The sequence below is a fragment of the Rattus norvegicus genome, chromosome 17, assembly GCF_036323735.1.
Source record: "Rattus norvegicus strain BN/NHsdMcwi chromosome 17, GRCr8, whole genome shotgun sequence".
Classification (NCBI taxonomy): Eukaryota; Metazoa; Chordata; class Mammalia; order Rodentia; family Muridae; genus Rattus; species Rattus norvegicus.
The window spans coordinates 12,721,512-12,862,793 of record NC_086035.1 but is presented as its reverse complement, the minus strand read 5'-3'; the positions used below and the strand labels follow the sequence as shown (position 1 = coordinate 12,862,793).

The window sequence follows — 141,282 nt, the reverse complement described above, 5'->3', positions numbered from 1 at the left end:
GTGTGTGTGTGTGTGTGTGTGTGTGTGTGTGTGTATGTGTCTGTGTGTGTGTTTGTCTGTGTGTGTTTATGTGTGTTTGTATGTGTCTATGTGTGTGTTTGTGTATGTGTGTGTGTGTTTGTCTGTGTGTGTTTATGTGTGTCTATGTGTGTGTATATGCTCGTGTACATGTGCCACAGTGTGCACTTGGAGGTCAAGGACAGCTCTCGGGAGTTGGTCCTCTCCTTCTGCCTTCTGGGGCCTGTGGATCAAATCCAGATCACCAGGCTTGGGGGCCAACATGTTTTCTGAGACGAGCTCCTCTGGCCTTGACTTTTCTACCCAGACAGACTTGGTAACCCTTGAGGTTTCCCAGCAGGGGTGGAGGACGGCAACATTCAAGTTTATGATGTTAAAATGTGGCAGAGGACCATCTGGTAGAAACATATCTTTAAAAAAACTAATTATTATTTTTGTTTGCACACAGCGGACCTCCACATTGAGTACAGATGCTCAGAGGGGACAGAAGAGAGAGTAGAGTCCCTGGGACTGGATTACAAGTGGAGAGAGTCATCTAATGTGGGTGCTGGGAACTGGACGTGAGTCCTCCACAAGAGAAGAAAGCATTCTTGACTGCTAAGCCATCTCTCTAGCCCCAGCCCTGTGTTCTGACCTTGGGGGCTTTTGACCGGAGTCAGATGAACCCACGCTTAAGTTTCGTGGCTCACCTATTCTCCTAACATGGCAACATCCCTCTCAACAGGGGTCAGGGGTGGGGAGGTGTTGTTGATTGATACCCTGGAGCAGTTGAACATTTACTCTCATCTGTAACACACCCAACCCTGAGGGTACTGGGGTGTATATGTGTGTGTGGGGGGGTGGGATTGGGAAAAGTGACCCAAAGCCTCAGGGCTCTCTGAGAAACTGTCCCAGAATGAGTCAACTCTGTTCCCAGCCCCCAGGGACCATAGGCCCCGAGGGCCACAACTCCTCCAACACCTGTCTTGTCTACATGAACAGACTCAGCACCCAGAACCTGAGCCCTCATCTAAGTCAGACTTCTTAGAATTTTGTTGGTTTCGAACGTTACATTAAAAAAAAAAAAAAAAAGGGTTGGGGATTTAGCTCAGTGGTAGAGCGCTTGCCTAGGAAGCGCAAGGCCCTGGGTTCGGTCCCCAGCTCTGAAAAAAAGAACCAAAAAAAAAAAAAAAAAAAAAATCTTAGCTAAAGAAAATAAAGGTGGGTCCAAAAAAAAAAAAAAGCGAAATGAGTTAAATTTAAATTTGTGGTTCACAGGGTGGTGAGTGAAAAGAAGAACTTGCTGTGAGAACTTCAAATCCTCAGTTCCCTTTAAAAGCCATGCATGGCTGCTCTGGGGTCAGGTAGATCCTGGACGCTTGCTGGCCAGCCTAGCCAAACAGGAAAGCTTCAGTTCAGTGAGAGATCAGTGTCAGAGCAATAGAGGAAGGCACGCAGTGTTCTCTCTGGCCTCCATTTTTGCATTTGCACATTCTCTTGCATGCACATGCATACACCACACATTCACATACATTCATGCATACACACACACACACACACACACACACACACACACACACACGCAATGCACTCCCCACGAACGCAACATAATTTGTGTTTTATTAGTTTCTAACGAAGCTAAGTCCTGTGTTTCACGCTTCTTTATCTGCAAACGGTCTCGTGCCTTTTATCTGTTTTCAACAAAGCATTTCCCCTTTTGTGATGCTGCAACAGAATTCCTAATGTGTTTGGGTAGCAATGCTTCTCTGGGTTAAAAACCGCGTTGTGCCTTTTAATGATCTAGAAGTTTCCGGACTTACCCTTTAGGGTTGGCACGTTAGCATCTTCTGCATGGCGTTCTTTGATCTTTTGAAATTACTGAAATATGGCGTCTTACAGGAGTCTTTAGTCGACTCTGACATTACTCTTCCCTTGGGAAATCACTGCGCCACCTTTTCGAACTGAGAGCAAAGGCCGTCTCTTCTTAGCCGGGTTTCCATGGGCCTGGCAGATCTCAGGGTCTCTATTCTGAGTTTCCTGGCAAGCTTCTGTATTAGCAGCACCCTTCCAGCCTATTGCACCCCCTTAACCAGCCGGGAGGAACAAGACAAGAGTCCCCTTGCCCCACCCAGGAGTTCCCTGTCCTGGACATTTATGCTTACATAGAAGACTAGAATTTAGTCAAAGAACCTTGTCAGTATGCTAATGGGATCTCCAAAAACTAAACGATAGCGCCATTCAGGGGAGAAATAGTATTTCCAACATTGCCAGTGCTTCTCTCAACAAAGGTGTATATGTAGTTTTTCTTCAAATCTTGCGGTAAAGCTTCAGGATTTCAGAGTATAAAGAGTAATTAACTGTATGCCATCATGGCTTACATAACTTTGAGAAGCAATGTTATCGTGTATGAATCATAACTTCGTGTTATAAATATTTACTAGAGCTGCATGTAGACATGCAGAATGTAAATCTGCACCTGGCGTGTTTGACCATCATTACATTTGGAATGATTGGAAGCATAATGCCTTATCAAAGTCTTCTACATAAATAATCCCTGCCCCCCAGATTCTGTGTAATTCGTCCTTAGTTTCTTTATTGTTCAAGTCTACCCTATTAGCAATGGCCTTTTGTAAATGTTGCCTTTTTAAATGTGTGAGCTACAATCTTGAGAGCAGACTAAGTCCGCGAACCATGTTTTTAATTTCATACCTCATCGATTTCAATAACTCATCCCCTGGACTCTGAATGTTAGAAGTTACACTAAATAGGCATAAAGGGACCCCAATCCTGACTCTCACTCATTAATTTGTATCCTCTTAAAGCAACTATTTAGACAGTGTAGCCAGGGAAGCCCCTACCTCACTATACAGCTGAACACAACCTTGAATTTCTGGCCATCCTGCTTCTTTCCCCAAGCTCTGGGTTTATAGCTGTGTATCCATCCCTAAGCCCAGTTTCGACTGGGGCTGCAGGCAGAACCCAGGGTCAAGCACTCTGCCAAGCGAGCTACCATTCTACCTTGAACTCTCCGTTGCTGTAACAAAAACCATCATGACTTGTGGAAGCAGCTTGTGGAAGAAGGAATTTATTTAGGCTTACGTTCTCAGAGAAAGGATTCATAACCTCGGGGGAGATAAGGCAGTAAGAGGTTGGAGCAGAGAGTGGACCAAACAAACTGTCCCCAGCGTGTGTCCTCCTTCAAGACTGCATTTCCTAAAGATTCCACAACCTCCCCAAAACAGTGTCTGTCACCAGCTGCAGACTACGAGAGCCTATGGGGATATTTCCCATCCAAACCACCATATCCAAACAAAACTTTCCCTCTTGCCTCCAAAGGGTGATAGTCCTCCCACACACATGTAGATGCTTTCTCCTGGGCTATCTTGTGTTATATTTTCTGTTTAGTCCCTTTATCTTCCTCTAATCCTTCTTTTCCCCCTGGATAGATGCCACTCAGCCCACCTTCCCCCTCCCTTGACTGATTTGGTGTTCTCAGGACTCATGACCCTTCTTTCAGGGAGTTGCCTGGGTTCCACAGCCCATCAACACCTCCGCTCTCCCAGATGGCACAGAGATCTTAGGGATTTCAAGATGCATTCTCTGCCCTCCACACCCCTGAGCTCAGACCGTTGATTCACCCTCCGTCTCCGTTTCTTTATCCATGCCTGCTGGCTTGTGTTAAACAGAATTCTCGCTTGTTTGTGCCTGCTGTGTGTTTATTCTCTTTGCTCCCCCTGAACCCCTGTCCCCCCTCCTCTTTACCTTTCAGACCTTCATGAGGGCCATGGGTGTGTTCAGCAGTATGTAACTGGTTCTTCCCTTCCTGGATTTTATGTGTGTTTGGGGTACATGTTTGTGTGTGTGCAGTTCCATATGTGTGTGTGTGTGTGTGTGTGTGTGTGTGTATGGGCACATGCATGTGCACATGTGTGTGTGGAGGTCAGAGGACAGTCTCAAATGTCATCCCTGAGTGGCTATTCACATTGGGTTTTTTGAGACAGTGTCCCTGACTGGCTTGGGCCTCACCTATCAAGCTAGGCCAGCGGACCCCGGAGGTTCACTTGTCTCCTCCTTCCCCACACAGGAATCACATACATGTGCTTGTCTTTTTTGAGACTTCTGGGACTAGACACTCAGAACCTCATATTTGCACAGCAAACACTTTATTCACGGTTCAATATCCCTAGCCCTCATGGCTGAGTGTATCTGGGCTGCTAAGCTGATCCCTCTTCGACCTACCTCCCTTCCTCACCTCTGTTCTGCTCCATGATCTATTTCTCTGCTGTGAGAAGAGCTGGGAGCTGGAATTCTTCAAGGCTTGAGTTGAAATCCATTCTTCTGAGGAGAGTTCATTTGTTGCTAGGCACCTGGGATACCAGGAACTCCACTGTAATCGTTTGGTTTCCTGTAAGATTTTGCAGGCAAGCCTATAAAGACAAGCCCCAAACGCATCAGGAGGAGCTCTTGGTCCCTTCCTCCTCCTGTGCAGAGTAAAGCTGGCAGCATACACCCACACCTAGTTCCCAAGTAAGGCAGTGCATCTCGTATTCACCTGGGAAAAAGTATCACTGTAGGAGCTTTCACTCTGTGGCTTAGTTGTTCCTCTCGAGGGAGGTTAATGAGAGACAGTTTAGTTACCGGGGACCTCATTGGCTTTTGTTATATACACCCTGCTTTAATAATGCACTTGATAGTTTAATCCCATCATCTGAAAGGACTATGAATACACATCTCTCTCCAAAGAAATAAAAAAAAAATGCACCCTGCAACCTCAGAACCCCAACTCAAATTGGGCTAAACACACACCTCTCTCTCCTCAACACCAGTATAGATTTCCCTGCCCCTAGCAACAACCAAGTTTAGGCAGTTTTAATTCAAGCACATTCTTAATGTATCTGGACACAGAGATTAAAAATGACGATCCGGTCTGAACTGGTTTGGGGTGGATATGCAGTAAGACAAAACTGTTCTTCGAGAGAACTTTAAGGGGGACCCTTGTGTCACACATAATTAGGCATGCATGTGATTAAAATCAGATGTCTTTTGAAAAAGGATAATGATGGGGGCGGGGGGGGGGGAATAAATACGCAGTGTGGTAGTTTGGATGAAAATGGTCCCCCTAGGCCCAGTGTGAGTCGAACAAGTTGGAGGTGTGGCCTTGTTGGAGTAGGTATAGCTTCTTGGAAGAATTGTGTCACTGGGCTTTGAGACCTTAGATGCCCAAGCCATGCCCAGTGTAGAAATCTCTCCCTGCTGCCTGAGTATCCAGATGTAGAAACTCTCGGCTACCTCTCCAGCACTGTGTCTGCCTACACGCCGCCATGCTTCTAGCCATGATGATAATAGACTAAACCTCTGAACTGTAAGCCAGCTCCAGTTAAATGTTTTCCTTTATAAGGGTTTCCAGAGTCATGGTATCTCTTTACAGCAATGAAGTTCTAAATCACACAGCTTAACCTATCCTTCAAACTGTAGCCCAAAACTCCCCACTTAGTAGCTAATTCTTCCTTCTATGAACCCAGAGAAGAAAACTCCAAATAACATTAGGGGCCTTGAACTCCTCATCCATGTGGCCGGCTACCTCAGTGCACGCCCTTCTGATCTGTTCTGTTTGCTTTACTTCTGAATAGTTCGCTTACTGCATTGCCCATAATGAGAAGCCTCGCTCAGTTCTTTGAGTAAGAGGCCAATGTGGTGGTTGGGTCAGAGTGGCCCCCATGCACTCATGTGCTTGAATACTTTGTCCACAGCTCGTGAACTGTTTGGGAAGGATTAGGAGGTATGACTCTGTTTGGAGTAGGTGCGTGCGACATTTCGGAAGACTTGAACCGTTCCCAGTGTGCTCTCTGCCCCCTGTTCATGGTTTGGGGTGTGAGCTCTGCACTGTTCTCACCGCCATATCTTCGTTTCTTGGTCATGGACTCTAACTCTCGAGAATGGTAAGCCCAATTAAACGCTTTCTTTTATAAGTGACCTTGGTCTTCGTGTTTTATCACAGTAATAGGAAGTAACTAACAAGGACCTGGGAATACCAGGCCCAGATCTGATCCTTTGGAAACACTTGCAGCCTGTGAGACCCCAAGATTGCCTTGTGGCATGGTGGATGGCTCTAAAACTCCATTCCAGCCTCACTCTGTACAAAGAGCATGTGCGAGTGTACTGTTTTAAAAAACACAAGAGGGAGAGAAAGAAATAAAGACAGGTCTGTGTCCCCAAGGCAGGTTCTGTAACCAGTGAATGACTGCCTGGAGGCTTTTCACCTTCTCTCTCCCTAAACAGCCCCCTTATTCTGCTACACAATCCGTGTACTTCTTTAAACCATATTTTTTAAAAAAGGCTTGCGTAAACCTTTCCAAGCATTTGCTGAACAAAAGGGAAGCTCTGTGGCTCCCAGACTGCTACATTACCAGAAATGGAGGTGTGCTCCTTCTAGAATAAGGACAATCAAGACAAATGAGTAAAGGTAAAGAAACAATAGAAGTCAAAGCCCCGAGTGGCCGGCACACAGAGCGTGTGAACCGCATCAATGAAGGATATTGACTGACAAGTAAACCCCACTCAAAGGCCAAGGTGTCACAGCCTTCATTGTCTACAGCACAAGAGGAAACCACCAGGAAACAATGGTGCTCTTTGGGCATTAATTAATTAATATCATGGAGGGAAAAGACAGGAAGGAGAGGGAACAGCCTGGAGCCTAAACTGATGAGAAAGACATACACACAAGGTCAGGAAAAAATGATCAGGCTCATCTAAGTTGCCACATGCACACACAAGCCTGCACAGATGTTCACACACATAAAAGGATGTATGTGTGCATACAGAATACCCAAAGAGCTGCCTCTACTGAAGGGCAGGCACATTGGCCGACTGCGAAGTCATTTTCTAATGAGCTGATCTTTCTAAACCACACTAATGGGAAGGGAGGAAGAACGTAACCGAACACTTCCCAATATTCACAATGGCTTCTGGATTCCACCGTGCCCACCCTGAGGGCACAGTCCATAGACAAACCGTTTCCGAGCGCCATCTCAGCAAGACGTGGGGGAGAGTGGCCAGGTTACAGGCATGTGAGGAAACCTCACCTTTCCCTGGGGTTCCTTGCCTGGAAAATGGGCACCCTCGCTCCATCAGATGGAGAGGCACCCAGAGCTCTGACTTCTTACTTTAAAGGAGAGAAAGAGGGAAAGGAGGGAAGAGGTGAAGAGAAGCTGAAAGATGGGGAGAGAAGAGAGGGAGGTAGAACAAGGCTTTTAGAACTGGTCCGAAGCTTCTAGAAACACGGCAGGCTTTCTTCACCTCTCACTTGCTTTGTCTCAAGTCCCAAGCCCTAAAATTCATGCCGCCCACCACGCACATGCGTCCCACCTGTGTCCCAGGAGCATACAACATGTTTACTATGTTACATGTATATGAACTATGTGTGCCATCTGTGTACTCTGTACATATGTGTATGCAATGTATGTCCCACTTGTGTACATGAGTACCACCTGTGTTGTGTTAACAACATTATGCACCAAGCATGCATTGCATGGTGAATTGTCTATATACTGCATCCATGCCACAAGCCACATCTATGTACATTTGAATAATGGGATGCATGTCTAACATGTGCGATACATATAACATGTATGTAACAGGTGCATCCCCATGTGTATGTCATGTATGCCACATGTATAGCATATATACAACAGATATGAACCATATATATAACCATATATATAACTATATAAATTATATATATATACATACTGTGTATATTCCATGAGCTATTAATGTGCCACATGTATAATGCTATATGTATGATATCCCAATGCATATGTCCCTGAGTGGCTGCACCCTCAGCTTCACTGTACTTCATCTTCTGACTCAACAGGCAGCCCACGTGTACCAGGAGGACCCTGAAGAGAAGGAACTCTTCACAAACTTGAATTCCACTCGGCCACTTTGTAAATGAAGAAATAATGAAGAGGCAGGCGGTGGCAGAGCACAATCATGATAGCTGCTTGCCGTGCTATGACAATTGTCCTTTCAAATAATAACAGTCCTCCACTTGGTTAGGATAATGTAAAAGTCCACATTGTCACTTAACAATCAACAACAACCTGAAAACTTATCCAAGCGGTATATTGGCATGTTTCATTTTTCTGCCTGTCTTTATAGAAAACAATGTTTTTTTTTCACTTACGTACTATAACAAAATGCACATTGACTAGTCCTTTATTTTTTTTTGTTCTTAATTGTGTGTGTGTGTGTGTGTGTGTGTGTGTGTGTGTGTGTGTGTGTTTACGCATGGGTACCTGTACCCATGTGCCTTTGGAGGCCAGAAGAAGGCTGATGAAATCAGACTTGACCTCTCGACAATCCAAGACTGAAGCTTGCTGCTCTTGCAGATGATAAGCCCATGTCTGGGGTCTCAGTGAGGTCTTCCCAGAGTTCCAGACTTCCTACACATGTTCCAATCAGCAGGACAAAAGACACTAAAGGGAAGCCCCTTCAGATAGTTGTTCACAATCAAGTTGCACAAAACAACCAGGAGGCGCCCAGCAAGTTTCTTGGCTCTCCTTGTTGCAAGGGAGGCTAGATGTCATATGTTGTCCATGTACAGGTCAGATAGAAGGAAGGCTGTGTTGCTAATGGGAGGAGAGTTGTGACTAATAGGATCAACAAATTATCAAATGCTGGAATGAAGTATTTTCCGAAGCCCTTGTATTTACACAGGTAAGAGCCCAAGAGAAAAGTTCAAGTATCAATGGATAGAGCAACCTCAGGACTGTGTCTGTCAAGAGCCACCATCTTTCCTGGATCAATAGCAGTTACAGAGACTGTCACTGTACAGCAGGCCAAGGATTCCTAAGGGGTTCCTTTCTCTAAGGACTTCAGCTCTCCCTTAGAGCTGCAATTAGACACTAAGATATTTATATTGCATCTTCTGTTTCTTCATGCAGATGGGGCTCTCAGACATCCTGCATTTAAAGACATACAGGGTACTAGCTGGGAATGTGCAGCATAGGGAGATGGGATACATGACACATATCTATAACTGTAGCATTGAGGAGGTAGAATCAGCAACATCAGGGGTACAAGGCTAGCCTGGTATGTTGAGTGAGTTCAGATCAACCTGACATCAACAAAATCCTATCTCGAGAAAACAAAAGGTAAAAAGAAGGAAGGAAAGAAGGAAGAAAGGAAGGAAGGAAGGAAGGAAGGAAGGAAGAAAGGAAGAAAGGAAGAAAGGAAGAAAGGTAGGTGTTATAGGACTTTTCCAGGAGAGACATCAGCAACTAAGTATCTATATAATCCTCATGGGGCACCAACAGCAGAGCAGAGACAAAAGTCACGGGAGTCTAGCTTGGTGAACAGATGAGTTTACTGGTGACTTCACGGCAGCTGCATCACCAAGAAGCCCTCCAAGGCTGGGTGACAACTCACCAAAGGTGCATCTCCTCAGGGCCACCTTCTGCCTGTCTGTCTATGACATCAATAACAATTCGTTTACACCAAAGGACAATCCTATAACTCGAAACTTTTTATCTCTTTTGTTATGGCATACAGAGTAATACAGTGTAACAATCCAAAATTCCCTGGAGGAAGACCCTAGACTCTGATATTTTGCAAAGACAAAGAACGTTTATTCTGCCTTCAAAATGGCCACCCTAGACAAAGGGGTGCAGGGAATTAGGGGAGTTTTCTAGAAGGATTAGTTAATATAGAATTCCATTGGTGGGTACTAGGGGTTACGAGAGTCAGCTTCTGGTTGGTTTGTGCCAGGCATCAGTGGTCTGCATCCCTATGTCATAACTGCAGGATGAAATAGGACTGCCCAGCACAGATGGCCCATCCTGAGATATTTTCCCATTTTTATGGTTATGCCCAGGCTGTTCTTTGGGAAGGGGTTTTATGACCTTGTTCCTGGATTTTATGGTCTGTTCCTGGAACTGGTACCTTATGGCCTTCATTTTGAACTCAGGCCTGGTCCTTAAAGGGAGACAAATGGGGTTTATGTGTCCCTTTCCAAAGCTTGCCCAGATCCCAAATGCTAGTTTGGTATAGGCTGGAAAACCTGCAGTCCTATTATGGAGAAAGGAAATGTAAGACAGAGATCTCTGACAAGCATGTATACCTGTTACTTGTAGACACTGCAGCCTTACTAGAAATCTCATAGTTGATGTTTCCATGTTTAATGGTGTTCCTGAAAAAGAAACTCATAGTGGTGCACATTATTTAAAGGCACTTTGACTAACATAAAGCGTCTTACACCATCTTATTTTCTGTCAACCTTGGATACTTAAAGGACCCTAGAGGCTTTCACCAGCCTTACACCCACTGCCTCAGACCAAGTACCAGCTTCCCACCTCAGGTCAAAGCTAGGCCAAGTTCCATTCTCCACCTACAGTTCTCGGGAGGAGCAGGGACATTCTTGAAAAACCATAGAATGTACTGACTGATAGTCCCCTGACCCTCTGGTCCCAGATAGAGTTCAAATGAGTATCACATGCTTGCTAGTCAATAGATTCAAAGGTCAATATGCTTAGCCAATAAGTTTAAACTGTAACCTTGCTGATGTAACATGTACCCCTAAAAAGTATAAAAACTGCTTGTTATAGCCATTCGGGGTCACCCTCTAGTCACTCGACATGAGGGGCTGGTTGAGGGTCAACCCCAACAAGCAGGAAAAATAAACCTCTTGCATTTGCATCGAACTCTGTTCTCATGTCTCACTTGGGGGTTCTCCTGATAGTTAAGACTCACTTTAAGTCTTACACTTGGAGTGAGGATAACTGCCCTTGGATCCCCTGCCATGCTGCTGGCTGCCTGTCTATGATGACAATTCTAATAAGTGTGTTACCCCAAAAACATTTGTCTCAGCTGTCCTTGAACACTAAAACCCAAAGTCTTTCCATGGATATAGGCTGTGTTTTATTAAATTATCAGGAAGAGGGGGAGGAGGGGAGGAGGAAGAGGGAGAAGGAACTTCAGAGTTGAATCCCCAAGTTTACAAGTTTTCTCAGTCTGTCGAACATGAAAATTGGATTTTTTGTCACAAGAGAGCTCAAGCTTTTCCTCAGTGTATCCCACTGTGGCAGCTGCTGAGTCACTTGGCAGAGAGCGATCTCTTTATTCTAAAGCCTTCTCAGCCGCAGAAGCCCACTCTTAACTTTCTATATTTTGTTATTCAAATCCACGCTGCAGGCAGACAGGAAGTATTTACTCGGCCAAACTGTGTACAATTTGCATAGCAAAGAGATGGCAGCTTTCCATTATCATAACAATACAGAATTGTTCTGCCCTGAGCCTGCGGAGTATGAATATAGCAGCCAGTCAGTTAATTAGGAGTACTCAGATGTCTGGGGCAGTCTGAGGCGGTGTTTTGCTTCTTTAGAAGCAAGGCAGTTTACTAGATGTGTTTGGGGGACTTATTCCCAAAAGGTTTAAATACAAAAGCACCGCTGGCTACTGCAAGTACCTCCCAATTCGGGTTGAAGGATTATTAAAGGATCTCTTTCTGGTCAAAAGAATGGAATCTACCTACAAGTAGAGAGACGGCGACAATCCATTTGGGCTGTCACTCACCTGGCTAAGGAACATTCCCATGGAAGGCCGAGTCAGCTTAAGCCATGCTAAGGAGATGGGAGGAATACGTATCCTTTTAATTTATATTATATGTAAATTATACTATAATTTATATTATATATATAGTATTTATTGCCTTCTCAAGATCGCTGATTTCTAGGTAGTCACTAAAGAGCCACTACACGGAGCAGAAAGAGACTTCTCTAACCAACATTGAGAAAAGGCATTGATCTATGGAAATAAATAAATATTTAGAAGGCGTTTAACTATGTGGGACCTATGTTTTTATCTCATTGGTCCTCATCGGTTGTGTGTACATGTACCTCCTGGACCACCTTAGAATCTCACTGATAGGGGTTGGGGATTTAGCTCAATGGTACAGCGCTTGCCTAGCAAGCACAAGGCCCTGGGTTCGGTCCCCAGCTCCAAAAAAAAAAAAAAAAAAAAAAAAAAAAAAAAAAAAAGAAAAGAAAAATCTCACTGATAGGAGAGAAAACTCTTTAGATAAAACATAGTGTACCAAAATATTCCTACTTCATCTTTTAACCTGGATATAGATTACCTCCTTGGACCACTGTCTCTTCAAAGGGCACACAATAACATAGACAGCTGTCGTTAAGTGTCAAGCCTCTCTTTCTCCATGCCCACAATCGCATCACTTAAGCCTAAGTGTGACAGGGCAAGACAGTTTTGTATTCTTCCTGAGGGCATTTCGGGCTTCACTAGAATTTGGTCTCCTTGATTGAGAATCCCATGGGAAATAGCCCAGTTCTATTCTAGGAACCCAAAGTTGGGATACCCTTAGGCCCTGTTACACGGCTTGCTAGTACCAACCTCCCTTGCAGCTGAACGAAATACCATGGTATAGTTGTGCCTTTAAAAGCCCCTTGGTCTAAATGCTTGGGGTTACAGGCGGGTCCCTGAAAAACTGAGTGTAATCCAAGCCAGCTGGAATAAAGACTTTCAACTGGCTGCAAGCTGTCAGAGTGGTCATCTCTGGTACGTACCCTGTAAACATCAGCATACATACCACAGTCTAATTTTAATCCATCCCATCTTCAACTCACTGACTCATCCTGAAATTCTCTGCAGTGAAAGTCAGATCCCAACTGCGTCTAAGTAGTGGTCTCTAGGAAGACTTCCTGGAGATGCTGATTCTATCACACGGAGATGGGCAACACATGCCCCAAGGGAGCCCATATTAATCTGGTTCGCATCCTGCTAACCATCGAGCCCCTGTAGTTCTAATCAGTCAACCTTGTAAAACCTCTAACCCAGGTACGGTCTTTTAAGAACTCCAGCTGGTGGCACCGAAGCCACCCACATTTTAATTCACGACTCCGAGAGGGTGAGACAGCCGTCCCTCAAACAGAGCTTGACAAAGGACGGGTGGGTGAGCTAGGCGCACAGCCAGCCAGGGTTTTCCTGTGATGCAGAGGATTCTCCTAGGTATGAACCATGGTGCTAATAATTCCTGTGGGGTCATGTGTCAGCCCGTGGTAAGCAGAAAGGGGGGTACTGCCCAGAGATAGTCCTGTCTGCATCCACTGTTTACAAAGACCGTATGAATGCCTTTGTATAAAAGGAGAGTCAGCTTTTCAGAGTCAATCCTGCATTCCCAAATAATGTGGTGAGCTAATAGCCAGCACACCTTAGTCAGCACAGGTGTGTCAGGACAGGGATTTGGAGGGGTACCATCTTAAGCTTCTCCTGAGTAAAGCACCACCCCCTCAGGTGGCTGATGGCACTAAACCGACCCTCACAAGATTTGCTGCCATGACTGTGGTTGGGGAGAGAGTGGTACCCAGAGCCCTGGCTCTGAAAACCTTTAGCTGGGGGGCTTCCCACCGGACATCCCAGATGAAACTCTGCCAATCAAATCAGGTACTAAAGACACCTGGTATGAGCAGTTTGCATTCTCACATGGGTGGTGTACTTAAAAGCTCATTTTTTGTTGTTGTTTTGTTTTAGTATCTTGAGAGTCTCACCTAGACCAGGCTGGATTTGAACTCACCACATAGCCAAGGATGACTTTGAGCTTCTGAGTGCTGAGGCTGCAGGTGTGTTCCACCGCAATTCCTTTATGTGCTGCTGGGGATTGAACCCAGGACTCCATGAACGCTGGGGAGACACTCCGCCAACCGAACTATAGCCCTAGCACTAACCTGTGAATTTTTTTTCATAAAATGTTTAAAGTCGTGAGTGCTGAGAAGCCTTTGACAATAGCTTGCTCACCAGAGCAGAAAGAATGAAGAAGGCCTGGCCGTGACTATGGGCACCGGATGTCACTATGTCCAGATGCTGCTTCAGGAAATCAGGTAGAGATGTGTCCTGTCGGTGACCTGAACGTAGAGGTCACATCCAGGATAAAGAAGGAACTAACCCCAGACCAGCCAAGAAGCTCTACTGGGTCATTATGATAATCAGGCATTCATGTCTGAATCCTAGCAACTGTGGCTATAAATTTTTTCAAGGTTTTTGCAAACAACCTGTGACATGCACACATTCTCTAAATGGGCAATTTCGGAGGCAGCAGCCCATACCAAATGCTTGGCAGAGGATGTCACCATGCTGTCATTTAGCCTCACAGTCACTTCCCCAAGAGCAAAAGAGCTCCCATTATGGGCACATTAATAACTGCTATAAATAGAGCCCGGGGGAGAATGCAAAAAACTGTTATCATGTCTCTCCGTGCGTGAAATGTAAGGACTCTATTAAAGAGGACAAGGTCTCACCGAGGCTTTCATGTCTGAGCTGGCTCTTCTGAAATGGGATTTCATCTGAGTCCTTGCTATGTGTGTTCTCTTAGCCTCCCTTCTGACAGGAAGCCCTTGTCCAGAGGTGACTGGTTTTTCTGAAAGCTGACAGCTATTACCAGTCCCTCACTTAGAAGGAAGATGTCTGGCTGACACTCTAGTGCCCTCTGCTGGATATCAAGTCAGGTCAGGCAAGAAAAACCTCTAGGAGACAGTCTTCCCTCTCTCTCCCCCTCTCCCTCTCCATGTATGTATGTATTATGTATGTATGTTTATATATACATGTACATACATTTATTTACACATGTGTGCACAGGTGCATGTGTGCACATACTTATAGGAATCAGAGTACAACCTCCAATGTCATTCCTCAAACGCCTTCCACCTTTTTGTTTGAAGGACGGCCACCCTTTGGCCTGGGACTTTGCCAAGCAGTCTTGGTACTCCTGGAGTCCACCTGTCTCCACCTCCACCTCGCCGGCTCTGGAACGGCAAGTGTGCGTGGTCATACCCGGCTTTTCACCCAAGACTGAATTCAGGTGCACATGCCTGTGCAGCTAACACTCTCCGCTGAGCTGTCTCCCCAGCCTGGGTCACTCGTTTTTGATAAAGCTTGTGAGACCTATAAGGAGATCTCCATGGGAACCGAGCGGGGTTGTCACAGTTAGAAAATATGTCGTTCCCCATAGCCAAAAACAGGATATCTGAAGATCAATCGAAGCTAAAGACACAATAGGGACAAGGAGCCTGGCAAGGGGTGCAGAGCTCATTTTGAGGCCCCCAGGGCCTGCAGCCCCAGTTGCACCTCTTTGCTTGAGACTCAGAGCTTGAAAAAGAGAATTATGCAAGTGGTTGAAACCCTGTGTTACACCTCACCATTCGACAAATGCTGGTTACCCATCTGTCTTAGTCAGGGTTCTCTAGAGTCACAGAACTCATGGGTAGTCTCTATATAGTAAGGGAATTGGTCAATGACTTACAGTCTGTAGTCCAACTCCCCAACAATGGTCAGCAGCAGCTGTGAATGGAAGTCCAAGGATCTAGCAGCCACTCGGTCCCACAAGGCAGGCAGGAGAGGAAGGGAGAGAATCTTCCTTCTTCTAATGTCCTTATGTAAGTCTCCAGCAGAAGGTGTGTCCCAGATTAAAGGTGTGTACCACCATGCCTGGATCTGGGACTTGCTTTGTCCCAGATGACCTTGAACTCAGAGATCTCCTTGCCTCAGTCTCCTGGGATTTATGGCCACTTCGCCTCAAGATCTCCATGCCAAGATCCAGGTCAGAAACGTGTATCTCTCAGCCTCAAGATCAAGATCAAAGGTGAGCTTTCCAATTCTGGACTGTAGTTCATTCCAGATATAGTCAAGTTGACAACCCGGAATAGCTACTACACCACCTTTATTCCAACTTCCTTCTGATAGCTGCAGAGGCTGAAAAGGTACAAACCTTGGGTATGGGACCCAAGGTCACATGCCACTCAGGGGTAGAGAGGGGTGAATCCCTCCACTCTCCCCTGGGTGTCCCGACCTCGGAAGAGCCTTCCTAAGTCAGTCCCCATCACAAGGGAGCCTTCAGTCAGGACCTTTGATCGACTAACTCCAATCTCCTTACACCAGATTGGCTGGGCCTAACAGTTTTCCCAACAGAGCATTTTATCCTAAAGATGACAGAAACCCAGGGTGGATCCAGGAGTTTTCAAAGTGAAGAAAACAAACTCAATATGAAACAGGCCAGTGAGGGAGCAGAGGTCCTAGGAGAAGCGGTCATTGATGGGAAAACATATTCCCAGGAGAGAGGTCTGTTCATTCGTTCCCCAGTGGTCACTGAGCATTGCCCCAGAATAAGCATGACTTCTTGGTCCCCATGCTGAAGAAGAGAAAAGTGTGTGGCCGCTGACCCTTTTGGGCTGCCATGCCCTCCAGCACCTGTTGGGTGGCCCCATCACCTTTTCCTGAGGTTCCTCACACTCTCAGGGCTGCGACCAAAGCCACAGAAAGGCGGTTTCCTAAGACCCTGCAGAGCATGCGAGTCCTTCAACAAACAGTTTGAAAGGCAAAAGGCTCAAACAGAGCTTTTGTCGCCCAAGTTCCACATGTGCTGAAAGGGATGGCATGCAGGGTGCGGGCACCAGTGGATGCCCCTCGGATGTCTTCGATGTCGAGTCTGGAGGCATTTACCACAGAGCACCAGGGAGCTCACGCAGATACAGAGCTGCAGGCTACTGCTAACGGAACCCCGGAGCGATCCAAATTTGGCCCACTCACTGCCTCTTCATAGAATCGTTCCACCTGAGTCCTCCTTGGACCTTGGGAACAGGAGCACGCATTTTGCAAGTTGTTGCAAAGATTAGAGATAATGACCCTGGCTGCTATATGAATGGTAGCTCTTAGTATTCCATAGTTAACCACAACACATGCATAGACCATGTGTGGCTCATTACACACACACACACACACACACACACACACACACACACACACACATATTCATGTGTGTACATGAATGCATATAAAAATAGTCATACTGATCACTTTTCTATTCATTCAACATTTAGCCTAATGCTAGAAAGGAGGGGGGAAACACGTTCATTTGATTGCAAGGAGAAATGGGCTTACTTAGACAACGAAAAAAGTGAAAGTCACAAAGATACCGCCACCCCTTTCTCATCTCCTTCTGAAATTAAAACTTCTGCTCACTAGAAGACAATAAGACGAGGCCAAAGGCAGCCGTACCTGGGAGGGAGCACTTGCCCTGTATCCCTGCTTTGATCTGGACTGCAGGCCTAAAACTTGTAATAGTCAAAAGGTAACTCAACTTAAAGCAGTGGAACGTGAGTCAGACCCTAAGAGTTCTTACAGGAATTGGTGAGCAAAATGTTGAGCAGCCTATAGGACAGTCTCTTTAAAAATAATCGGAAACTCTGGACACACGATCCTCCACTCAGCTCAAGTGGCCGCCAGGGCGACCCAGACCTCAGTGTGGCGGTGCTCCATCCTCACCAGACCAACTGAAGACTGCATTGAGGGGCCAGAATGGAGGAGGCAGGGACAGGAAGCACTGGGCCTCCTGCTGTGCAGCCCTGCCTAGGAGCTGGTGCAAGCCCTTTGGAGCCTTGGGTAGCTTCCTGTAAGTGATCTCCTACTGTGTGACTCAGCAGGTGTGTCTGGTCTGCACGTCCCAGCCACCTAACTAAGAGGAATGATGCAGCCAGTCAGTAACATCCAAATAATATCGCTCATGTGGCTTCACTCAGACTCCCCAAACAAGAATCAGCTTCAACACAGGTAGATGATCAGTGCACACCCAGACAACGTACATATAACATGCACAATGCATACAAACAACACACACACACACACACACACACACACAATACATAATACATGTGTGACACATCACATACACTCAAGCACATGTACAGATGCAGGCACACACAGTGCATAATGTATGCCCCGCACACTACACACACAAACACACGCACATATATGCATGCAACACATAAACACACACTAATAACTGCGACAGAAAACCAAGCAAACTGCTTCCTTAACATTCGACATATGTTATCGGTGGGGATAGCGCCCCATACCAAGCCAGTCCTCAATACCAGCTGGGTAGACTACAGTTCAATTCATTTGACACCACCTACCTGGAGACATATACCACAGGGCAGGGCAGGGTCCCAGAGGTCTACCCCAGAAACCCTAGGCTGTGATCTATACTTCTGATCAGTTTGCTACAAACCAAGTCCCTACCATCCCTCCTCAGTTAGATGACTGGATAGGGCAAGTCACAGAACTCAGAGAAATAGTTGGCGTTGATTTTGAAACAGTAACAGTCGTTACAGAACTGCAGGCACTAGAGGTTCTGGCCTGGCCATCTCCATCCAGGCATCCCCGATGCTTATCGACCCAGAGACCCTCCAAACACTGATCTTTAGAGGTCTACAGCAGTCTGTCTCATTACTGCTAGGAGGAGGACCTGTGCCTTTAGGCCAGATCCCACAGTTTGGGTCAGGCCACACCTCACGGCAGCTCTCTTGGACAGAATTAAGAAACTGTCTGTGCTGTGACTGAATGACCCTCAACCATGGCACCTTGCCCTTCCGCAACCTCTGTCAAATTTATGATGCTGAACTAAATCATGGGACACTACACTTCCTGCCAACCCTAAAAGGTGGATATCTCCTTTGTTCAGGGGATTTGGGTCTGAAGACTTCTTGGGGAGGTTTTCGTAAGAGTGGGGCATTCTCTAAAGAGGCTCTAACAGTCACAGTCTCCCTCCCACACTCTTTACTCCTAAAGGGAAGCTTCTTTTCCCCTTCAGGGCCCCAGCAAGTTTAGATCTCCATATGTTTTAATGTTTATGTCTAGCTCTTTCTCCTACATTGAGACCCAGCCATGGCCTTAAAATCCCTTCCTCGTAATCATCCTCATTCTCATTTAAAGGGAACCGTGCCAGCAGACTAATTTTGCTACACATGACGGATCAAATCGACAGCCATTGGCAGCCAGCCTTCTCTCTAAAATACCTCCCTGTCTTCCTGAGGCTTGGTAATTCATTAACCTTTTCACTCCATCACATAGAAGATCTATTTTCTTCAGACACCTCCCCGCCCACTCTCCCTTCTCATGGCTGTGGCTCTTTGCAGCATTAACTCTACCTGTAAAGTCAGTGTGCTCACTAGCTTACCACCCATGGGTTGCCCCTCTGGCGGCCAGCTTCAGAAGGACTGAGACCTCTGTGTGCTAACTCCAGTGCTTAGCCCGGCATGGGTTCTGCAGGCATTACACACATAAAACACGTTGATTTGGGCCAGTGCACCTGGCCAAAAATGTAGGGTCAGCTTCCCAATGCTTGTTCACCCAAAGTGTGTTTGATGTTCTGAAGCTTGGATTTTTACAAAACTTTCGGTATACACTTTCCCAAGCAGGCCTGATTTTCTCTACAGGGAGTTGTTTCTTCTCCTCCTCCTCCTCCTCCTCCCCCTCCTCCTCCTCCTCCTCTTCCTCCCCCCCCCTCCTCCTCCTCCTCCTCCTCCTCTTCCTCCTCCTTCTCTTCCTCCTCCTCTTCCTCCTCCTCCCCTTCCTCCTCTTCCTCCTCTTCCTTCTCTTCCTCCCCCCTCCTCCTCCTTCTCTTCCTCCTCCTCTTCCTCCTCCTCCCCTTCCTCCTCTTCCTCCTCTTCCTCCTCTTCCTCCTCCTCCTCCTCCTCCTCCTTTTCTCCTCCTCTTCCCCCTCCTCCCCCTCCTCCCCCTCCTCCTCTTCCTCCTCTTCCTCCTCTTCCTCCTCTTCCTCCTCTTCCTCTTCCTCCTCCTCTTCCTCCTCTTCCTCCTCCTCCTCTTCCTCCTCCTCCTCTTCCTCTTCCTCCTCCTCTTCTTCCTCTTCCTCCTCCTCCTCCTCCTTCTTCTTCTTCTTTTTATCTGTACAAAGTAAGGTTCTTTTAAACACCATTATTGATTTTTCTCTCCTCTTCTGAAGTGTTTCTCTGTTTCATCCTGCTCCTTGTCACGGTTTGAGCCCTGCCAACCCTTTTGACTTCCAAGGAGCGCTTTTAGACGCAGCCCCGGGGTTGGGGATTTAGCTCAGTGGTAGAGTGCTTGCCTAACAAGCGCAAGGCCCTGGGTTCGGTCCCCAGCTCCGAAAAAAAAAAAAAAAAAAAAAAAAAAGAAAAAAAAAGACGCAGCCCCATGCTCGCACACAGGCAAAGTTGATCTGCTTAAGGTCTTTTGGGGATTTATCGCCTCATCAGCCTCTCCAAGAAAAAAGTCAAAGGCCATCTGTCCCCAGGACGACAAGCCCGCAGGAGGAGCCAGGATTTCCACTACCCCCATCAGCACATCACCCACCTTTGCAGGTTTGGGGTAACCGACTAATTCGCCATCTGATTTTGCATCTGGTCCGTGGGAACACCGTTCACCAGCCTGGCGGCAACTATTCCTGGAGTAGCTTTTCTGACACCCACTTCTCCATGCAGAAAATCTGCTTTTGGGGTAGAATGAGGCCATCTGCTCAAAGATCTGGACCCCAAGTGCCAAACCTCCCAGTCCTCGGGGCTGATGATCGTGCGGCTTCTCCCCACCTCCTGCCTGTACCATTCTCAACCTCACCTTCCTCCACCCCATTTTTATCCACTCTTTGGGGCCAGTGGAGATGGCTGCTGGGAGTGTCTACTGAGTCACTCCAACCTTTTGAATGGATCGACTCTGGGGCAGTGCCAGCTGGGGACAGTATTGCATCTCTGCGTCTTGAATTTACGTCCAGAGCAACTCTGCTTTCGGTCCACTTTCTTTCCTCAGTTTGGTATTTTCAACTTGAAGTTTTCTTCTCTTTCACCGCCTATAAAATTGTGTCCCTAAGAGTAAGTTAGTACTGGAGGCATTCAATGGTTCGCACTGCCTCTGAAGTCCTCTGTCAGGAGAGCATCGTTGGCTGCCATTTTTGACAAGAAATGACAGAAAGTCATTCAGCAATGAACAGCATCATCTCCAATTTACTTTTTCTCCCTTCCTTCCTTCCTTTCTTCCTCCCTTCCTTCCTTCCTTTCTCTCTTCCTTCCTTCCTCCCTCCCTCTCTCCTTTCTTTCTTTCTTTCTTTCTTTCTTGCTTTTCTTCAGAGAGTCTCGTGTATCTGGTTCTGGCCTCAAACTCTCTGTCACTGAGCATGGCCTTGAATTAAGATAGAGAAACAAGCCAGGATCAGACTGAAGAAGATCGGCTGCACTTGAAATGTTTTATTTTTAAAAAAAAATGAAAAATTGTAAAAAAAAAACAGAGTTGAGGCACCCATCTTTAATCCCAGCACTGGGACAGCAGAGGCAGGCAGATCTCTGTGAGCTCCAGGCCAGCCAGGGATGCCCAATAAGACCCAGGATCTAGATAAATAAATTAAACCAGGGGCTGGGGATTTAGCTCAGTGGTAGAGCGCTTACCTAGGAAGCGCAAGGCCCTGGGTTCGGTCCCCAGCTCTGAAAAAAAGAACCAATAAATAAATAAATAAATAAATAAATAAATAAATAAATAAATAAATAAATAAAACCAACAGGTTGTTTGATTTATAAGGGTTTAGGAAAGTTAGACCGTAGATCGTGAAGTTGTCCGATACCATTTTAACTTGGCTCAACAGCTGGGTGACCAGGAAACACCCAGCAGCAGATAAGAACGAACGAGAACAGCCCTGTTGACAATGTGAGCACCCCACAGCAGGGACAGCCATTTTCAGACGGCATCTCCAGGGTTGGAGGGTGCATCAGAAAGCTGGTTCCCAGGCATGGATTTATGTAGCCCCATGGGAGCAGCTGGGGAGTGTGTGAGCGTAACATGAAAATCGTTAATTCTGAGTTTCTCTAGCATCTCTGAGGAGAATCATCTCTTTCCTCATATCTATCCTCACACCACCCCCTCCCCATCCGGAACCTCAAGGATCATTTCTGGTTCTTGCATTTGGGTCGAAGAAAGTCGCAACCTGAATGCCCAGCGTCCTCTGAGCCAGGGTGTGTTTCCCGAGTTGGCCAAGTCCCCTGCAACAGCAGGCTCTGGGTATGTAGCAACAGCAAGTGTAACCACAGGGGCCCGTTTTTTTTTTTTTTTTTTTTTTTCTCTCTCTCTTCTTATTGTTCTGAGGTAACGGTGACAGTCTAATTGTGGGTTAAGTTGGTACCCTGTTAGTCTAAAAATATGTATGCATGTGCCTGAACGCTTTTCACAGGGCTGTCGCGCCATGTTCCCGCACTCTCAGGCATAATAGAATGATCTGACGTCTGGGGGCTCTAGAAACCCGAAGACCTGGGTTCGAATCATGAGTCTACGACTTCCTCTCTATGAGCTTCCGGGTGGAGACCATCTTCATCAGCTCCTCCCCCCATGCGTGGACAGACACACTCCACGGAGAATTATCCACGGAAAGGAATTAAAGAAAGGTAATGGTTGGAGCTTTCGTAAACATCCGCTCGGTGTCTCTTCTGGGCAGAACCTGCTAGAAGCGCTGGGCAGATGAAAGAAGGTAGTAGACTGACTTGAGTAAATGAAGCTGTAGACACTGTTGGGCTGGGGAAAGGGGAACTGAGCCCCAAAAGGAGGAACTGAACTCAGCTGATACTCACTGCTGTCAAGGGTCACCCTTGAATTGTGTCCCTTCGTGGCAAAAACAAAATGTGAGTGCTATTTGTCGGAGATTCTCAATGGCCAGAAAGGGAAATCCATGCCCCTGTAACCCCTCACAGAGTATATTAGGCTTTTATTGCTGTGAAGAGACACCATGACCACAGCAACTCTTATAAAGGAAAACATTTAATTGGGCCTGACATACAGTTTAGAGGTTCAGTTCATTATCATCATGACAGGAAGCTGGCATCACACAGGCAGACAGGGAGCTGGAGAGGGAGCTGAGAGCTCTACATCTGTTTGTGCTCTGTTTTCATTTTGAAAGCAAGGTTGGTTGCCCCAACTGCACAGGACGTGCGTGCTTGGTCACACAGAAGAGACAGGGGCAGGAAGTACGTCAGGCTGTGTGCAGCTTCCCATTGGTTAAAGATGAGAAGTACATGTCCTTGCAGGCTTTGCCCTTATAAACACCTGACTAGCACAATCTGTGATCACTCTCTGGGAATCCCAGGTATGGACCCGGCTGGTGCCCACCATCCTGGCCAGTTGCTTTAAATTTGGCAAAAAGAAAGTGACCATGGTCTTATTCTTGCCCCGTAGGATTATCAATATCTTATGATGTGTGTAATTTATAGAATGAATATACATGTTCCCATTCTCCAGAATTAACAGCTAACAGCACCCATAACTAACCCCATGTTAATATCCCATTAGCATTGGCGGGATTACTTCCTAGATCAAGTGCTCACAACCAAATCATAGGGACCCAAGCTCACATCAACCAAAAATAGGGCGAAGAACAATCAAGGAAGGAACCCAGGGTTGGCCTCTTGCGTAAATGAGCGCACATGCATGCACACAGATGTGTGCGCGCACACACACACACAGTCAATATTTTAAGGCAATATCGAAGTTATGCTCATAAAAACATAATCTTTAAGCAATATCTAAGCAGGAGTTCGGAAAAACATAAATCTTTCAGTGTGGGCTGCAGAAATGTAGCACAGTTTCTTACGGAACTAAGAGCAATCAGGATTACTCAGTATCATCTTGCTTCTGTCCCTGTGCAAATCCCTTGCTCATAGCCATTTTTCCCCCTCATTTTATGTATGTAGGTGCTTGGCCTGTACATCTGTGTGTTGCATGTATGCAGTGACTGTAGAGGCCAGAAGAAGCCGTCAGAACCCTTGAAACCCGAGTTAATGAAAGTGTCGAGCTCCAGGTGGGTGCCGGGAACTGAATTCAGGTACAAATATTTCTTATAACATACAACAATTACAGGAACAAATTACAGCCATAAGTCAAAAACATTTAGGTGCCTGGAACGTGGATAAGCTTGCAACATCGTTTGCTAAAAGTTTAAAAGCTTTGAATCCTGTGGATTGGATTCAGTATTGCATCTTCGCAGCCGTAGGGTCAGGGCTCATGATTGTTGTCTTATTAATCTTCCCTATTCTTTTTAGGGTAATCCTAAAGTCCCTCCATACCATCAAGCAAAATATCCTAAAACTTCGTCTTAAAAACAAAAAACCGGGAAATGCCACACCCACTCCAGTAGAGTCTGTGTGATATGAAGCCCTTGTGCGTCGTTTCTATCCAGAACAGAGGCTTGTGCCTGGAATGGCTCGGCCTCCCGGAGGTCCTGGCCGTCTCCCTACAAATAGATGGTGACTAGGGCCTATGCTTGCAGTGGAGGGGCCTTCTGTGTTCTAGCCTTGGTGATCTTAGCAACTTTAAGCCTGTCAACAATGTCTGATTTTAAGAATATAGCAGTGTGGGAAGATGGTCATGTACCTTTAAATGTCTCAGGAACTGAAAGTTCAGAGACGAAAATGTCTCACACCACCATGATCCCGATGAACTCAATGGCTACAATGAATTCAACTGCTGCACTCATTATTTCCCAGCAAATAGAAGAGAAATTAATTGTAACTATTAAGAACATGACTGTTCCAGAAAAGCCTCCCCCCACCCCTTTTGGGAAAGTTTTGTTTAGCATGATTCAAAACAGTAACAATTCTTTTAGAAAGATCATAAACAAGTTCCAACAAGTTAAATAAACTTATCGAGAGTTAACTATGGTTATAAAAGTTTCCATATTATTCTGAGGGGCCATAAATATAAAGTTTAAACTTTATTAAAACAAAGGTAAATGTTGAATGCATATCTGGTGCCCACAAGTCTGGCAGTATAACTGCAGTTTTCTAAACTATTGTTTGCGGTTAAGAATTGTTTCCTAGACTGTACGTTCTGCTTTCCTCCTTGCAAGGGACATTTGGTGGGGTGATAAATAAAAGCTGAATAACTGCCAATTATAATGTACCTGTTCTAACTGCTTAAATCTATGCCAAGAAGTAAAGCTTTTTGCAGCAGCACACACCTCAAGTTTGTGTCTGTCTGTCATGCCAAATCCGTTCTCTACCTAAAATCCAAGCCTTGGTCCCTCTGCTGACACACTCCCCTGGGTGGTCTGCTGCAATCGCCAATGCACTTAACCTCTAAGCCACCTCTCCGGTGCCTGGCAAAGATTTTCTTTTTCTAGCAAGCCATTTGTTTGTGAGTCACATCCCTCAGCTCCTGATATTTTTCTGGCACACAGTGGGAGTGGCAGCCAGATGGAGAAAGACGATGCAGAGAGGTAAGGGTGAAGGAGAAACAAGAGCCATGGTGTGCTATGACAGGGGAGCAGGGGAGGAGAGGCTCAGGAGACCCGGGGAGTAAACAGGTTACATATGGGGAGAACCGAAACCTGGAAGAGTCTCACGGCTACTCCCTAGTAGCAAAAAAGTAACAGTTGCTGAAGGAGGAAACTCCGAGCTTTGACACTGCAGGGGAGACGTCAGATGGTCCAGCGGCCTGCAGAGAGACCCCCTCACCCCCTGCCAAGCTCAGCTTCCAGCTAGTGTGGACCTCACCACCCTGCAGCAGATACATGAGAGACTCTGCCTCAAAACAAGGATGACATGACAGCCAAGTCCCCAAAGTTGCCCGTGACCTCCACACTCATGCCGTGGCATGCATGTGTGCACACCCACATACACGCATGCACACATGGAGGGAGGGAGGGAGAGAGAGAAAGAGAGTGAAAGTGCAGTGTAGATCCTAAATTCTGGGATAAGAGAGGTACAATGGTTCCAAAACATCACGCCTTTTCTAGTTATCCACCCTACGGTAAAGAGGAGAGTGGAGAAAGCAGTAAAAAGAGAAGCATTGCATGAGGTGTAGTTCAGAGTCAGCAGCTCGTGGAAAACAGAAGTGTGAGGGGGTCATGATCAGGCCAGATTACAACCCCAGCCCCACCCCCACCTTTTGTCTAGGAATCCCAGCCTGATCATCTCACTCAAACCCTGAGAACAGCTAAGAGGCTGTGGCTTATCCCTGCCCTTATCGTGTCTAACTGCAGGAGAGCAAAACGGTGGCTTGTCAGATGTGTGCAGAGAAAGCCGTGCCAGCCGTCACGTGTGTTGCAGCTCCAGTGTCATTTGTATGTCCTCCTGAGGCTCCTATGCTAGGAGCTCAGTTCTCATTCAGTGTGGCATTGACTTGGTGCAGCCTTGTAGGTGTGGGGTCTAGTGGCGAGTAGGTAGGTCCTTAGGAAGCCACCGCCAGAGGGATTAATGCAGGTCTCCTAAGACTCTGGTTAGTTAATATTGTGGAAAGGGCAATCCTGGCTTCAAATGTCTCTTTGGGATCCTATCTCTGCCTTTCTTGGGAATACACTGCCACTCTTGTGATATCTTGAGGTCTTTGTCCCAGGCTTGACCAGTGGAACTTTCAGTCTCCAAAAATATGAGAAGACACAGTTCTTGTGGGGCATAGTTGTGTACCCCAATAATCTCAGCACTGGGACTGAGGTGGGGAGACAATGATTTGAGGTCAGGTCATCTCAAAACAAACAGAGAACCAAATAAGCCTCCCACAATCTGCTTACCAGCCCTAGGCATCCGGTTCCATGGACAGAAAAGAGAATTAAATAGCAACTAACTTGTGAGAAATTAGACAGAGAAAGAGACTGGTTATTCTTGGATTTCTTCAAAGCAGCACTTAATGCTTCGAACTCAGAACAAGGGATTCAACCAGTCCTGGGCAAGAGGCAGGAAGCAGAGCACCAACTTCCCACCCGTGTGGTCGTGCCACTCCCACACGGATGGTGACACAGACCACCCTGAAACTTGAGAAGACTGCCCGGGTCCACAGGTGGGCCCACTGGTCGGAACTAAGAAGGAAATTAGAAATGGGAATACAGTGACAGGGAGTGGGCTGGCTGACCAGGAGTCGGGGTTCTTTTTCGGACAAAGAAAAAACTGAGCACACGGAGACAAAGGAAATAAGGACCCAGGAGGGGTGACAAACAGGCATTTACTGAAGCCAGAGGCACCCCATCAGCAAGTGTGATCCCCAGAACTGGCAGACCAGTGACCTATGGTCTGGGCTGACCTTTTACAGGGTCCTCAACTCCAGCCTCTTGTGACCCCTCTTTCTTTCCCACTTCCCACTTCCTTCTTCCTCGCTCCCATTACATCATCCCCTCCTTTGGACGGTCTGTGGCCCAGGATAACCACAGTAAGTAAGGAGACACCAAGCTGAAAGGGAGGGTGGGGTGCTGCCGGTTCACATCATAGTCTAGCTGCTGTGTGGGAATGTTATCTCCTTCCTTCCAGCCTTTTCCCCAACCGCCTATTTATTCCTTGCTAACTCCTCGCAGAAACATTGGTGCAAGGGCCCCGAAGTTAACAGAGTCCTTTAACTCCAGAGCTAAGAATAACTAACCGAGGAGCTGTAGCTGAAAAAAGAAAAAAGAGCGCTTGATGATCTAATCTTTATACAAGAAGCACCGTGGGGCCAGGTCACGGCAGCATGGTAGACAACGGCGTAATCTCCAGGCTCAGAGAGGAGCTAACTCTGACATTCAAGCTCACCGCCTAGCAACACAGCTTAAACTGTTTTCCTCTAGTAAGTGGGATAACTCGAGAAAACAGCCCATTTGTGATGGTCATGTCCACAAAGTCAGCGCCCCTTAGACATTTCTTCTGCTAGGTGAAACTCTCATAGTTGTATGGATATAGGGGTGTATAGGGAGGGTATTCTAGTCAAATGAGGTCGTCGTCCTGTGTGTGCATGGGAAGAGAACTCTGCGGTCACTGCCTCAGTTACTTCTCTCATGGCTGTGAATTCAAACCTGTCAAGAACAGTGCAGGGGAGGAAGGGCCTCTCCTGGCCCACAGCTTGAGAAGTGTGAGAGTAGAAAAGGCCTGCGGCTGTGGTGACAGGACTGTGAAGTGGCTTGATCATATCTGCCTGGACCAGAAAGCAGAGAGGACAAAAAGCAGTTCCATCTCTAAATCCTCAAGTCTCTCTTTCACACACACATGCACACACACACACACACACACACATGTACATTCACACACATGTGTGTGCACACTCACACACGTTCATACTCATACCCATGCACACCCATACACATGCACATTCACACACACTTGTACATTCATACACATGCATACATATTCACACACATGCATACACACACATGCACACATACACATTGGATATGCACATTCACAGACATGCACACCCACAGACATGCACATTCATACACATTCACAGATATTCACACACTCGCATACAGTCACACACAGTCATACATACATGCACATACACACACGCACATGCACACAGGGTCCAGCTGGAGAGCAGGTATTCAAACACAAGCCTATGAGTTAGACAAACTACGATAGTCACCTCAGGTAAATGTCCTGAATTTGTTGTCTTTTTTATTTTCTCTGTATTTGCGTTTACTTCCGGCATTTGAACAAAATCAAAGATAATTTTTTTGAGCAGTTCTGGGCTGACAGCAAAACTCATAAACAAGCAAATAATCTGCCCCAACGTGACCTCACCATCTTGCTCTCACCAGAAGTGGCAGAGCTCTGGCTGGCTGTTCCACATCCTGCCAGCATTTGATGGTGTCAGCATCTGTATTCTGACCAGTACCAACAGCTCTGCAGTGGGAGCTCATCAGTGTCTTTCTCTGCGTCCCTGCACCGTCTCATTCTCCTCCTCCCCAGCTCTACTTCATCCTAGGTGATGACGGAGCTCTCCCCGACCTTTGAAACCAGAGTCTTTGTTTACCACTGTGTCTTTAGCTCTTGGGACACTGCACAGCCATGCTGTCACTCCTGTCTTGTTCCTGGTTTGTTTGTCCTCTCCTTCTCTTGACACTGTCTTTCCACAAGAGGCCACTTAAAAAAACACGTATTTTGATAAGAAAGGAAGGAAGGAAAGAAGGAAGGGAGGGAGGGAGGGAGAGAGGAAGGAAGGAAGGAAGGAAGGAAGGAAGGAAGGAAAAGCAGTGAGTGAAAAAAAAAAGCACTGGTTGGTTCATGGAACAAGACTAGAAACAGACCCAGGATGTGGCCATGACTAGATAGATCTGCTTTATGCATGAGGAAACTGGTATCTCATAACTCAGGGTAGAAGAATTGCGGATTACAGCTGCTGTCATTGCACCCGTGAGAGGACCGTGAGAGGACTCGGTGGACAAAGGTGCTCGGTACTCGCCCCACACGACTGATGTCCTGAGTCCCATACCCTCAAGTTGGAAAGGTGGAAGGAGAGAATTGACTCCACATACACATGGTGTGCACATACATATACATGATGCACACATCGTGGGGCAGGGGGAGGGAATAACAGAGGGAGGAAGGGAGGAAGGGAGGGAGAGAGGGAGGGAAAGGGGGTGACTAAGAAACAAACTGGTTTCATTATGTCTTCCTTTTGAAGACAACTGTTAACGTTATGTGTCATATCATATACCAAGTTAAGTTAAAATAGATCTCGGGGAAGATGGGTCTGAAAAAGAGATCAACTATAAAAAGAAGGACCATTGGGAGAAAATGTAAGGCTAATGAACACAGTATTTTGTTTACTTTTATTGGAAGGTTTAAATTATTTTTAGATTTTTACAAAATGTGTATGAGTATTTGCCTGCATCCAGTACCCATAGAGGCTTCTGGAATTGGAGTTAAAGACAGTTTGTGAGCCACCATGTGAGTGCTGGGAATCTGACTCCTGGTCCTCTGCCACGAAGGGCGAACATTCTTAACTGTTGAACCAACTCTCCAACACTTAAAAGGTTAAATTCTGTCTGCAAGTCTTTACTCAAAAGAAAAAACAAATACAGGTTTATTGAAGTTTAATTGACAAATAAAAATTTATGTATTTTTAAATGTGTAATGTGGTGCTCCTGAGATAATTGCCATAACTCAGCTAATTAGCATCTGTCAGCACAGTTGGAAACACAAACATGAATGTAAGGCTTAGAGATTCCAAGGCAAAAGAACAGACAGAAAACACACCAACCGCCCCCCCCAACCAAACCAAACCAAAAAACAAAACAAAAAAAAACAACAACAACAAACCAAAAACCAAAACAAAACAAAAACCAAAAGTACAGAGCAAAATAAACAGACAAATAAAATAAAATACTCTCGGAAAACTGTAGCATAAATTCATATCACCTGCCTACTTAAAACACACAGCTGAACATGTTCCTTAAAACCATTCAAGGACTAATTACAATCTAGGTTTCTGCCAGAGACAAAGGCACTTTCTAACTGAATGAAAATGTCTTCCTTCTGGTGTCACCCAATACCTACAAATAATTTTTCAGGGATGATGAGTGGCTCACAGTCAAATGTTACTGAGTTCACAAGGAAGTGAGGCACTGTGAGCAAGGAACAGCAGAAATACTCAGACAAAATAACCAAATGTGGAAAGACTTCATGAGTCAGAATTAGCATGGAGAAAACTATACTGCATTCGCTATTTTTAAAGTTTTACTAAGATCCTGTAGACTAAAACCAGATTTTTAAAAACAGTGACTGTGTCGGGAAGTCCCAGGCACAGAGATTAGCTAGCAGGGCTTTTGGGGCTAGCACACTGTCATAGCATGGGTCCAGGTATGTTAAGGGGGAAGCCTAGAGGGCAGTCTTCAGAAAAACATGGTGTGAAGAGAAGAAATGCTGGGTGATACAATGCCTGGCAAGAAGATTTTGTTTTCCAGGGTATTTGTGTGGTAAACTTCAGTGCAGTTGACACTGAAGATGACTCAGAGGTGGGCAGGACCATTATGTCACCTTAGCCCCATCAGTAAAACTCAGAGAGACATGGTCTATTGGAAAAGGCTGGCTTTATTCTGCACACATGTAAAGCCCATGCACATCTTCTTACTGCTGTGCAGCAATTTCCTCTGAGTTATTAAAGTCTTGGAGAGAAGCTAATCAAGACTCATTAAGACACAGAAAGTAAATTCAGTAGCCCCAGGAAGTCCCTGAAACTGACCAGGCATATACACACCCCATCCCCACCCCCAACCCCCACCCCTGCCCAGGGTCATATAAACAATAAAGACTGCCAAGAGGCACTTGCACACCAGACAATCTACATAGAAGAGAGACACCGTTGGACTTGTTGAGCTACCTGCCAGTCGTTAAATGAGCTGCATGGTCCTAGCTTTCTGGCGTGGGCTCTCTATGATGCAGCTGCCTTAGAGTCATTCATGCTCCTGTCAGTAATCCTAACCCATACTGCAGAGACAAGAGAAGCCATAGGCCTGCTGCCCAACTAATGTAGTCAAATAGGTAATCCACAGGTTCAGTGAAAGACACTCCCTCAAAATTTCAGGTGGAAACAGATTGAGGGAGAATTCTGGTGTTGACCTCTGGACTCTACATGCATTTGTATGCACACATGTACAGCCCTCCACACATGTATGCATAACGCACACACTTGCACATAGGAACACCTACCCACACATACACTAACAAGTTAAAAATAAGTTAAAACTAAACTTAAAAACAAAACAAAACACAATAAAACAAAGGGCACAAAGATTTTACAGAAACAATGAATTTGTTTAGTAGTCTCAGAGTGCTGGATTGGGAATATGCATACCACAGTACACTAGGAGTAGTCACAAAGATGAGAAAAGGGGGAGCTTTTAATGGCACAATGTATGTGCCAGGCCCCAGTGCTGTGTAAAAACAATAATCTCTACTTGAAAAGATCACCAATAAGATCAGTGTCTGTTCAAAGTGACATGGGAATTAGTCGGACCCACATCCTTGCAGAAAGATTTTCTGTGTAAGGCTGTGATGGCCTTTGTACAAGGCTATGGTTTTGGCAAAGTTTTTGTGATAATTCTTGCTATTATTTCCGTGTATCTTAAGTACCACCCTTCACTATCTTCCCATTGTACTTATTATTTATTGCTACTTGCCCTTTTACCCCAGTTTTCACATGGGTACTGGGGATCAAATTCAGATCCTTCTGACTGCATGGTAAGCACTTTACCTCCTAAGCCATCTCTCTATCCCTGTTTCTGTGTTTTGACAGGACTGCTCTTTAAAATTCACTACAAACAGTATCTAGATTATTTATTTATTAATTTATTTACTTACTGTATATAAATGCTCTACTCAGAGTTTGACAAAAGTGACCGTTTCAATCTTTACAGCGTTAATGGACTAACAGAAAACAAACAAAAACAAACAAACAAAAAAAACATGTCAAGAACTGCAGGACAGGATTCAAGTTTGTGGGTAACAGGTAACATCCTCAAAAACAGCTTTGGTCAGTCAAAACCCTCTGGAGGCACCTTTCGGTTCACTTAGGTTCTCTGGTGTTGGCAGAAGTATGGCCTGCTGACATTAAACACACCGTGCAGTGAGCAGTCTCACACACAGTTTTGTCAGGCTGTGGTGGCAGGAGAAGGGGCCTGGGGACTAGCTTGAGCTGCATAGAGGGGCTTTGGTCCTCATGACTCCAGATCTGGAGAAGGACAAGCATTCCTCTGAATCTGTCAGACCAAGGGACCGAGAGCCAGTCGTCTAGAGGTGCTGCTCTGGCCTCTCTTCAGTTTCAGCAGTGCTGACCAGCTAGGTTAGTGATTCAGCTCAGGTTCACGGTTATGATCAGCTGAGGCTTGGCTTGGGGATCTAGGGCTACTTGACTCCTTTAAACGTAGTGCAGCGGTTCGGTTTGGGGGTGCTGTCCCGTCCAAGTTCCGGGTCCTAATTGCCCCAGGCTCGGTTCAGCGTGTGGTCCCGTTGTAGTTCGAGTTCGGGCTGGGAGGTGTTACCATACTGGATCTCGGGGTACTTCCCAGCCCAGCTCTGTTCTGGGCGCTGCCTAGCCCTGCTGGGTTCTGGGCGGGGTGCTGTATGCCTCAGGTTCGGGGCGGCGGAGGAAGCGAGGGCGCTGTCCGGGCGTATTGAGGAAGTTCCCGGAGGAGGAAGAGGCCAGCGGGGCGGTGGGGAGAACCGGGAACCCGTGTGTGCAAGGCTGGAGGAGAAACAGGAGGAGGGAGAAGGAGGGGGTTGGAGGACGCGGCCACCTGGCCAGGTAGGAGCCAATCCGCCTTGCCGCACCTTAGCACAGGGCCTCGGCCACCCACAGGCGACAGACCTTGGCTAATCTAGGCTGGACCGCGGCTTCGCTCCAGCGGCTGCGGCTGAGCGGGGACCCGCCGGACTCCAGCGCGCGGGACTTGGACTCCGGCCTGCAAACGCGCGCGACCGGGGTGCAGGGGAGCGCGGTCTCCCACGGGGCCGAGCCCGGAGCTCCGCCTCTGGACGGCTGGCTGGTCGGCGAGCCGGGGACACTTCCACGGTGCGCGCCCCCGAAGCGAAGCAGCGTCCCCAAGCATTTGAGATCCGGGACTGCGGTCGTGCGCGCCCGCGAGTCGCTGCAGAGTCCCAGCGCCTCTGAAATGCGGTAGGTGAGGGAAATAGCAGTTTCCCCAAACTCCGAACCCCTGCCAAAGCCAGCAAGCTCACTCCGCCTGGCGGACTTCCTATGTGAAGTCATCTCTCCAAATCCTTAGACTGGTTAAGGCACGGCAATGTACATTTGGATATATATCAGTATGGCTCCCAAAACTTAATGAGAGGAGACCCACTCCTTCGAAAGTTTGTAGAGTAGAAAGACTTGGAGAAGTCAACTTCCCCGTTTCTTTTTGCGTGTTTGTTTGTTTGTTTGTTTGTTTTTAAAAAATACTTTTAAATTTTTACCTGGCTGACCAAAGATTGTATTCAAAGTTAAGTAAAATTCTCGACTGTGGGTCTTCTCCTTGGCGTCTTTGTTTTAAACTCTTGAAACATTTCAACATGTGACATTCAAAAGAGATGGGCAGGCGGACACCTCTGAATTATAATGTTTGAACAATACCACGCGTGTGATGCCGGGCCTTTCCTGGAGTACAGGGATCAGGCCTTTGCTTTAGTCAAGGCAAACCCATAGCCTCTTACAGGGCGGCTTTAAAATCGAATGCCATGTGTCTGTCCTCTTTCCCTGCCATTACAATCCGAACAGTGTATGAATATTATATATTTGAGTAAAAAGATTTAAATACTTACAATATAGCAAGAGTTTTAAGCGATACATTTTGCCACTTGAAATTATTTCACCAAGTCATTTTTTTTCTATCCAAATCGATAATTTTCATAGATTTAAGGAGATTTTGCAGTAAAACAGACATAGATTAGTATTCTGTATTTAAGATGCTTAGATATGCCAGATTTAATGAAAGTTTGAAAAAACGGAAAAATTTTAAAAACTTTCTGAAGTTCGGATAAAAGTGGGGAATGTATTTTTGTGACCATATCTCACCCCTGAGAGGTGAAATTGATTTTTTAAAGATATGATTTTATTGCTAGACTTCTATGAATGGTTCTTTGGTGCTTTGAAGGATGTATTTAATATTTTACATGTGGGTGTTATCTCTAACTTGGGTTTTGATTTTTAAGCAAAGGGCTCTTGGTAGAACTTACCCAGCAAACTGTCCCTCATCATTCAATGTGCGTTTGGGATTTAAGGTTTACATTTATAATTTAGAAGGGCATTCGTATAGAGGAACACCTTTGATTGCGACCACTCCGGCGTTGTCGGGCAGTATTTTGTTATTCCGGGCACCATTCTTTCTTTGTCTATATTCCGAGGGGAATAGATACCAACTATAAATAGCTCATGTCCGTTTAGAGCAGGTGTTGCCGCTCAATGAGGTTCTTTAAAATTTAGCCAGAGAAAAGAAAAACAAACCTTGTTTTTCAACGCTGGGATGCAAGAATTAGGTCTGTATTGGCCTCCTTAAACTCTGTTGTACTTTTGAAAGTCAAGTGCATTTACTGCGGGACACTTACTCGTTCCAACACCTAGTGGGCACTTCCCCTTAGTCGGGAAATAGCGAAGATTTACCGAATGTCCAAGCATTTTAGCTAAATCCCAAGTTGTCCAAGCAAGGGTTCGAGGCTTCATCCTTTAGAGATAAAAGTTTCAAAGAGACAAGTTCCCATCATTCCTGTGACTTCAGGGGAGAGCTCTCCACTCTTCAGGAAGGGGGCGTGGCCATCCCTCACAGCTGCAGTCCTTGGAAGACAAGTTTCCGGTTCTCTCCGCAGCTGGGCCTTTGTTGACTTTATTTCTGTTCCCTCTGCCCAAGGATGGCTAGGTCTCCTTTCAGATGCAAGTCAATGTCCAGCATCTCGGCTTTCACTGTATGACCTGCTTCCAACTGCCGCAGCTGCCTCCTTTGCAACTTTTAGACATTTTCTCTGTTTCTGGATTAGTGTTGTTGACAACTGGGTGGGTGAAAAAAAAAGAAATATAGGTTTTAAAGAATATGGACGTGTGTGTGTGTGTGTGTGTGTGTGTGTGTGTTCATATTCTATGGGCTGATATTTTTTCTTTTTATGTCAAAAGGCAGAGTCCTGTCAATGATGTAGATGAATTGCTTACCTTAGTTGGATTTTATCATCATGATCTTCAACCTTGTATTTAAGCAGTAGGCCAAAAAGGTTTTCCTATGGAAATACTGGATAAGATTAAAATGAGGCTGGTTGGATTTTATGTAGGCTTGTGCATTTTCATATATTTCAGGGATATTTCCATTTGGTTATAACTTTGACAAAAATGTTAGCCTAGATCCATTGGAGGGTTTTCTATTTGTTCATTTTGTTTTGTTTCCTTTTTTTTTTTTTTCCCCGGAGCTGGGGACTGAACCCAGGGCCTTGCACTTGCTAGGCAAGCGCTCTACCGCTGAGCTAAATCCCCAACCCATTTTGTTTTCTTTTAAGAATCATTTATGGGAGAGGGAGAGCCTGCTCAGCAGTTAAGACAGCTTACTGCTCCTGCAGAGAGGGGATCAGGGCTTCGCTTCCCACATACACTGAGGCTCACAGCCATATATAATCAGCCAGCACCTGGGGGCTCCAACTCTCTCTTCTGGCTTTCATAGGCATGCATGATTGTGCACGAATGTGCACACTCGCATACACACACACACAAACATACACACAGAGCCATGCTTGATTGTGCACGAGTACACACACGCATATACATAAAAATAAATACGCTTTAAAAAGACTCGATTATGTACACAGGTGTGGCGACACATCTGTAATCATAACACTTGGGTGTCAAAGGCAAGAGAGCTATATAGCAACACTGAGACCAACCTAGACTAAATTGGACCTTTTTTTTTTTTTTAAGGAACAAGGCATAATGGGAAAAGTAGCTAGGAGTGTGACTCAGTTAACAGAGACTTGCTTAGCATACATGAAGTCCCCAACATCAAATAAATTGAATGTGGCAGCGCCTGCCCATAATCCTAGCACCTGGGAAGTGGAGAAAGGAGGCTTAAAAGTCCAAGGACGTCCTTGGGCATTTACCCAGTTTGAGTCCAGCCTGGGCTACCTAACACCCTGCCTCAAAAAACAAAATAAACAAAACTTTTGTAATTTGTCCTCTGCATCTCTTTACAGCTCGCTGACTGAATTTAAATAGTAAATATAGTTACAACCAAAGGCACGCAGAGAGAGCACGTCTCGTTTATGTTCCGCTCGGGTCCGTAGAGCCAGCCTGCCCCTCTCTTGTCTTTTCTTTCTTGGAGGCTTGACGGCGGCGGCGGGAGGAGGAAGTGGACATGTTTTGAATGTCATAGTGGCTAGTTTGGGGTGGAGAGCAGTTGTGTTGGGGGAAGAGCAAAGGAACTCCTTTCTCCCCCATACATAGTCCTGACTCTGGAAGCTGTGTGTGCTCTGGATCGTAGGACAGCCTTCAGGCTTGGGCAGGGACACGGGCATGGGGAGGAGTGAGCCTGCTGGGGTAATTAGCTAGGATAGGTAGAACCCGGGTACTGTGAATAGAGAGGGAGGGGCTCAGTCCAGTTAGGGAATTCATAATTCCAATGTTGACAAAGGTATGTGGGTTCAGCATGTCTATAAAAAGCACCGAGATTCACACAGTGGAAGTTACTACTGTCCCTTTCTGTACGTTTGACATCACTGGTAGACCTTCGTTCTAGGGAGATCAGCCTATGTCATTCACTTGACAGTTCCTGCGGTGTACCCATGGAAATGTCTTAGTGGGACCTGGGTTAATTTGGCCTTTTTACTTTGTTGTGATTTAACTGAGAATCCCTTCCCCCACCCAGCCTTTGCATCCGTCTTTCTGTCCCACAGTCCAGCTTCTCGGAAGCAAGCTTTTCGTTTTGGAAGCTGGGCATTCCTCGTGCAAGGCATACTGGCTAGTTCATTTCATGTGTCAACTTCAGACAGCATAGCTGAGAACGAGAAGTGGGTAGAAGCCAGACTCCTATACCTTCCAATGATAATCAATCTGTGATGTGGGGTTGACTGGTTTCCGAGAGTGTTTACTGAAGGTGATTCATTCACGACTTGCTGAGTCCACACTTTGTCATGGCGTCTCTACTCTGAAGACCTGGCCAGAGTCCACTGTCTTCCCCAATGGTGTCCTGTGCCCAGGACTCCTGTGTAACCTTTGGAGTTAGCAGTCTATCAGTTTGAATAGTTTGCCCATGGCCCTGAAGATCAGTGTGCTTTCATGAAAGTCTTAGAGTGGGTGTTTGGGTGTTGTAAAGCAGTTGTACCCTTGAGAACTGGGTCCTAACCAGGGGCTTGAAATGTAGGGCACTGTCTGCAGAAGAGGCTGGCATTGTTCTTCAGGGACCCTGAGGGACACAGCAAACCTGGTTTCTGATTGTCTTTGGCTTCTGTCTCTAAATAAGATGTCTTCTTATTTATGCCCCCTGTCAAGGTTCCTTCTGCCATCTCATTCTGTGGCTAACAGGGCCATACCAGTTGCTGAATAGATGGGACCACCCTGTCTTGGACTTCCAAAAAGTGAGCCCAATACACTTCTATAAAGTACCTAGCTTCTGGTATTTTGTTGAAGCAACAAAAAGTAGACTGGCCAGCCCATCATGCTATGCCCTGCCACCTCCTTCCTTGTTCCTCCTTTGCCTCTCTCTGCTGTTCCGAGGGCAAAACTTTGTTATTTTCATATTTTTGGATTGCACAGAACCTAATATAATTTTCTTCTCAGCTTAATGACATAAAACTGAAACCTCTCTTGACACAAGTTTCCACATAGTCAAAAATATGCCATCTTATCTCTCAGTTCCATTTTCTTCTTCTCCTTCTTCTCCTTCTCCTCCTTCTCCTCCTTCTACTCTTCCTCCTCCTCCTCCTCCTCCTTCTTCTTCTTCCCCCTCCTCCTTCCATCTCCTCCTCCCCCACGCCCCCCCCCCCAGCTGCCTTCTGTTTTGCTCCAGTCTTAGAGGTTCTTCAGTCTGGCTACACATATGTTTAGAACTGCAGAGAGAAATCCCTTGAGGAGTTTGTTGACTAAATCTATTTCTTGGTGCTCACTGTTTTTTGCTTTGCCTTTTGACAGGCCAGCAAGTAGGTCCATGGTGTTACCTAGGTCCTGTTGTCCCAATTGCCGGGCACATTCCCCATAAACTTTTTATTTCTGTGGTTACTTCTTAGTTGCAATAGAATTTCTGTGGTTTCGTCTATTCGAATCTATTTTGAATCATACGTTGTAAGACTTCTTTCACCTCCAGTGCAACAGTTAGGCATCTACATTCTAAATACATGTAATCCACCCACCGTCATTGCCCTGTTATCTGAGAGAGGGGGATGGTAGGCTCTCTGGAAAACCCAGGCCTGGCCTTTCCCCTCAGTTCTTTTAACTGCTGAGGTGAATATCATGGGTTGTAAGCACCTCCTCTGGAAAGCTGTCTTTGAATCAATGTGGGAAACAGTAGAAGGGTGTCCTGTAGCAAGCGGAACTCATCTGAAGGGTGCAACGACTGCTATTTTCATCCTGTTTATTTCTGTAGGTTTGTAGATATTTTTTTAAAGATTTATTAATTTATTATATATAAGTACACTGTAGCTGTCTTCAGATACCCCAGAAGAGGGAATCGGATCTCTTTACAGATGGTTGTGAGCCACCATGTGGTTGCTGGGAATTGAACTCAGGACCTCTGGAAGAGTAGTTGGGTGCTCTTAACCACTGAGCCATCTCTCTAGCCCCAGGTTTGTAGTTTTTTTTTTTTTTTTGGTTCTTTTTTTCGGAGCTGGGGACCGAACCCAGGGCCTTGCGCTTCCTAGGTAAGCGCTCTACCACTGAGCTAAATCCCCAGCCCCAGGTTTGTAGATCTTATATGGCCAGAAGTGTGCCTTCTCCAAGTTGGTAAATGGTGGTGGTGGTGGTGATGGTTGTGGTGGTGGTGGTGGTGGTGATGATGATGATGATGATGATGATGATGATGATAACACAATTTCAGTGGAAGGATGGATGGCGAATGAGAGCAGGAAGGAAACTAATTTTGAAACATGACATTTGTCACAACAGTTGGGCAAATTCTGTCCTTAAACAAGGGCCAAGGCCTCCAGAGGTTGAGAATTTTTCAAGGTCAAGCAGACTCTTTTGTTGTTGCTGTTGTTTAAATCTGGGCTCCTGATGCACAGGTCCAGCTTGAGCTACAGGGAAGTCTGGGGTGTGACCTCCTGCCCCATTCTATCTGGAGCAATGAAAAAGGTCATCACATTTTAGAACAGTTGGTGGATGACATCCTTGAAAGCTACGGTGTCTCAACTGCATTGGAATTTGTGAGTGTGCTGGATATAATGGCTGTTTTGTGTTGTTAATTTGTGTGTGTGTGTGTGTGTGTGTGTGTGAGAGAGAGAGAGAGAGAGAGAGAGAGAGAGAGAGAGAGAGAGCGCAGTGGAGAGATCATGCAACCATTTTCCTTCCACACACATGTGCTTACATTCACAAAAATCTGCCAGAGGGAGAGTTTGCACCCATGTGCACCACTTCTACATGAGTTCCTTGCACCGTTTCGGCTTCCTGATTATTTTCTTACATGTTTCTTAGCCCGTCCCAGTACTATGGAATCACAGCATCGGTTCTATGCCTGTTCCTGAGAACTGTTTTTTTTTTCCCCCTCACAATTACACAAGCTGCCTTCCTTTTGGTTGACAGCTCTGGCTACGGTTTCTGGGTGACTGTGGCTTGATATCTGGGCCTTTCAGACAGCAGCCAAAGGTGACCTGAAGACTGCTCTTATGTAGGCCATATGCTGGCATTGTGTGTGGTCATTTGCTCAGATTCAAATTGGCTATTACACTTCTGTCCTCACCACAGAAAGCACCAGAATTTGTCACATACACCTTTTGATGCAAGCTCTGAGACTGTGGCTTTGATCAGCACCTGTCCAATTCGGAAATGGTGGTTTCCAGGGGTCCTCTGAGTGGCATGACTGACAGAGGCGCCCAGGATCCTGACCCCACCATTTCCTCCATTTCTAGGTTCCCATTGTCTCATCTGCAAAATGATGCTGAATGCCCATTTTCTGGAGCCTCTGTCTGATCTATTAGGTATACTGTGCGTGTGTGTTTGTTTGTGTGTGTGTGTGTGTGTGTGTGTGTGTTGTCCATGATGCAGGTATTTGCAAGTATGTATAGAAACCAGAGATCAACCTTCATTGTCATTCCTCAAATACCATCTGCCTTGGGTTTTGATTGTTGTTGTTAAGATTTCATTTGATATGCGTGTATGTTTGAGTGTATGTGTCTGCACCACAGGCATGGAGGTGCCTGTGGAAACCAGGAGACAGGTTGGATCCCCTGGAACTGGGATTTCAGGTGCCTAGAACCACCTGATATGGGTGTCGAGAACTGAACCAGGAGCAAGGACAGCATGTACTCCAAGCCACTGAGCTGTCTCTTCACTCTGGTCCTGCTTAATCATCAAGAGCCTGGAGCTAAACAAGTAGGGTAGACGACCTGGCAAGTGAGACCCAGGAATCCTCTTGGCTTTCCTTCTCTCCTTCCCCAGAACTGGGGTTACAAGTGTGGACCTCCAGGCCCTAAAAATCTCATGTCAAAAATGCTAAACCTGGTGCCTACTTTTGCTTTTTAATAAAAAAGAAAATCTATAGCCTCCAAGTTTCGTCTTAATGGGAGAAACTTCTGGAACGAAGAGATATATAGAGCTCACAGACTGTCCCTTGGGGTTATACAGTGTCAATCATGGCCTCTCTTCTCATTAGTCTCAGAGTGGGCGTGCATGCTGCCCAGGTGGGCTCAGGAGGCTTCTCTCTAGCTCCCCTGTTGAGATGTTCAACATGGGGCCTGTAGCCGTGTACAGCCCAACTAACTTAAACAAACTTGATGTTTCGATTCTGAAGCACATTGCCCAAATTGCAAGAGCCTTGTAGCTTGTGGCTGTGCCAGTGTGCATAAGTATTTCCAGGGTGAAATGACTGCTGCACCCTAAGTTAGACCTGAACCTGCTCCACACCCAGAGGGTTTTGGGAGAGTCTGGAAGTCGGAGGAGTTTTGCCAGCCTTTCCTGGCCGTAAGCACTCGCTCACAGAATATGAAACAGGCAACACTTGCCACGTTTCTATTGTAGAAACAGTCTCCCCATTGCCATAGTGGTTTCTTTTTCAATTGTCTTAACTAATACCATGGTCAAAAACAACTCTGAGGCGGAAAAGGTCTCTTTCAGCTTACACTTACTCCCATCACTGAGCAAAGTCAAGGCAGGAATCCCAGAAGCCATGGAGGAATGCTTTGGTCACAGGTTCATGCTCAGTTTGCCTTTCTTATGTAGCCCAGGCTTACCTACCTCTGGTTCAAATCACCTACAGTAGGCAAGCTCCTTTACATGCTGAGCCATCTCACTGGACCCCATCTTTAGTGTTTGAGATAGGGTCTGATTCTGTAGCCCAGGATGTCCCAGAATTTACAGTACTCCTTTCTCCCAAGAGGTGGAATTACAGGTGGAGCCACCACATATGGCTGATGGATCTGCATTTGTGTGTGTGTGTGTGTGTGTGTGTGTGTGTGTGTGTGTGTGTGTGTGAAGAAATGCCTCAGTTGTCGAGGTTCTCCTGCCATGGGCCTCCAGTCTCTGTCAGGTTGACAATTAAAGCTAAGTCAATCCTCTTTAAAGAGATCTAATGTCCTAATCAGAGAGGACCTAGGGGCCTAACTCTTACTTTAGCACAGCAGCCTCTGCCCGCCGCGCACATGCGCGCACGCGCGCGTGCGCACACACACACACACACACACACACACACACACACACACACCAGTGTGATCCACTCAGTGGTATGCTACTTATGAGTCATAAGGAAAACTGAACTGGTTCCAGTTGTTGTCTTACTGAAGTCTTACAGATGAAAAGGCAGCCTCTGACAAACTGTAGTGAATTCTCACCTTCTCAAACCGAGAAGTTGTTTCTGAGCATATGTAGCCCTCACAGCCACAGCTTCCTGAATATTGACCCAGCCTCAGACATAAAGTATTTAAAGACACCGCTGCTTCTGTCCTGTGTGCACACTGTCCTTCATGCCCTGGTTCCCTGACAGTACAGTCTGTTTACATGGCACTCACTATGTATTCTGTATCGTAGGGCATCTAACAACAGATAAAGCCTGTGTGAAAATGCGAGCTTTGGTTTGAGTGAGAACAGCTTCCATGCGCTCATGTGTTTGAAGACTTAGTCTGTAGTTGGTGGAACTATTTGGGAAGGATTAGGTCTCTTTCTCTCTCTCTCTCTCTCTCTCTCTCTCTCTCTCTCTCTCTCTCTCCTTCTCTTCCTCCTCCTCCTCCCTCCCCTCCTCCTCCCTCCCTCCCTCCTCCTCACCTTCCCCCTTCCCCCTCTTTGTGTGTGTGTGTGTGTGTGTGTGTGTTTGTCTGTCTGTGTGTCTGTGTCTGTAGCCAACACAAATGTGTCCCTCTGCTTGTGGATAAAAATGTAAGCTCTCAGCAACTCCTTCAGTGCCATGCCTGTCTGTTACCCTCTTCCCCACCATAATGTCTCAGACTCTAACCCCTGGAACTGAAAGCACCAATAACTGGTCACGGTTTGTTTTCTAAGTTGGCTCTTCACAGCAGTAGGAAAGTAACTAAAACAGCAGGCGTGTTCTACACAATGCTAAGTGCTCACGAAGCTGCAGAGCTAGGTGCCCTGTGAGCAGATCTGGGTGCCCCATGAGCATCTGTGAGCAGATCTGTGTGCTCCATGAGCATCTGTGAGCAGATCTGGGTGCCCCATGAGCACCTGTGAACAGAGCTCGTGCTCCATGAGCACCTGTGAGCAGAGCTGGGTGCTCCATGAGCACCTGTGAGCAGAGCTGATGCTCCATGAGCACCTGTGAGCAGAGCTGGTGCTCCATGAGCACCTGTGAGCAGAGCTGATGCTCCATGAGCATCTGTGAGCAGAGCTGGTGCTCCATGAGCATCTGTGAGCAGAGCTGATGCTCCATGAGCACCTGTGAGCAGAGCTGGGTGCTCCATGAGCACCTGTGAGCAGGGCTGATGTTCCATGAGCACCTGTAAACAGAGCTCGTGCTCCATGAGCACCTGTAAACAGAGCTCGTGCTCCATGAGCACCTGTGAGCAGAGCTGGGTGCTCCATGAGCACCTGTGAGCAGAGCTGATGCTCCATGAGCACCTGTGAGCAGAGCTGGGTGCTCCATGAGCACCTGTGAGCAGAGCTGATGCTCCATGAGCATCTGTAAGCAGAGCTGGGTGCCCTATGAGCACCTGTGAGCAGAGCTGGGTGCTCCATGAGCACCTGTGAGCAGAGCTGGGTGCTCCATGAGCACCTGTGAGCAGAACTGGTGCTCCATGAGCATCTGTGAGCAGAGCTGGTGCTCCATGAGCATCTGGGAGTCAGTCCTCTTCAGATACTGTGCAGAGTTCAGTTCCAGAAACAGTCATTTTTAAATAGTTATTTTTATTTATGCTTTAGCAATTTCATGTGTTTATGTAGTATATTTTGATTATATTCACTTACTAATTCCTTCCACTTAACATTCCCATCGTCATCTCCATCCCCTCCTCCACCTTCCCCTTCTCCTCACCACCCTCTCCTCCTCTTCCTCTTTATCTCCTCCTCCTCCTCCAACTCTTCCTCCTTCCCCTTCTCACCACCCTCCCTCCCTCCTTCTCTCCCTCCTCCTCTTCCTCTTCCCCCTCCTCTTCCTCTTTTACTAACCCAGGGAAAGCAGTCAGGATTGCCAGTTCCCAGGTTGTTGGAGCTGTGCACTAGAACCTGGGGCAACCTTTCAGTAGCCACACCCTCAAGAAAAGGAGACTTCTTCACTCAGTAGCCATCAGCTTCCAGTAACATCTCAGCTGGGCGAGCCTTGCCTCTCCTCCTCACCGGTGCTGGAGGCTTGATCTTATACAGGTTCCATGCATGTGACTTCTCAGCACACAGTAGCCCGTGGCACAACCAGAAGGCAGCAGTTAACAGCACTCCTCCTCATACCCTGGCTCTCCCATTCTTTCTGTCCTCTCCTCCATGATGTGCCATGGTGGGACACACAGCCTTGAGCCTCGGGACAGGTGCAGTGATGATATAAAGGCCCCATTTAGGGCTGAGCGCTCACAAAGAGTCATTTTTTGTTTAGAGGACTGTATGGGGATTGGGGAGATCCTTGATATTTGTTCATGTCTTCACAGTTTTAAAGAAAATAGTCAAGGTCTGGTTTGGAGCTCAGCGTTAAGCACATGCCTACCACATGAGGCTCTAGGGTTTTAGGTCCTGGTATTGTAAACATGCCCATGTGTACAAACACACACACACACACACACAGACACACACACACAATATATATATATATATATATATATATATATACACATACACACAATATATATACACAGACACACAGACACACACACAGACACACACAATATACACACACAGACACATACACAGACACACACACAGACACAGACACATACACACATACACACACTATATATATATACATACACACATACACACAATATATATACACATACACACAGAGACACACACAGACACACACAATATATACACACAGACACATACACACATACACACACAATATACACACACAGACACATACACACACATACACACAGACACATACACACACGTAGACACAGACACACACAAAGAGAGAGAGAGAGAGAGAGAGAGAGAGAGAGCATACCAACATTGTTTTAGTACATATTTGGAGTCTGAGGTTTGTCTTTCTTCAAAGAGAGACCAAAAGAGGGCTCATGTCCCTCTCAGTGGAAAAATGTAAAGCCATGTTGAGCAGGTGCCCCCATTTGGTTGCTGGAACAGAGCCCCATGTGCTACCAAATCTGAGAGCAATTGGAAGGACATAAGCCAGCAAGAGGCCAGAACGCCCTTAGATACTTTTGGTGGATAGACGTGAATTGGAACCCTGAGGCTATTCCAGGGACTGGGGACCCCTCACAGTGGGCCTTGTGAGTCTCCTCTCCATCCCCTCAGCCCTCAACCACCTGGTCACTCGGAGTGATAGAGGCTGACATGCCTGCCTCTGGAATTCCCACGCTGTGTAATCTGGGGGAAGATAAGAGGTGGTGCTTTGCAGGCCCCAGTGATTAGAAGGCTTCCTTCCTCCCATGAATCAGCCTGGTGTCAGGAAGTGAGGAGCCTGGGCTGCTCTAGTCACCACAGCCTCCCAGTGGGCTCCACTGACAGCTCCCAGCACTGTCATAATCCTCTTGGGAAAACCTGCCGGATCATGGTGGAGGAATTTTAACTGAAAGAGAATATTAGTTATTTTTCTCAGTGCTGCAATAAAGCACATCCCACCCTGACCCCAAACGTAGTTTAAGGATGGTGTCTATTATTGCAGGTGGGGTGGGGCAGCAGAAGATTGAGACAGCTGGTTACATTATATCTTCAATCCCTCACAGACAGCAAGTTTGTTTGCACCCTGAATCCCTCATCTGTCATGATGAACCATCTCCAACGTTTCTTGCACTTCCACGGGACTTCCTTAGAAAATCCAGGGGTAATTTGGAGAGTTTTCTTTGGCAGGTCCCCCTCCAGTCATCAGCCCTGTGGCTGTCCTCTGATTTCAGGAGCCACTTCAGAGCCCCGCCCTCCTTATGGAGAGCAGAGTTCCAGGATGAGTTACTTCCCTCCCAGGCTGCCTGCTGGGCGCCCCTGAGAGCTGTTCCTGGGCCCCTGGCTCTTAGGGATTTGAAGATTCTGGAGAGCTTAGGACATGACCATGGGTCTGTTGGGTCTGTTAGGGGAACTGCCAAACCCTTGGAGTACTGCTGTTCTTGTGGCTGAGCTAGCTAGGACCAGGGAATGATCACCAACAGCACTGGGAGACACAGCTGGCCTTAGACGGTTTCTGTAGGCTGCAGAGGGCTGGATGTCTGGATTTTTAAGAACGATCAGTGACACAGAACATGGGCAGCGGGCCTCTGCTCTTCTCATCCTTCCACAAAGACAGGGTTGGCTTTCTGTATAATTCATTCCAAGCTCTAAAATTCCTTTCTGCCAGGCCTTGCTCAGCTGGATGGACTTCTCCTGGGCTGTTTGGGGACACAGCTCACTGCCTTCTGAGACTGAGGTCTTGCTAAGGAGCAGCCTGTGGTGCTATGCTGTGTCTAAGCAGTTGGGAGTGACCAGATCAAGCTAATTAGCTTATTCACGACCTCAAAGGCTCCAGTATGCCTCAGATCCCCAAATCACAACTCTCTGACTCTCCCACACCCCCTCTCCCACCCTGGATACCAGCATTCTATCTTCTGTTTCTTTGAGTTTCAGAATTATATACTTCATTTTTGTTTCACTGCTCACCCCAAAGACACCATTTGCACCAAGTCCAGCTTGGTGTCTTAGAGTTTTACTGCTGTGAACAGACACCATGACCCAGGCAACTCTTATAAGGACAACATTTCATTGGGGCTAGATTACAGCTTCAGTCCATAATCATCAAGTCAGGAACATGGCAGCATCCAGGCAGGCATGGTGCAGGAGAAGCTGAGAGTTTTACATCTTTATCTGAAGGCCACTAGGGAAAGACTGGTGGCTTCCAGGAAGCTAGGACGAGGGTCTTAAAGCCCATGGCCACAGTGACACACTTCCTCCAAGATGGCCACACCCACTTCAACAAAGCCACACCTCCTAATAGTGCCACTGCCTGGCCAAGCATATTCAAACCATGACACTTGGTGAATTTATTGGCGTTAGAGGAGCCGTGTGTGTGTGTGTGTGTGTGTGTGTTTGAGAGAGAGAGAGAGAGAGAAAGAGAGAGAGAGAGAGACCAGTAAGAGCACAGGTGGCTTAAATGTAGCTGCTTCACTCAATAGCTCACCAAGGCTGCATCCCTGGAATTCCTGCCCAACTTGCCCACACGCCCACATGCCCACACGCCCACACGCCCACAGAAGAGTCTCCTTCCCTTAAGTTTTATGAGCTTCTCTCCCTCCACTCTTCAGTTGCCTGATCCTCGGTGTCTTTTCATCCCTGTTTCTCTTTTCTTTAAAAGGCAACTGTGGTTTTAAAATCTTGGTTCAGTTACCTTCTCGGGTCTTCTGTTAATTCAGTGATGCGGGGCGTTGGGGAGAGGAGGGCCTTCCCTCATTGCCTGTTTCTGTAGTGTGATCAGGGGAGAAGAAGGTTGGCATTGGACAGCCTGAGAAAGGAAGTCCACATGTAACAAACCAATCCAACGTCCACCTTGAACCATTTCCTTTCTCAGGCTGTCAGATCTTTATGATAAGAACTTTCTAGAGGTTGGTCAGCGCTGGGATGGATAGCACCCCGAAACATCAGAAGCTGAGACAGCAAAAAGCTGTAGTTAATACACCCAGCTCACTGGGTTATTATCATAAAGATCTGAGAAAGAGGCCAGGGAGGGTGCAAACAATAAGTTTGCAAAGCACCTACATCCTGCGTAGGACATTTAAGTCCAAGGCAGAGCACAGGGTTAGAGCTATACTCCAGCGGCGAATTCCCCAATGGATTCTGCATTTCAGAACCCTCCTCACTTTCTGGGTCACTTATGGGACAAAAACCTCTACATTGGAGAGGGGCCAGGGCTTAAAGGAAACAGTTACATAATAACAAAAGGGCCAGACATCTAAGGAGATGTAGCAATGTGAAAAGTGTGCACAGATCAGCAGGGCATCAAAATGCATAAGGTAAACCCTGACAGAAATGGAAGACAAAGATGAAAGAGACAAAGCCAATATTATGGTCTGGATTTTTCAGTTTCTCTCTTTCTATAACTGATAGATCAAATAGAAAATCAATGAAGAGACCAGAGCAACACTGTCAACCAAGCTGACATTTGTGAGATTTTTGACTCTATCAACCAAAGAAGGCATTCCTCTCAAGTGCTCAAGGAATATTTACCAAAATAAAATGCACGCTTTGGAAACCCATTAATTTCACATTTAAAACGCCACATAAATTGTTTTTAGAAGACAAAAAATTATACTAAATGTATTGTAAGAAAAAATTATCTGGAAAATGAAAAATGGGTTTTTATATAACCCGCGAGTTGATAGAAGTCTCGAAAGAACTCTTAAAACATTTTAGCTAGCATGCAAGTGAAAATCCAAGGCTCTGGAGGATTAGTTCTGCAGTTACACTTGGTGGATCTTACAGAGGACTCATGTTCAACTCCCAGCACCCCACTGACACCTCACCACTGTCTGTAACCCCATTCTCAAGGTATCTGATGTCCTCTTCTGACATCCATGGGTACTAAACACATGCATGATTTGCATACATAGATGTAGGCAAAATACTCATATGCATAAAATAATATATATGATATATATATTAAAAAATGAAAATACGGTTGACAAACATTTTTTTCAAATGATGCTAAAAGTAGTGCTTACAGGGAAATCCCCAGCACTAGGTCCATTGCTATAACAAAATCCCCGAGGTTAAGTACGTTATAAAGAAAGGGAGTTTAATTTGGCTTAGCAATTTAGGGCTTAAAAGCCCAAGTTCAGGCTGTCACATCAGGTGAGCCCCTTACATTACATGCCATCCTGGCAGATGGCACCAAATGGAGGAAGGCTGAGATTGACAATGGCTTTGGACGTGACCAAATTGGTTGAAGATAACAATTCATTGTCAAAGTAACTAACCCAGTCCACCAAGACGTAACTTAGACCTCTGAGATAGCCATTAATCTTTCCCAAGGCAGATGCCTCAGTGAACTCACTCCCTCATACCAGACCCCACCTCTCAAAGGTTCTGCCCCTTGAATATGCCACACCTTGGCCAAGCTTCTAGCACTCGAGCCTGCGATTGGAGCACCCAAACCCTGACGATGTATCATTCAAAGGGAGTGTGTCAACTCAGTCACCTATAATTTGAGGCGAGGATGCTCTAATTATAGCAAAATAAGTTTTATAAGGATTACAAAGAATTATAGTACATTAAGCCTAGGCCTCAATGGCAAAAGGAAGTAACATGAAAAAAAAAAACTCTGAAGCTAAAAATAGGAAACTATAAACCAAAATGAGCAAACCCCATTTTGAGTCTTTAAAATTATCAGCTGAGTTAGTAAATCGTCAAACAAGGTGTACAGTAAGTTGACGAGGACAAAAATTGGTATGGCACACAGTTTTAGCCAGGATGCGTAGGGAACATGTGAGAGTCGGTGTGCCCATCCTGGTTGAGAACGACCATGTCTACTGATCCTCCTTCGGCTGGAATGTGTTTGGGAATCCCTGCCTTCCAACTGTAACTTCATTTTGACTATGAAATTACCGAGCACCGCCCTCTCCCCTCCTCCCCGACACACACATACCCTCTCACTTCTGCTTTCTGGCTGGTCTTGCTTGCTGACACTTTGAGGAAAAGCCACTTCCCTAGTTGCAGACACCACTTAGCATCAGGGAGCCTCCACTTGCTCTCCTCTCCTTCCCTCCGTCTCTGTGGCCACCCCCATTTTTAAGCCTGCCAGTTTGGTCCTTTCCACGCTCCATGCTGCCTGGTGCCCGGGAGCCCAGGCCATCTGCGACTCCAGGACAGGAAGGTAAGTCAGATTTGGGCAATCCATAATGGTGACCTCATGGCTCCCTGCACCATGGGCGGGCCTTAGCGAGCACGCCGATATCTGAGTTCGATATCGGCTTCCCCGGCTGATACTGTGCCTGGGCTACACCATGCCCTGGCCGACTTGTTTGCTGTGGAGGAGTTGACAATTACTGCAGTTCTCACGAGGCAGAGCCATCTTTCTTCCCCCAAGTACATAACCGTTGGCCCTATCTTTAAACACCGGGGTTAATTTGCGTCTCTAGATACAGCTGTGAAGTCTCGGGAGTAATTCCACTCTAATTTCCCGGAATATTTTACGGGCCTGAATTTCAGAGAAACCCAGGTTACCTTGAGCAGGTGTGGCATGCCCTTTGTGTCGAATTTGGGTCGTTTGGCTTTCCTAGAGGCCTTGAGGGCCCTGTGCGTGTTGTTCTTGTGAGGTGGGCGGATGGGGAAGTAAAATAGTGCCTAATCGCCAGCAGCTTCAGCCAGGCCCCCACGGCCTACTGAAACGGAGTCTGCCGGTCACAGTATCCACTGTGGCCTCAACCCCAGCCACCCAGCTGGGATTCCCTGGGATGGGGCTTGAGGGGGGAACCAGAAGAATACTGTAACTTAGCTGTTCACCTATCCTGGATACTTTGTCTCAAGATAATGGCAAGGAAAACTAAAAGACAATTCTTATCATGAAATGTCTGGTGCTTGGTCAGTTGTTGCTATTTTATGTGTGAGTGTATGTGTGTATATGTATATACCTGTATGTATGGTGTATGTGTGTATTGTATGCATATATGAGTATATACCTGTATGTATGGTATATGTGATTGTATACATATGTATGTGTGTGTATGTATGTGTGGTGTGTGTGTATTGTACATATGTGTATGTGTATACACTTTTATGTGTTTGTGTGTGGTATATGTATATATGTATATTCCTTTATATGTATGTGTGTGTTGAATGCATATATGTGTATATACCTTTATGTATGGTGTATATGTGTGTAATATGTACATATATGTGTTTATACCTGCATGTATGATATGTCTGAGTGTGTGGTATATGTATATGTGTATATATGTATATACCTTTATGTGTATGTGTATGTGGTATATATGTGTGTTGTATGTATATCTGTGTATATACCTTTATGTGTGGTGTATGTGTATGTGAGTGTGGTATGTACATATATGTGTATATGTCTCTCTGTGTGACATACATACATATATATGTGTGTATATATACATATATATACATATATATATGTATATATATATGTATATATATGCCATCACCTGAGCAGGCAGAAGCTTGGACCTGTAAGTACTTTCTTCCTTTGTTCCAGAGTCATCTGCAGGTAAAGTCAGCCAGTCACATAAGTACCAGTGAGAACCAGGGTCCGTGGAGTCCTGGCTAGATCATGGCACCTGAATTCCAAAACTTTCTTTTCTCTACATGTTGTCAGGGAAGCAGTGCATTCATGCTCTCTCTGGTGCAGTTGCTTGCTGACTAGCTTGCAGTATCCATTCAGCAGGTCTGTCCAGTGGGTCGGTGTTTAAGATTTAACAGTTATATAAACAGGGGCTAGGAGATGGCTTTGTCTTGTCAAGCAAACACAAAGAACTGAGTTCTTTACCCAACACTGGGGATTTTAGAAAGCTGGATGTGCAGAGAGGTGGGTGTAATTCCAGTGCTGGGGAAGTGCGGAAGAGGCAGATACCTGGGGCTTGCTAGCTAGGTGGCCTGGCCTCCTTGGCTAGTTCCAAGCCAGTGGGAGGTCTCATCTCAAAAGCCAAAGTGGATGGCATCTGAAAAACGGCATCCGAGATTGATCTCTGACCTCCATACACATGAATACCCACTCATACATGAGCATGTACAAAAAGAAAATGTGCTTAGGTGAGCTGGTTGCCTGTTCGTAAGTAAACAGTTAATCTTCTGTGGACTACAGGCGTCCTCTGTGACTTGTGCTAATGTCATCCAGGTAGGCATAGAGACCAGCTTAGAGGCTTGCCTTCAAGATCTGAGGATGTCCAGCGGTCAGCCGAGAGGAAGTCAGCCTTTTCTGATGTGGGGATTCTCTACTCTGAAGCTGCCTCACACCAGTCTGGTTTTAAAGGGTCAGGACAGGCTCTTGTGCATTTTATTGGCCCTCTATTTCTGAATGACGGTGGGCATCAAGCTGGTCAGCCCTGCCTGTGATTCCTGTCTCTGAGGTACAGGCATATGCATTCTGAGACATCTCCTGTTACCTCCCGAGCTGCTGCCAGGATGAAACATGGAGGTGCTCCTCAGATAATAGTGTGGCCCCTCCTTGGGAAGCTAGGTGTCTGTGCAGTGTGACATCCAGTCAGCGTACAGGAAGTCTGGGGGACAGAGCTCCTGTAAGATAGCCTCCCAGAGGACAAGCCAATATCTGACAAGAAGCTGAGGCAGCTGCCCTCTGTGGTTCAGACCCAGGGCCCTCTGGGTTCCATTCTTCCCTGCTTAGGCCCCACGTTTGGGCCCATGCGTTTTCTTCATAGTGAGATCTCCAAGTAGAAGCCCTGTGAATGCTCACAGCTCCAGGAAGAGCAGTTGCAGGCAGTTAACTGCAGATCTCTGTGCCGTGGGGCGGCCTGTCACCAACCAGCCTGACTGGCCTAGTGAGACTGACTCTCCCTCCAGGCTGGCCTCATTCCTCTTTTTTTATGAAAATTAGCATAGCGCCCCCCCCCCCCCCATCCCCAGAGGAAGTTTTTCTTTTAAATGAGGTTCTAGCATTTAATTACTCAACTTATGGCTGCAAGGAAATTTCCCAGGTACACTTGAGTGGGGCTGTTTTGCATTGGAGTGGCCATGTGGTTTCAAGTGAGAGAAACCTGCATTTGCATCTTCCTGATTTTGTTTTCCCTGTGTGGCCCAAAGTGGGCAGATGTTACCTTTGGCTGGTATTTTCCCAGAGAGCTGTTTCCCCCAATCACAGACCACAGTGCACCTAGGGCTCTTGTGGCCCCTCGATGGGAGAACCAGCCATCTTAAATGACTAAGAACTGCTGTCAGTGCCCCACAGGGAATGGGATGGGGTAGCTGGAAGGGGAGGGCAGCCTCATCTGCAGAGGTCATGCTTTGGTCTCCAAATGGGCCGAGGCTAGTCAGAGAAAGGAAACACGACACGGGCTGCCTCTTCTCCTCCAGTTCATGTTTAGCTAGGAAGTGTGGGAAATAACTCTTAATAAATATAGTTGCGTATAGGTGAAGATAATCTTAGCTTACAAATAACTGGTTTTTTCAAACCTGCCAAGGCAGCATTCTGGGTCTTTTCAAAGACCTGTGGGGAGAAGGGTGGACATTGCTTAAAGCCACTGAACATTTGTTCATGGATTCCTTATTTAAGGATTCACTGTTTCTTGATCCTGGGGGGAATGGTCCAGTCAGTGTGTTGCCTTGCAAGCACAAGAACCTGAGTTCAATCCCATGCACACTTACAGAACAACAACAGTAGTAGCAGCCATGTTGGTTCACACCTCTCAGCCGAGGTAGGAATGCATGGATCCCTGGGACTGCCTGGCCAGCCTCGCCTGTTTGGAAAGCCCTATGTCAGTAACAGAGCCTGTCTCAGAAAACAGGACAGCTAAGGTTGACCCCTGCTGTGCGCGTGCACATATGCATGCCCACACAAACACATACACACATGCACACGCACACATCACGTCACATCACGTCAATGCACATGTACACATGCATGCATGCACACACATACATGCGTGCACACAGGCACACACACTTCACTAAAATGTATTTGTAACCCTCGTCAGGTATGGCACTCTGTCATTTGTGGACATGCACTAAATGATTCCATTCTGTCTCTGTGAGAAAACCCTCTGACCAAAAGCAACTTGTGGGAGGAAAAGGTTTATTTGGCGTACACTTTCGGGTCACAGTTTGTCATCGAGAGGAGTCAGGGTGGAACTTAAGCAGGAACCTGGAACAAAACCACATAACAATGCTGCTTGCTGCTCACTTTCAGACTTGTGCTTATCCAGTTCTCATATACAGCCTAGGACCACTTGCCTAGGGATTGTGCTGCCCATGGCGGGCTGGGCCTTCCCACATAAATCATCAATCAAGAGCATCTCTAGTAGACTTGGATGCAGGCTAATCTGACCCAGACAATCCCTCACTCGAGGTTTTAGATGACTGCTTGTTTGTCAAGTTGACAAGATAACCAGGACAGTGACCCTCTTCTTGTCTCGCGGCATAGATGGTCTTGGTCTATTTAGGGCCACTCGTTGTTGGTGACATCTCTATTGAAAATAGTCCCAAGCATGAGGCTAATGTGCTGCCTACTGTCCCTAAGCACACAATGGCTGCTAGGTGCCTCATTAAGTAAATTCCCATGTTGGGTGAGTTTCTTACAAGCATAGAGTCCTGCTCAGAGTTCAATGTCAGTGTCTTGACAATGGATATGAGCTATTTCTTTTAAACAGAGGCCTATCTATCCGCTACAGTGTTGTTCCTTGTCTGGGTGGAGGAAGTGTAATCAGGGGATCTCCAGGATCAACTTTAAAAGTTCCCTGAGAAATGGTCATTGAAACTGTAAATTCTTAGACTTTTCTGTAGAAAGTATCTGTGGCTCATCATAGGAAGTAGCTACAGTTAGTTTTGTGCATTGGGAAGTAGGATCAAGGTCAAGGGTGTGGATGAAACGGGGGGGGTGGGAGAGAGAGGTGGAATGAGAAAGACACAGCGCTGAAGATGTGTAAGCCATGACGCTTGTGTCGGTAAGATAACCTGAACTCTGGGGTTCCTCCGTGACCCCAACCACAGTAGGTGGTAAGTCCTGAGCTCCGAGGATGCTGTCCTGAGGGAACCCAGGCTGAGTACTCTGGCCCCTGGCCTTTCTGTACACATAGAAAAGAAGTGAGGGCACATAGGGTAAGACTGGCGGCGTCTCGGAACATACCCTCAGGCATGTGTGTGTGTGTGTCTCCACACCTTCCCTGACCTAAGTTCATTCTCCTTCTCTCTCAGATTCTGGGTACCAGAAAGCCTTCTCCAGACTGCCAGAGCCTGGACCACTGGTTTGTTGAGAGTACATTGAGATATTTGTTAGGTACTGGTTGTGCTTGTGGCTTGCCTTTTGGTACCTGCTTTCCAGGATCTAAGGATCTTCCCGGGCCTGCGCTGAGAAATGTGATTCTTTAATTAGCTCAGTGGCCATCAGAAACATTTGCAAGGGCAGGCACAGCTGTCACTCAGTGTCTCTGAGGCCGTGGGCTGACAAGATAATACTACATTGGTGCCTACCATAGGACAAAGGTCACGAAGTCCTCCGTAGTCCTGGGACTGGGGAATTGGCATGTGATTGTCTAATGGGAAAGGAAGTTCAGAAGTCAGTGGGTGAGCAATGTGCTTGCTCTGCAGCATGGGGACAGGGCTGGCACTCACCCATGAAAAGGCAGGGCTGGCAAACAGAGCCAGGCAGAGCCCTGAAGCTCCCAATGTACATCAGAGAGCTCTAGGTTTAATGAGAGACGCTGTAACAAAAATGATGTGGAAAGAGAGGCATATACCCAAGGTCAACCTCTGGCCTTCACATGTGCATGCATTATGTCCTCTCTCTCTCTCTCTCTCTCTCTCTCTCTCTCTCTCTCTCTCTCTCTCTCTCTCTGTATGTCTGTGTGTGTGTCAAAGTCTCTGTGTCTCTGTTTCTGTCTCCCCCCCCTCTCACACACACACACAATCGCATGCACACACTCACATGCATACGCCATTGTAAAATGGTACCCTGTAACTCGTTATGAGACTGCTGACAGATGCTCAGATCCTCCTATCTGCTGGCAGAGGGAGAGAAAAACTGCCCAGCATGTAGCATTCAGATTTCTCCATCACCTAAACTACAAGTTTGGAGGCAAGGCACCTTTAGGGAATGGTGCCTTAGCCCTTTGATGTCTGCGGTCTCTAAGGTCAAGGCCCTCTCACTCTCCACTCTGCACACCCATGGAGTCTGCTTTACAAACCCAGACAGCCATTGACCTCTCCCTATAGCAGCAGGAAGCTGAGAATCAACTCTGAGGGTGTCTGTCTAAGCTAGAGGCACACAGGCAACTGTCATTAGCATTTCTTGCCTAGAGTCCCGGAAAGCCTGCCGTGGACTCATGGACGTATCTGAGATCACAGGAAGTATGCTCTGGTTAGCCCCTAGCTTAAACCTGACAAGGACCAAGCCTATGAAGGGGCATGGCTGTGCTCTGGACTTAACCGGTACAGTGTGTTCTGAGAGTGCGATGATGTCATATCTAAGCATCCCACCTTTCTCATCCTTGCGTCTGTCTCTGTTTGGTGAGCACACGCCTTCCTGCACAGCACGTGCTTCTATTCCTCTTCTTTTATATCTGCAGAACCCACTCCTCCTATCTGCTCAGAGCCTGCTGTCATGGGGCTCCAGTCGCCATGACACCCGTCTCCCATCCGCAACCAAAACACTACAGTTGCTCTGGCACTGTCCTCCATGTTCATAGAAGAACTGGGGAGGCGCATGGGTGTCAAAGTCATGCAGAGCCAGATAGGACACCAGCAGAACTTGCTTTTAGCTTCTGCTCTGCATCCCATCCCTGCTGCCTTCTAGGCTTAGAGGGCATCATCTTAGCCAAGAGGACCTCTAGGCCTCTGCTGTTATACTGCACGATGCTTACAGAAAGGGAGATGGCTTCCTCATCAGATTAGCTGCTTCTGCTTGCAGGAGTCCATCAGGAGCCAGTCTGTGGACTATGACATGACCTCGGAGAAGGATGGTGTGATTGGGGTCATTGGAACCCCAGGCAATACTATAGACACCCCTCCAGTCATTTGTAATTACAATTGTGCCCAACTTATATGTGCATATGACTTGGGGTCTCAGGGTGGGGTTGGAGTAAGTAGGATGGGGGAGACTAGCTAGAGAATGGGGGTTCTAGTTTTGCAGCCACGGGGAAGCCATCGTCCATACTGGGTACTGATCTTAGGTCCTCCATGCTCCTACCCGTAACCCCCCTCACCCATATTCTATAACTAAGCCTAAGAAACCCATTGGTCCCCTAGAGTGAATTTTGGTGGATTCTTTGGACCCTTATGAGGGTGGCGGAGATGTTGTTTATGTCTCCCTTGGGGAGGAGTTTCCCCAACATCTGCTCATTGTTGAGGATAATCATCAAATAAATGAGGGGACTTTGAGTTATTTAATAGATCACACAAAGACACAAAGACAGGCTGCATCAAATCTGTAGTCACATCACCACAACTAATCTAGTTGGTTTCCAGTGCAGTAGAAGAGAAGTTCCCGTCACCCTAAACGCACATACCAAGGACTGGTCTGGCCCCTCTGTCAAGACTGCCCAGGCCAAGCAGCTCTGAGATGAAACTTTGAAGGGCTCTGGAGAAACTAATGGACAGGATGGGGTGGCAATGCAGCTGTCTTCGTATGTAAATAGGGGTGGGGAGGGTGTCGAGACCACATGTGGAAGAGAAACTCCTCATTCTCCAGGAACCTGGGCAGATGCTGGACAGCTGGACCCACCCACAGCTGTGCTTGTAGACATTTGGCCTAGGCCAAGGAGATGAGAGAAGCAGCTTCAGGGTTGGTGTTTCTTCTTCTTCTTCTTCTTCTTCTTCTTCTTCTTCTTCTTCTTCTTCTTCTTCTTCTTCTTCTTCTTCTTCTTCTTCTTCTTCTCCTCCTCCTCCTCCTCCTCCTCCTCCTCCTCCTCCTCCTCCTCTTCTCCCTCTTCCTCTTCCTTCCCCTTCTCCTTCTCCCTCTCCTCCTCCTCTTCTTTTCCTTCTCCTCCTTCTCCTCCTTCTCCTTCTTCTCCTTCTCCTTCTTCTCCTCCTCCTCCTTCCCCCTTCTTCTTCTTCTTCTTCTTTTTCCATATAAAAAGATCATGTACAACATGAAATTATGTGGGAAAATTAGGAAAACACACATATGCTATAGATACCGCCAAATAGGAAGAGTGTATTGACTGCCTGTGGGCAGACCTTTGAGGTACTTGAGAGCAACTTATATGAATGGTGTCCTAGGGCTGCAGAGAAAAGGTGGGGAATCTGATGAGACAGCATTTCGTTCCTGAAGCATGGAGCATGTGACAGAGGTCCCTTCCCCACAAAAACCATGAGTTTGCGTAAGACATGAGTGAGCTCCATCAACACAGACAAGGGGCTAGGCATCTGGACAGCTGGTTTCCAGGATCCTCTGGACTTAGACAAATTGGACTTCGAGCATTTTTCATTAGGAAAATAGCATAGACCCACAGTCAAATCTCTAAAGGGAAGAGGAGCAGGTGCCAATTAAGCATGAGTTTTATGGACATCTGATAAACCCTAAAACATGAGCCACCAAGTCAGAATGTCCGGACCTTTGAAACTTACATTTTCATATAAGGGAAAGATGGCAGAAGTGTAGAAGGGAAATGGTCACTTAAGTGAGTTTAAATGAAGATGGATTGGGGAGCAATGTGGTGGGCAAAGACACACCAAAAAAATCAGATCGTAAGGCTGTCAAGGGGATGGCAGGAACAGACCACAGGCCTGGGAGAGAGGAGAGTGATGAGGGAGAATGCTGTAACCAAGACAAGATAAGCTTTGCATCCAAGCCCTGGAAGGATAGTGTGAGACACAGCTGAAGTGGCTGGAGTCAGGCCAAAGAGGAAATGAACAAAGAATGAGGCCCAGAGGAGAGGACCAGGTACAACTGGGAGGTGGGAGTTATCACAGGCAGTGCTGGGAATGGGTGAAGAGCACCAGTGGCTTGAAGGAGCCATTTGCAGACTATTGTTGCTAGGCAAACCCTAGCAACTGGCCAGTGAACCTCCCTCTAGACCATTGGTAAAGATTGGACTTTGAGCATTTTTCATTAGCTTGTGCCGGCGTGTGCCCATGTTTGGAGAGAAATCAGTCTTTTATGACTCCAGGGATGATCTATGGAGGATGGGAGAGAGGGAAGGCTCAAAGGAGTCTCCAGCACCATCTTCACTGGATGTTGCAGTTGCTATCCCCTCTGTTAGGGGAGAAAGCAATATGATGGTCCCTCAAGATGAGGGGTCAGGGTAAGGAGTGGAGTCAGGAAGGTCAAGCTACCTTTGGGCATCCAAGAGTAATTTAGGTGCGCCAACACATAGCGTTGACCTCACTAAGAAGACTGGACGTCCGTTTAACCAGCCAATTATGATCAGCAAAAAATGTTATGACCTTCCAACAAACATTGAGAGCTGCCCTGGGCATGGAGGTGTAAGGGTCCTGTTCCTATCTTCCACAGCCTGCCCTGCTGATATGTTAAAGGGATGTTACCAAGTGACGATGAACTGTGGAGAAGGCTGAAGTGGGGAGGGAAGACAGACGGCCAAGCGGATCTCAAAATATGAAAAAAAAAAATCCCCTTGGTCTGGGGACGGGGGTAGCTTAGTGGGTAAGGCGCTTGCTTTGCAGGCACAAAGGCTTGAGTTCACTAACCAGAACCCATGCAAAACATCTAAGCTTGGTGGTACACTCGTGCCTGGAACCCTGTTGTTTGCCTTCTACACTAGACCAGTTCTCACTGGGAAGGCAGCAATGAGGGTATGGAGTCAGCCCTGGGGCCCAAGTTTATTTATCTTTGGTAATTCTTCTGCTTACAACTCTATTCTAAAGCAGAAAGCCTTTGGCTTCTGGATACAAACTCTTGCTAGCCACAGCAGGGAACTGAGAAGAAAAGGGGCTTAATTGCCTGTGCTTTTCTCTCTCCAGCTCAGAGATCCTGAGGGAGAGGCTTGGAGCTTATTAACTCTTTGTGAACCAGAAAGAAAAGGAAAGGAAGAAAAGGAGAAATCAATCACACACATGGACCCTTGCAGACTCTCGATGTAAAAGGAAAAAGGCTTGATTCATTTTAAATGCGCGCGCGCACACACACACACACACACACACACACACACACACACACACACACACACACTTACTTGATAGATAGAACAAAAGCTTCCATGAACAAGTTCCATTAGAAAGTGCCAACACAGGAAAAAATTTATTTATTCTGAATGAAAAATAAGCTCCAACCTTTATCGCTCAGAAAAAAGAACAAGCTTCTATCTTTTTACTGTTGCAAGTAAGAAAACGCCCCTAAGTAAGAAAAAAAAAGTTTCTCCTTTATTGCTGAAGGAAAAAAGGCCTCATCTCTCTATTGGTGGAGGAAGGAAAAATGCCTTTTCCTTTTTACTGCTGAATGAAGGAAGCCAGGTGTCCTTTCGTCATCGTCCTTAGTTCTTATGCTTTCTTGGGAGAAAAGATCACATGGTTTTCCAAGTGTCTTTACATCTGAAAAAGACTCACAGCGAGTTCAAGACATGTTCTCAGGTCAATAAATCGAATAGGGAGTTGCAGCAGAAATGTGTAACAGTGTTTCCATTAAGACTAGTATCTAAATAAACATTAATTATCTGTCTTCTAGATCTATAAACTCATTAAAAGTTTAAAACAATAATTCTTACAGCATAAGTTAGCACAGTTTTGTCAAGAGGCAAATCATCTGCTGTGTGTCTCATTAGTATTGAAGTTTTTATAGATAAATCCCGTCAATATTTTATCTTTGATCCTTTCACCTGTAATAAATTTCCCTTCCCAGTTTATGACTGTTAGTTATCAGAGAATGGTTTCACAGCTGGCCTAGAAGGAATATTTTTCTGATCATAGATTTGTTCCAACCCTGCTTCCTTGTCCTAGTGCAATTGGCCTGTGACACATGAACAGGTACAGAGCTCTAAAAGCAGCTTTCATACTATAGAGGGCTCAAAATTACTCGTATAAGTCTAGGAGTGCTATATATCATTATAACCATTACTAGGAGTTATAAAAAAAAATCATCAATTGGTCTACATAGCATTACTACAGGAAAGTACATCTTCATTGATCTGCAGAAAATCTGCCCAACAGGCTGGGCTAATACCCAGGAATCATTAAAATATGTAATAATAACAGGAAATCTCTTGTGGCCTGGCCTCTCAGAGCTCACCCATCACGGGCCATGCAAAAATGGTGGTCCACTCCAGGAAAGGCATCCGCTTACCTTTAGCCTTTCCTAGATGGCTCCTGACATAATCCCAGCACTGGAGAGGTAGAGACAGGAGGATCTTGGGATTTGCCAGTTGGTCAGTCTAGAGTATCTGGCAACTCCAAGTCCAATGAGAGACCTGTTTCCAAAATTTAAAAAAAAAAAAAAGTGACTGAAAACAGCATCTGAGGTTGACCTCTGGCCTGTAAAGGTACACATGCAGAAGCATCCACATGAACTAGCATGTGTGCACACACATGTCTACACTATTAAGGCCTTGTGTGCCTAACTTACATCTTAAAGGGCCCCAAGAGAATGAGAGATTTACTGTGTTCTGACAGGTTCCCCATACACCTCACTGCTACCTGTACGGTGTGTGCAGAGGTAAATACTGGCTAGCTCTGGGCACAGGTAGAGTGGGGAGGAGTAGGGGTTGGTTTGTCAGCACTGGGGTCTTGATATCTTCCTCAAGTTTATGCTTTTACAAAGTGGCTTCACACACTTGTTAATGCCAAACTATGCAAAGATAGCATTGAACTGAGAGGAAGAGCAGGAGTCTCAGTACTGTCTAAGGTGTTGACTGTGAGCTGTGGATTCTCTCTGCAGTCAGAAGAGGGGAGCTCAGACATGACAGGCAAGCCACATGGCTGGTACAATGAGTACCATGGAACCTGAAGGAGCGCATGTGTTTGATAGTGTTGGCTCTTCAAGAGGCAGCAGCTATGGAAGTGCCAAGGGTGTGTACAAGAGTAAGTGAAGAACTGGATCTCTTTGGTTTTGTTTGTTTGAGGTCCTTTATGAGTCGGTTTGTTCCTTAAGCTTTCCTTTCTATTATCATGACACAATATTTCGACAAAAAAAATGATTTGGGGGAGAAAGGGTTTATTTGGTGTATAATTCCAGGTTGTATTCACCACTATGGCAGTGACAGCAGAGAGAGGTCATGGACACAGAGTGGTTTGCAAACAGTGAGAGACTACAGGGCTCTAGAACATTCTTTCATGTTGCTTGGGCATCTCCCCGGCATGGACACCTGATGGACTTGGTTAGATCAGTGAGTAGCGTGGCTCGCTGGGGTAGCAGGAGCTGTGGTGTCTGAGGTCCCTGTGATCGATCGGTTATCAAAGGTTCCTAGAAGGTATAATACAGATGAGCTGAGGAGCAGTGGGGGGTGGGGAGAGGTGGGAGGGCTTGGCAGAGAGAAGGATGTGACAATATGGATAGACTGAGAAGAGGAAGGTTGGCTGTCCTGGTGTGGGGACTGAGATGAAGTTGCGGAAATTGGCCAGACAAAGGACATTCGATAATAGTCAAATATTAAAGAAGCCCTACCTTTTGCAGACTGTTGGAATACAACGGAATTCACCTCCGTGGGGTCGCCGCAGGGTACAGTGTCGGGACACCATGTCACCTGTGCCCACATGGCATCTTTAGGTTGTGCAGCCTCAGGGACATGAACGTGGTGTGTCTATATGTCTTCGTGCTGTGTTGTCTGTATGTGTGGTATCTGTGTATGCTGTGTTAAGTGCGTGCCGGGCAAGGTGTGCTTGTGTATTCTGGGTACATGCACTGGCTGTGTATGTATACCGTGTGTGGTATGTGTGAGCTATATGTTATGATGTATATGTGCTGTGTGTACCATGTTGTGTGTGTGCATGTGATATACGTGATATGTGGCATATATTATGATGTTGTGTGTGCACATGTGTGTAGTACATGCATGTGGTGTGGGGGGGATTTATGTTTGCAGTATGCTATGTGCATGAGAGGTAGTTTGAGAACACGGAGAAGCAAGTGCTCTCTCCCCAGATGAAAGAATTGCTTCGTCTAGCATTTTCTAGATGACCAGCATTTTTTACTTAAACACTATTTGAACATTTTCTGAGTGGCACTGTGTGTCTTTTTACTCACAAATATGTCTGCCATGCACTCATGTCTCTTCTGCCGAGTGTGTTCCTCAGAGGTAGTATCTCCCCGTGTCAAGCTCCTTACACACCTCCAAACTACCGACCGTTTTTTCTGCTTTGTAGGGGAAGGAGACCGAATCAGTCAGGGCTCTGGATGTTTCTCTCAGAGGCACCCAAGGCCAAAGAGTGCACTCTGGGTAGATGTCACTGTTTATAACTTGGGGAATCACTTGCTGCTCTTTCTACCCCAGGCAGGAGAAGAGCATGCCTGTAGTAATGAAGCCATGGCTACGGCTCTCTGAGGTGTGACTAACAGTGCTTGTTTATGTGAAGTAGGCTCCAGAGGCTTGGGGTGTAGCTCAGTTGTCGACTGCATTTCCATCATGTGATGCTCTTGGCTGAGGACCCCAGCACCACATAAACCAGACGTGGTAGTTCGTGCCTCTGATCTCAAACTGGGGAGAAGGAGGCAGAGGGATTAGAAGTTGAGGGTCATCCTTCGCTACATACTGAACTGAGTTCAAGGTCATCTTGGGCAACTTAAGACACAAGAGACTGAGGAGGGATGCTTAGTTTTTCTTAGCCTGTTCTGTGCCTCCTGGGGCCATCTAGGGCTCTGAGGTCTCACTGGTTCTGTCCCTTGGACCACTGTCCACACTCAGGCTATGCCCTTGAGAACGGTGTCAAAAGACTTCTGTGTTTCTTCTTAGAATTCCTTGTATCAACTAGGAAAAAAAATACTATCAAATTGGGTCACCTTTGTCGAAGACCATGGATTTGGTTAACTAACCACGGGATGTGTGCTGGGAGACTGTGGAAATAAGGCAATAGAATGGACCACACACCAAGTTCCCACGCCGGTGTGAGCATCCTAAGCTAAAAAGGCTGTGTCCCCGTGGAGACGGTTCTGGTGGGCATAGCCAGCGTCTCTTGTGGTTTGGGTTCCTCATTGTGACTCTCCCTTCTTCGTGGTCCCCAGGTACTTCTCCACATACCTCCCAGAGCTCTGAAGGGGTGCAGACATGGCGGGCAATGCTGTGGACAATGCCAACCACCTGACCTACTTTTTTGGCAACATCACCCGGGAAGAGGCCGAAGACTACCTGGTCCAGGGAGGCATGACCGATGGGCTCTACCTGCTACGCCAGAGCCGCAATTACCTGGGTGGTTTTGCTTTGTCGGTGGCACACAACAGGAAGGCACACCACTACACTATCGAGAGAGAACTTAACGGCACCTACGCCATCTCCGGGGGCAGGGCCCATGCCAGCCCGGCAGACCTCTGCCATTACCACTCCCAGGAACCCGAAGGCCTTGTCTGCCTCCTCAAGAAGCCCTTCAACCGGCCCCCGGGGGTACAGCCCAAGACTGGACCCTTTGAGGACCTGAAGGAGAACCTCATCAGGGAATATGTGAAACAGACCTGGAACCTTCAGGTGAGTCTTGTGAGACCACAGAGCCCTCTGAACCTACTCGGAAGCCTTTGCCTCTTTTACACAAAGACTGGGCTGGCAGGTGGCTGTGTGGCACTGCCCCTTGCTGCCTTTCTTCCCACCCTGTCTATGTATGGGGCCAACGCAGAGTCCTCACGCCCCCCTCTGCTCTGTCCTCCCTTCGCCATGAAGGAGAAGGTTGTGTTTAAATTTTACTCCTTTGGGTATTTCTTTTTTAAATCAAACCGTGGCTATTCATACCAAGATCTCCCCCTAGGAAGGAAAAGAAAATCCTCTCAGCACTTAATTCGATTCCCTGTTTTCATTTCCCCCTTGTTTCCTCCTGGTCCAGGCTGCTCCCCTGGGCCTCCTCTAATGGCCTTCCTGAGGCATGTTGGGGTGGGGAAGACGGGACTGAGGACATGGCTGAACCCTGACAGACATGAAGCCACAGGTGCCTTCCTCACACACGTCATCCTTTCAAACTTTCTTTGGTTACACGGATTGTATCTGTGTGTTGGAGGCGGGCATCTACAGGTCTACAGCATGCGTGTGGAGGTCAGACGACTTGCAGGGGGGGTCAGTCTCTCTTCCACCCTGTGAGTCCCGGAAATCAAGCTCAGACAGGCTCAGCCCCCGGCACCTTTACTGCAAAGCTGTCTCACGACCCCCGACCTCACACGCATCTTACAGCTCCTCGCCTGCTATGAAATTACCAGGTTTTCACACTGAAACTAGTTTGAGTATAGATCCTTCTTTGGAGGCTCTTAGACCCTCGGTATGTGATCAAAATATTTTGTGTGGCTTTTCAAGAGCCCATCTCTTCATTCGAAAGTATATTCCTTTATTTACATACTTGAAGACATGTGAGTGATTTACCAAAGTCTTACTTATGAATAAGAGAAAGGTGAACAAGGGGGGGAGTAGAGTTTAGTGTGATAGGACCTGGAATGGGTGGGTCCAAGTTCTCTCTACCTGGTCAGCTCAGTCTCTCTCTACTTACTGCAGGGCCAGGCTCTGGAGCAAGCCATCATCAGTCAGAAGCCCCAACTGGAGAAGTTGATCGCCACGACGGCTCATGAGAAGATGCCCTGGTTCCATGGCAACATCTCCAGAGACGAGTCAGAGCAGACGGTCCTCATAGGGTCAAAGACCAACGGAAAATTCCTGTGAGTGTCAGGCCATCTCCTTCCCTCCTCACCCAGAGGTGACAGCTTCCTCGGTTTAGAACTCAGGTGGCCCCAGGAAGGTGTCATACATCACCATCTACCAACATGGGAGTTGCTGTCACCTGTGACCCAGCATGTGTTTTATCTAATCTGACCACACAGTGTGACATCATTCATGCCTAAAGAAAATGGTGTTCAGCTCCATGAGGGTTGAGTTTGTTATCCAACATGGTGAGACCTGAAGTGCTTTGGATTGTGGGTGTTTTTTTATTTATTATTTATTTAATATTTATTAATATTTATTTATTTATTATATAGAAGCTGATATTTATTTATTATATAGAAGTACACTGTCACTGCCTTCAGACATACCAGAAGAGGGCATCAGATCTCATTACAGATGGCTGTGACCCACCATGTGGTTGCTGGGAATTGAACTCAGGACCTCTGGGAGAGCAGTCAGTGCTCTTAACCCCTGAGCCATCTCTCCAGCCCTGGGGGTGTTTTCTGATGGGGGAAATATTTGTACACATGGAATGAGAAGTCTTGGGATCTCATCCAAGCCTACATTAGAGATTCATTTACGCTTTCGAAGTACTTGATGATTATAATTTCTGGGCAATTTCTTGTGTGTGTAGGCTTTTCTGCTCACACATGTAAATGTATGTGCACATGTGTGTGGAGATCAGAGGTGGATGTTGGGTATCCCTACAGTTGCTTTCCGTCTTATTTATCTTAATATCTGTTTCTTATTTATTATTGTGTGTGCGTGGATGCTGGTGTGGGGAGTACTTGTGCCACAGTGCGTGCGCATGTGAAGGCCAGAGGACAACTTTCATGGAGTCACTTCTCTCTGTCCACCTTTGCATGAGTCTCAAGGACTGAACCCAGGTGTCTTAGTCAGGGGTTCTATTCCTGAACAAACATCACGACCAAGAAGCAAGCTGGGGAGGAAAGGGTTTATTCAGCTTACACTTCCACATTGCTGTTCATCACCAAAGGACGTCAAGACAGGAACTCACACAGGGCAGGAACTTGAAGACAGGAGTTGATGCAGAGGCCATGGAGGGATGTTACTTACTGGCTTGCTTCCCCTGGCTTGCTCAGCTTGCTTTCTTATAGAACCCAGGACCACCAGCCCAGGGATAGCACCACCCACAATGGGCTGGGCCCTCCCCCCACCCTTGATCACTAATTGAGACACAAAACCAGCCAGTACATTTGACAACCACCTTTGCCCAATGAATTAGCTCTCTGTCCTTCCCTCTCACCATGCATTTTGAGAAACAGTCTCTCACTGAAGCTAGGGCTTGCTGATTTGTTTATACTGACTGGCCAGCAGCCCCCAGAAGTCATAGTCTATACCTCTCCAGTGCCGGGGTCCTGGGCACTTACCGCCACACCCAGATTTTTACATGGGTTCTTGGGATGCACTTAGGATCCCGTACTTGTCTTACAAGCACTTTTGCCAACCGAGCCCATTGCCGTCCCTGCCGCCTAGCATCAAGGTAATTCTCCCCACAATATTGTTAGTGTTTTCAGAGCGCTCAACCTGAATTCTGCCTCAAGCGACAGACATGGGACACAGAGTTTGGTGGTAGAGCAAAGGTACGGTTTGTTCACTCAGATCCTGGGCTTGAATTCTGTCTGTGCTTGAAACTGAGGGCTAACGCCTGCATTCAGGTGCAAACTCCTCAGAGCGGCTTACACTAAACCTGGATGTAGCTGTCTGAACCGAAATAGGTGTGTGGGCTTCAGCCTGGTCAGCTCAGTAACACGAAGGCTTGCCTCTTGGATTCCTGACCTGGGCATCTGCACTGGGTCAGTGTAAGCCTAAATTCAGAAGGTTCTGGAGCATTTGGGCAGAGTAGCTGTGCAGGGTCTGTAGTTCAGGAAAAGACTGGGAGCTGTTCTTGTGTGGGTAGGCTGTCCCGTCCCATCTAAAGATGCACTGGCCAAGGGAGTGCTGTAGAAATGCCAGCATTTCTCACCCACTGTCCCTACACAGAGGCCCTCCGGGAACCACCACCCCATTGCTTCCAGGGAAACTTTCTCAGATTCAGTGGCGAAGCCTCGTGGTCAGGCGCGTTGATCAGCACCAGGTTGTCTTGTATAGGCGTTCTCTCTGCATGTGCATCTAGCTAAAGAATTCCCTCTTGCTCTGATATTAAAAAAAAAAATACATAAGGTGCTGAAAAGATGGCTCCGTGGTTAAGAGCACTCACTGGCTGTTTCCCCAAAAGACGTGAGTTCAATTCTCAACACCCACATGGTAGCTCGCATCGGTCTGTAGCTTCAGTCCCAGGAGATCTAGTGCCCTCCTCTGGACTCTGCACGAGCCAGGCAAGCATGTGGTGCCCAGACATATGTGCAGGCAAAACACGCATAGGCGTAAAAATAATAGTAAAATAAAAATTATTTTTAGATGATCTTAATCATTTCTTTTTGGGAAAATGTTTTATTGGTTCTTTGTGAATTTTAAATCACGCACCCCAGTCTCGCTCATCTCCCCCTCCCCTTGCAAATTCCTTGCCCGTCAGAGAGAAAAAAAATCTCGTGGGAGCTGTAGTGTGTCACAGTGTGTCCCACAGCCTACCCTTTTGTCCATACTTCTGTGCTTGCAAACGTTCGTTGCAATGACTTGTTGATCTGGTACAAGGCCTCTGGCTTCTGCTCCTCTCTCCATACTGGAACCTCACTGGGATTCCTCTCAGATCTCCTGTGTCATGGAGCTTCTGTTGCTTTGGATCTATTGGACCAGCCCGGAAGTTCATAGGTGGGGTAGATGTCAGGGCGGGCCATTCAAAGCCCCGAAACTGGGCAGGTAGCCTGTGTGTGGCTGAGCTGTGGGCATGATACAGGATGCAGGTCGCTCTGGGTACCAGCCTCCATGACACTCACGATAAGACAGACCCGTGTCCTCTCTGCTCCTCCACCCCATCGGGAGGTACCCAGCAAGGTCTCTGTGTCGTTTCTGTACACACCCCTGCTGTATGTGAGCTCATGTAGGGGACATACTTCATCTCCCCGACCCTGTCTTGTTCTCAGTGCTCCACCGCAAGAAGGAGAAAGCCTAGGCAGCCACACAGGAGCTCTTGGTAGAAACAGACGACTGCAGCTCCATTTCATTTGGATCTGTTTAGGGTCCAGCGTGGCAAGTCCTCCATTGTGGGACTGTGCACGCTCTTGAATCCCTAGTTAGTAGTGACGCCCTGTTGTCTTTTCTCTGAGTGTGAGCACAGTAGGATCTGGGAGCCTTTCCCACTTCTCTTTCCTTCCTTGTTTTCTGTTAGTTTCCCACCCTGATCTATCGGCTGCCTGTGGAAGAATCACTGGGAATGCCGAAACAATGGGAGAAGGCCACCATAGCTCCCTCCACACTAAGGAAGAGCACAGCCAACCAGCCCTCACACGGGTTCCTCCCAGCCACTCTGCCCCAGGGGCCGGGTCCAGCCTAGTGCTCACCTCCTAGGCAGGGAATGTCACCGTGGCAGGAAGACTCATTACTTCATCCTGCAACCCCCAGTTCCCCTTCACATCGAGGAATTCAAGAGGGAATAAAGCCTCAGGCCTTCAGCCAGAGCCTGCGGGAGCTGCTGACAGAACTGCACAAAGTATAGGAGTCCCCAGGGCAGCTGTGGAGGCAGCAGCTACCGTTGCATTCCCAAGAGCTATAAATTTCATCTTTGTGGAGTCATCAAGCCAGGAAGTCACTAAACTGTTGTTTGAGCCGCAGTTCCTATTTTTTGACTTGTGACATACATTGTGCAAAAAAAAAAAAAAAAAAAAAAAAAAAAAAAAAAAAAAAGGCAGCACGGAAGCAGTTAGTTTGTTCTTTCAACAAGAGAGCCGTGTGTCAGATGGGCTAAGCCTCAGGCAGCCTGGTGGGGGCTGGGTGGGGTTCTGTGACCATGCGTGCACATGGGCCTTTCTCCTCACATCATGCTTTCTATGTCAGGGAACATGTCGGTCATTCAGGTCCACATGCTACAGAGCCTCTGACATGAAAACCTGCCACTCCCTGCCACGGTGTGTCATAAAATATGCGTCTATGTATATACATATTCATGTGCGTGTATGCACATCTATCCGTGTTAGGGAGGGGGTCAGAAGTCAACACTCAGTGTGTCTCTCTCACTTTCCACCCATCTGGGGTACCTTGGGAGCCGGAACTAGGCTTTCGTCTTCAACAGCTGTGACCTTAGCTTGTGTAGCCTCTCAGTGGGAGGAACTCTCAGAGGACGTCCAAGGGGCTCTAGGAGAGAAAAAGGAGGTTAGCTGAGGAGGGGCATGTCCTAGCAGGAGTACCTGTGAGAGCCCTAGTGACCTTGTATTGTCAGAACGTGTTGCATGTGGCCAGCCATGGAAGGGAGGTTCCTCCCATGCTGTGGCAACTGGGTTAAAGTCCTTGTTTCACTTAGTAATGGCTCAAGAGAAGGAGTAATGGTGACCAAGAGAAGCCGTGCTTAATGTGGTACTTGGTTCAGGACCCTCTAGTTTCAGGCATCTGCCGGGAGTCATGGTGAGTGCCCCTGTAGATCAGTGTCTTCTATCCTGTTTCACTCTGGGTCGCTGTGGAGATGAGCTGGGAACTGTGGTAGACCTGTGCTCCCTACGTCCATGGATCTTTCCAGTCAACTCTGAAGGGTGCCCACTTTTCCCTTGTCCTTCAGAGGAAGCATGTCGGGCTCCTTACTATATCCTCTGCAGCCTGCTTCGTGTCCGCTGAGTCTCCTCCAGTGTCACATGGGTCTGTCGCCATGTTCTTTCTCCTACGAACTTCTGTCTGATCTCTGTCTAATCTGTTCTTTTACTCATAGACTTTTTTTTAAAAATAGTTACATTTTTTAATGTCTAGAAATTAAGTTTGGAGTAGGGTTTGTTTATTTTTCAAAACTGTTTCTCGACATTTTAGGAGCATCTCATTGGTTGGTTGGCACTGCCTGTTTTATTTCTTTAAATGGTCCGCGCATAGTTAGTCTGTATCCATTTCTTGTGGTTTTAATACTGAGCATATCCAGGTATATAGTTCCCCCGTTTTCCTCCTTGTCTCTCTTACCTGATGCCTCTTTTTCATAACCCATGCTCTTACTTAACATCTGGGGTGATCTTTTTGAGCTCGTGTTTAGTGGATGCTCCTCTGTGGGGAAGCTGAATGTCCTATGTTGGGAAGGCTTTCCTTCAGGATTCAAGTGGCGGCTGCTGGCCTGAAACTCCTGCACAGTATAGCGCTGGTGTTTGTCCTCAAACCTGTAGGTTGATGTTTCTATGCAGGTGAGGGCTGGCACCAGTTAGGTCAAGGCCATGATTGGACAGTGGGGGAAAAAAAGGCAGGGAAAAAGCTTTTGTAAGGCGGGAGAGAAGGGGACGGAAGGAGAATCAAGATGGAGACGGAGAAAGATGACCCAGATCCGGGTGGTCTTGAATTGCCAAGGCAGCTGGGATGGATTTCTGTAGGCAAATTTATCTTGCCTAGGTGGGCGGTTTTTATCCTTATCATTAGGTTTTAAGTTTATTGTGTGGATGTATCGTGGATTGAGAATTCAACATATAAACCTGATTTTTGGGTTACAGTTTGTTGAGTCTTGATTTTAACGGGTTGTTGGGAGTTTAAACCATAACTACGAGGGGATGGCTGTTAGGAATGTAAACAGAGCGGTGGCAGAGAATTACAGAGAGGGTAGCCACTGCTGGGGTCAGGGGGTGGATGCTGGGAATGCGAACAGAGTCTACAGTAAGAGAGCTGCAAGATATGAAACTGGTCTCTGTATGAAGCTGGTGTGGCAGCGACCTGCATGGGTCAGAGAGCACCTTGGAGGCAGCATGGAGTCACTGAGACAAATGGCCAGTTGGAGCCGGAATTAGCAAGAGCGACAACCAGGGTATAGGAGGGAACCGGTCGTGCCCTTTTATTATTTTTACCATAACACAACCCTACTAATGTTGGTTTGCACACGCGTGTGTGCATATGTGAGTGTGTGTGTGTGTGTACATGCAAATGCATGCAGGTGCATATGAGAGTGCGTGCATACAGAAGGCAGAACTCAACCTTATACATCACGTCTCAAGAGCCAACCACATGGCTGCTTGACACAGGGTCTCTCTCTCGGGCTCATCAATTAGACTAGGTTTCCTGGCTAGTGAGTCCCAGGGATCTGAGTCTCTCCATCTCCCCAGTGCTGGGATTTAAAGGATGCACCCCACTTCTGGCTCCTCATGCTCGCTCAGCAAGCATTCTACTGACTGGACAATCTCCCCCAGCCCCAAGCCCATGCTGTTGCTTTCGTTTGCCCCACAAGTTTGCCTCCTCAAGTTTCAGCTCAGGTTGTGATCCATACATACTTTTTTCAAAATTACATCGTGGGCATCAAAGAAATCCTTCTCTTTGTTTGTTAAGGAATGGAGTGGTGGCTTTTGTGAGCCTCCAGGGCCATAGTGAAAGCTGAGTTCAGTCAGTCGTCAAAAAAAGCATGTAGCCTGAAGGAAAAGTTCAAAGACAGCTGTGGTCTGATGTCTGTGTCAGTTGACTGATGCTTCTCAGAGGCCCTGGGAAGAGAAGCCACAAAGAGGAACTCCACCTTCAGGTACTGGAGCAGAGAGACAAAAAGAAAGCAGTGTGGGACTGGGTGTATGCCTACACAGCGAATGTGTGTGCAGACCGGTGGTCAGCCTCAGGAGGTAGTCCTCAGGAGCTGTCCACTGAATTGTTGAGCAGGGTCTTTCACCCAGGCCTGGGGCTTGTTGATGATGCTAGGACAACTACCTGCAGGACCCAGAGATCCACCTGCCTCTGCCTCCCCAGCACGGGGACTGCAAGCACAGATCGTGACACTTGGCTGCATGTGTTTGCTGTTTGCTTGCTTGTTTTAATAGAGATTCTAAAGGTTGAACTCGGTTCATCCCGGTTGCAAGGCAAGCACCTGGCCTACGGCACCACCTCCACAGAGCAGGGAGAGACATTTGGGGACAATGTTTTAAAAGATGCATGGGTGGAGAACACAAGTTTGAAATGCCTCAGATCTGCCTTGCTTTAGGGACTGATTTTGCTTTCAGGGTCTGTGCAGTGGACACCCAGTGTGCCTTGCTACTTCAAGGTGCTAGCAGACATAGTGTTTCTGTACCGGATGCTACCACCTACTCCAGGATCCCTATCTCCCTCTTTTCCTTAGCTGGAAAAGCTATTGTGCATTCTTAGCTCTGAGCGATGATCTTTTTCCCACCTAGTAATTCACCTCTCTCCTCTCCTCTCTTTCACTCCCCTCCTCCACCCCTCCCATCCCCCCTTCTCCTGCCCATTCAAACATTTTTCCTCCCCTTGCAACTCTGACCCCAACACAGATGCCTCTGGACAATAGCAACAGAGACCGAATAATCCTCAGGCTGGGGTGAGCCTGCCGCTCTGCTCTCCCTGCATCAGATGCAGACCACATCCCTAGAGTCTAGACACTGCAGCCTTCAGTGTCTCATTGTCTCCCAGGCCCTCCACTCATTGCCTGGTCACACCACCATCCACACTTGAGAGTAGAGAAGGCGGTCAAGCCCTTCCAGCAACAATCACACCCTTCTCTCGCTCACATCTGTGACAGGCAGTACAAGGTCTGTCTGCTGAGCCATGAACCAGCCCCTGGAGGAGCCATGACAGGGAAGGACAAGGACTTTAGTAAGGCCAGTTGGCACAACATCCGGCATAATCCTCAGGGCAGCGCCCTAAGACGAGCACCTCAAAAGAGCAAACTGCAGATCCATTCATTCACTTAACTTAGTTCAAGGAAAATATTTGGGTGGAAAGCGTCAGATGTTGAGTCAGGGAGACAGCAAAGTCAGTGAGGTGATTTTCTTGCAAGCTTGGGGACCTGAGTTCAGTCCCCAGAACCCATAAGCACACTTGTTGTTATCCTAGTACTGAGGAAGAGACAGGAGACTCTCAGGAGCATAGTGACCGGGTTCAGTCAGAAACCCTATCTCAAAAAGGCAGACAGAGAGTAATAAAGGAAGACCCCAGTGCCGACCTCTGACTTCATCATGCACACCCTTGCACATACCTGCATAAGCGTGTGCATGTATGTGTGCAAACACATACATATGCATACACACACATACACACACACACACACACACACACACACACACACAGAGTTAAACATTAGTCAAAGGATCCTATGAACAGTCTAAGGCCAGTAAAACCCAGCAAAATCAGAAAGATTAACCTTGGGACTCTCTCCACAGTCTTGGCCATGGAGTGTGTGTGGAATGATGTGACACCCATGATACCTGGCAAGGCCTTTAGAAATGGCAGACAGCCAAGATGGGAAGTCAGGGAGTAGCTCCCTAACTGGTTCTCTTGCTTCTGAGTTAAAAATAATCCTGGTCAGATCTGTCTGCAGCCTGCAGATAACTTCGAATTTCTGGACTGTTGGTGCAGATAGCCCTTCTGGTCTCTGCCATTTGTAGGTGCCGAGCCTTTGGGTTTCCCATCCCAGCAACCAAGGACACAGCTCAGGCTATGGATCCAGGCTGGAACCACAGCTGTTGGCTACCTGTTGCCTGATGGGAGCTTGGCTTCCAATACAGAGAGTCGCTTACCCATGGTCCCCTGGGGGAGCCTCCAAGAAGTGGGAGTTTTAACAGAAAAACTGTGTCCAGAAACCAGAGGACATCTCTATGTTCTCCTCTTGTCTTTCATGCTCTTTTGCTGTGAGGTACTAAATTCGGCAGAATTAGACATGTACAGTTTAAAAAATAAACATCAAGCAAACACCACCTAAGAGGGGAAAAATACAACCCAAGTGCCAGAAGCCCCTCCCCCAAGTCCCCAACCCATCCCCCCAGAAGGATGCTCTCCTAGACCTGTCTTCATAAAGTATTTACATTTTGTGTCTCTTCTCTTTTCTTTTCTTCTCTTCTCTTCTCTTTTCTTTTCAGTTTTACCAGCAAGATGCACATCTCTAAGTACAATCTTTTGTTGTGGTCCTCCTGGGACTTTGTGTGCGTGAGCAGCCACAAGGAAGGGGAAACAGTTTCATTTTTGAAATGGGTAGTTGTTCTTACAATTGTATTTATAGCATTAAGTATATTTACATCTTGAATTACCAGTTCAAGGTGGAGGATATGAAGGTGAAAGGCATTTAAAAGATGACTAATTTGGCTGAGTATGAGATGCAGACTTTGGAGGTTCAAAGGGCTTCTTGGTGAACAGCCTAAGAAGAAGGGCACGGACTCTCTGTTGGCGGACATTTGGGGGCTGCTCTATTGGGTTCTTGTGTCTTTCTACTACCCTTCCAACCCCCCAATGCTAGATAGGAGAGAAAGAAGGTCAGAGGAGGAAGGGATCATAGCTCTCTTTAGATTACTTCCTGCTGATTAAGAGTGTCCGGTTCCTTGGGGCAAGTCCAACCTCTGTTGTCAGGACATCTGCAACCAGCAGTCCAGCAAAACTGCGACCCAACAATAGCAAATGCAGCAGCAGGAACCAGCAGCTGCCGCCACAGGCCCACTCGGGGCTCTAGAATTTATACCCTCTCAAGAGTCCCAAGAATTCCAGACATAAACTTTCTGCAGCTGGCAAAAAACCGCGCCCCTTCTACAACATGAGACAATCATAGCAGCCTCATATATCCTACACCTGGGATTAAAACAAAAATGTAGCTACCTAACATAACGGTTTTTTGTTTTTTTGTTTTTTTTTTTTTAAGAATCAGGATTCTCACTACAAGAATAGGGCTTAGTTTGCCAAGCGCCTGTTTCTAACGCCTGAAAATGAACTGGTTGACCCCGTGTCGTGAGTAGTGTGAGGAGACCGTCCCAGGTGTCTCTCCAAAGTGAGAGGACTGTGTATGTTCCCAACAGCAACACGGGAGGGTGTTACTTTGTGTCAGCAACACTCGGGATTTGTCATTGTCTAGATGTCTGCCGGGTCCCCAGTTGTGGCATTTCCACAGTGCGTAGAGTCACTCGGCATAGGGGCCTGGAGTCCTACGTGTAGCTCCTGATGCCAGTGAAACAGTGCCTGGGCCTCGGGCTGTCTCTGTTGGCTCATGCCACGTGGCTACCATTCCTGCCTCAGGCAGGGGATGCCACCTGCTAATATCAAACTGTTTTAAACCTGGCCCTGGCACTGAAGGGAGAATAAAAAAGGGAAGAAGACCATGGGAGCAGAAGCATTAATAATCTTCCATGTACGCTCCAGAAAATTCTGTTTAAAAGCTCACTAGGTTCCTCATCTGCCCTACGCCTGAGTCTAGGGCTTTCAGGGATACCCAAAGCCTGTGCCTGTTGCCCTGAGCTACACACAACCCAAGCTCTTTCACTGATTGCCAATGGTCTGTGACCCCACTAGACCTTCGCCATGGTCCATCGCCAACCCTTGCATTTCCTTTTCACTGGATCACCGGCTCTGGTACTGAGCCTTCCTGTGATCTCAAGGTCTGGGTGCTGCCTGCACCACCACCTGGGCAGCACCTGGTGAGCACCTGCTGCCCTCTAGGGCTACCAGCTGTGGTGGAGGTACTGCTTCCTAGGTCAAAAGGTCACAGTGGGCGTAATGTGGTGTGCTCTCTCTCCCAGGATCAGGGCCAGAGACAACAACGGCTCCTTTGCACTGTGCCTGCTGCACGAAGGGAAGGTATTACACTATCGCATCGACAGGGACAAGACCGGGAAGCTTTCCATCCCCGAGGGGAAGAAGTTTGACACCCTCTGGCAGGTATGTCTCTGTCCCTCTGTCCTCTCTCTTTCTCTGGTCTCTCTCTCTCTCTCTCTTTCTCTGGTCTCTCTCTCTCTTTCTCTGGTCTCTCTCTCTCTCTCTCTCTCTCTCTCTCTCTCCCTCTCTCTCTCCCCCATGGAAGGCACAACACAGTCCCACTGGGCGTGCTAGTTCCAAAACTCTGTCCCATACCCCTCCATCAAAACCCACTCTCCGGTTTCTGGAAGACTTGTTTGAGACATGTTCACACTGACCATTATCAAGTCACATGAAGCCACAGAGGTTTCTGTTGTCTGGTTAGAGCCAGTAAGTTCCTAGTGCCTCAAGATAATGTCTCTTAGGGCAGCGCTAAGAGTTTAACAGAAGGCTCTGCCATCAGGAATCGGGGAAATGTGAATATGTGCATGCATGCGTGTGAGCACGTGTGCACGAGCACACACACACACACACACACACACACACACACACACACACACACTGTAAATGACCAAAAAAAGAACCTAGGGGCTGTGACCCAGCTGGGCCTGGAGCTCTGAAATACCAGGATAGACACAGAATTTCAGGTGACATCATGGTGGATAACCAATACGGGGCTCACCCTCATAGCCAAGCTCCCTCATTGCCAAGCCACCGCCACTGCAGGAATTTAAAACAGCTTAAAAAGTAAGTCTACTCGGGGCTGGGGATTTAGCTCAGTGGTAGAGCGCTTACCTAGGAAGCGCAAGGCCCCAGGTTCGGTCCCCAGCTCCGAAAAAAAGAACCAAAAAAAAAAAAAAAAAAAGTAAGTCTACTCTTCCTGGGCTCCCGACAACTGCCTGTCCAAGGAACACTGCGTTCATTCTCAACCTAGCTGTCAGTCAACCTAGAGGCAACTCAGGCACCCCAACATTATTCACCCAGCTCCCCACACTTGCTACCTGGCACAGTTCAGTTCCTTAATTTGGCATCACAGCCATATTAACTGTGGAGGCAGAAGGATCAAAAGTAGGAAATTCAAGGCCAGCCTGGGCTACATAGAAAAATCCTATCTCAGCAAATGAACAAAAACTTAAGTCCATAAAGGACTAGGTGGCGGAGACGGCATGGAGACCCCAAGCTCCTAATGTGTCATTATTTGGCTGCGTGATGGTTAGTTTTAATTGTTAATTGGACACCATCTAAATCACCTGAGAGTCTCAATGAAGGATTGTGTAGATTAGAGAGTGAGCATATCCATGGGGATTGTTTTGATTACATTAATTGATGTGGGAAGACTCAGGCCATTGGTGGGCGGCACCATTCCCTAGGCTTGAGTTCTGGTCTGTATAAGAGCAGAGAGTATTTGCTAAAGCAGTAAGCATGCATGCATTCGTTCACTCTCCACTCTTGATATGGATGTGACCAGCGGCTTCAAGGCTAAAAAGTTCATTGACTCTACCCAAGGACCTCTCCTGCCCATCCCCCAGTACCCTGTGGAGGAGACTACCTGGCTTTTAGATGGTTTTAAAACATGTGAGGGCTTTATCCCACTCTCTCCCTCCCCCTCTGCATCCCCCCCTCTCTTAACCATTTTCTTCCTGGCTTCTCTTCCAGCTAGTGGAACATTACTCTTACAAGCCAGATGGGCTATTAAGAGTCCTCACGGTACCATGTCAAAAGATTGGCGTGCAGATGGGTGAGTGACTGGCACAGAAGAGGCTCTGGTTTGGGGGAGGCGCTCACTGTCAACCTGGTGTCAGATTTGCCTATTCCAAACTCTCACGTGGTGAGGCTTTGATTTTACAAAAATTGATGTCACTCTGATTCTTGGGATCATTGGCTGAAAGATAACCCATCACTCCAACAACAACAACAACCTCCTAGTAGATTTTACTTGCATGTGTTGTCAGCATGGTGGCACATGTGTTCAATCCCAGCATTACAAAGGCAGAGTAGGGAATCTGTTCAAGGCCACCGTCAGACCCTGTCTCTAAGAGAAAAGCTTATTTAATCGAACGTGTGAAGAATCCAGTACAAGAGAAAAGTACAGAGGCAGGAGGTTTAGTCTCCCCAGTGTGCTCCAGTCATACAGATTGACCTGAGAAGTAGGCAGTGTGTACACGCACAGCAGTAACTGAACTGGCGTATTCTTCTTACAGGCCACCCAGGAAGTTCAAATGCCCATCCTGTGGTAAGTATTATCATAGGTGTCTCTGCTGGGAAGGCAGCTGTGTCTGGACACATGGGAAGGTCTGGTTTTAGTCAGCACAGGACACGTACTCTGAGCACATCCCTGGAGACCTGGGAACCTAGTGAGTCTAGGAAACCATCAGCCCGTGACCACTGCTAAGCTAGACGTGTTTCCATGGTTTCTTGGGATGAATAAGTTTTCTCTTCATTCTTTAAAAGTATACGGAGTGAGACAGAACCCCACTAGGAGATCAGAAAAGCCACCGATCACGTGTAGAAAAGGGGAGTAGATCGCCCAGTGTTAAGCCTTGTGGTGCTGTCTGTGTGAACTTGTATGTTCCATCCAGGCCTGCTAACATGCATGTCAGTAGAACACAGTATCTCCTTGAGGTTGGCTACCCAACTCCTTTGGCCAAACCAATTGATACCTTATTACGAGGGTCTTGACCTAAATTGATTTGACTAATGATTAGGGGAGGGAAGGAGGAAGGGAGCACTCAGTACAATTTCAAGAGAAAGTTCCAGAGAAGGAAAGAGTCTTGGCCAGAATGGACACCCCACTCCATGTTACTAGATAAGAACGTAGCCCAGATGTCCCTGTGTTGGGTAAGCCCTTTCATCGCAAAGAGAGAAGAACCTCAAGTCCCTTCTCCATCCAGGATGTCGGAGCTGGCACTTAGGTTATGACTCTACAAGAGTTGCTCCTCTCATATCTTAGGGACTTGGGCATGCACACCCAGCCCGTTGCCACCACCAGGGAATAATTCCTGACTTCTCTCCTGCTAGCTGCTAAAAATCAAAATCTACCAAAGGCCAGACTCACGTTCTGTCTCCAATGGGGGCTGTCGGCCACTTGCTACCGAAACTGTTCATTCCGGGGTTAGCGGTTCTTAGCAAATGAGAGGCCTTGAATTGGCTAACACGCTTGTGGGCTTGAGGGTCCTCTGAAACACAGCGCCCCCCCACCCCCCACCCCCGTGCAGCGGATCTCACCCGGTGTTTATCATTCTGTGCTCTTGAGACAGATCTGTGGCCAACTTGTGGCCTGAGGGCCACATATGTCCCAGGATTCCGTAGATGACAATATCATGTTGCAGCCAGCGTCACCGAACAGTGACACGGCTCAGCAGTCCAGTGACTTGAGTCTCTTGTGAACCCTGAGACACAGGATTTCCACAGAAAAACATGGCTGCTTCATGTCTCAGCTTCGGTTTTTGTAGCCTTCCGTGGAAAATATTTATCGAATATTCTAGACCTCTGTGCCAGAATGATAAACTCCTCTGGAAGCAACTCAAATGATCCGGACTTGCATGCAGGAAATCTCCCTGGGGCAGGTGAAGGGGAGCAGGTGGTGCATTTGCAGAATCAAGGCCGGGTAGCAGGTCACGACGAAGACTGTCTTGCATGGGTTTTTTTCTGAAACTAAATTGCTCTCTCTGTTCCTCTCTGCTGTTGCGGTTTCTAGACTTGGTCACCAGGTGGAATAATCTCAAGAATCAAATCCTACTCCTTCCCAAAGCCTGGCCACAAAAAGGTGCTAAAGTCCCCTGCTTGCTGTCCCTGACTAAGTGGTAGGATAGACCCTCCTGCAGTGCTTGGCTGGCTACCTTGTAGCTCTGCCTCCCACGCCTCCCGCCTGCGCAGTTTTGACCACACCCACTGAGCCTCGCTGCCCCTGCACAGCGCATGCCTGCTCCGGTTGTGGCTTCTCCATCCTCGCTGCCCCTGCACAGCGCATGCCTGCTCCGGTTGTGGCTTCTCCATCGCTGCTCCTGCCCAGCCTCCCCACGTTGTCCTGCTTTCTACCAACATGTACCTCATTCACCTCAGTGAGCACAGACCTGCTGGCTCTCACGTCAGTCTTTGCACAGAGTCACGTGCTGCAGCATTAGGGTTTCTGCTGCATAAAGTCCTTCACAGTGGAGGAAACCGAGGTCTCAGGAGTTGCCCTCTGATCCCCGTGTGTGTGCCTTGACTTTGGCACAGATTTCTTTTTTCCCCCAGGGTTTAGGAATCAAACTCAAGTGCTTTACCACTCAGCTGTGTGCCCGCCTCTGGTTCTTGTTTGTTTTTACTTTTGGTTGGCAAGACAGGAATTTACTCTGTAGCCAAGTTTGCCTTTGAGCCTACTTCCACCTCCCAAGTTCCAATTACAAGGCATCCTATCCTGACCTATGTCTTGTCTTGTTTATAGTGAATTACATATACAAGCGTGCACACACACACATGCCCCTGTATGTGTACATGTATGTATATGTATAGATTTGTGTATATATACACACATATATGTTGTGTATTATATACATATATGTGTATATAATATGTATAGATTGCTCTTTATCTTCTTTAGGTAAAGACTAACTTTATTAACAGTTGTTTCGACTTTATATTAATGTTTTTCTTTTTTTCTTTTTTTTTTTTTTTTGGTTCTTTTTGTTTCGGAGCTGAGGACCGAACCCAGGGCCTTGCGCTTCCTAGGCAAGCGCTCTACCACTGAGCTAAATCCCCAACCCTATTAATGTTTTTCTAAGCATGCAGGCATATGATTAAGCCAGTGCACACAGAGTTGGGTATTAAGGTATTTATTAGAAACAAAAGCATAAATGCCCGTGAATTTTACTCAGTAGTTGTTCCCACTCACTAGAGGGTCCTAACCCTGTTGGCCAGAGCACAGAAGAGAGAGGAACACGATGCTTGAAGAAGGAGGAGGCCATATTGTGTGTGCTCTGTGTAGTCAGAGATGGGGAATGCTGGAGAATGTTCTGCAGCTGCCCGAGCCCTGCTCAGAGCCTGACACACTCTCCTTGCCGAGGGCCCCGTGTGGCTGGGGTAGTTCATGTCCAGCAAGCCCAGTGGGAGCCAGGCAGCACGGTGCCTCACAGGCTAAGGTACTTACCCATGAGTGGTGAAGGGAGCTTCTCAGAGGTGTCCACTCAGGCCAGCAGCCACAGCACTGGGGTTTGCAGTTTACGCTCACAGACTCCATAGTCCTGAATGTGACACCACACCTAACAGTCCTCACAGAACACTGGGGGGCACAGCGAGCCTTGTGTCTCCCCCTCCTCAACTGACTCGTCACAAGCTTCCGACGACACTATCATTCCACTTCTCCTAGCCCAAGGCCTGTTGCTAACTCACAGCCCCCAGCTCTACACGGTCACTTTCACCCCGGCATCTCACTTTATCTCTTGGGTTCACCAGAGACATATCAACCAGAGATGGTGAATGTCCTGAGCACACATAAACATGCATGACACACTCATATACATACGTGTACACAGAAGTATCTGTGCCCGTGTGCACATAGTTGGATATGATATTTGAACTGCATATACACTGAATATGCATTGTATATGCACACATACATCCGCATGATATATTTGTGTGTGCATGTATTGCTGCTTACACATGGCAAATGTATCACCTGCACATAGCTACACACAGGTTTATTACCTCACAGAGTCACACAGACTAGCTAAGCGGGTCCAGTGTCCATGGGGGGAGATTGTCAAGTGGACGGGATCCAGTGGTGTTGCTAAGGGTGCCGCAGGGTATGGGTCAGCTTCCCTTTCCCCCTTCCCCCTTTCCTTAGAAAGTCTAAACTTGCATTTAAGGACCTTCAACTGACTGAGTCAGGCCCATGGGGGATCATCCTCATGAAGTAAGTCAGCTGACTAGGGTCTGTAATCCCATCAGCAGAGCCCCTTCTCAGCAGCGGCCGTACCTCATTCTGAGTCTTCTGTGGGATTCGGTAATCACCACCCAGGAGAGCCAGTTGCCATAGCAAAAGTCAGTGCTGCAGCTGGGAGAGGTAGCCCAGTCAGTAAAGTGCTAGCCAGCCCCTCAAGCACCCATGTAAGAAGCCAGGCACAGTGGCACTTGGTGCTGTCATGGTGCTGAGGACCAGCCAGCCTGTTAGTCAAATAGGCAAGCTCCAGGTTCCATGAGAGGCCTTGCCTCAAACAATAAGGTGGAGAAGATACTGAAAAAGGTATCTGATGTCAGCCTCTGGCCCCTGAATGTACACATAAGTGAGCACACATTCTTGCACACACGTGTGTGCACACACACAGATGCACACACACACCGTGAGCACTTAGAACAGTCAACCCCAACAAAACCCAGTCAACAGGCACTTAAATTAACTCTAGCCTTTAGAGAGCTAATGAAAAGTGTGCTTTGATTTTAAGATTATCAATTAGAAATTTTCATTAGGAAAAAAAAAAGTGAAACCAGGTCAAGGATTTAGCTCAGACACAGAGTATTTTTCTAACAACCACAAGGCCCTGGATTTTGGTCCCTAGCACCAGGAGGAGAAAGATAGAAAGTCAAGAACATTTTTTGTGAACTGATGTATTTCTTTTTATTTTATGTGCATTGCTGTTTTGCCTGCCTGTGTGCCAGTGTGAGGGCATCAGGTCTTGGAGTTGTAGACAGCTGTGAGCTGCCATGTGGGTGCTCGGAATTGAACCCAGGTCGCCTGGAAGAGCAGTCAGTGCTCTTGACTGCCGAGCCATCTCTCCAGCCCCCACTGAGTACATTCTTAGTAGATTGCTATTCATATGTGCATGCGCAGGTCTGTGCCAGTGTACTGCGTGTGGGCAGAGAGGTATCTCAGAGGCCAAGAAAGAGCATGGGATTTTCTGGAGCCAGAATTGCACCTGGCCGCGAGCAGCCCCGTCGTGGGTACTGAGAACCGAACTTGGCTTCTCTGTAAGGAGCAAAGTGAATGCGTGACCTTAACCACTAAGCTTTCTCTCCAGCCTCAAGGCAGGTGAACTTTAACTTTAGAAAATAGTAATGTGCTTCGTGTCCTTAGAATGTCATTACAGTTAGGTAAGGCCTAAGAGTACTTGCAGCCGTCATTTAAAATCCCTGAGGCTGTGAATCCTAGCATCTCCACCGTGTTGGCTGCTATAACCATGGCTATAACTGTGTCTATAACCATGGCTGTGTAGACTGAAGGAGGCTTCCCAGCTACACACGCCCTCCCTAAGACCATTAAATGGAAAAGACACAGCCCTGGGATTTCTTGGTAAAGCCTGATTTCATGTTTTGTTCAATGTAAACTTTGACGGCTGGGATTTTGGGAAAGTGTAATCAGAAGGGGCCAGGCCTTAGATCTTTGCTGTGAGATAAAAAACTAATTATATCGCGCGCTCGCGCGCACCCACGCACACACACACAAGCATGTCTAGTTAATCCCCACTTTTAGTGCATTGGGACAGAGTAGTTGGAACTTGAAAATGATCTACCCAAGGTTGGGTACCTGGCGCCATCTAGAGGTGACTAGGAGTTATGCATAGGTAGAAAGGTAAGGGCGATACTGTCAGCTCTTTCTCAGTGCAGAAAAGACGATGCCAGGGAAGGGGCAGACCACCAAGTACAAAGTGGAGAGATTGATCACACATGCTAGCACTGTCTACCAGCAATGCTTCTCACTACGGGTTACATTTCCCTCCGTTTTAACACTGACCCCTTGACAGTGGCCCATCCTACCTTGCAGGAGGCAAGAGGTGGCGGGTCCTAGAACTGAGGCATCCAGATGAGAAAGGTTATGTATCTCTTGGATCTCAGGGGCTCTGTCTGGATCTCGAATGCTCGATCTCATAGGCTGCTTTCAGATGGGCAGCATGGAAGTGAAGCCCCAAGCCACATCCACTTAAAGAAGAATCCTGGTTTACAAAGGAGATGCCCAATCTTTTTTTTTTTTTTTTAAACTGATTTCCTAAGACCCTCAACTCTGCTTTAGAAATATTCCAGGAGATTTCTGTTAGGAAATTGTGAGTGTTGGTTTATTGTAACAAACCTTTTAGAGTTCCCTTGCTCTGGAGAACATTCCAGAGAGCCCACATGAAGCCCCCAATTGGGGCACTGAGTGGCAGAAGGCAGGAGCTCTTATATCCACAGGAAGGTCTATGCCTGTCCTCCTTATCCTGGGGTATCCTTTAACTCCATGATGGGTCAGAGATTGCCTTGGGAATCTCAGAACTTTCTTGTGTACAGAGAAAAATCAAAAGACTTAACCTGGTAGTCGCTGTAACCTGAAAAGACATTTAAGGACAGCAGCTGGCGTTTGTTTACAGAGCGAGCAAAGCGGGATGGTATGTATGGTAGGAATTATCAAGTATAAACTAGGGGAGTTCTTCTCAGGCAGGGCACCCAGCACAATGGAAGTCATGTGTAAATGTCTAAGAGGGTCACGAGAGATTACCTGTACTTAGTTCCCTTCCTGGGTGCAAAGACAAAAGAGAGAATTCATTTTAAACCATGTAAGTTTACATTTCACATCTCTGTCTTCTGAAAGGTTGCTTTCAAATCAGTCTGTTCAACCATCCACCCATCTATTCACCCACGCATCCATCTGTCCATCTACCAACTCATTGATTCAACCATCCATCTATTTATCTATCTATCCACTCAGCCATCCATATATCTGTCCACCCACATATCCATCCACATGCATACATACATCTGCGGATATGTCTGTACATACACACACCCATTCACCCACCTATGCGTCCATCCTCCTTCCTTTCACGTGCTTGTGTCGTGTGTTTCTCTTTAGCATCCATTACCAACGGGGCACAGCTACTGAGCTTTGACTTAATGCCTAAGTCCGCATAACCCCTGCTCTATTGCCATGGTTAGTTCTGTCACACGGTCCTGTGGGAGTGTTGAGAGAGATCATGAGAATATGGATCCTGTGACATCTGAGACTGGATGTCCTTTGGTTTCACTGAAAGAGGCCTTTTCCATGGGTGTTGCCAGCCTCTCACTCATGGTAAACACCATGAGGCTCTCACGTTGTAAGGACAGAGTGAGACCCCGCTGTTAAGCGTCGATGGGTGGGATTGTCTCATCAATGAGTGAGGTGGGTGGGACTTGGATGTGTGCTTCAAGGCAGCGGCTGTGCGATGTTAGCTGGATGTCTCTGTTTCTTTACCCTTCCCCTCAAATCTGGCGTTACCTCATTTCTTCATGGCAACATGTGGATGCTGATGAGGTAAGACCATAATGGGAGGAGAGGCCAGTCAGAGCTAGACAGTGGACGGCTGTTTGCCTGTGAGACAGGTTCGACCACAACCACTTTGCTTTAATTTGTAACAATGGGTCAGAAAAAGAGAGGAAAAAAATATGTTTCAAATAGAAAATCCTTAGGACTCTAAGGAGATTGCCCCCTTCTGCCTACTTCATGAAACAAATCGATGTTGATCGACTGAGTGAGACTTCTGCATGCCGGGGTCCACTGTGCCTTAGTGACCAGCCACAGGAATAAAACGGAAGAGTTCTCTTCCTTCAGGAAGGCAAAGAGAATGTCACTTTGACAGAGCATGTGCCTGCTGCCATTATCATGGTCCCTATCACGGTAATGGTCGCAGTGCATGGGGTGGGAGTGGGGCAAGGTGCAGATTTCCTCTTTGGGACTTGACAGTTGGCCTGGGCTACGCTGTGGTAGCAATGCCTTGCATCTAAATCCATATGGAAGGCAAAACAGGTGGACATGGTTTGACTTTACTCCTTAAATAACTTCCACATGACATTAGACGAAAGCAGAAATGAACCCACGGGGAGCGGGCGTGCGAGGTCCTGCCGTCCTCTGGGAGCTGTGAAGGGCACAAAACTGGAGGGAAATTCTCCTGGGATGGACAGAACAGGTGCTCTCCCTCCCTCTCTGAGGCCACCTCCGAGGTAGGAGTTGTAAGCCATGAGCCCGTCTAGCCTTCTCACGTCCAAACAGTTGCCTTAAGAATGAGACGAACCTTTCTGACCTCTTCCTAATCCTCTGTCTCCCCGGGCATAAGTTACCTGTGCATTTGAAAACGGTGGCACCGGGGCAGAAAATAACATCTTACCATCTGTGTGCTTCAGCCTCCCCCACCCCAAGGGAGCCGTCCGGAGAGCACCGTGTCCTTCAATCCCTATGAGCCAACGGGAGGGGCCTGGGGCCCAGACAGAGGTGAGACATGCACTTTTCCTTGATAAACATTTGAACAGGGTGGGTAGCCGCTTGCTAGTGTGTGGAGTCAGGGCTCAAATTCCTGGCGCCATTCCAAATTTGCCTTTCAGCGATGGCCCACAGTAAACAGCGGTGATGTCCGGCCACAGGCAGAGGACATCACCTATCCATAAAACCAGCAGGTCTGTCCAGTGGAAATGGTCTTTTATAATGAAAACAAGTGGTCAAGCAAGCAGACAAAGACCCCCAACAAGTTGTTGGCATTGGCAGCACCATGCCGTGGGTCTGTCACATTCCCAGGACCCTGGTTGCCTTTCTTGGGCAAACGTGTTGCCAAAGACAGTAGCATCTGGGTGGTTTGGACAGTAGGTTAACTCACAGGTTCTTCTAGATTTGTTCAGGGAGCTAAGATGACTGGGAGGCCACAGGGAACACAGTTAGGAGGACATAGGCGACTCATCCCCAGACATGGGTCTTCTTGGTGCCTCTCTTGGGTTCATGAGAATCCGCGTGTTGTTTTATAATCGGCAAGCTTGAGGTTTGTTTATTGCTGTCGACGGCTTCCAACCAAAGGCTTAAAGCCACAAGAGTCAGCTACCTCTCGTTTGATTCATACCTTGTGGCTGAGGGTGTGACTCGAGTAGAGCGTTCGTCTAGGATGCACAGAGCCCCGGGTTTCATCCTCAGCTCTGCATAAGCCGGGCATGGTGTTCCACACACCGTCAGCATCATTGCTGGCAACATGTTGAGTTCATGGCTCACGTGAGCCTCAGAGCGGTGGGACCCAATCCTCAGCAGCTCGGAGATTAAGCACGTTGGCTTTTCAAAGCCTTGGGAAGCACACGCATCGTTTCTCTTGAGCTCTGTTGGTTCCGTTATGAAAAGCCAACAAGAAGCATCTTGTCGCTGGTGCCACCTCTCAATAGGAGACTGTCCCACCTGGCTTAAAGCCTCAGGGAGGTTTTATCCACCATTACTACTGGTGTAGAAGGTCCGTCTCCTCTCTTCCCTTGCTTTGCTTCTCTGCTGCACCCAACTGTCCCGTAAGACCAAAGGAGTGAAGGGCAGGGTGGCAAGGGGTACAATTTCCCAGGAGTCCAGACTGGAGTCATCTGTCCCCTGACTACGTTGCAGGCCTTCAGAGAGAAGCCCTGCCCATGGACACTGAGGTATATGAGAGTCCTTACGCTGACCCTGAAGAGATCCGGCCCAAAGAGGTCTACCTGGACAGGAAACTGCTGACCCTGGAGGACAATGAACTGGGCTCTGGCAACTTCGGGACTGTGAAAAAGGGATACTACCAAATGAAAAAGTAAGCGCCATTGCTTCACTTACGCCGCTGCCATCCATGCAGCAGTGCATTCTGGGAAACTTCTCGGGACGCACCTAGAATGTTCATTTAATCCCAGACATTGACGTTCAAGTACATGGCTGAGGACTTTTACACTTATTCATTTCTGATACAATAATTCTTCATTTATTTTCTGTTGCGTGCGTGCGTGCGTGCACGCGTGCGCACACACGTACACACACACACACACACACACACACACACACACACACACACGTGTTGCAGCACTCATGTGATCAGAGGACCTGTCAGTTGGTTCTCTCCTCACACAGGTTCAGGGGATTAAACTCAGGTCATCAAGTTTGGCAGCAAGTCCTTTTACCAACCGAGGCATCTTACAGCCTTCGTTTCTGACTCGTTTATAGTAAAAGCATCCTTTGAGTATGCTGACTGGGGCGAGAGTAAGAACATGCTTGTTTTAGCATGTAGTATAACTACATAGGAATAGGTAAATTCACTAGAAAATAAAAACCTATTATACCTCCAGAGCACAACTATCTGTGACTCACCTTGGGGTAGGCATTTATTGGGTCTTTAGATGTGTGTGAAATCTTTGTTTCTGGTTCCTCACTTTCTGTGCATACACATAGAGGTCATGATGCTTAGTTTGAATCACAGCCGGGGTTAATGGGACACATTGCTCTTCCAGAGGATGGGAATTCAGTTTCCAGCCCTCATATTAGATGGTTCACAGCTGCATGGAACTCCAGCTCCAAGAGTTTTGCTGCCCTCTTCTGGACTCTGAGTGTACCTGCACTCGACAGGCACATATACACATACAGACACATACCTAGATACATCATTAAATATAAATCTTTTGAAAAATCTAAGCTATTGCTTCTTAGGCATTTGGATATAACCTTTCACGACCTGCCTTAGTTTATTGTTAGTTTTAATTTCTTGATTAATATAAATTAATATGGTCCATTAACATGAATTTATATACAATTTCAACTGCAGAATTTAGGGAGTTGAGAACTGGGTCCTACCAAGCCCATTGTGAGATGAAACAATGTCTTTTTCTACCATTGAGTCTTTCCATTTGTAAACTCAGCCCATTCCCTCCTGGACCTCATTCTTCACTGTCTTCCAGATTTCTCTCTGCAGACTTGTTTAGCTTCCTGTGTCAGGCCTTAGTCAACTTCCCTTACATGCATTCTCAGGTATTTTGTATGGAAATACTAAGTGCTTTTGATACTCTTAGTAGTTTGAAGGCATCACGTAGTGTTTTCTGTTTCTTGATCTTATATATGAGCTAAAACTGACTTTACACAGAGATATGACAGCCAGCAACACTGGTGAGTTCATTTGTGACCTCTGGCAGTTTACCTAGTTATTCTTTAATACAGAAATGCATCACTTATGAATGCCAGATCTGTGATGTGTGTGTGAGTATGCGTACATGTATGTGTTTGTTGGTATGAGTGTATATGTTTATATGTGTTCACAAGTATGCATGGGTTGTGAATATGCATTTGTGCAGATACAAATGCACTTAGAAATGAAAAATATACAGAACCCATCCACTCTGCTTTTTGAAGCAGGGTCTCTCACTGGAGTCTGGAGCTTACCAATGAGGCTATGGAAACCGGTCAGAGAACCACAGGAATCACCTGTCTCTGTCTCCCCAGTGCTGTGATTATAATTGTGTACCACAAACATCTTTTTACATGTTGGAGTCTTGGGGATTGAACCCTGTTGTGGTAAATATTTTACTTTTTAAGCCACACTAGCGCCGGCACCCATAAGGCCACATGGTACTGTGGTATACTTTTATCTCAGCCGCTTCACAATGCCCCCAGGTACTCTCTGACCCAGGCAGTCCCTGAGCCCTTCCAGCTTGGCACTTCGCCACACTGGTCCCTAGAGTAGTTCCAGCACCTCTGGGGCCATACGGAACTAACCATAATTTATCTCTAGTTAGTATCTCTCCTGGCACTTCTCGACTAACTGCGAACTCCTGTTCCAGCTACCCGGTAAAGTCAGGGCTCTAGAAGTCCAGCATGAGCTGGCCTATCATGGCTCCATGCCACGGACTCTGCTCACATTCCCAACAACCCGGTGAAGTCAGGACTCAATAAACTGTAATTTATCAATCAGATTTATATGTTAAATTATCAATCTAATACATCCATACAGTAAACTCATAATCAATTGATAAGGATATAAAACACCCACCTAGATAAGATAAATTGATCTATAGAAATCCATCCCTTAAGAAATATTCATAACAACCTGTATCTTTGTAGAGACGCACGGCGAGGATCGTTTACGTCTGCCTCCCTGTTGTCTCCCGGCTCCTTTCTGCCTCTCCCTGTCCTTCTAAAACTTTGTTCCCACCTCCCTTCCTTCTCGTCCAATGACAGGCCTCGTTTTATCTGCCTTCACCTGCATAACAACATCAACCTACAGAGCCCCACCCACTCCTCATGATTTCCCAGCAAGCCCTGTGCACACTGAGCTGCCTCCCCAGTCCAGTAGTGATACTTTTTAGAGAAAACCATGTCCAATCCTTGTCCTTTGAGTATCTGTCCTCACCTTAGTGCATTCTCTAGGAATTATAGAGGGGTGTTTTATAACTGACAGGAGTCTTGCGCCTGGTTACAGACAGAGAGATCCCAGCATTTCCTAGGGTATGGTTTATATCTGACACGACAACTGCTGTCTGACAGACGGAAGACATGGCGTGTGTTCCGGTATTTCTGTGAGTTGCATGTAGTCATGCATCTGTGCTGAATTTTGTTGGAAGCTCTCCCTGCTCCACTGAACTCATTCTGTGCTGCTGCTGCTGCTTCTGCTGCTGCTGCTTCTTCTTCTTCTTCTTCTTCTTCTTCTTCTTCTTCTTCTTCTTCTTCTTCTTCTTCTTCTTCTTCTTCTTCTTCTTCTTCTTCCTCCTCCTCCTCCTCCTCCTCCTCCTCCTCCTCCTCCTCCTCCACCACCACCACCACCACCACCACCCCCACCCCCCCCCCCGTGGTTCTGTGATGAGTTACACCCATCAGGTTTCAGATCTTAAACCTGTCCCTCGATCTTGGGGTAAACTCCCCTAGCTTTTTGTCCATTGCACCTCTTTTTGCAAACAACCAAATAGAATCCATGAGAGCTTCTCGGAATTCTCATATCTGTGCTCACGAAGCATTTTTTTTTTTTTTGGTTCTTTTTTTTTCGGAGCTGGGGACCGAACACAGGGCCTTGCGCTTCCTAGGTAAGCGCTCTACCACTGAGCTAAATCCCCAGCCCACGAAGCGTCTTAGTTGCTGTTCTACTACTGGGAAGAGACACCATGACCATGTATAAAAGGAAGCACTTAATTGGGGGCTTGTTTAGTTTCAGAGGGTGAGTCCATGAACGTGGTGGCAGCGGGAAGGCATGGCCCTGGAGTAGTAGTAGCTGAGCTTATGCCTTATTCACAGGTTGGAGGCAGAGAGCCAGAAACCTCAATGCCCAGCCCCAGTTACAGGCATCTGCCAACAAGGCCACGCCCACTACATCAAGGCCACACCTACTCATTCTCAAAACAATTCTACCAACCTGGGACCAAGCCTTCAAGTGTATGAGCCCACAGCGGCTTTTCTCATTCAAACCGCCAGGTGAAGTTAGCAGTCAATTGCTTTCTTAAAATTCTCATAACGGAGCCTTACTCTCTTATCTGTAAAAGAGCCCTGTTGCAGTTAAAAAAAAAGGCAGAGCAACCGGTTCCCTTGAATACCTGGGCCGACCTTCTCTCACAAGTTCCAGCTCTGGCGGGCCATAGGAACTAGCACCAATTTATCTCCGGGGCTCCACACAGGCCCCCCATAGCCGCACCTTGCCACACTGCGTTGCTCTCACGCACAGTTCCCTTGGCGGGTTGTTGCCATGGCAAGCATACACATCCTAATTCTGTGCTGGGCTTGGTGCGGTCCCTCCACCACCACACCGCCCTTCTCTTGAACTCGATTAAGTCGCCACATGAAAGAACACACCGCGCAATAACCTCTGATCCAGTTGATAAGATATAATTTGCCCATCTAGACAGCACAAAATCCTGTACACACCCATTCCTTAAAAATATTCGTAATAACCTGTGGCTATGCGCAGAGAAGAATCTTAACATCTGCCGCCATGTTCTTCCAGCTCCTTCTCTCCTGCTTCTCCCTCTCCTCCTAAAACCTCTGTTCCCGCCTCCTTTCCTTCTCGTCCAATCACAGGCCTTGTTTTATCTTGTCTGTCTTCACCTGCATCATGACATCAACCTACAGAGCCCAATGCTTGGAAGACCAGGAGTTTCATAGTCCCTCCCTGGGCTATCTAAACAAACATTCGGAAATCAGAACAATGGTAGCCTCTTAGAAATAGTGGGGCATCCTCTTTCTCTTCTGCTTTCCTAGAAGACGTGGTATTTTCTTTTTTAAATGTCCTAGAGGAATCCAGAGACCTTTTTAAACTTCTTAATTTAGATCCCTGCCTCACACCACATATGCAATGATAGACCTAACTGTGGAAGCTGAAGTAGGTGGCTAGAGATGACAGAATGGAGCCTCTCATCTTCCCGGGAGGACCCAGAGAGGCTCCTGGGGGATTGAAAATATCTAAATCCTCCTGTCAGACTACAGGCTGCATTCTAGAGCACCACACTAGCTGTGTGTACTTTCCTGGGTGCCTGCCCCACTTATTCTGTTATTTGGCCTAGTGTATTTGGGGTGTGTGTGTGTGTGTGTGTGTGTGTGTGTGTGTGTGTGTGTGTACATGCATGTGGTCTGGGAATCAAACTCCAGTCTTCAAGCTTGACAGGGAGCATTTTTATCCACTGAGCCCCTCATGGCCTCCTCCCTGATTAGTTCTGTTTATATTCTCCAGTCTGAAGGTTCAACAAAAGAAACAACTTCTCATGCTTGTGGAAATTTCATCACAGGTAGATTTTCAAAGCATACATAGTTAACGTCTGTTCTTTCACTTAAGCCACGCTTTTATGAGAATACTTTCAAGAGTTCAGCATGATCTGTGTGATGTTTTTGTGAGAGAAGGAAAAAAAATCTATATTTTCGAAACACGTTGAGGCTTGCTTAAAAGTAACAAAGCCCAGTGGGGGAGAAGTGTTTCCTTCCCTTTAACTCTGAGCTTGAACGGTGTGTGTGCTTCGAACTGGGCATGTTGGGTACACATCCGTGATACCCAGTGCCCCAGAGGTAGAGACAGGAGGATCAGTAGTCTAAGGTCATCTCCTACTATACAGAGAGTTTAAAGCCACAGTGAATTACATGAGACCCTGTTTCAAAAGTTAAAAAAATAAAGTAGAACAATGTATCTTTTAAAAATTCTGGGCCTGGAGGCTCATTTTCAATATCATAAAGAAACTTTGTATTCTTTTATGCATATAGACATAACCCCACCCCATCCCCACTGTTAAATTACATGACCCCGCAGAAAGCTGTATGTGTGTCACAACTGGGGAACTTTATTGAAGCTGTTTCTAATATTTCACAATTCAGGGACTTTCCTCAGCTTGGACCCTTCTCCACTGCTGACCACTACACGTGCTTACAGGGAGTGGGGCATAGTTCCTCTGTCTCTAAAAGAACAGCTGTCAAGAGAGTCTCTGGTGTCCTGTGTGGAACTATCACCTGTCAATAAAAAGCTGATGCCCATTGACTGAGGCAGGAAATAGGAGGTGGGAGTTCCCATAGGGAAGGAGGAACTCCGGGATGGAGGAACAGGAAGAGATCCACTCCAAACTCTGAGGAAGACAGTAGGAAACTGAGGAAAGGTAGCTAGCCTTGTGGCAGACTTAGAGTAGGTTAAACGGAATAGCTGAGTTATGTGCTAGCTGGGAACAAACCCAAGCTTATGGCCGAAGCATTTATTCCTAAATAATAAATCTCAGCCCCCAGTTACAAATAGTAGATTGGGAGCCTCGCTACAGTAGAAGCTTTTTCTGGGAGACAGGAACAAATATATACTCCTCCACACAGAGCACCAACCACAAACCAGAGAACCATCCCCGAAGTCCAATCTGGGGAACCAGTGACTGGGCTCACCCGTGAGCACTGCCATACCTAGTTTGAAGCACACATATTGTGAAAGCTCAGAGTTAAAGGGAAGGAAACACTCCTCTCCCACTGGGCTTTGTTACTTTTAAGCAAGCCTCAACGTGTTTCAAAAATAACCAATCTTTTTCATTTTTCTCACAAAAATATCATGCGGATCATGCTGAATTCTTGAAAGTATTCTAACAAACTGTGCATTACATGAAAGAACAAACATTAGCTAGGTGTGATTTGAAATTTTACACCTGTGATAACATGTTCACAAGAATGAGAAAAAGGGTACTAGCCATTTATTTCAATGTGTGTCCATGTGTCCATGTCCATGTGTCTGTGTCCGTGTGTGTGTGTGTGTTCACGCACATGTGTGCAGGTACTCCTGCCACGGCACATATATGTATAGGTCAAAGGACAACCTTGGATGTCACCTCTTACCATTTACCTTGTTTCCAACTGTTTCTAGGGGTTCACAAATATCCATAGACTCTCCCTTCTCTGCCTCTCATCTTTCCCTAGAAGTGCTAGGATTACAGATGTATGCTACTGTATCCAACTTTCTGTGGGTTCTGGGGATCCGAACTCTGGTCCTCACTCTTGCATGCAAGCACGTTATACACTGGGCTATCTCACCAGCCTATGACCGTTCTCCCCCACCCTCCGAATTGTTTTTAAAGATTCTCATTGGGCAGCGAGTAAGTCAGCATCATTCCCCTCCACCCACCCCCGCTCCACAATGGCCTCAGAGAAGAGAACCTCTAGGCAGTTTGGAAAGTTTCTCACAAGTTACAATCTGTGTTACAGAGTTGTAAAAACAGTGGCTGTGAAAATCCTGAAGAATGAGGCCAACGACCCGGCTCTGAAGGACGAGCTGCTGGCGGAGGCCAACGTCATGCAGCAGCTGGACAACCCCTACATTGTGCGCATGATCGGAATCTGTGAGGCGGAGTCGTGGATGCTGGTGATGGAGATGGCGGAGCTGGGGCCCCTCAACAAGTACCTGCAGCAGAACAGGTACCCTGGAGCACGGGAGCTGTGCGCAGCGCTACCCCCCGCCCTCCCACCCCACCTTTAGGCTGTGCTGGGGCCTGATTTCTAGGGGAAGCGCAGGCGCGCACTCTCTCGCTGCTCTCTCGCGCTCTCTCTGTCTCTCTCTGGGGGTGCACCTGTGTGTAGAGGTCAGAGGTCAGTATTGGAGATCGCACCTCTATCCTCTGTCAATCTCCATCTTAATGTTTTTTATTTACAGGTATGTTGGTGTGAGTGTGTGCTACACGAGTGCAGGTACTCCTGGAGGCTAGAAGAGCCTGCCAGATCCCTAGGCGCTGGAGTTACAGCTCTCGTGAGCCTCCCCACATAGGCGCTGGGAACCAAACTCAGGTCCTCTGCAAGAACAGTACCTGGTTCTTAACCACTGAACTCTCTCGTTAGCTCTCCATGTTATTTCGCGAGATAAGCTCTCTCCCTAAGACTGGAGCTCACCAATTCAGCCAAACTGGCCAGCCACAGAGCCCCAGGGATTACAGGTCCTCACTGGCATTACCTGGCTCTTACATGAGCTCTGTGGATCCCGACTCAGTCTTCATCCTTGTACAGCAAACATTTTACCAACTAAGAACAACTCTGCCAGTGATATAATCCTCAATGTGTGTGGACAGGGCGTTGCCTACCAACAGGCAGAACATTCTTCTGTCATCAACACCTTGAGCCAACATTTTCCTGGGACACCAGGAAAATTGTCTTGTCTGGCTGACCTCGTGAGTGCCTGCATCTGAAGGGGCAGCGGCAGTTCATTGATTCTGGTTAGCAGCGGTCCAGGCACAGCCGCCCTAAGGCGGCTTGCCGGCATAGAGCAACAACCTGGTTCCTCATTTTGTACAGCTTCCCTTTCTCATTTTTAGCGTGCATGTGTGAGGGTGAGCCTGGGCACAGGTGCAGCAAGTGCAGGCCAAAGGTCAAGCTAAAGCAACGCCCATCCTTGGAATACCGTCTGCTTCCTTTGAGACAGGGGTCCCTCACAGGCCTGAGCTCATCAATTTAGCTAGACTGCTTGGGCAGGGAACAGAAAGAATCCACCCACTTCACTTCCCCAGCCTTGGGATTACAAGCATGGGTCACCACGCCTGGCTTTGATTTCGCATGAGTGCTGGGCATCAAACTCAGGTGGTCCTGCTTGCAGGATGAGCACATTCCTAAAAGCTTTCTCTGTAACTCTATGATTTTATTTTATTTCATTGTCCATCTCAAAGCATGCGTGGGAATGAAACACACCAAGCCCAGGAGAACGGTGTTCGGTCTGGAACAGCCGTGTGTCGGCAAGATTACCTGCCCTGCTCATGCCTCCGGTTGTTTTTTGCCTGTCTCTGTGTGTAGTATACATATGTGTATGCACATCTGCATGGGTGGGTATGCATGCCCGTGCATACGTGCAGAGGCCAGGAGAGGACACAGTGTGTCCTTCTCCATCAGGTGCGGCAGCACTGCCTTTAATCCCAACGCCAGAGAGCCCGGGGTTGGTGGATCTCTGTGAGTTTGAGGCCAGTCTGACCTACACAGTGCGTTCCAGGTTAGTTAGGGCTACATAGTGAGACCCTATCAAAAAAGGGGGGAAAAAGGTTCTCCCACTAAACAGGAAGTCCTGCTATTGTGGTTTGGTTTGGTGTGGTTTGGTTTGGTGCTGTTTTGGCGAGGCTGGTAGCCAGCAAGCTTCTAGATCTTCCTGTCTCCACCTCCTACCAGTGCTGGGATTACAGCACACGTGACAACGCTCAATTTCTCCCCTGGCTTCTAGGGCTCAAAGTTTAGGTCCTCAGGTTGTACGTGCAGCAAATGTTCTCACCCCGAGTCATCTTCCCAGCCCATCCTACTGTTGAAGAAGAAGCAAGAAGTGGGCCCCTCTTCTGGGTACACGGGAACACGGCTGTGTGTTTGGAATGGCCCCGTCCACTCTTGGTAATGGCATCATGTGATTCTAGGCACATCAAGGATAAGAACATCATCGAGCTGGTTCACCAGGTTTCCATGGGAATGAAGTATTTGGAGGAGAGCAATTTTGTGCACAGAGATCTGGCCGCGAGGAACGTGCTTCTGGTCACCCAGCACTACGCCAAGATCAGTGACTTCGGTCTTTCCAAAGCCCTCCGTGCTGATGAAAACTACTACAAGGTAGGGCAGCTCAGTGCGGGAGGCTGAGGGTCAATCCATGGTCAAGGTTGCAGGTCAGAAAATGTGCGCCCTCTGTATTTTATGATGGCACAAATCTCACCAGTAACCTTGGAGGAAAGTGTTTTTAAGATTGATTCTGTCAATCAAGAAGCAGAACGCATAACTAGTGGTAATGTTTCTCAACCGGAGTCTTGTTCAGAGTAGCATCCTATGCTGGTTTGGGGGTTTTGGGTGGGGTGGGGGTGGGGGTGGTTGGTTGTTGTTTTTTTACATTTACTTACCTTGTCTGGTATACATAGGCATATGTGACATAGAGTACTAACAGAGGTCAGAAGACACCTTAGGTTGGTTCTTTCCATCTATTTTGTATAGAGCACTTGAACTCCAATCTTTAGTCTTGACAGCAGACACCTTACCTATTGAACCATCTTGCTGACCCTGAGTGCTTGCACCAACTTATTTTGAAAAACATAAGTTGGACAAGTTGATTTTTCTTCTTAGGGTTTCATGCAGCCCAAGTCGCTGTCTGTCTCCTGAGTGCTGGGGTTATAGGCGTACACCCCCACAATTGGGTTACCCAGTGGTTCTCAGCCTTCCTAATGCTATGACCCTTTAAAGCACTTCCTCATGATGTGGTGACCCCCCCAACCCCAACCATAAAATTACTTCATTGCTACCTCATAGCTGTAATTTTGCCACTGTTTCGGATTGCAATGCAAATGTCTGATATGCAGGATGGTCTGATATGTGACCTCTGATGGGGTCACAACCCACAGACTGAGAACCACTGGGGGCTTTATGCTTGTTGAATGAAGCCATTTCCTCGGTCCCAGAACTAGGAGATTCTTAGGAGATTTTTCTGAGTTCCTTTCATTTGAATTGACACTGTGAATTTCGGCAGAGGCCTTTTCCTGCTCCCCTCCTTAAACCCAACTCCTTTGTGCATCGGCGTGTACACGCCGGGCTTAACGCGTCACAGAATGTCCACTCTGCCTCCAGGCCCAGACCCACGGGAAGTGGCCGGTGAAGTGGTACGCCCCCGAATGCATCAACTACTTTAAGTTCTCCAGTAAGAGTGATGTCTGGAGCTTCGGAGTCCTGATGTGGGAAGCGTTCTCCTACGGGCAGAAGCCATACAGAGTGAGCCATGCTTAGCTGTGTGTTTCCTGTCTCAGCTTCTTGGACTTAGGAAACTGTCACTGAGCATAGGGTTATTGCCACAAGAACCGGAACCCAGGGGATCTGGGGACGCCCTGGGGTCTCTCATCACCTTCTAACAGTGGGTGGTTAGCGCAACCTAACCTAAGCTTGCACCCACTGGGGGAAATGACATGTGATACTAAGTGAACACGATCTCACTGTGTGCTACACACAGCCATGCACCAGACACAGCCCCATCCTTCCTGAGAGTAAAACAGGAACATCGAGTATTTCAGTTGTTGCCATGTGTGTTCTCATGTGTGTGCACACCATGTGTGTGTGTATAGTGTGTGTGTGAGTGTAGTATGTGTGTATGAGTGTAGTGTGTGTGCATATGTGTGTAGTGTGTGTGAGTGTAGTGTATGTGTATAGTATGTGTATATGTGTGTAATGTGTGTGTGTGTAGTGTGTGTGAGTATAGTGTGTGTGCATATGTGTGTAGTGTGTGTGAGTGTAGTGTGTATGTTTAGTGTGTGTGTGTGGGTGTAGTGTATGTTTATAGTATGTGTATATGTGTGTAATGTGTGTGTAGTGTGGGTGAGTGTAGTGTGTGTGTGAGTGTAGTGTGTGTAGTGTGTGTGTGTGAGTGTGTGAATGTAGTGTGTGTGAGTATGTGTGTGTAATATGTGTGTGAGTGTAGTGTATGTGTATTTTGTGTGTGAGTGTGTGTAAGTGTAGTGTGTGTGTGTGTAAGTGTAGTGTGTGTGTAGTGTGTGTGTGTGTGTGTGTGTGTGTGTGTGTGTGTGTGTGTTTACTGGGTGCAGACAGATCCTAGGGTATCATTCAATGGCTTATCACAAATGAAGCTTCCCAAAAACCGAATTCCCTAAATGAGGGATCAAAACAGAAACTCCACAGCCTCCCCTCTCCCCTACACACTTCTCACTGGGCAACCAGGCTGACTCGAGGATTCCAGAGGAGAGGCCCCTACTCTTGTCTTGTGACTTATGTCACTTGAAGTCTCCTGTGTGTCTGCGGGTGAGGTACTCTTGTTTGTATATTTTGAAAGCTTGTGTCCATTTTCACATCTCAGGGGATGAAAGGGAGCGAAGTGACTGCCATGCTGGAGAAAGGAGAGCGGATGGGGTGCCCTCCAGGATGCCCGAGAGAGATGTACGACTTGATGAACCTATGCTGGACTTACGAGTGAGTGCCCAACCCTTCCTACCATTGACCTGAAGGTTCTAGAAGTAGGCAGTGTGGCTGCTGCTGTCCTAACTTCATTTCTGTCGCTGTGATAAAATGCCATGACCAAAATATAACTTAGAGGGGAAGGATTTATTTTAGCAAGGAACTCCAGGTTACAGTCCATGATCACAAAGTCAGGGAGGTGGAAACTTAAAACCATTTGGTCATAGCATATCAGAACGCTGAGAGAGAAGATGGGACACGTGCTTCCAGTGCTCAGTTCTCTTTCTCCTTTCACAGAAAGTTCAGGATTCCCTGGTCCAGTGGCCTCCCATGGTGGCCTGGGTCTTCATTCAAATAACACAGGACAGTTCCACCACAGGCCAACCTGTTGTAGACTTGTGGAAACTCTCTTCCCAAGGGGTTCCAGACTGTGTCGAGTTGACAATGGAAACAAACCACAGCTACTGCTACAGAGTTTGTGACCCCTGGGAAAAGACCATAGACTCCATCTGATGGTATTTAAAAGATTTATCGATTAGCTGCAAGCAGGAGGAGCAATCTCTGAGCCACTGTTTGAAACTGCTGTGAAGGAGGGTCGTGAGGGTCTGTTACTGCTGCTGCTGCTGTTGTTTTGTTTTGTTTCCTTTTGTTTTGTTTTAAGAGGAAAACCACAGGAAGACCTCCAGTATCTGAACAGGCAACCAAAAATTGGTCTGTTCTGTATCGCCAAGTTAATCGGTTAAGGCAACTCAAAAACAGCCTTCAGGTCCCTGCATAAGCAAGTTACAGAAGCTAAAAAGGCAGTGGGTCGTGTCATACAAGTCTGGTCGCATCTGTACCTTTGGGGTGGCGATCACTGAGTAGGGGTTACTGGGAATTTATCTTCCAGGGACTGGAGTCAGAGACAAAGAACTGGAGGGAACCAAGAGGGATGCCGGGTTTTAGCCATCACACTGGGTATTAACGTGAAGTGGGCGTTCTCTTGACGCATTGGGAATGTGCTGCCTTCTACATAGGTGAGGGCAGGAGGCAGGCCAGAGATTGACTGTGTACCTATCCAATCATGTCACTTCCCAGCAGGGATACTACTATGTACATTTTGTAACTGTGGGAGTGTCATAAAGCACACTTAGGCAAACCAGGGCCGCCGAGAAGTCACCAGCCCTTATAATTGTACGAGACTTTGTTGTGCCTGGGGGAAAAAAATCACAGAATCCCAGATATCCTCTCAAGCATCTAGAACACTCTTGCCTTTGCCAAACTCAGACATGTCTGGGAGCATCCCTGCTTCCGAGAATCCTAACATGGAGGCTAGAAGCTCCCGCTGACCCCAGAAGCCCCCAGATAGTGATGCAGGGTGGCCACATGCCACATTCATGACTGCCCAGCCTACAAGTTCAGACGCCCCATCCCTATTCTTAGGTACAGTGTGCTTTGCCTTCCCCACCAGCCCTGAGCAGGGCACCGTGCACACGGTGAAGCCACGGTGAGCCACTGGGCATGCTCAGCTGTGGCTGCGGGGAGATACCAGCCACTGTGATAAAGCTGTCTGGTGTTAGTGAGGTTCTCGCTAGCTGACACTGAGTGTAGGCATACATTTTTTTGCAACCTACTTTTAATAAGGGTTCAACCTCTCCTCTGGCCCACCACCCCGCAGAGGCAGTGGAAGAGGAAAGTTATTAGGATGTTGGGGAAGTGGACCTGTTCAGCAGCAGTTCTTTGGGGGCGAGCTCGATCTTCTTGGGCAGCAGTGCATTCCCATAGCAAACACCAAATACGATTCGGCAACTGCAGACCGGTCCTGTAGGCAGGCAAACACCAGGCACAAACCAACAGCTCCAATCCAGTTCCTTCAGCAAGCAGACCCCAGACAGCTGTCACTCAATCCTGAAGAAACCGCCAGGCTCATCAATGGCCTGAGGCGAGGCCGTAGAATCAGCAGGCAGCTGCAGGGACCTCAGGAGCAGTTCTTGGGAGAGTTTCTCTCAAGGGCGTCATCATCACAGGTTGAGCTCAACAATGCTATGTAAGGCGTGTCTTTAGTGAAGAATAGCGAGGCAGGGCAAACCAAAGCTCAGTGCCCATCTCCCACTGTCTGTGGGGTCATATTCATACTCCTTCAACAAGCGTCCTTTCACCTGTGTCTGCCTCAGGAAAACAGTCTTTCATGTGTTTGCTTCAGCAAGACATCCTTTTTACTTTTGTGCCCCAGCAAGACATCATTTGGCATAGCTAACTTTCCAAAGAACTAGACGTTTCCACTTCAATCAAGACCATCCATTAAGATGCTACTGGGCCCGCCCACCCGTGCAGCTCTCTAGAGCTTTGCTCTGTGAGAGAATGCTGGCCCTGGGTTCTATGTCTCTTCTCTCTAATCTCGGCTGAGCCCTGTGGAGCTACGGTTGTGACAGGGCAGATGGCAGAGCAGGGCCAGTTTGGCTTTTAACCCCAGGTTTCCTCACTGAAAGCTCTGTCTGCTCGATCCATCACGGACCAGAATGTAGCAAAGTAAGAGAAGCAAGGTCGGCATTCCAGGGTCCTAAGGAAAGCGGTTGATTCTCAGACTCCATAGAGTCTGCACCAGCACGTTTACTGGGTTCGTTTTTAATTGCATCTGGTGAGAACAAGTTTTTCCTGCCAGTGTTACCCGTGTCCACAGACTGACAACAATTCTCTAGTGCCACCAGAAGCCTAAAAGCAACTTAAAACATCAGAAGTATGTGCAAAGACTGATCCATGAGAGCAGGGAGTACGTGTTCGTGTGTGCAGGTGTGTGCATGCACATGCAGAGGCCGCGAGCTGACTTGGCCTGTCTTCCTCTAATACTCCTGTTTCTCTTTGCTTAATCTCGAGTGTGTGTATGTGTGTGTGCACATGTGCGGGTGGGGGAAGGGGGAGCAGGTCAGAGAACATCATTCAGGCCTCAGTTCTCCTCTTCTACCATATGGGTGCCAAGGATCAAACACAGGTCCTCTGGCTTGGTAGCAAGCGTCTTCACCCACTGAGCCACCCCAGGAGTCTCTCTGCTTTATTATCTGAGACAGTGGTCCTTACCGAGCCCAGATCACATCGATACTGAACCCAGATCACACCAACTCTGCTATACTTACAGGCAGCAAGCCACATGGGATTCCCCTGTGTCTGCCCCACCCCAGTGCTGGGGTTACAGAAATGTACCCCCATACCAGGCTTTAATATAGCTTGTTGGTGACCCCTACTCGGTCCTCACAGTTGGACTGAAACACTTTTATACACTCAGCTGTCTCTCCAGTCCTTGGGCTGTTTGATAGCAGGAACCCGAACACCAGAGGATTTCGTTCTCCTGGGGGGGCCTGAAACCATCCCCTTGTGAGCACAGATGGGGCTGAGCTCCCTTTGAATTGTCAGGTAAAAGTTTCACCCATCACTTGCTCACCTCAGCATTTAAGCTGTCTATGATAGCACAGACTTGCAGGACAGAGACTTAGGATACATGGGGTTGGGTCCTGACCCAGATCACAGCCACAGAAATCTGTGAGTTCTAGCAAGAGCACAAACAAACACCCCTCTCTAAAAGTCCAGCTCGAATGCGGGCACAGTAGATTACAGCTATGTCTGTATTCTCGCAAGATATTGAGCCAAGGGACTAAGGAGATGGCTCTGTGGGTGAAGTGCTTGGTGTGTAACTGTAGGGACCCGAGGTCAATCCCTAGAACCCTTATAAAACATGCCAGGCATGGTGGCAAGTGCTTGTGGTCCCAACACCACCAAGGAAGATGGAGACAGGAAAATTCCAGATGCTTCCTGGTCAGCCAGCCTCGCTTCTTAACAAGTTCCAGGCAATTGACAGACCCTGTCTCAAAAAACCAAGATAGATGATGTCTGAGGACAACACCAAGGTTGTCCTCTGGCCTCCACACGCTCTTAAATCACACCTCCAAACACACGCGCACACACATTTATGAAAGTTCACAGAGAGATTGAGTTAAACATCTGTAGACAGCAGCACAGAGACAAATTAGGAATCTTCAGACACGGAAGAAGTTCTGTACCAAAGTAGCATAGAGCAAAACTCTTCCAGACGCAAGGACATGGGTTCTCAAGACGCTATAAAATGCAGGCTTGAATTCTGTAGGTTTGGAGCGAGAGACACCAATCACGCTGGGTCTGGGTACAGTGACCAGCCTTCACCACCAGGGGGCACGGTGACTTAACCGTGTTTCCACACGCCTACTGACAAACACTAATGCATCTATCTCTTCCTCCTTCAGTGTGGAGAACAGGCCAGGATTCGCGGCTGTGGAACTGCGGCTTCGCAATTACTACTACGACGTGGTTAACTAAGAGCTTGGGTGCCTGTCCGCGGCCACCTCGAATTCTCAAGCGATCGCAGGAAATTTATTCAGATGAACTGGCTCTCAGAGTTTCATCTCCCTCTGCCCAGAGGGAGAGCTAACCAAGCAAAGCTAGGAACTCACTCTCGCAACAGTTCTGGTCCCAAAAGACAGACAAGCAGCAAGCCCGCGGGACCTGAGGACTTGTCTGTCTGGCTTTTGTTTCCATCTGTGTGGTTTTCGTCTTGGGTCACGTTCCGGGAACCATTTCCAAATTCGCTTGACGTCATTCCGTTGCTCTGGGGCCAGGATTTCAGTGTCGCCCCCTGCAGGTCAGAAAGAGAAGTGCTTCGCCATTTCAGCAAAGGACTGAGAGAAACCTCACCAATGCCGTTGGCAAGGCGGAAGACGGTTAAGGAAAATGACAGACTCAGGCACTGCTTTTGCTCTCAGCACTGAGACTGAAACACCACGTGAATGGGATGCTGAGACATGCTGGCTTGGCTTGCACGCCCCTGGAGTCCGCCTCCTTGTAGAATGACTTGAAGTCCGCTGTTGTGTGCTTACAGGAGGAGGCGTGAATAGCATTCTGCATGAAGGCTGCCAGGCAGGGTGGGCTCCCATGATCCTCTGCGACTGAGCCAAGTGTATCAGGCATGGGTCAGAGTCCCTTTCTCTGCAGAAGGAATGAATGCATCCAGGACTCCTTGTTGCGGCCACAATACCTGACCAGCAACCTCAGGGAGGAAACGCTTGTTTGGGCTCACAGGCCATCATGGTGGCAAAGACTTTACAACAGGCAGGAAAGACTTGAGGGCATGAACAAGAAGCTGTAAGGTCACGTGGTATCCACACTGAGGAAGCGAAGAATGAACAGGAAGTAGGACCAGGCTATAAGGCCCCAAAGCCCACCCACCCCACCCCACCCCCCATCCCCCACCCCCCGTGACCCACTTTCCTTCAGCAAGACCCCACTTCCCAAAGGTTCCACAGGTCTCTCAGACAGTGAATGCCAACAGCTGGGGACCAAGTGTTCAAATATACGAGCCTCTGTGGGGAGCCTTTCACATTCAAACTGCAAGAGGTTCCATCCATTTTCTGATGCTATGACTGAACACCTAGATAGGGTGGTGTACAAAGAGAAGCAATGTATCTCTTAGCTGTACATCCCTCTCCAAGGGTCGGAACTGCCCCCAGTGAGATGCAGTGCCAGGCAGCAGCCTTCCTGAATGTCACAGGGTGATATCCCGACAGAGGGGGGAAGCCTTCTCAGGTGTGTCCTTCTCTTATGAGCCCCTGATACCGTCCCAGAGCCTCCTCAGGACCCCACTTCTTCTTAACCATCCCCCAAGGTCCCATCTCCAAACACCATGCTGTGAACCTAGGCACTAAGTCTTCAACACATGAGCCCTGAGGGGACACATTCATACTAGAGCAGACGGCAACACAGTGACCAGGACCACCTCAGGATGAGCTCGCGGATGGAATTTTAATTCAGAATAAAACCAGAGAGGTGACCTTCCCCACAAGTAAGCCTTGCTAAGTGTGACTTTGAGCTCTATCCTCCTGACTTGCATAAGGTTCGGCTAACTACCGACCACACACCAAGTGTCACCTGTCCATAGCACAGTTGCTGAGGACATAAAAGTTACAAAGGCTGCATAGCCTTCCGTCTAGGTCTAGGGGAATGTACAAAGGAAGCATCTCATCCTCACCCCTGAGACACTGACAAACACAGCCAGGGACGGCATGGGAGGCCCCACTGGCGGCGGGTTCGATGAACAGAGCCGGTGAAATGGGTTCCCCTCTTTAGACCAGTAGTTCTCAACCGAGACCCTCCAGTACAGTTCCTAGTGCTGTGATGACCCCCAATCATCAAGTTACTTTGTGGCTACTTCATAACTGTAATTTTGCTACTGTTATGAATCATAGTGTGAATATCTGTTGATATGCAGGATATGCAATGTGCATCCCCCAAGGAGGGCACACCCACAGGTTGGGAACCACTGCCTTTGATATGGAGGCGCTACACTTAGAAGCTATGGGTGTGTCTTGGAACTGTGCTAGTAGGTCAGTCGCCCTGTTGGGGGCGAGATCCCTGTGTGTTGCTGGCTGAGTGGGCCTGCAGAACACCTCCTTGGTGAGGAAATCCCGTGGGTCACTGCCTGATTGAGTCAAGGGAGGAAGAGACACTGTGTTGGTTATGGAGACAGGACCGTCTAGTCTGAGGAAGAAGCTCTCTGCTGAGCTCCTGGCCTACCTTCCCCTGTCCTCAGGGTAGGGCTATTAAAAGGCCACCTTGAAGGTCTGGGGGTGGTTGTGCGAGAACCCTATGGAGGCCTCTGTCTTTTTCCAGTCTTGTTTGCTTTCTGGCCTCTCTAGTAGTGCCTCTCCTTTCCAGGGGGTTGGGACTGACCATTCGTTATCGGGATGTGACCAAGCAGAACGGAGGGAGACACGGCTTTGTCTCCCTTCAGAAGGTCGAAACTGGCTCCTGGACGCAGAAGTCATGTGTGGCTATTGTCCAGGGCTCTCATCTGTTGAAAACTGTGTCTTGCTGTCAAGATTAATTCTCTCCCCTGGGGCCACAGAGGAGGGCGGATGGAGAGAGGATCCTCCCTGGAGGGTTTAGATTCTGAATGCACCATAAATTTGCAAGGTCGGAAACAAGGTCCTTCTCAGGCGTCTATACTTGGCCTAGGTCTGCTCACAAGCTGCCTCTGGTGCTCCGAATCCCTTCTGCCTGGCCGCTGGGCTCACTGTGTGCCTTCACCTATGACCCTTTAATCAGCAGAGCACACGGAGCACCTAATCTGCCTCGCCACATCCCACTGACCTCGCCACACCACATACCTCATGCAGAACCGAATGTCTCTCCAGTAAACGCCCAAGCCAGCCATTCATAAAAACCTGTCTCTGTGTGCACTGGAACATGTCCTCCCTGTACCCAAACCCACTTTGTGTGCCAGACAGTGACTCCACAGGGACGCCAGGCCTGTGATCGCATTGCTCGTTGCAGAGGGAAGCCCCGGGTTGTCCGTCTCAGGGATTACTCCCACCCAGAGCAGCACACAGTGTTCCCCTGTTATTTCAGAAATTATTTTTAATAAAGATCTACTATTAGTCTTGCGGCGACTTTTATGGATGCAGACAGGAGACCCCCGGCTGTACCCTCGACCAGAGTTGAGCAGCCTCTTAGTAAGTGCAACCTGCTTGTGAGATATTGAGTCCTCAGCCACATGGGAACAGAATCTCCAGAGCTCACCTATTCTGCCACTGGAGGAAGCCTGCAAGGAGGGCCCAGTCTTGTTGGGGAAACATCTGTGTCTGGGATTCGTGGGCTTAAGGACTGATAGCCCAACTCAAACCTAATAGAAAGTGGTACAAGGAGACCCAGAAAAGGCCTGGGAGGGCAGGGTGAGCTTTGCCACCGTCTATGAAGACAACATGAAAGCAGCAAGGCAGAGAATGTGAGGATATATAGGTCCAGAGCCCTGAGCTTCTCTCATTCTAAAGGCACATGAGCATACACTACATATAATCACATACATATTCATGTATGCATAGACAAGCATCTTACTCATGTGTACACAGGAACACATACACACGCGTGTACAAACATACATGTACAAACACGGAAGCAAATGCACCCTGCACACACAAACATGAACCTGTGTACACATGTCCACAATTACATGTACATGTTGACATAGCCCTACTCCCAGTGCCACCTTGCACACAAGCTAATCTGGTCTTGGAAACCCCTCCATGGAGAGTCCCTTCCCAGGTGACTCTAGGCTGTGTCATGTTTAAGCATGGTAGAGAACACCGCAAGAACCTGAGTCTAGCCACCAGCACCAGTAAAGAGGCAGTGCATCAACATGTCTGCAGCCCAGCTCTGGGGAGGGAGACGCAGACCACTACAGCTCACTGCCATCCAGCCTCACCCAGCAAGGTTGTCACATTCCCAGTCTTAAAACCCTGTCTTAGAAAAATAAAGTAGAGAGCAGCTAAAGACAACACTCAGTGTCAACTTTCTACATGCACACATACGAACATGCACACATGAATGCATGCACACACACAAGAATGCATACAAACAGGCACACACGAACACATGCACACACACGCTCGCATGCACACATGGGTGTGCGCACACAGTAACACATGAACATGCACACACGTGTGCACAAATACGAACACATGCACATGTGCATGCGCACACATATGGGCACATAGACACACATGAACATGCACACACATGTGCACAAATATGCACACATGTGCACATATGCATGTGCACACATACGAGCACGTAGACACATGAACACATGAACATGCATGCACACATGCATGCAGGCACACACGCCAAAGAACACAACGCCTCTGAACGACCTCAATTTAAGAGCACTGCATGCACACTAATCAACACTTGTCTTTCCACACATGGATGTGTGTGTGTAAGAGCCACAGACTTTTAAAGCTGATAGGTTTACACGTTGTGCCAATCAGTTTCCCAACCCTGTGACAAATACCCCGGAAAACCAACTTCAAAGGAGGAAAGGCTTATCTTGGCCTTGTCCCTGGAGTGAGGGTTGAAGCCTAGGCCCTTGGACAGCCTAACAAGCCAGGTCCGGCCACTTGTTTCAGTATCCAATGGAAGACACAGTGGTGCAAAGCAGAGAATGGAGACTTAGCCAATCCATTTAACCACACCAGGAATCGGAACACAGAGGGCCGTGGGCCCCCTAAGTCCATCTTCTGGGGTCCTGGCTTAAATACAGCACCAGTGATATGTCCCTGTCCAGGTGTACGCCCATCTGGCAACACGCCTCAGCTCCAGTCTCCCTGGAGAAGCACCCTGACTCACTGTAAACCTCTCACCAGGAGACCAGCTTCCCTCCCCGCTGGCGCCAGTTTCAGCCTTTTCCTTCCCCTGTCAACTCCCTGGTGTGCAACTTTGCTGCTCTGATGGCCAAAGGGAGGATGCAGGGTTCTTGTTACAGTAACTTTATTCCTGCCAGGACGTCACAGCTGTGGTCACCAACGCCACTGAATTGTGTCTGTGGTGACACAGCACCTCACAAGAGGAACACACGGTGGAGGCGGCTCCCCTCTTACTGTGGCCAGGAAGGAGAGAGAGAGAGAGAGAGAGAGAGAGAGAGAGAGAGAGAGAGAGAGATGGAAGAGGCATTCCCAACATCTACAACATCATTCCCCAATAATGTGTGTGTGTGTGTGTGTGTGTGTGTGTGTGTGTATGTGTGTGTGCACGCTTGTGTATGCAAGGGTTCCTGCTGAGGCCAGAAAAGAGTGTGTTGTAAGCCACCCAACATGGATGCTGGGAACTGAACTCTGGTCATCTAGAAGAGAAGCATATGTGCCTAACCACTGAACTGTCCAGCCACGGAGGGCCTACCTCCTAAAAGTCTAATTACCCCCTCCCCCTCCCTCGCTCCCTCTCCCTCTCCCTCTCCCTCCCCCTCCCCCTATCCCTATCCCTCTCCCTCTCCCTCTCCATCTCCATCTCCATCTCCATCTCCATCTCCATCTCCATCTCCATCTCCATCTCTATCTCTATCTCTATCTCTATCTCTATCTCTATCTCTCCTTCCTGTCCCTCTCTCTGACACACACCCCAGGGCAATAGAATCAGTAATTCCTTCAAAGAAAAAAACTTGATATCATTTGGCTCCAGCAGAGGGCGCTAGAGCATTGAGTTTGACAATTCCCAGCCGGCTCTATTTACAGCCACTTAATACTTTACAGCTTTGCAAACTGAACCCGCAGGAAGAAAAGCACTTCCAAAGTTGCCACTACCAAACCCAGGAAATGGACACCAAGACGCTCCAGCTACTGAGCTCTAATCCCACCCTTTGCTTGCTCCAGGTCCATTCCTGCCAGCCATCGCCAGGGCTGGAAGCCCACCGAGTTCTTTGCTTGTTTGCTTTTTCCTTTTTCTATTTTTTTTTTAAGCTTAGCATTTTTTTTTTTCACTGAAGCCATTAGTCACAGACCTCGGGGCTGAGTCTCTGAGGTCTGTGGGTGACTCAGTGCACCCGCGGTTGTCATCAAGCCGTGGAACAAAGAGTTCAAAATGCAGACTACTCGTAAACAACTCTTCCCTCACTGATGGAAAATAAAGGGCCAGTGTCTGGGACAGTTTCTTCCCCACAGCTCCTATCAGATGACAGCATCAATTTCTATAAATCACTGGGGCTGATGAAACCATGGGATTGCAGGTCATAAAGACTCAACTGCCTGGGAACAGGTTCTTAAGTTCTCCATGTCCCTTATGCAAGAGAGAAAGGCCTCTACCCCAGCGGGTGGGGAGCAGGTGAGGAAGCAGAAGGCTCACCACTCAGGAAAGCTCACTGCCAGACAGGAAGTAACTTTCCTGGGAAAGGGTGGGCTGGCGTCATCACTACACCAAACTGCATGGGGTTTGGCTAGAATGAACATGGAGGTTTGCAGAGCATTTCAGACAGGCCGGTTCCTCCCAATTGTAAATGTTCCAGACAGGTCGTATTCCCCACGCTGTCTCCTGCAATGGACACATACATCCCATTTCTTGTTTTGTTTTGTTTTTTTAATAGTCAACTGTGAAAAACAGAGGAGAGAGTATTTGGTTATAAAGCCACTCCTAGAGACCTCCACCCTGTGAGTGCAGCAGGGGAACCCCACAAAATGGAGACCAGAAGCTAAGCAAGCATCCTGTCAGGAAGGAGGGTAGGTCTTGGAGGGTGGAGAGATAGAGTTCTGGGAATGTGGTGCAGACACCTTGGTTGATACTTTTTCCTGTGAGCAAAACACATTTAGACAAATGCTTGTTCCAGAATGAATTTCCCTTGAAGTCAATAAGATACCCCATCTCAGTGTTTTCTCAGGAGACTGGTTTTTCTCAGTGTCCCCTCAGCTTTTTATTCTCAATTACCCCATTTACATCAGTTCTCTCCCTGATAAAACATTTCATCTGATAGGGAAACCTCCTTAAGATTAAGGAAGTGAACAACTCAAAAGCTTTAGGAAATCCCTGAAACTGAACAAATGCACTGGGCTCCTCCCTCCCCAAGCTTATATAAGCAATAAGGACTATCAAGAGACCAGACGATCCAAGCTACCTAGGACAGATGCTCTTCCGACCTGTTGAGCTGCCTGGCCGTTGTGCAGTGAGCTCCAAGGTCCTGGCTTCCATGAGCCATCCCCATGCTAGAATGGGCTTTTTTTGGTGTTGCCACTGCCTTTATGTCATTCCTGCCCACATAATTAACCCCTCACCCATACTCCCGCTAGTGATACCAGCAAACTTGTTGGTTGACCAAGCTTAATTTTGGTGGTAAGGGTATTTTTGGTGTGTCATATGGAGTCCCTATTTTGGTGGTAAGGGTACTTTTGGTGTGTCATATGGAGTCCCTATCTGTGGCTTGTTCATGCCTCTCCAGGAAATGGTGTCATGTAACAGCACCAGGCAGTAGCCAGCCTCCTACACAAGGCCTGTGAAGGTGGGGCTGCATGTGGCCCAACACACCTGCACAGCTATCGCACCCCAAGTGGGATGTGAAGACAGTCTGGAGTGGGGTGCTGGGCTTTTGTTCTTTTGTAGTGTGATTTGTGTGTATCTGCTTTTTGTGTGCTTGTCTTTGTATGTATATGGCTGCGGAAGGGGCTCTATGTGATGTGTGATGTGTGTGTGTGTGTGTGTGTGTATGTGTGTCTGTGTGTCTGCTATCCATGTAGTAGGTGTGTTTGTGACTATGGGTATACTTATGCATAATGTGTGTGTATAAGTATGTGTGGTGGCGTGTTCCAAGAAGTATCTGTGCATGTCTATGTGTGTGTTGTGATCTATGTGTACATCTATGTGTCATGTGTGTATGTGTAACAGGCATGTCTCTTTCTTGGGTGTGTATTCCTACAGGTATGGAGGAGCCATGTGTCTGTTGTTGAAGCTGGGGCTACAGACATCTGTGAGCTGCCAGATTTGGGTTCTGGGAATCAAACTCAGGCCCCTTGGCACCCACAACCACCTTTTGAGAGATCCATTATCATAACCTAACTATAAATGAAACCAGAGGACACATACACAAAACACACATTCACACAAGCACACACACATTCATACACACACTCACTCTCACACACACTCATACACACACTCACACTCTCACAAACACTCATACATACACTCACCCACATACACACAAAACACACACTCACACAAACACACACTCACACACACAAACACACACATAGACGATTCAGGTGTCAGGCTCACAGTCACACTCACACACATTCACACACACTCACACACACATGCACAAACACACATAGTCACACAAATACACACAAACTCACACACAGATGATTCAGGTATGAGACTTACACACTCACACACTCGTACACACACACACACACACACTCACACTCGCACACAGACGATTCGGGTGTCAGGCTCTCTAACCTGACTGACCTCTAGAAGCAGTCAGAGTATTGAAATGCTGATGTCCAATCCCACAGTCACGGAGATTGGATGTAGTGCATCTGTAGGGTAGCCTAGGGCAGTACACCAGGAGGTGAGGCTGTCCAACACACCATGTGGCTGTCAGTCACTTGCCAAGGTTTGGCAGCCACTTAGAACCATTTGAGTCCTGATTTAGGGAGGACCTCTCCTCTCTGACTGAGCCCTGGCCCTCTGGAGTGACCAGTTATAATACAGGTGCAGGCTTCCTATGTGGATGCTGGATCATCAGATGGCCTCAGGAACATTGATCTATGATGCCCAACTGCTCCAGGCTGGAATTGGTGTTGACAACGCCTCAAATGCTGTCTTTAAAATCTTTGACTTTCTATGATTTGGGTTCCATGGAAGAGCTGAGTCTGTAGTTAAAATAGAGCCCGGTGAGGCCAAAGCTGTGTCCAACCACAGTGCTCCAGGGACAGAGCTGAAGCCTTGGACATACCCTTACTCCTTTGTCTGGAAAGTTTGTAAGCTGGAGTTTTGGGCATTGGGTAAAGTCTGAGCCAGGCTTCAAGAACTCACGTCAGCCTGGGATGACTCTATAGAGGCACTGGTGTTCTGTAGAGCCCAGACCTTTTTGGGAAAAGAAGCCAGAAAATCCCAGCCCAGAACACTACAGCATCGCCATGTCTACCCCTGGGAGTTCTGCAGATGCTAAGCAATGAACGACACCTGAGGTATTTTCAGCTTGAAACCAACCCACACCAGCATCCCTGGAGTCTGTGCCTTCAGTGATGAAGTTCGTGCAGGAGAGGCTGCCATCCCTGGATATATGCCTCCCTCGACAGAGAAGCCAAGGGTCTCCCAAGGCTGTTCTCAGGAGTCAGGGAAGACGTAGAGCTTGATACTCCTGTGGTGTGGGAGAGCTCCTTAAGAAAACGAATGTTGAGGGCAGCATCGCCAGGAACCATGAGAACTGGCTCTGGTTCAGGTTACAGGACAGCCAGCATTGACAATAGCCTTAGCTATAACCTTGTCCCATGGCTGACGGCCACAGGATGGGCAGTTCTATATACTGCCACTGGGCATGGGGCAGTCACCATCCGGGAATGTTGCTGAATTTCTTCTACAAAACTTCATTCAAAAGAGAAAACCCGAGTCATGAGGTATGTCTAGTTGCATATGTCTAAGAAGGTGAATTCACCCTGATTTTAAGAACTGGGCCTTCCTCTATAGCATTTCTCTATGAGCCCCCTTCAGTGAGAAGGTCATCGCATGAGTCTTCCTTGAAGCCTCCTTTGTGAGAAGAGCTCCCTAGAGCCCTCCTCTGTAGGAGGCCACTCCCCAATCCCTTTTCCATGACGAGAACTTTCTCGGAGCTGCTCCATGGTAAGACCTTGAAGCAATGATGTCTCCATCTTGTCAAACAAAGATTCTCTTCCACTGTGCTCCTGAGTTTAGGACTCTACACCATGTGGCATGTGTGCATCCTATGTAACCTTCATGTTTCAAAAGCAAGTGACAGTAAAGTGGGGCGTGAGCTGTGCCACCCTGGGTAGCTGGCAAAGACTTAGCCTCCACAGGGGAGGGGTGTCCGGAGTCCAGACTTTCTGTTTTCCAGCTCCCTTTCTTTCCTCCCGAACCTTCCGATGCTAGCCACAAGGAACTCAAAGGACAAAGAGACAGCTGTCTTGACAGATTGCAGGCGAAAATGTGTTAATTTGGGAAAGTTCTTTTTTAAAAACGTGATTGCCTTGGTACATCCTTTCTCGGGATCTTGGAAGGAGCCCATGCAGACACCAGAAACAGAGGGTCGCTCTGCAGTGGCAGTCTGGCCAGGGCACAGAGTGCCAGAGAACAACAGGGCATTAGGATAGAACGCATTGTGGAGACAGAAAGGGGGACATGAAGAAGAAGGGGGGTGGCAGGGGAGGAATAGGGGAGGAAGGAGAGGGAGGAAGGAAAACAAAGGGGGGGGATAAAAGTAGAAAGGGAGGGAGTGAAGGAAGATAGGGAGGAGAGTGAAAGAAAAAAGGAGGGAAGGAGGAAGGAAAGGAGAGGGGAGAGTGATGGGGGAGGGAGAGACTGAGGGAGGAGGGAGAGGAAGGGAGAGAGAGGAAAGGGAAGGGGAAGGAGAGGAGGGAAACAGGAGGAGGGGGAAAGGGACAGATGAAAGGAGGGAGGAGAGAACGGGAGCCAAAGGAGGAGTTAGGGGGAAAGTGGGGTGAGATATTGTATTGAGCACAAGTGACGTGAGCAAGAGACCAGCGGGGAATGCCCCAAAGAGACAAGTCTAAGCTCAGGAACGCATTCCCAGATCTGAAGTCTCTGAGTTGGACAACCTCAGATGTGGCCAAATTGTCATAAGGGAAAAGTGTCTCACTGTGGTCTTTGGTGAAGGCTTGCACCTGTCTGGTATGGAGGACACCTTGCCCCTCCCCCGTGGGCAGCCTGCGGTGTTCCCTAACTGTCCTCACAGGACCGGACCTATTCTAAAGAGAGAGCCCTTCACCCCAGACCTCTGAGATCAGGTCCACAAGGAAATGGAATTTCCCTGAGAGTCTTACGCTGGGAGAGGAAGAGGCTGGCATCTAGTACTCGCCACCAGTACTAGATGTTGTGGATGAGGGCTCTTCTCTCCTGGGAAGAGATTCGCACGTGCTGACAACCTGTAGGAACCTTTTGGGAGAAATTGGGGCGGAGACAATGAGTTGTCAGTGGTTGGTGGAACTACTTAACCTAGAACTTCTTAAGCCTAAACGTAATGTCAAGACCCTGAAGGTGACTTAGGGGGTCTCTGGGTATCTCTTCTCCCTATGTTTCACTAAGACCTGTCTGTTTAACAGGTATACTGAGGACGGGTGGCCAAGCATAGCCTCCGAGGGCTTCCTGGTCCCAGGCTGTAACCCTGACAATCCACCAGCACAGCCCACTGAGCTCCCCGACCCATTCCCAGGACCTATGCATCATTAGCTTCCAAAAGAGCCCTGCCTTTACCTCTGGGCATCTGCATCCAGACAACATGCACATCCTCTGCAGTGGCCATTGCCCGCTTTGGTTAGAGATGTGGCACAGGTAGGGCGATGTCCTGGCATCATCTGGGTGGGGAGGGGTTCCCTCTAGATGTCAGGTTCCTCACCATAAACAGCCTCATGCACTTTCTAGGCCAAGACAGAGAGCAAGATGGGCGAGACGGAAGGGAAATTATGCAGGACACTGCTGATCTTGGTGGAGCCTGCTCTGCACAGGCAGCTACCAAAGCAGCCTGTGTGGCAGCCCTGGGCTGGCTGCTATCAGAGACTTGTGATGCCCTAGGTTTGTTTTCTGATCCCACAAGAATAAGCACCGAGAGGTAGGAAGTCCTATCTCATAGGTGCCTGGTCTCTCAAAAGCCCCAGGAACAGAGCCATCTCTGCACTTGGGGGTGGGGAAGTGTGCTTTGAAGATAAAAGATGAACATTATCATTATCAGCCTTCCTCAGAGGGACTAGGGAATCACTGGACACACATACACATAAACACAAACACACAGACACATATACACACATACAAACACACAGCCACACAGACACACACACATATAGACACACATAGACACAGACAAACACACAGACACATACATATACATACGCATACAGATATATAGACACACATATAGACAAACACAGAGACACACATACACACACAGACACACAGTCACATGCACACACACACACAAAGACAAACACAAATAGACACACCATACACAAACACACACAGACACATATACACACACATACAGACACACAAACACACACACATATATAGACACACATACACACAGAGACACATACAGACACATTCAAATATAGACACACATAGACTTAGACAAACACACAGACACACACATATATACACACACACATACAGATACGCAGACACACATTTAGACACACGCAGAGACATACACACACACAGACACATACAGACACAGCCACACAGTCATACACACTCTCACACAGTGTGTGTGTGTGTGTGTGTGTGTGTGTGTGAGTGAGAGAGAGAGAGAGAGAGAGAGAGAGAGAGAGAGAGATGGTAGGGCATGGAAGGGGGAAGAGAGACCAAAAGAAGCAACATTAAAGATGTACACGCAGATATACAGAAAGAGAAAGAAGCAAGGAGACAAGTGCGGTGTAGGGGAAACCCTGGGGAAGTTTTCCACAGCAGAAGACTTGGGCAATTTGCTGGCTGTGTCCTGTTCTAGTAGAGACTTGTTCTAACTCTAAAGGGGGCATTCCTCTGAGGAGTGGGAGCTGAGAGCCGAGGTGATGTCTCACAAAGTCCCAGCCACTCTTCGACATGCCAACAATTGGTGGGAGCAGCTGGGCCCCAGTTCTCAGAGCCCCTCCCTAGGTTTGGAGAAAACCCTATGAACTTCCCTTTAGCTGTTCAATCAGCAACAGTTGTAACAGTGGAGGTGGGGGAACACTGATGTGACACTATCTTCAGGACTGATCGGAGTGTCCCCATATCCTGCCCTAGTATCTATCTTTCTGGCCACAACCAGTCACCAGGACACCCAGCACCCACTCTGAGCCTGCATAGGAGAAGTACCTTGGCCACCAGCTCGGGGTGTTTTCTTGGCACCGCTGTACTGTGAGCCCCTCAGAAAGTGCCACACAACAGCAGGAGTTCAAGCCCAATGCTCAACCCTGAGCTCCTTGCCTTGCACCAGGGTTTCCAGGGCCCCTTGTATGACCCTTGGCCCCGGAACCTGCTGTCCCTGTAACACTTCTGGCCAGCCCTCCTGCATGTGTCCGGGGTATACCTGAGAAATGGGTCATACAGATAAGGCCATCCTAAAGCAGGATAGGTCACACTGATGACATGAAGTGATGACCAGAAGGTGGCCATTCCCTCTTCCGGTTCACTTCTTTTAGCCTGGACCATGTTAAAAAGCAAGCATTACCAGGAAGTCGGAGGATATGGGAGGAAGAAGAGCAAGATGAGAGCAAGAAGGAAGGCTCGATCATAGCACCAAGCCCCTTACACAAAGGTGGGTGTGCCTGGCCAGTGGGCCCCTCTCCATGCTGGACAGGAACACCCTCACCAACTCAGAAGAACCACCAACTCAGAAAGTCAGCACAACTTTTCGGGAGTCGCCTGTCGGTGCTATTCTGCAGGTGTCCAGTAGGTGGCAGTAGATCCTCGGACAGGAGTTGCCACCCGGTCGGCGGGCAGAAAATGGAGCCGCTTCCTCCTTTACCAAGTACCTGTTTGAACAAGAGTCAGCGCTGCCAAGTGGATACACGGCAGGAATCACATTCCAGCAGGTGCAGAAATAATATACAAGGAAGCGATTTCTAACCTTGGACATCAAAGTACTGCGGAGAAGGAATTTAAACGGACCTCTTTATTTACTCTTTTTAAAATCTACTCGGAGCTGAGGTGGCGGGTGGCTCAGTCGGTAGACAGCTTGCCTAGTGTGTTCAAAGCCCTAGGTTTGTTTTAGTCCGAGTCCTGAATAAAAAATAGTGTACGATTGCTCTGCTACATAATATAGACAAGGCCTGACTGGGCACATGAGGCTCTGTCTCAAAAGGGGGTTGGGGAGTCCACCTTGCACTAAATTAAAATAGAGTCAGTCATCTTGGGGCCTCTGATGGGCAATGGTGGGGTGCGGACTAAGCTAGAAGGACCCGCACTTCCCAGTCTATTAGTTTTGCCCCCAGAGTCCCGTGATTAATGGAACCTTCGGACATTTCCCACGAAGCCAGCCGTCTCGAAGACAGCATGGATGTTCAGTCTCGCTAATGGCACTCAGATAACCTGGGATTTTGACCAAGGGAGAGTGCTTTAAAAAAACAAAGCCGTGAGCTTGTGTGTCGCTGACTGACTCACGAATCATTCTGGACCAGAAGATTCGTGCTTAGAGCACGCAGGAGGCAGGGGGATGGCTGTGCTATATGAGCCCAGCCTGTGCTTTCGAGGTAAGGAAATGGCACCAAGCACATCTGAGACGCTTTCAGATGGGAACGAGCTGAGACACTGGCTCCAAGCTGTGCCCCGCCTCCACCCCGGTCCTTCTCCCGCTCCCAGCACCTTCTCACGCTCGGGCATGCTAGCTGTGTTGAGAAAACCACAAGACAGGGACAGCTAATGTCTCTCCTTGATTTTGAGACATGAGTCAAACCAAAAGTGAGCAACCCTCCTGACACAACCAAGAAAATATCTGAGAAATGCCAGGGAGATCGGCAGTGCCTGGGTGGTGCAGACGCGTTTGTCTGCACAGACTCTCCTTTCACTAACTGGGACCAAGGCCTAACGGTGGTGCTGCGAGGGAGAAAGGGGCTAGCCTGGGCGCATCACACCGAGGCCAAGCTTATTGTTCAGTGTTTCAAATAAATCACTACTGCCCTGGAGATTCTCCTTGGGACTTAGATGTCCCGAATGAACGCCATCTGTCTAGAGCCGTCTCTCTTATGACGAGGTATTTCAGTCACGTTTCTGTCACTGTGACCATAATATCTGACATGGCAGCTTAAGGAGGAAAGATGACTTTTGGCTCTCAGTTTGGGGGGCTGTGGCTCATGAAGGGCCCACTGAGGAAAAGGCAGGGCAGAGGAGCTCAGTCGCTGACAGGCATAACAGATGGAGGATCCTGTTCATGTCGTGGAGAACCAGAAGATGAAGAAAGCCTGTGACCTAGGGACTGTCATAAGCCCTGAAGGCCTGCCCTCACAACCTAATTTTACTGCTTAGGCCTCACCTCGTAAAAGCTCCATGGTCTCTCTACACAGTGCCACCAGCTGGGACCAACATTCAGAATGTCTGTGGGAGACATCCAAGATTAAAACCATGTCCCTAGGGATCCTAGATCAGAGATCAAAGGGTGGACATGGGATGGTGCCGCGGTGGCAACATTTTTCTTTTTCCCCATTCTTCTGACTGAATGCTCTGCTTGGCTTAAAAGTCTTCGTGCCGGAGGGAGCGAGATGATTCCAGCACAGGGCAAGAACATGGCTGCCTGGAAGTGAAGACTTTCTCTGACCCCTTTGGGTTCCTTCATAATTCTGAGTTAACATACTAAAAAAGTGACTGCTAGGGTGACAGATCTAATCTCCCTAGAGAAAAAGGAAGCTGTCACAAAAGAGGTGGCGAGGAGTCTGCCTGGGGCACAGGAAAACCTGAACACATCTCAACGTTACTATGCCTTGCACACAAAGTCAAGGACTGTGGCATTATAATAAAATTATCTCTTATATTCTATGAACTTTTGCTGGACCTCACAGCTCGAGTTAATAATGCACCTCGAGGTCACTTAAGACTTAAGGCTGCTATCCTACTGTTTAGTCAAACTGTGTGTTTAGTCTGCCTCTAAGAGAACGCTGTAATAACCAACCTTGCTTGCCCGGGATTTCCCATGGAATCAGCTTTTACAAGCTAGGCTAACACAGAGCTGCAATCTTAAGTTATGTACTCCTCTGTGGCCCCAACCAGGAACGAGACGCGGGCATATCCTTTGCTGCAAACAACAAATGCAGAAGTTGGAATTAACTTCCTAAAATCTGCCATAAAGGTGGAGAGCATCCATTTATGGATGTTGGTGGATAAACACTGATGTTTGTCGTCTGGGACAGTCAGGACCAGTTGGAGCCAGTGACCTCATCCCTTGTAAAACTCTGTTAAAGATTTCTGAAAAGCATCGCACTCCTTCCCCCATGGGATGCCGCCATGCCAGTCAATAAAGACAGAGCAAAGACCTGTGTTAGGTAGGAACAAGCTGTGTGTGTCTACCCAATAACACGCTCTGCCTCCTTCTCTTAGCGTCTTTTTAGACAGCACACAACATCCCGACTCCACATAAGTGCTGGTAAGTGTTATGGTTAGGGTTGCCAAGCCACTACCCTAGAATCACCAGGGAAGTAAGTCTCGGTGAGGAATTTTCTAGGTAGATTGGTCTATGGGAAATTATCTTGCTTGCTTTAACTCATGTAGAAAATCCAGCACAAAAAATGAGTTTGGGTTGTGTCTAGGAGTGGCAAAGATCATCTGAGTAGTAGCCGTGCATGGATTTGCTCTCTCTCTTTGTCTTGGCCTCACGTGATATGGCATGACTAGCAGTTTTCAGTTCCTATTGCCTTGACTATTTCCCTGTAACCTGGGATTGTGAACTAGAATAACCCCACACACATACGTCCTTCAAGTCCATTACTGTGATAAAAACACCACGGTCAAAGCATCTCGGGGAGGAGCGGCTTCATTTCAGCCTACTGTTCTACACTCCGTCCCTGAAGGAAGTCCAGGCAGGAACTCAAGACAGGAGCTGAAGCAGAGGCTGAGGAGGAACCCTGCTCACTGGCTTGCTCCCCATAGCTTGCCCAGCCTTATTTTATATACAAGCCAGTTCCACCTGCCCAGAGATGGCACTGCCTAGAGTGGATGGAGCCTGCTACATAAATCATTCATCAAGAAAATGCTTGACAGAATTGACTAGAAGCCAATCTTACGGAGACTTCCTCACAATCAAGAGTCCCTTTCCCAAAGGGCTCAAGCTTGTGTCAACTTGACATAAAACTAGCTAGGGTGGTCAGGGTGTATCATGACAGCAACCAAGTGGGAAATGAGGACAGTTAGCTTTACAGCACATGTCATCACTACAGAATATGCCACTCGAAAGTCTTCCCCTCTCTTCTGGTGAGTTTGAAATTATGCGAAGCCTACTTATATCCTCTCAGGTATGATTAAGACTTTGAGATCGTCTGACTGGTGGCTAAGGACCGTCTGAGGAGACGTACACAGGTGTCAAGTCGACACAGGGTGGATCCGAGATGGCCATTGTTATGCATCAACTCCACAGAGGTCCAGGTTGCCTGGATAACTGGTAAAGCCTTCATTATATCTGTGTGGCTCTGGGAGGAAATTTCAGAGAGAGACTGGCGTAGTCGTTGATTGGCTGAGCTGGTAAGATCCACCTTGGGTGGATTGCCATCCAAACTGGTGAGGGGATAACTAGAGTGTGAAGATGCAGGAGCGTGAATTTGCTCTCTGAGCTTGACCTGGGACACCCACCTTCTTGCCTCAGCCAGTGAGGCCCCTCTTTGTGGGGAGGGGTTCTTTAGAATTAAGGATGGATTTGTATCTTTGGCCTACTCTGTTCTCAGGTCTTTGGAGTAGGCCCAAATGACACCACTGCTTCTCTGGGGTCTCCAACTCACAGGTAGCGCATTGTGGAACACCTCAGTCTCTGTAAGCACATGAGCCAGTCTCTAATTAAAACACATATACTTGCATTTCTCTGGAGAGCCCTGACTACCACTGTCTACTTAGTGTAGAGGAGCTAAGACATGTCTTTCTAGATCCATAGGGCTCCCTGTAAGTCTTAAGTTCTCCAGAACAACTGAACAATTAAACCCAGTCAAACGAAAATTGATTATTTCATAGCTAAAACCTCACTGGGCAATTGATATTCTAACCACCAGTCTTCATTCGGTTCATGCTGTAGTCATTGTCTGAGACCCCAGACTGTGACAGGGAGGCAGTTGTTAAGGAGGGCAAGGCGCTTGGGGGAAACTGGCTTAAGGACCCGCATCATCTCCATCATCATCATCATCATCATCATCATCATCATCATCATCATCATCATCATCATCTTCTTCTTCTTCTTCTTCTTCTTCTTCTTCTTCTTCTTCTTCTTCTTCTTCTTCTTCCTCCTCCTCCTCCTCCTCCTCCTCCTCCTCCTCCTCCTCCTCTTCCCCCCCTCCTCCTCCCTTCTCCTCCTCCTCCTCCTCTTCCACCTCCTCATCCTCATCCTCCTCTTCCCCCTCCTCCTCCTCCCTTCTCCTCCTCTTCTTCCTCCTCCTCCCCCTCCTCCTTCTCCTTCTTCTTCTCCTCCTCCTCCTCCTCCTCCTCCTCCTCCTCCTCCTCCTCCTTAGTTTTTCAGAGTGAGTGGATTTGCTGCAGGGTCTGTGGCACTTGCATGGACTCTGAACCATTTCTTCAGAAGTCGCCACTGAAGGAAAAGAATAACCACATGGCGGGGGGGACTTTCCATAACTAAAGGACTCAGGGCATCTGGTGCCCACATATCTCGGTCACATGGCCCTACAGAGCCTCCTGAAGAACTTGCCTAGAGCTTCTGTCAGGCTGGAGTTGAACTGCTGAGAGGCAGCTCCAGTCCCAGCATCTCTGTTGTGTCTTAAGTACCTTCTCAGACCTACATGAAGATGGGCTCAGTCTTAGGAGTCAAGAACACTTCAACGTGAAGATATTTGCTGTGCTTTACTGGGTGACCTTGAACATGTAGTCTAGCCTGTCAGAATGGGGGCTGCTGTCTCTGGCACTGTCCAAGATAATCACCATGGTGATGGGTTTGGTACCTGTCTCTATGTCCTCCTCAGAGCATTTCAGCTATGAAAATAACACCATTTACAAAGCCCAGGGACAAGACTCTCACCACAGTGTGGATCTGGAACATTCCCCAAAGGCCTAGCCATTTAGGGACTTGATCACCAGCTTGGCACTCACATCATGAGAGCTTTAAGAAATCTTTGGGTCACCGGGGTATACACTCAGAGAGGATTTTGAGAACCCAGTCTCCTCCTCTTTCCCCTCTAGCTTCCTGGCATGATGGGAGCTGGCTGCTTCTCTCCGTGCTCTCTGCTCTTACCATGGCCACCTCCCACTGGAGGCCCAGAATCTCTAGCACTGAACTCAAACAAACTTTCTCCTCTTTACAAGTTTATTCTAAGTTCCCCGGCACACCATCTCCTAGGTGCATTGTTCCCCAGATTCACTGCCCCCAGCCACACTGCCCTGCACACACTTTCTTCCCATGTCCTCCTCTTAGATGTCCCTGCCTAAGAGCGTTTATCATGGCCTCTTTCAGGGCCACAGAGCCAGAGTAACAGGGGGCAAAGCTTGTCCCGCACGTTTGTCAGCAGCGCCTTACGTCTCCTTCATCACAACGAATTGTGTTTAAAGAACGCAGGGACACTCTCCACTCCTGGGTGTCTTTGAGTGGGTATCTCCATGTCTGAATGTCTGTCAGGATGTCTGTATGTCTGTGTCCATTCCTGTGTGTATCTGTGTATGTATGCCTTTGTGTGCCTGTGTGTCTGTGTCTGTATGTCTATATGCATGTATGTGTACATGTCTGTGTGTATCTATGCACATGTCTATCTGTGTATGCCATATACTTATGTGTCTGTCTATTTGTCTATGTATTTACAAACATATCTGTGTGTTTGTATGCTTCTGTATGTTGTGTCTGTATGTATGTCTGTGTGCATATGCCTGTGTTTATATGCTTATATATGTCTGTGTACAAGTGTGTATACATTTCTATGGCTATGTGTGTTTATGTTTGTATATGTTTATGGGTCTATTTTCTTGTGTCTGTGTACATGTCTGCATTTATCTGTACTGTGCATGTCTGTCCGTTTGTGTGGAAGCACAATTTACATGGACCTACAGCACAGGCATGGGCAAGTGCATCTCCCCTCACAGTACAGAATCTTCCTGTCCTGTGCTCTCCCTCATGCCCTCATTGGGCTCCCTCAGGGGACCACATGGTCCAGGTCATGGTTCAGTGTGGCCACAAGGAGACTGTGTTCCAAAGCATCCTTAGTACTTCTCCCTATCTTCCTACAGTGACAGCCCAACCAGACTGTGCCTGGATCATTCTGGGATCTTAGTGTAGCTCGGGGGCCACACTACATCTCTGGGGAGAGAAGCTATGAAGGGGGCTCTTGCCATGGGGAGGAGTAGGTAACCCATCTCCCTGGCCGCACACCCACCTACCTGATGTTCCAAAAACCTGCAGGGCCTTGACGGCTCCACCAGCACTGGCCGCTGTCCAGTAAGTTAACTTCAGAACTCCTCATTACCCTTCACGGTGAAAGTCGATTTTTAAAGAATGGTCGGTGAATCTGGTGGATACCCTAACCAGGACTGTCTTTCTCGGGCACCTTTGCCCAAAGCAGGGTGGATGTGTAGTGGCGCTAACTATAACCCTCCTCTTCCTTCAAGGGGCTTCTTGGCTTGCTGTGATGTTCTCCAGTTACTCCATGTCTCATCAAGGTCAAGTTTTAGATCTGTGGTTCTCAATCTTCCACAGGGGTCACCGAAGACCATCTGTACATCAGATATTTATGTTACTGTAACAGTAGTAGAATCACAGTTATCAAGTAGCAGCAAAAATAGTTTTGTGGTTGGGGATCACCACAGCATGAGGAACTACATTAAAGAGTTGCTTTTGGAAGGCTGAGAACCCCTGCTTTAGAGTAAACTGTGCCCTTTTTACAGTGCCAATTTTATGTGAAAAATACGAGAAGATTTGAGGTGCATGAGGAATTATTTATTGGTCCTACACAGTTTGCATTTTGTATCTCATGAATGAGTGGGTTTCTTTCTCACCAGAACAGTAGACACACTGCACAGAGCTAACTTAGTGTGTACATGCATGTGTGTGGCCATGTGTATGTGCACACACGTATGCATGTGCTTATGCACATGAGTGCCTTCATGTATGAGTGCATGCATGTGCGTGTGCCCATGTGTGCATGCATGAGTGTGTACATGCTTACATGCATGGGTACTTGCATGCATATGTTGTGTATGTGTGTGCACATGTGTGTTTTTGCACGTGAGTGGGTGTACATGAATGTGGAAGTCATACATGTTGTGTGGTTGATGTCAGAAAAAAATCCTTGGTCACCCTTCATCCTTATTCACTGGGGTAGGGTTTCTCAGTCAAAACCAGAGCTTGCCAATAACCAGTCTCACCAACTGACTTGCTCTGGGGATTCTATCTCCTTCTTCTGAGCCTGGGATTACAGATAGGCAAGCAGGCTGAGAGGCTCACCCAGAATTTAGGTGAATTTCTGCCCTCCAGTCTCGAGCTCATGAGGACTTTAACCAACAAGTGCTCTAACCACCGTGCATCTCCCCACCCCCTAATTCTGCCATTTTATTCCATCCATTGAACCTGTGCACACTCTGTGTGCTGCCTGGGGTTATCCCACGATCCACACATACTCTGCACACTACCTGTGGCTGTCCCATTGACCTGTGCATTCTCCATGCATTGCCTAAGGTCATCCCATTATCTACGTGCGCTCTGTGCACTGCCTGAGGTTATCCCAGGACCCCTGCACACTCCATGCACTGCCTCTAGTTGTCCCACTAGTAAGAGGCAGTGAAAGACCAGGCAGGTCACCCTCTGCCTTCCCTCTTTCCTGGATTGTCACGGTATACAGCTGGCTGAGGCAGAGAAGTGGCTCTAGGGAGACAGAGTGCCCTGATTGTTAGTCCTTTCCCAGCAAGCCATTGACTTCTCTCTGGGTGGAGCAAGGTGTCCAGATCAGAGCTGTGACAATCCTGAGTATATGGCTTGGTGAGCTTTCAGGGACAGGAACGTGTTCAGCACAGCGACTTGATCACCCTCACATCGCCAGTGTAGCTCTCCCCTTCCAGATGAAGTCTTGGGACTGTGCCAGTAAGAATGGAGCCACCAGCCCCTGGGACACAGAAACACAATTCTATTATTTAAGTAGACCTGTTGACTTCAGAAGACCCATTTACAGAAAAGACTGGACTAAGGTCCCATCTGAGCCTGTGCGTAATACCTGTTGTTTTAAAAATGGGTCTGCACGCATTGGTAAGTGTGTTGTGTGTGCACACTTACACATGCGTGCATCCTTACATGCAGTCTTGGGTGCATGTGCACGGTGCCTACACATCCTTAATGTTCTTGCAATTCAGCAGGGATGTAGAAGCAACTGCTTTGAATTTCTCTGTCCTCTTTTATCTGGGGTGCCAACGTGTTTCTGGAGGCTAACTGAATCCCTCCACTTGAAGAAGACAGTGTGCCGGCATCGAATTATCTAGACTGAAGAAAATCCTAGACTGAAGATAAGGTGTGAGTGTGGAGCCCATATGCTTACTTGGCTCTGTGATTTGGCCCCCTCCTATGTCTTGGAGGAAGGATTGTCCATCTTGCGTCTGCCCTTTTCCAATTCTCAGCCTCCCAATTCAGGATCAAACGTGGCCCTGGGGCTTTCAATTTTCAGGGGAGCCTAGAGTGCTCATGTTGACATCAACCACTACTGTGAAGACAATTTATGGCTTTTCTTCTTTGTCATCCTTACAGCCAGGACGTGTCCCAGATATACTGAGAGTGACTGGTCATCTCAGCCAGTGCCCCTAAGCACAGCACTTACAGGCCTGGGAGCAACATAGATCAGAGCGGACAGAAGACAAGACCTTAGGGCTAAGAACAGCAATGTCTTAAGAAACCCGTGGGAGTTCACACATCACTATACCTACAGCAGGCCTGCCTGCAAGCTCTGATCTTTCTTAAATTAAGATCTAGAGAGATATACACATACAGAACATATATATGCATGCATGCACACATACATACAAAATGCATTCATACATGCACACATTTACAACACGTTTTCATATATATGTATGCACAGTATGTACATACACACACCACCATGCATATGTACAAATACAACACATGTGCACCATACATACATGTATGCATATGTGCATAGAGCATGCACACATCACACAATAGACTCATGCATACATATATACTGCAATAATTTGGGCCGCAAGTATCCCCAAAGGTCAGTGTATTCCAGGCTTGTTGCTCAGATTGGTGCATTAAAGGGCCAGTGGAAACTCTACCTGGGCCTGGAAGGAGGTTTTAGGGCATTGAAATCTACCCTAGGCCTTGATGGGCACAGTAAGATGCCATTTTTATTCTCTCTCTTTCATGATTTCACACCCTGGTCATGAGATGAGCTGCTTTGCCTCAGCACACGCTCCCTCCATGAAGTTTTGCCACAAACCCACAGTCAATAGGACCCACTGATCAGGAACTGTATGAGCCACATAAATATTTTGTTCATTATACTCTGATTGCCTTGGGTATTGGCGTATTTGCAGAAAGATAATACATGTGACTTACACATAATATGCAGACATACATATGAAGATTTATACATACATTTTTAACTTACAATGTACACATATGCATCATCCTACACATCCATACCAACACACATATACATATATACACAAAGCAAAACATGCCTACACCTCACAGTTACCAAAACACCACATACATACATACATACATACATACATACATACATACACATACATATATAATTATACATACATACCAACAGCCACATACATGCACAGAGACAGACACATGCATACAACACACAGCATACATGGTATAAAACACACACAGGCATGTTTAGGCACCATAAACACGCATGTATACAAACAACACACACATGAATATGCATATACAGTCATAAATACATACAGATGTGTATGTACATAGATACATACACATGTGTATAGTCACAGACATGCATGTACATACCAATACATGTATTACAACGCACACACACCTGCATACTTGCACATACATATATATATGCACATAGATACACACACTCACATTCATATTCACATATGTACACACCTTACATGCATGTACAATGCATATATGTGTGCACATATGCATACACACACATAAACACGGAGCACACATACCTCTTAAGTGTGGTTTGTTGAATTATCACAAATGGTGCACACCCGTGTATCTGGCCCTAAAGAAGACAGCATTGCAGCAACTGGCCTTGGTCTGTTTTGGGCTATGACCAGGTCATGTTTATCCTGGCTTGTTCAATGTTTTGCTCTGCTTTACGGGATCAGTTGGGCTCTCCCATCCAGGGACCTGAACTCTAGTGCCACCCGCAGAAGTCCCACGTGCCTAGCATCAGGTGGTTAGACCACACTGTACTCAAGTCTCAGGCCTATCTGGTGGGAAGATACCTTGTTCAGTCATGGTCCCTGCTGGTGGCCATCATGGAGGTCTCAGAGCTTATCTCATTAAAACAGTGGCTCTCAACCTGTGGGCTGTGACCCTTTGGGACTCTAGTGACCCTTTTACAGGGAGCACCTGAGACTATCAGAGAACAGATATTTACACTATGATTCATAACAGCAGCAATATTACAGTTAGGAAGTAGCAGCAAAAATAATTTTAGGGTGGGTGGGGGTGTCACCACAACATGAGGAACTGTATAAGGAGTCACAGCAGCAGGAGGGTTGAGAACGGCTGCTTTAAAGAGGGCTGCCAAGAACCACATGAGAGGGAGGTGCTGGGGTGGGGCTAAGTAGAGAAGTAAAGTGTCTTCTCAGACAGGAATGAGGCTCACTGAGCCATCACAAGGGCCTGAAGGCTATAGCTACCAAAGATGGGTCACAGATGTCAGAGTTGCCTTCAAAACATAGACCTACATGGTCTCAATAAAAATAAATGATCAATATGTGAGCTGATGGATATGCTAATATCGTTTACATATATTAAAACTTCCCATTGCCTTTTTTTTTTTTGAATACAAATGTTTTATTTAACAGTTGCAGGTCATCCCAGGGCAGGGCTAAGGAGTGGATATCCAGAACCCAGCAGCAAGGTCAGCGCAACCTCCGAGCTTCTCTTTCTGACTCCAACAGGGTGAGCACATCACCCTCTCAAACAGGGCCTTTGACATTTCGGATGATAGAGTGGCTGGTGTCATCCATAAATTCCACTCGCACCTGCGTTCACTGTCTCTGCGAACCGGTCCTGCCCAGCACTTTAGTTACCCTAGCCAGCTTGATGGGCTGCACATGACTCGTGTCCAATCTGGCGGAGTTCCCATTGCCTTCTTACATGTACAGAATCATTAGTCAATTAATATGATTAATTAATATAATACTAATAATAATAGTTAAAAATGAAAGAACAAAACTGTATCCAGATGAGTTTTAACAAGAAGAAAGGAAGGAAGGAAGGAAAAGAAAGAAACCCAGCCCCACACTATACAACTGGCTCTCCATCACCCAGGAAGGGCACACAAGCCCTCTCTAGATCCCTTGCAATGGCCCCATTTTCTTTTCCTCTGAAGGCAGACAGTGTGGACAGATGAGCCTATGTAACTGGATCTATGAGCTTGTAACTGGATCTCAGAGAAGAGTTGATCAGGTAGAAGCAGCAATGTTCAGAAACACTCAGATGTTGTATTCCACAGAGAGCTTCAAAAACACTGCACTTCAGCTGAGAGTCTGGGATCAGAGCTGAAGTACCTGTTACTTGCTCTGAGCCTAGCTCCCGACACTGTGCAGACCTGGATCCAGCACCTTTGTGAAACATGCTGCAAAATGCTGGGGTCTCCCTCACACTACCCTATGGAGATAGCAAGCACAGACAAACAAGTCCCTCCCTTCTGCCCATAAACCATCAGCACATGGTTTATAACTGAAAAGAAATAAAATTATGTTCAGGCTCTAGTTTCAAGAGTTTGAAAGATGTGATTTTATTTTTAGCATCTCAGTAGGAGGAGAATAGACATCATGTAGAATTCCGGTCCAACAGAATCAATCACAACTTGAGGTACAGATATGTCAGATATGCCAAAACAAGACCTCAAATACCTCAAATACGTTTTCTTTTTGTTTTGTTTGTTTTGTTTTGTTTTTATGCCTGATATAAGTTCTTGTACATCCCGTCTCCTAGGACCAAACCTGCCTCTCCCTCTGGCTTTAAGACAAGATTTTATACCCAACAGTAATAGCCCATACAGTGGGTTCTGTAACCAAAGACAATAAAGTCAAGAAAGAATCATCACTGTTAGAAACATCCATGAATCAGCCTGATGGAAGATTGCCTAAACCCTGTACATATCAGCAGTTGATACCCAATGCCCACCCCACCACATGGGATGAGGAAACACCACATATCTCCCCTTGTTGATAGATACTCCTTGTGATTAATAATACTATCTGTTCACCAAGAACTAGAGTCATCTAGGAGGCAAACCCTGGGAATGTCTGTGAGAGAGTGCCCAGATTCAGTTCACTGAAGCAGGACTGCCCGTGCTAACTGTGAGCAGGAACATCCCATGGGCTGGGGGCCTGGACTGAATTAAAGGAGAAAGAGGTGAGCAGCAGCTTTCGCCACTCTCCACTGCCTGACTGAAGATGTGATGTGACCAGGGACCTCACGGTCCAGCTGCTATGACTTCTCTGCCCTGGTAGTCGATGAGCCAAAAGGAACCCTTTCTCCCTTAAAGGGCCGTTGAGCAATGAAACAACTTTAAAAAGTAAATGTAAATTAATTGTCTAAAACAACACAGCAGATGGAACTCTGAGGAGGGCGAGTTTGGAAGTCTGCAGGATCCCTGAGAGGCTTTGAGGAGCAGTCAAATGCCTCAGAGGGTGTGATCAAAAAAGTGCGTACTATGGGGCAGCTCCTGGCAGCAAACTGAGGCCCTGTGAGACACACCTCATGGGACTGGCAGGACTCAGCTTCCCGGAGCTGCAGCCTCTGCAGAGAGCAGGGTGGTATCCATCCTTTGAGACACCCACCTAGTCTCCGAAATGACGGCATCATAGCTGCTGTTGCAACAGGGAGCTCATTAGAGCCAATACTGATGGTACTCATTCTGTGGCGTTAGGTCACACTCAGCAGAATCTGGGACTCCGGGATATTTGTGTTTGCTCAATATGTAAGCACTCGGCAGGGACTGGGGGTGGATATCTGATGTCAATAATGAGGCTTGTGCTGCTGAGATAGTCACATCGCAGACGGCATTAGCACTTCGGTGGAGTACTTCTGACAGCTGAGGCTGCCGTCTGACTGGGGAGTGAGAGTTGAAAGTTTTCTCTCTGGGTAATCAAAGGGCTGGGAAGGACTAACCCTAGCACCCCATGCAGGTCCTGAATCTCATCAAACATCACGTCACTACTGAGACCGAGGCCCCCTGAGGGATTTGGGGGCTCTTCGATGTTCCTCCCATCCCAGACACACCATCAGTCCGGTGGGAAGATAGGTTTCAAGAGATCAAACACAAGCACAGAACCATGCGGAATTCAGAGGAGGTTCCGCAGAGCCGGCTGCATTTCATCCAGAACTTGGAATGTAAAATGGCCAGAGAAAGTGAGGAAGGAAGTTATAACCCAAAGGAGCTGACTCAGACAGACGGTCAAGGTCACCTCCCACCGAGGACTGGCAGGGACCCTGTCTGGTGAAGCAGATCTGGGATGCATGTCACTGTGGAAAAAACAGAATGGGAGCCTGCAGTCATCTCAACATAGCCCATAAAAGATGCCACTTCTGCCCCCAAACTAGATAAGCTCCAAGCGTCAGTTACGTAAGGCTGTAATCCCAGAAGAAAAATCTTGAGAGAAATGTGGACTGAGGAGACCTGGGCTAGCGAGGAAGGGAGTAAAGACCTAAGACCTGGGCTATCTAGGTGATCGTTTGGGTTAAGAATCTCTGTGTGCTAATGGGGCTTTTGAAACTCTCGGAGGCTTGCTTACTTCCTGAGAGGCACGGCCTTCCTTCTAGGAGAGGATGCATTTATTTAGAAGAAATTGCTACACAACAACGTCTCTCAACATGGATGTGTACACACTCCACGTGACCCTGGAGGACTAATTCCACAATTAATAAAGGATCTGCCAAGTGGGTGGCCGATTAGGTGGCTCAGCTGGTAAGGGGCACTTTCCATCGAGTTTTGGAAATTGAATTCCGTCCCTAGGACTCACGTGGTAGAAAGAAAGAACTGACTACAGAGAACTGTCCTGGGATCTCCACACATGCGTCTTGGCATATATATATATATATATATATATATATATATATATATATATATATATATATATATATATATATATATATATTCCCACGCAAAATAAATAAATGTAAAAAAAATAGAAAGAACAGAAAGGCTCCTTTTTATATGTTAAGTGGAAGTTCGTGTAGGTATCTCTCAAAGAACTGTTCAGAATCGCATCAACAAGGAGTTCTAGGGAAAAGAGAAGAGAGTGTCAACCTTGATGTCGCTGAGAGTCCCGAGTGTGTGGTGACACAAAAGTAAGTTTACTTTTAGTGCTGTCCTTGAGCACTGGGCAGAGAAAGAAACCCTTAGGTCTCTGCTCAGAACAGAACGCCCCGCCCCACCACGCCCATCTATGATGCCCCGCCCCCACCATGCCCATCCATGGTGTACTGTGGGCTGGAACCTCTTTCACAGGGAATCCCAATATAACTTCATCCATAGCATCTTTCATATCAAAGTTTCATGAAACTTAAGCCCACTGTCTCCAAAGTACAGCAGCCCATCTCCGGCACAAAAGTTGCAGCAACTCAGAGTTGTGACTTTGAGCCAAAAAAACACCGTCCTTCTCGGTCCATATGGAGTGCGAGGCACACACAGGCTGAGTTCCGTTCCCGGCACCCACTTGGTGCTTACAACTTGTAACTCCAGCTTCGGGGAATCTGATGCCCTCCTCTGGCCTCCGTGAGCGCATAATCTAAACCTTTACAATACAGAGGGGATGGATATACATAAAGATGGCGAGACCATCGAATCAAATTGCCCACCTTTATTTAGGTTCATGCGCACAGTTCGTGTGAAAATTATGGCCTCGTGCAGATGACCTCAGATCGTTAAGTCTGAATTGGTCTCAGAAACCATCGAGTATAACCATCTTACTGTGACGCTCAGGCACCGGTTGGACCTCATTTTATTCTTTGCTGAAATTTTATGAGGTCATTAGGATGAGAAATGTCGGCGCTCACGGGGAGGGTGGTTGTCTGAGTGCAGTTGATTTCCGGTTCTGCTTAGCTGGCTATGCCTGAGTTCCATTTATTAAGTCTGACCTATTCTGGCACCGTGGGCTGTGATCACACGGTCCTTTCCCCAGCCTCCCACAGGGACGTCGAGCCTAATGACATCGCTATAATGGTCAATTGCCACCTGACCCATCCTATCACAGGTCCTAAAGGACCTATCAGTTTGTGGAACACCTGAGACCCAGCAGGTAGCTTGGCTCCCACCTTTGAAAACGTAAGTTTGATTCTCAAATAAATTAAAATAATTTAAGTCACATTCCATAACCGACATAATCTGTAAACAAGGCTGGGCAGGAATGAGCCCTGGAGCTACGTATGTTCCTGTGAGTGATTCAGAGGAATGCTCACCGCCATGAGCTGTCGCCCAAAGTACCTGTGCAGATGGCTGCTCGGTGCATGGAGTTCAGGACACTGTAGAGGGAATACAAAGGCTTCATCATGTGTCCCGATGCACAGGGAGCAGAGAGAGGCTACCTCTGAGTGGACATTACCTCGTCCATGATAGAAGCTAAGGTAGACTGAAAGGCAGATGCCAGGGTGGCTGATTCTGTTTCTGCCTCTGCCCTGGTACAGTCTTAGGCCATGTTGTCTCCAAAGTTTTGTTATGCAAAAAGGGCTTGGAATAGCAAGGGCAAGAACCCACCAGTTCCATATGCACATAAACAAGTGCAAAGGTTATGAATAGGTCGTGCGAGTGAAGTGGACATCGAAAAGAGCCGTGCTGGGTGTCTGTGGCTGAGAGGGGAGGACGAAGCATGAAGCAGCAGTTCCCGTCACCATCAAACCCACGTCTCGCATCACCCCATGAGGCAGGATTAGGAGCCCTCTGCATAATAAAAAGCCTAAGATATTGGTTAGATATATTTTCTTATTCGGTTAAGTCAGCACCAGATACAGAGTGTGATTCAAACTCATCCTCATGGGTACCTTACTTAGGAACAAATTCCTCTGCAGAAAAGTACCTACTATGAACTTCCTATTAATGCTCTTGTAATGGTTAGAATTATCACCTTGACAGAATCTAGAGTCACCTGGGAGATGACTCTATGAGAATGTCTGTGGGGAAGTATCTTGGTTATATTGACTGAGGTAGGAAGACCTGCATACCATGGGTGGCTCCATTCCCTAGGCAGGGGATCCTGAGCTGTATGAATGGAGAAAGAGGGCCGAGTAGATACAAGCATTCACTATTCTCTTCTGACCACAGATACAATGTAACCAACTGCTTCAAGTTCTTGCTGCCCTCCCACAGAGTCTGTTCCTTGAACAGTGAGCTAGAATAAAGCCTTCCTCCCTTAAGTTTATTTTGTCAAACAATTTTATCACAGCAATAGAAATGAAACCATAACACTTGGAATGTACATGAGGACACCACTTAGGGGGTGTTTGGGATTAAACCCCAGGCCTGGTATATGTTACATAAGCACTCTACCACTGAGCTACACTCAGATCAGTCATATATATATATATATATATATATATATATATATATATATAAACAATTGTGCAGAAATCCTTTCCCATATAGTTTCTGAGGATCTGGATTCGGGAAATGTCTTAGCTCCATGGTTCTGGATTTTGATGTCAGGTTGGGAAGTGACTTAACTGTAGACTCATCTGAGGATAGGGACCCTATTTCAAGGTGGTAAGCACACCTGTGCTGGCTGTTGGCTGGGGGTTCAGCTATGTTCCTGAGTGGTACTCCGCAGAGGTAAGTCAGTGTTGTGTTGTCATGGTGCTCGCTTCCTCAGAATGACCCAGAGGTTCAAGGAGAAGGTTTTATCAGAGACTCAAAAACCACAGAGCCTGTCAACCTTGAAACAAACATCCTGTCCACCTCCACACATGCTGAGGGTCTGAGTCAGGGCCAGAGCCTGAGCATCAAGCCTCCGAGCAGCATTACTCCTACACACACACACACACACACACACACACACACACACACCCTCCAAAAGGAGATGACTCTGTTTTTCTTTGCCTGCTTCTATCGAACCTCCTATGTTCTCTGCGTCAGATGCAGAAATAACATCCATTATTCATTGCACGTGAGTTCAGGTTGCACACAATTCCCACCCAGTTCCTCTTCGAATGGGAGTCAAGCAACACCTCACTTATGCATGGTCAGGCTGAGCCTGACCTTCTGCAACCTACAAACTCTGCCTCCAGGGCTGTGCTTCCTCACCCCATATGGTCCTGATTAGCCAGGGGTAGGAAGGGAGGCCTCGTGTGCATAGCCAGTGGGTACTTTCACTCTGGGTCATCCCGGGGTGAGTTCTTTCAGTCATGATCCACTTCAAGTCAGCTTTCACCTTTGAAGCACATGAATTACAAATAAGCTTGAAGGTTCTAATAAAACCCCAAAATACGGTGGCTGAAATAAGTTTGCTTCCCTTTGATCTAAGGTGGCCTGGGCTGGTGGAATACTCTGCTGTTTTGGCGCAGGCCTTTTAGCTCCAGGTTCTTGGAGCCATTATGGTTTCCTAGGTCAGATAGTGGGACCATCCCTTTCCTTTTCTAGGGCTTCATTGTTTCTTTTCTCACCGTATTGATCTTTTTAAAAGATTCATTTTATTTTTGTGTGCATGCATGTGCTTGGGAGGGGAGTGTGCACATGAGTGTAGTTGCCTGCGGAGGCCAGAAGAGGGCACCAGATCCCCCCAAAGCTGGAGTTAAGGCTGACGGCAGCCTCTGGACTAGGGTGCTGGGAGCTGAACTCAGGTCTTTTGCAAAGATGGCATCTGCTCTTAACCTTTGAGCTACCTGTCCATTCTCCGTCTCACCAGTTTCATACTCAGTCACATGACCCTGACAAGTGTCAGAAGAGACTGAAAAACATGGCCGTTAGATGAGAACCAATGGGCTCCTATTCACAACAAGAAGAAAGATGAGTGGATGCTGAGGCAAGGTCTCAGCTGTCCCCTGGACCCTCGTATCCTCCCTTTTCATCTCCCAAAAGAATACATGGGCATTGCCAGGATACCGGTACCAGGAAGCACTCCCTACTGACCGACCACAGTAAAGGCACAGCTTCTCACAGTGGCCACAATGGCTAGCAGGCTCCGTCTGCAATACGTTTAGGTCTTTGCTCTTTAAATAAATAACCTCTTCAAAGACTTATCTTATTTTTACTCATGTGTCTGAGGTGGGGAGCAGTGTGTACTCAGGAGTGCAGTGTGCATGGGAGCCAGAAGAGGATGTCAGATCCCCCGGAGTCCCTGGGGGGTTGGAAGCCACCTGACATCAGTGCTGGGAACCAAATTTGGTTCCTCTGTGAAAGCAGCAAGTACTCAGCCACCAAGTTGTTCTCCTGTCCCAAACAATGTCTTCAAAGAAGCAACTGTGTGAGAGAGATGGCTTGCCCACTGTTCTTGCTAGTCAGTTTATGTGACATCCTGTTAGAATACAGAGCCGGAAATGCCTGGGCCCTTAGCTCTGCCAAAAGCTATATGACTCTCAGATGATTTACCTAAATGTTGGACGCCATCTTCCTCACCCCCTACAGCTAGTATGAGAGTCGACGAGTATATTTAATGGCGAATCTGTTACATAACAGAAACTCACAAGAGTCTTCCCCGTGAACTCCAGTTTGCTAACCTAAATATGGAGTTACGTCTGATGGGACTAAGGAGACAGGGGATCCTTCCAGAAGCTTCCACTGTTGCCTTTCCTCTCAGGGGCCAGCTACCCTGGCTATGCTGACTTGAGCTGGGTTGAGAAGGTGGCATTGTTCAAGATAGTGTGCTTGACAGGCAAGAATGGAAGATCTACCAGATCTAGAATGGCCTCTGTGATAGCTAATCGTGATTGGATCTGGAATCGACTAACTGATATTTCATTGGACAGGCCTGTGAGGACATTTCCAGGGAGGGTCGATTGGAGAGGAGGAAGACCTTCCTTCAGACATAACAAGGTTGGAGGGGAGATCATCCGTGTTTGCCTGCTGCCTTCACTCTTGCTGGCAAGTGCATCAACTCCCCATTGCAGTGTCTGTTCCACCATCAGCCACTGCCTCTAGGCTCCGGATTCTTCTGCCTGTGGATTCTCCAGGACTTTGGCATCATATTAGGACTACTGAGGCACCCAGCTTAATGAGTGGGGCAGCTACTGCAGTCTTGGCTTCTCTGATCTGTAGGCAACCATTGCTGGACTACCCATATCACGTAAACCAAGGCAGTAAAAATCCCTTTGTAACGTACAGTCTCTCTAACAGGGCTGTTCCCTACAGAACCTCGCAGGGTGAGGATGCAGACCCTAAAGGCTTGGTGCTACAACTGTGATCCCGTGAGATGTGGCAGGACCAGGACATTTAGCTGATGGAGCTGAGTGGGGCTTTGCAGGTTATTGGGAAAACAGCGTCATAGATCCTCTGCTCGTCTCCTGGATCTCCTTGGCATCCTGGCCAGGAAGCACTGAACGGCTTTGCCTTGCAAGGCTGTTGGCACCACAGTGTGGAGCACGGCTACAGGCTCAAAAGCCATGGATCCAGCCCATTCTGAACCAACGCTCTTAAAGCCACAATCCCAAACAGCCCTTTGATTGTCTTAAGTATTTGTTACAGAGGAATGCTGGCCGGTATCGCTGATGGACACCTCCCATCAACCCCTCAACGCTCAAAGACTTAAAGCCTTCTTGATGTGGGCCGAATATCTTGGGGTTACAGCTGGCAGACAGTGGTTTAGGCTTGCAGGAAAACTAAGAATGCTCTCCCCTTATGGGTCCTGTGGAGGCTCCCTCAGCCACACAGATTTCTGTTTTCTAGGAGTCTGATATGCCCAGCTAGTTCTTCAGCTCCACATGGCCCTGACTCAGAATCCAGTGTCCTGCACTTGGCGGGCATCGCATCTCTAAGAGACACCTTCTCCAGTCGAAGGAATCTGCTCTGATGGTCTCCATGACAACCCTGGAAGGCCCTGGCACGAGCATCTAACAGGCCTTGCCAGTAGGCAGGCCCATCCCACTAATTGGATAATGTATCTGGAAGGGCTGATCATTCCTGGCACCTAAATCAAAGGGTGAACTCAGCAGACATGACTCACGCCAGCTTTTTTAAGTAGGCGCAAGCATTTTCCTTCCTGGCCCTTGGTAGTGAGCCTTCTTTCAAGAAGGTGTCATCCTCCAGGCCTGCCCGAAGCCCATAACAACCCTAGGCTTTGCAATTCTATTTTTGTGAATGTGCGAGAGACTGAACGGAATCAGTGTGTAAAGGTTCTTATTTTCTTGGGTTATTTAAGAGGGAAACAGATGCTTGGTTTTCTGACATCGTGTCCAATTGTCGGGGGCAGAAAAAGGCAGTAGAAGAAAAAGGAAGGAAAGCCATAGGCAGGTTCCATGGAATAACATGGACACCATGAAGCCACCATGTGTGTTTGATACACTTTGATACACAGATGTTAAATATAGAGATTGTATAATCCCATCTCTCCACACACATGTAGAACCAGAGACAAGAGTGTATCTTCTCATTAAAGGTCAATTGCATGCCTTTGTGTGTCCACCTGTGCACATGTGGGATCCAAAGACCACTCTCCCATGTCTGCTGCCACTAATCTTTTTGACTTGACCCTATTTTTCATACAGGATCTCACCATGTAGCCCTAACTGGCATGGAACTTGGTATATAGAGCAGGCTGGTCTTGAACTCAAAGAGAGATGTGTCTCTGCCTTCTGAGTGCTGAGTCCATCTTGGTTTTTTGTTTTTTGTTTTGTTTTTTGTTTGTTTGTTTGTTTGTTTGTTTTTAGAGACAAGTTCTCAGTGAACTCATTATTTCAGCCAGGAAGTTCCCATGATCCCCCTGTCTCTACCCCCACTAGTGCTGGGATCACAGGCATACCAACTCACCCACCTATTTACAGAGGTTCTAGGAATCCAAATTCAGTTTCTCATGTTTGTATGCCAAGCATGTCACCCGTGGAGCTGTCTCTGTAGCCCCAAGAATATGCTTTCCCAGAGCAGGAGACAACAGTGATGATATTGGATTTGGGAGATGGCTCATTCACTGAACTGCTTGTCTTGCTAGCATGAGACCTCAAGTTCAATGCCCAAAGTCATTTAAAGCAACAGCAGCAGCAGCAGGAGCAGTAACAACAACTACAAAAACAAGGTATTGTGGCCTGTGCCTATAACCACACCAAGCACTGGGGAGGCAGAGACAGGAAGATCATGGGGCTCAGTGGCCAGTGAGTCTAGCTGAATCTGTACAATATAAAAATAAGAGAAATTGTCAAGGAAAACAAAAGGTAAAGTTGCAATGGTACCTGAGGCTGACTTCTGGCATCCACATGCTTGTACACATGCACACACATACAAACACACACATGCACATACACATATACATACACACATACACACACATGCACACACAAACACACATGCACACACATACAAACACACATGCACACACAGCATATATACACATGCACACACAGACACACATGCACATGCATACAAACACACACATGCACATACACACATGCATACATACATGCACATACATATACATGCATGCACATGCAAACACACATGCATATACACACAAACAAACATGTATACACCTGCATATACACACATACACACCCATGCACACACACATGCACTCACACACATCACACATATGCACATGCATGCACCCTTGAGTCCTGAAAAACAGACACTTTCTCTGCCAGACCCCAGACCCTGATTTTCAGTTAGAGGAATACCCACCCTGGTATGTTGTGTGTGTAAGAATCAAAGGGCCAGGCCACACAGCAGCACCTCAGACACCTGCCAGACTCCTCTGCTGAGTCCCAGTCTGCCTGAACATCTACTTCCAATGAGGCCCAGATCTCACCAAGCACTCTTCCCAGCATCCAGTGGGGTTTAGACTCCAGAGTGTTAGCTATAGAACCTACCAGTCACCATCCCTAATGTGAAAACCCCAAACCCCAAGTCCTCCGAAGTCAGAAACCTTAGATATCGTGTCCTAAACTTTCAAACCTTGGCTTCCATATTTTGGAGCTGGGGAGGCTGAACCTATGCACAGTTTGGGGATAAAGAACGACCTGTCTCATTTAAGAGGGAAGAATTGTAACTGAGAAGAACTGAAGCCTTTTTCACTGCATTCATTCTAGCACTAGAAAACGCACAAATGGTCCGAGTGTGTGACGGTGAGGAAAAGAAATCAGAAGAGTGCATATTGGTGCCTCTGGAATCAGCCTAGGTAAGGGATGGAGACCTCTACGACAGGCTGTAAAGGAGTCATTACACACACACACACACACACACACACACACACACACACACACACACACACGGTTAGAACACCTGTGGACATCTATGGAGAGAAAGTCACCAAGAGGACCTGAAAGGACAGCATGGGGCAGGGCTTATGTCTTCTTCAGACTTGACACACATGTCCATCAAAGCCTCATTCACCTCAGGGCCTGGTGGTGCAGTAACAGCCCTGCCCAGTGCTGGCAGAGAAAGGCTTGCTGCTGAGCACTGGCCTGCGGCAGCCTGCCCACCTCTCGCCTCCCTCCTCCCCTCCTCCCCCTCCCTCTCTCTCTCTCTCTCTTCAGTCTTTTGTTCTCTGAACATAAAAGACCTGACAAGTTTCAACTGAGTTTAAAGGGGTATTCGTTCCCTTATTCTGCAAATGCAGATGTCCCTTCTTCCTTGTAGCTGAGGAAACCTAGCTCTTCACCTGACAGAAAGCATCCCACCGCTGACCCTATGCTGGCTTTGGGGATTCCCGCCATCCTCGCATTGTCCCTCCTATGTTCAAACACATGATTCTATGGTCACTGAGATATGACCAGGGTAACATTAGCTCCCATCGCCACTGTTCCCAGGGAGACTTTTGGGAAAGGGGTTCTCTGCATTTTTTTTATTCCATCCTCTGATCTGTTTTAAATGTATTATAATTGCCATCACATTTTTATTACCGTGTGTGTGTGTGTGTGTGTGTGTGTGTGTGTGTACATACAATATGTATGTGTGTGGGTAGTATATGCAGAAGCACACATGCCCTGGCATACATGTAGAGGTCATAGGATAACTTTCAGATGTCAGTTCTCTCTTTCCACTGTGGGATTCAGGGATTTGAACTCAGGTCATAAGATCTCCCAGACAAGGACTTTGCCCTCTGAATCCTCTTGCTGGGTTCCATGATTGTTTTAGTCAGTCAAGAGCAGAGGACAGTGGCCCTGTCTTCATTTGACAGATTGAACCCAGTACAGATAATTCACAGCATGGCAGATCTAAGTGGATGAGAGTAAGACAGCTCTCTCCTTTCTGACCTGACAGAAGACCCCCTCACTGGTGAGGCAGCAGCAGCCCATCAGAGCTATCTGAGGGTCACAGCACCTCTCAGCCAGAAGCTGCTGCTGGGCGCTACCCTCCTCTGTGAAGAAGGTTCTACCTCCCAGCATGCCCGGGTCCTGTGTAAAACCAAAGCCAGTTCTACCCAAGTGCACAGCTACAGTCTCAGCACTCAGAAGGCTGAGGCAGAAGAATGATAACTTCTAGGTTGTTCTAGGCCATAATCTACCTCAAAAATACCACCACCACCACCACCACCACCACCACCACCACCACCACCACCACCACCACCAAAATATCAAGTGAAACCAAGAGGACTTATTGTGTCCACGGTAGACAATGTGCTCCTCTCTCAGTGTAGAGGGAAAATTTTGCAAGCAGACTTTGCAGAAATAATCGCATCCTTTTTTGAAAAGTGCGTACTGCTAAAAATAATATTTGTTTATGAGATCAATCTGAATGAGTAGGAATATTGCTGTACGCTCTCTTTCTGTGGCGTGTGTGTATGGTGTAGTATGTGTGGTATGTGGTGTGTGTGGGGGGGTGTGGTATGTGGTGTGTGTGTGTGTGTGTGTGTGTGTGTGTGGTGGCATGTGGTATGTATATTGTGATGTGTGCATGTGGTGTGTGGTATGTGGTGTGTGTGTGGTGTGTG

At 47.4% G+C, this 141,282-nt stretch overlaps 1 protein-coding gene, 1 long non-coding RNA gene and 1 pseudogene across 6 annotated transcripts; 2 read left to right on the top strand and 1 right to left on the bottom strand.

The window, feature by feature from the left end:
• The first annotated feature begins 21,404 nt into the window (after nucleotides 1–21,404).
• On the top strand, nucleotides 21,405–24,826 carry LOC108348513 (uncharacterized). Of its 2 annotated transcripts, none has more exons than XR_001841799.3 (4): nucleotides 21,405–21,858; nucleotides 22,028–22,238; nucleotides 23,538–23,668; nucleotides 23,886–24,826. It is a non-coding gene; the product is annotated as an uncharacterized LOC108348513 (long non-coding RNA). The 2 variants fall into 2 exon arrangements; XR_001841798.3 differs by having other exon boundaries at nucleotides 21,474–21,858; nucleotides 23,538–23,644.
• Nucleotides 24,827–31,866: 7,040 nt separating this feature from the next.
• Nucleotides 31,867–106,301, top strand: Syk (spleen associated tyrosine kinase). Of its 4 annotated transcripts, NM_012758.2 has the most exons (15): nucleotides 49,521–49,642; nucleotides 61,286–61,428; nucleotides 63,566–64,022; nucleotides 65,028–65,188; nucleotides 75,752–75,890; nucleotides 77,463–77,544; nucleotides 78,008–78,039; nucleotides 79,504–79,572; nucleotides 85,911–85,998; nucleotides 87,133–87,310; nucleotides 94,174–94,383; nucleotides 96,345–96,534; nucleotides 97,534–97,674; nucleotides 98,768–98,880; nucleotides 103,116–106,301. In NM_012758.2, exons 3-15 carry the CDS (start codon nucleotides 63,609–63,611, stop codon nucleotides 103,186–103,188), a joined length of 1,890 nt encoding a protein of 629 aa, NP_036890.2. In that variant the 5' UTR covers nucleotides 49,521–49,642; nucleotides 61,286–61,428; nucleotides 63,566–63,608; the 3' UTR covers nucleotides 103,189–106,301. The 4 variants fall into 4 exon arrangements, with proteins under 4 accessions (XP_038951303.1, XP_038951305.1, XP_038951304.1 ...); XM_039095375.2 differs by lacking the exons at nucleotides 49,521–49,642; nucleotides 61,286–61,428 and adding an exon at nucleotides 31,867–33,201; XM_039095377.2 differs by lacking the exons at nucleotides 49,521–49,642; nucleotides 61,286–61,428 and adding an exon at nucleotides 32,492–32,829.
• A 21,826-nt stretch (nucleotides 106,302–128,127) lies between these two features.
• Rps28-ps2 (ribosomal protein S28, pseudogene 2) overlaps nucleotides 128,128–141,282 on the bottom strand; it is a 44,658-nt pseudogene continuing 31,503 nt past the window's right edge.

Bases quoted from the DNA above. Each gene is read 5' to 3' on its own strand.
- Syk (XM_039095375.2), top strand. From the start codon at position 63,609: ATGGCGGGCAATGCTGTGGACAATGCCAACCACCTGACCTACTTTTTT. The intron at 77,545-78,007 runs GTGAGTGACTGG...TTCTTCTTACAG, and splicing joins AAAGATTGGCGTGCAGATGG to GCCACCCAGGAAGTTCAAAT. The intron at 96,535-97,533 runs GTAGGGCAGCTC...CTCTGCCTCCAG, and splicing joins CTGATGAAAACTACTACAAG to GCCCAGACCCACGGGAAGTG.